Below are 120,058 nucleotides of genomic sequence, written 5' to 3'. Positions count from 1 at the left end.
CAGAATTTTTCAAACTTTTATAAACTCTTAATTTTTCGATTTTTCAATTAACCGATGTTTTGATTTTCACATTTCTTGACTTTCGAGTGTTTCGATTTTCCGGTTCTTCAATTCTTTAATTTTTTGATTTTTCAGGTTTTTGATTTTTCAATGTTTCGATTTTTTAAGGTTTCTATTTTTCAACTTCACTTTTTTGATTTATTTTTCTATTTTTCGGCCTTTCTATTTTTGACTTCTGGATTTTGCGATGGATTTTAGATTTTTCGATTTATGTTTAATTTTTCAATATTTCTTAACCTTTCGATTTTTCGACTTCCTGGTTTTAGATATTCTGTTTTTCAATTTTTCGATTTGTTAATTTTTCATTCCCGATTTATCGAGATTTGATTATTCATGTTTTCGATTTATCATTTTTTCAATTTTTTATGTTGGCCTATTTCGGTTTCTCAGTTTTTCCAGTTTTCCATTTTTTCGTTTTTTGATTTTTCCGATTTTCCAATTTTTCAACTTTTAACTTTTTGTTTGTCGATTTATCTCTTCTCAATTTTTCGAATTTTTAATTTTTTTGATTTCTCTATTTATCGAGATTTGGATTTTTCGATATTTTGATTGTCAATTTCTCAATTTATAATTTGTTCAATTTTTAACTTTTCGATTTTTCGATTTTGGCCTACTTCGGTTTCCAAATTGTTCGACTTTTCGACTCCACGATTTCTTGATCTTTTGATTTTTCGATTTTCAATTATCCGATTTTTTAAATTTGGCAGTTTCGATTTCTAGATTTTTCGTTATTCGGTTTTTAAATTTTAGATTTTTGAATTTTACATTTTTTCGATTTTCTGATGTTTCATTTTTCGATTTTCAGTTCTTCGATATTTCGATTTTTCAATGTTTCGGTTTTACGATTTTTTAAGGTTTCGATTTTGCGATTATTAGATTTCTCGATTTTTCGTATTTTCGATTATTTTTATTTTTTTTTTTTTTTTCTCACTGGAAATATCATTTCCCGCAGAAATTATAGTCCTAACCAACCAAATCGCTTCTGAACGCATTGTCGCAGAGTCGACATTGGCCTGAGCGTGCTCTGGTCTGTAGAGTTCTCAGGCGACGAGTCGTAGTGAAACAAGTTTTAGACTAACTATTTAAATTTGGCGCTTGCCTTTGACGGTTGAGGACTCCAATGTCAATAAGGGTGGTTTTGCAAAATCAGCCTGGATGTCGCTTCTATATTAATCTATGGTTCAACTGAGTAATTTGTGTTTGAAGTTATGCAACCAGTTAAACACACACTAACAACAAATCGGCTACACAATTTAAAAGAGGCGGAACAAATCAGCGCCTACTTGATTTTTTCCTTTTTCACCTTGAAACAACTAATTAATAAAAGACAGAGCTATTTTTTTATCCAATTTATTTGTTACGCTACAAAATTATTTGGCAGTGTTGATAATAATAAGGCACACATATTATGAATCACATTTCTGTCAAAGCCCTAACTACTAAAAATTAGCACCGTCGACGTAAAAAAGTCGTAAATCTTAATCATAACTCCTCAAAAGCTTAGTGATACATCTGATTACAAAAATAAATCTATTCACAATTTTTACGAGTCATTGTTTAAATTAGAAATATAAAACCTAATCTCTTACAAATAAAGTAGAAAATGAACCAGACTAATAGGATCTGTGTTTGAACACAATTGTTATCCTTCACAAGGACGTGTTAACAGCGAGCATAACTATACATTATTTTATACACATAATTACAAAAGTTAAGTATCTGTTATGGCACATTCAGATCACGTGGTATTCGGTCGTGCTGTATTATACTGAGGTCTACGATGCCTCACTCTCGTTCGAAGTCGTCTTCTGCGACTGTCTTCCAAGTTCCGGTATTGCCCACTTGGTGGAGACGGTTGAGGGTAGTAGGGGTACTGTTGTCTGTTGTAGTACGTGGGTCTTGGTGGTGGTGGTGCAGGCGCCGGGATTCTTCTACTTTCACTGGGAGGTACCACTGCCGTCCCGCGCAAATTGTACCTGCGTCTTATGCACACAGCGCATCTGCTGACCCTCGTGGTCAAAGAACCAGCTTTGAGGGTCTCGGAACGGGGTTTCTGGAACATGGCGTAGTCTTCGATGGTTGCAAGCCAGTAGGAAAGGGCCGTCGTGAAGTAGTTGCATCTGCCGTGGCCGTGGCACTCGATGAAGGGTTTAGGGCGGAATTCTTCGAGACATGAACCTGGGGACACGAGGGATTGGCCAGCGCCTTCAGCACCGGCATCCACGTGCTGCAAACAGACCGATTAGTGCGAATAAAACAAGGGGCGTTGGGTTCTACCATCAGGAAACTGTAGCCGATCCAAAGTTCGTCCCATCCGTTAGGACACTGTGGAATGGTAGTCGATTGGCTGTGGACCGCGATGAGTCTTGTGGGTGCTTCGCACACGGAACATCTAACAAAGAAAATCGTAACATTCCACAAACTAAAATCAAACTTTTACCTTGATATGTAACGTCCAGCCTCTGGTGCTGGTATCGGCGTCATCATCGCCGGCATCGGCTCGGTAGTCGACAACCAATAACTGTACGCATTATTCTGTGCGTAGTCGCACACGTCGTTCAAATTGCAGAACAAATACGGCATGGTGTTGAACTTCCTCAAACAACTCGCCGCGCTTCCCAAATCCTGCCCTAAAGCCTGATCGTTTGACAAAATATGCAAGAACGAGAACCCGTCCCACAGCTTCACGGTATTTGCAGGGCAAACAGGAATCAATTCGGACTGAGAATGTCTAGCGAAGAGGAATCCCTTGCTTCTGGGAATTGGTGGCGGCGGCCCAGGTTCTCCTCGAATACCTGGAGGACCCCTGCTTCCCTGGAGACCCGGGAAACCAGCTATTCCGGGCTCTCCACGTATACCTTTCGGTCCGTGGAAACCAGGCAAACCTGGATTTCCGTCATCGCCAGCCATACCTTTGCGTCCCGACAAACCTGGCAGTCCAGGTTGTCCAGGCGATCCTTGGAAACCAGGTAACCCGTCGAACCCAGGTTCTCCTAAGTCTCCTAAAGGTCCGGGAAATGCGTCGGATGACCAGTCGCCTATTTCACCTTTTTGACCGGGGAAACCTGGCAAACCATCAATTCCAGGTAGGCCGCTGTCGCCGGAGAAACCTCGTGCACCTTTGCTACCTGGTATACCTGGTAAACCGGGTAAACCACTATCGCCGCGTTCGCCTTTAGTACCGTTGTAACCTGGTGCTCCTCGATAACCGGGTTCACCGCGTTCTCCTTTGAAGCTATAAGCGGCAATTCCTACATCTCCAGTCATTCCTTTTGGTCCCGTAATTCCCGCTAAACCAGGTAAGCCAGCTCGACCTGGAAGTCCAATAGATCCAGCGAAACCTGGATAGCCAACTTCACCAGGTTCTCCTTTGGCGCCATCAAAACTAAGACCAGGTATACCCGGTATACCGGGAGGTCCATCATTTCCGTATTCTCCAGGAGCACCTTTCTGGCCAGGACGTCCCGCTCGACCGGGTATTCCAGGAAAACCATTGCGTCCATCTTCGCCTCGTTCAGCGTTTAGTCCCGGCAATCCGGGCGCTCCAGCTGCTCCTGCATCACCAATTTCGCCTCTAACACCCGGTATTCCCGAATCTCCTCTTAATCCAGGTGCGCCTGTATCACCAGTCATCCCCTGAAGACCAGGAGGACCATAATAACCATCTTCTCCTCGTATTCCCTTTATTCCAGCTAAACCATATATTCCAGTTTCACCAAAGTCACCTTTCTCGCCAATTCCAAACGGAGCCAATCCAGGTAAACCTTGATTACCCTTGGGACCTTGGCTTCCAGGAGGTCCCGTTATTCCAGGGTATCCGATGTCACCCGGCATCCCTGGTCTACCCATCCGTCCTGGCTCCCCTTCCATTCCACGTTCGCCTTTACGTCCAACAAAGCCTGGATTTCCAGAATCTCCCCGTTCTCCTTTAGTGCCGTTTATGCCATTCCAACCTGGGGTTCCAGGCGCACCACGAACACCTCGGTCGCCAGGTGCACCTGTTAGACCGTCAAATCCGGGTTCTCCGCGTTCACCTTTCAAACCGGGTTCTCCATCTACCCCTGGATATCCTGGTAGTCCGTTATCTCCTCTGGGGCCAGCGGGTCCGAAGATATCGATTCCGCGGTCACCGCGTATACCGGGTAGTCCTGGTAATCCAGGTACACCGTCAAAGCCAGGCTCTCCTAAGAAACCAGGTTCTCCATCTTCTCCTTTAGGACCGCTGGCAGCTGAGTCGCCCTTGAGTCCCCTAGCTCCTGGAAAGCCGTTGTCTCCTCTAGCACCCGGGAAACCCGGAACACCGGATTCTCCTGGGAACCCTTGAGGCCCTGCGTTTCCTCTTTCGCCTTTGGCTCCACGTGGCCCAGTCAGACCCCCTGGGCCTGGAGGTCCTCTCAATCCCGGAAATCCGATGTCACCTCTCTCTCCCTGCAGACCTGGTCTACCTGATAAGCCCCCTCTTCCGCTGTGACCCGGGAATCCATCGATTCCTTGATCTCCAGGCTCTCCACGTGCTCCCCATCGACCAGGTTCACCTTTCATACCATTGTAACCAAGTCCTCCCGGTATTCCACTGTCACCTTTCACCCCGATATCTCCGAACATTCCAGGACGACCAATCAAACCTGGACTTCCCGGTCTCCCAGGGAATCCGGGTCGCATAACACCTTGGATACCTTTGGCCCCAGCTTGACCATGAAGACCTGTGTAACCAGGTGCTCCCTTTGGGCCTCTTACACCTTTGACCCCTGGTGTTCCCGGAATTCCTGGGTATCCGTCAGGACCGAAATCTCCAGGTTCACCTTTTTGCCCTGCTGAGCCTTGCAGTCCTATATCTCCGTTCAGAATACGCTGACCTGGTTCCCCTCGATTACCTTTCATCCCCGGACCACCAGGAATACCGTCACGTCCAGATATACCAGGTTGACCGGCGGGTCCTCGAGGTCCTTGATCACCCGGTATTCCAGGGTATCCTTTTAGACCTTCTGGACCCGCAAAACTTATTCCTGGAGGACCAGGGTAGCCAGGCAGGCCTGCGTACCCCAATTCTCCTTTTTGTCCTTTGAAACCAAACAGACCATCGAAACCTGTCACAATACAAATATTTAACTGAGACGAAACTTTGATGTATATTGTTACCTCTGTCTCCCGGTTCTCCTTTGAGGCCTGGATCACCTTTAAGATCCGCGAACGAATCTAATGCATCACCTGGAAACCCAGGTAAACCAGGTTCTCCCCAATCACCTTTAATTCCACTTTAAAACAAAGTTTTATTAGTTATTTTTCGGTCATGATGTTGAAGACTTACGGATAGCCGGTTAGTCCGGTATCTCCGGTGAGATACTCTTTTGGAATTGGTGCGTGGTCTCCCTTTTGGCCCACCCAACCATCTGGCCCGGGCAATCCATCACGACCTGGCCCTCCAGGATTACCGATAGCTCCTCTTTCACCTTTCGGTCCAGATCGTCCTGGTATTCCTGGAAATCCTCTCTGCCCTACATCTCCATCAGGCCCCATTAAACCAGGAAATCCAAAATCACCGAAGTCTCCGGGTTCTGGCTTAACATGCTCTTCACTGGGATATATAAGTCTGCCCTTTTGACCTTTTGGTCCAGGAGGTCCCTGAATTCCAAGAGTACCTGGAGTACCATCGAGTCCTGGTTCACCCTCTTGGCCTTCCTTCCCAGGAGGACCCTGTGGCCCTCGGGGTCCTGTTAGCCCTGGATAACCAAGAGGACCCGGGCGACCATTTCGAGCAGGATCACCTCGTTCACCTTTCAGACCAGGAAAACCTAAAAGTTCATAAACATAGCGTAATGTTTTATAACACGCACTAGAATCAAACCTGCTCTGCAAACGCCACAATCATCTCCTCTTTTTCCCTTCAGACCAGGAACTCCATCGTATCCTGGCAATCCAGCATCACCTGGTGTTCCTGGTGGACCTCGAACACCCGTTTCACCTGGAGGTCCTCTTATTGGGACACCCACTCCTGGATAACCTTTCGGCCCAGTGTACCCAACGTCACCCCGCTCTCCTCTCGATCCTCTAAATCCGGGCACTCCGGGATATCCCGGTTCACCTTGTGGTCCAATAACATTTTCTCCAGCAAGACCTTTTTCGCCTACAACACCCGTAGCTCCCGGGGCGCCCAATGGTCCTGTGTTGCCTGGTCTTCCCGGTAATCCATCTGCACCTCTTTCGCCTTTAATTGTCAAGCCTTTAGGTCCTGCAAGCCCCGGATGCCCTGGTGGTCCCGGGACTCCAGGCGGACCAATAGGACCCGCTTGTCCCGGACGACCAGGAATACCACTCATTCCTCTGTCCCCTACGGGTCCTTCAGGACCTTGTATTCCAAGCGGACCATCAACTACTCTATCCAAAAACGGATCGTATACTCCAGGGGGTCCAGCAGTACCTTGGAAACCAGGAGTGCCGCGATTACCATCTTCACCCCTCTCTCCTTTTTCTCCGTCGAAACCAGGATTTCCTGCGTAACCAGGGGCACCTTTGTCACCTTTTTCTCCCGCAGGTCCTTCGGGACCTAAACGACCCTGTTTTCCTCTAGGGCCATCATCGCCTTGTTCTCCTTTATAGCCTCGCTCTCCTTTTCGTCCAGTCAGTCCCTACACACTATGTTAATACATTTCCTTAATTTCGAGGAACAAAACTCACCGGAAATCCTCTTTCTCCGGGAATTCCTTTTGGTCCTCTCGGTCCGTCGTTACCCTTGGGACCTGGATATCCGGGTAGACCTTTTAAATCATATCTCGGTGGTTGCGGTTCCAGAGGTTGTGGATCAGGATTTTCTCCAGGTTCTCCAGCGTCTCCTAAATCACCTTGGTCACCACCTGGTCCCCTGTCGCCTCTGGTCGAATCACCCTGATCACCTGTTGGTCCCCACAGACCTTGTTCTCCGACAATCCCCTATAAGTTTACCGAACAAATTTGATTTGCTTCTCGCTTGATTTACACGTACCGGAAATCCAGGCGCTCCCTGGGGCCCAGGAGGTCCCGGAGGACCTCTAAAACCGGGCAAACCCGGGGGACCATCAAACGCGCTGTCGCCGCGATCACCCTTTGTGCCTATAGAATTACCACCTCCTGCTCCCGGTTCTCCCCGAGGACCCTGCAAACCTTCAGAACCTGGTAGGCCTCTAGAACCCGGGCGACCAGTCATTCCCTGGACACCTTGAGCGCCGTCGGTTCCATTGCAGCCGTCTAAACCTTGAGGACCTCTGAATCCGGATTCACCGGGGAACCCCTTCAAAATGATTTGCCGTAGTTTCGATTGGTCTAGAAATCGTTGTACTTACGGATTGTCCAACCACTCCAGGCAGACCTCGTTCTCCATCGTCGCCCTACAATGCAACGTTTATTGGTACAAACAGTACTACTACTGGGGTAAATAGGGCTTACTCTGGAGCCTCGTTCGCCTGGACTTCCATACTCTCCGGCTTCTCCTTTTTCGCCCTTGGCACCTAGGGGACCGGGAGGACCGATGTCTCCGTAGTCTCCAGGTGGGGCAGACAGACCTGGAAGGCCGGTGCTGCCTGATCTGCCTTTAAGGCCCGTGCAGTTGCATTTGTAAGCGTTAGCGTTGAGGCAGCCTGAACACTGAAACAAGGAAAAATTGTCATCTTTTTTGTTGATAACCCAAAAGAAACAGATGAAGAAGTAGACGTTTGTGATAATAAGAAAGAAAATGATGATTTTAAAGGTTAGTTTGTTAGGTTAGGCAACCCAATAAACAAGGGTGAATGAGAATTGCGGGAATGAATAGAAAAAGTTGTGCGTAATATAATAATAAATTAAGAACAAAGTAGGGAAGAATTTAATGAAATGGAGAGGCAGTGGAAAACTGAATAAAAGAAGAATTTGACGAAATGAAGGAGAGGCTTAAATGTAATGTATACATATTGTGAAGCTTTTTACCAAAGATAGTAAGAGGGCTATAATGACAACAAACGAAAGTTAACAATGAACATAGAAGGGGGGGGGGGATCCCTGATCGATATAATCTAAAATTTGTTAGACAGTAACGTCATCAAAATTTTGGTGGGGATAGACGGACGAGTTTTAGTTTAATGTCAAATTTTGTTCAAGAACGAAAAAAATTCTTATAATAACGTATTTTTTGTGGAAAAAAAAGCTTGTTACGCCACTGGCGGCGATTTCCGCAAGGGTCCAGCCTCGGCCCTCTCCCACACTCTTGCAACCTGCGCTCCGCTCAAGGCGTCGGCATTCCCATCTGAAATAATACCCACCCGCCTTTCCGTTAATCATTTCGGTCTATTTTTGCTTCCGCGCTGGAAGGTCACTCCGCACCTGCGCCGTTTTCCAGCACATGCGAATATCGTTTTCGAAAAGCGAGAAAAGCGGCTTTGAACCGGTGTCAAGGACGGGTTATTTCGGTTGGGATACGCTGGACGTTGTCGTAATGTGGGTTCGCCGAAAATAGCGGCGGAGTTATCGTGGTATTGTGTATTTTGGTCGTTTCATAACAAATAATTGGAGCACAGAGTTGAAGTGACCCTTAGAGATTACGACATCCAGTTTGTGCCATCTTTTCGATAAGGATTGATGACATAAATTCGCTTGACCCGTCCATTGATTAAAGGCAAGGGTCGCTGATTAGCGCAGAATTTTTGACGGTCGGGGATGGGTTGAGATTTGTGTTACGATGTGATAGATCGAAACTGGATCGAGGGAATGCAGTAACGGTTTAATAAAAATTCCTTTTTTGATTAATTGAAGTCGGTGGAATATAATAACGAATAAAAGGCTTGATTGTGATAACCCCAACGTTTAAGTTGAAACCGACAATACGGAGAAATTAATTGTTTATGAATGTAATTAAACAATACAGAAAAATATTTATAATTTTTTTTAATCCAAGATCCTGAAGTACAGTCAAACACGTTCAATTTCTCTTGAATAAATTATAAAATTTATTTATTTTTTTTTTGATAACCCCAATAAATTTAAAATAAAGATATGTGTGAACTTTTAAACTACAAATAAAGAAGCATACGATGACGTTAGCAACGCCAGACAGATGGAAACGAGAGACCTATTTTTTCAGACTCTAGACGTCATGAAACGTCGAGATAACATAAAATTAGTATTAATCAGGAAATGTTAATTTTAAAGTTCCACGGCAAAAATATGAAGTTGCAGCGGCAAAATAAATTAAAACAATTCATTTTTATGCCAATGATCAAAAAAATACTTTGTATCAAAACTTTGTCTGAAGATATGTTAACCTAAAAATTTTCTGAATGAAATTAGTGAATTCTGTGATAAGACCAGTGACCAGAAGCGTAATTGGACGTTCTTTGTATATAAATCATAATTGGACTCCGCTGTTAGATGTAGCTAATTAACAAAAAAAAAAAAAATAGTATAAATAAGAGACAGATAAAAGTCAAATAATAAACTTAACACACAAAACGAAATTGTAAAAATAACTGTATAAAGTTCATTGACCAGATTAGGTTTTTATGTAAAATAAAAATAATTACAATGAAGAAAAATGATAAAGGCAAATGTTATACATTGGTATAAAAATTATGCGTGTCTAAGAACATTAGATAATAATTAATTTACTTTGTTTGTTTTAATGTTTAAAAAAAATTTAATGACTTCATTAAAAATAATTTAACAAAATAATATAAAAATTGTGAGACATAGATGTCAATATGTTGATTTAAAAAATATAGCGCTTCTATGGTTTTGGATTAAGATTTGAGAAATTTTCGGTTTGAAACAGAATTTTTTTTTTTAATCCAGACAATTGCTTTTTAGTGGGCGATTACGGAATAATAGAAGAAGTTATCGAAGAGATAGGACCAAAAGTAACTTCTGGAGGTCGAAATATACAAGAAAATGTCTTTGGTTAAGTTTTGAAGTTGGTTGAGAAATTCGAAATTCGGAAAAATTTGAGTTTCGAGAAAGTTGTCCAAAAATTTTCAAAAAATTCTAGGATGTAGATTTCGACATGCTGCTTCCGAAAATATAGCGCTTTTGCGATCTCGGAGCAAGATTGAGAAACATTCGGTTTGAAATGACTTTTTTAATGATGGTCATATTTCAAAAGGCGAGTCTGGAAAAATGTTGGAAGTTATCGAAGAAATGAGGCCGGGAGTAACTTCTGGAAGTCGAAATCTCCAAGAAAATCTCTTCAGATAAGTTACGGATCTAGTTGAAGAATTCCAAAATTATCAGAATGAAAAATTTTGGTTTTAAACAAGTTATTCAAAAATTGTCAAAAACTTCTAGGATGTAGATGTCGACGTGTTGATTCCAAAAATATAGCTCTTTTATGATATCGGGTCAAGATTTGAGAATTATATGGTTTAAATGCAATTTCTGAAACAAAATCCAAAAATCTCATATTTTAATTGACAATTCTAGAAAAATGGTAGCAGTTATTGTATAAATGAGGTCATAAGTAACTTCTGGAGTTCCAAATATACAAAAACATGGAAGATGATCCACAAATTTCATAATTTTCATATTGAAAAATTTTGGTTTGCAAAAAGTTGTCAAAAAGTCTTGGGATATATATTTCGACGTGGTGATTCCGAAAAAAACGCTTTTATGTTGTCGGGGCAAAATTTGAGAATTATTCAGTTTGAAATGCAATTTAAAAAATATCAAAATAAAAAACTGTCATATTTCAATGCGTTTGTGGAAAAATGGTAGGAGTCTGGAAGAAATGAGGCCGAAAATAACTTCTGGAAGTCGAAATGTACAAGAAAATGTCTTTAATTAACTTCCGAATGTGATGGTGAAGGATTCCAAAATTTGAAATGAAATGAAAAATTATGGGTTTGAAAAAGCTGTCTAAAAATTCTCATAAATTCTGGGTATAGATGTCGATATGCTGATTCCAAAAATACAGCACTTTTATGCTGTTGAGGCAAGATTTGAGAATTTTTCGCTTTGAAATGCAATTTTTGAAAAAAAAATTCAAAAAACTTATATTTATGGACAAGTAGTAACAGTCATCGGAGAAATGAGGTCGCAAGTGACTTCTGAAGTTTGAAATGTACAAAAACATGGCTTTAATTAGATTTCGAAGCTGGTAAACAAAATCCAAAATTTTCATATTGAAAAATTTTGGTTTGGAAAACGTTGACTAAAAATTCTCAAAAAATTCTGGGATACAGATTTCGACGTGCTGATTTCAAAAATCTAGCGCTTTTATGATCTCGGGGCAAGATTTGAGAAAAATTCGGTTTGAAATGCATTTTTTTTTTATAAAAGAAACTCATATTTCAGTTCTGGAAGTCGAAATGTTCAAGAAAATTTGTTTAGTTAAGTTTCGAAAAGCTGATCGAAAGATTTCGAAATTTTCATCTTGAAATATTCGGTTTGAAATAGATTTTCTTCTATTTCAAGGAACGATTCTAGAAAAATGGTAGGGATTATAAAAAAATGATGTCGAAAGTAGCTTCCGGAGGTGGAAATGTACAGAAAAATGTCTTTAGATAATTTCGAAGGTGGTCGTAAAATTCCGAAATTTTTTCATAAACAGTATTGAAAATTTTGGTTTTGAAAAAGTTATTTAAAAATCCTCAAAAAATTCTGGAATATAGATTTTGATGTGTTGAACCCAAAAATATAGCACTTTTATAGTGTAGGGGAAAGATTTAAGAATTATTCGCTTTGAAATGCAATTTTTGAAAAAAAAAAAATCGAAAAAACTCAATTTTAATGGACATTTCTGGAAAAATAGTAGCAGTTATCGAAGAAATGAGGTCGCAAGTAACTTCTGGAGTTCACAATGTACAAAAACGTGGCTTTTAATCAAGTTTCAAAGATGGTCAAAAATACTAAAATTTTCATATTGAAAAATGTTGGTTTAGAAAAAGTTGTCTAAAAATTCTCAAAAAATTCCAGGGTATAGATCTCGACGTGTTGTTTCCAAAAATACAGCACTTTGATGGTGTCGGGGTAGGATTTGAGAATTACATGGTTTGAAATATAATTTTTGAAAAAAAAATCCAAGAAAACTCATTTCTGAAAAAATATGAGCAGTTATCGCAGAAATGAGGTCGCAAGTGATTTTCTGAAGTTCGAAATGTATAAAAACATGGCTTCAATTAGGTTTCGCAGATGGTCAAAAAATTCCAAAATTTTCATACTGAAAAATTTTGGTTTGGAAAAAGTTGTCTAAAAAAATTTGGGATATAGATTTCGACGTGCTGATTAAAAAAATCTAGCCTTTTAATGATCTCAGGGCAAGATTTGAGAAACATACGGTTTGAAATGCATTTTTTCTTTAATAAAAGAAACTCGTATTTCATTTCTGGAAAATTCGAAGATATGAAACCGAAACCGAAACTTCTGGAAGTCGAAATGTTGAAGACATGTTAAGTTTCGAAGGTGATCGAAAGATTTCGAAATTTTTGTCTTGAAATATTCGGTATTTTTTTTTTATTCAAAAAACTGTCATATTTCAAGGACGATCCTAGAAAAATGGTAGGAATTATCAAAAAAAATGAGGCCGAAAGTATCTTCTAAAGGTGGAAATGCACAGGAAAATATCTTCAGATAATTTCGAAGGTGGTCGAAAAATTCCGAATTTTTTTCCTAAGGAGGAGATATTGAAAATGTTGGTTTTAAATAAGGATGTGCTGATTCCAAAAATATAGTACTTTTATAGCGTAGGGACAAGATTTAAGAATTATTCGCTTTGAAATGCAATTTTTGAAAAAAAAATATCATAAAAAAACTCAATTTCAATGGACAATTCTGGAAAAATGGTAGCAGTTATCGAAGAAATCCGGTCGCAAGTAACTTCTAGAGTTCAAAGTGTACAAAAACGTGGCTTTCAATCAAGTTTCGAAGATGGTCAAAAAATACCAAAATTTTCATATTGAAAAATGTTGGTTTAGAAAAAGTTGTCTAAAAAGTCTCAAAAAATTCTAGGGTATAGATGTCGACTTGTTGATTCCAAAAATACAGCACTTTGATGGTGTCGGGGTAAGATTTGAGAATTACATGGTTTGAAATGTAATTTTTGAAAAAAAAAATCCAAAAAACTCATATTTCTGGAAAAATAGGAGCAGTTATCGGAGAAATGAGGTCTCAAGTGACTTCTGGAGTTCGAAATGTACAAAAATATGGCTTTAATTAGGTTTCAAAGATGGTAAAAAAATTCCAAAATTTTCAAACTTAAAAATTTTGGTTTGGAAAAAGTCTAAAAAAAATTGGGATATAGATTTCGACGTGCTGAATCCAAAAATCTAGCGTTTTAATGATCTCAGGACAAGATTTGAGAAACATACGGTTTGAAATGCCTTTTTTCTTTAATAAAAGAAACTCGTATTTCAGTTCTGGAAATTCGAAGATATAAAACCGAAATCGAAACTTCTGGAAGTCGAAAGGTTCAAGAAAACTTGTTTCGTTACGTTCCGAAGGTGATCGAAAGATTTCGAAATTTTCATCTTGAAATATTCGGCTTGAATTTTTTTTTTTTTATTCAAAAACCTGTCATATTTCGAGGGACGATTCTAGAAAAATGGTAGGAATTATCAAAAAAATGAGGCCGAAAGTAACTTCCAAAGGTGGAAAGGTACAAGAAAATGTCGATGCGATATTGAAAATTTTGGTTTTGAAAAAGTTGTCCAAAAATTCTCAAAAAAAATTGGGATATAGATCTCGACGTGCTGATTCCAAAAATTTAGTGCTTTTATAGTTTCAGGACAAGATTTGAGAAATATTCGGTTTGAAATGCAAGTTTTTTTTTAATGAAAAAACTCATTTCAATGGACGATTCCCGAAAAATAGTAAGACTTTTAGAAGAAATGGGCCGGAAAGTAACATGTGGAAGTCAAAATATACAATGTCTTTGGTTAAGTTTAGAAGGTGGTCGAAAATTTCCAAAATGTTCATGTTAAAGAATTTTGGTTTTGAAAAAATTATCCAGAAATTCTCAAAAAAATCTGAGATATAGATCTCAACGTGCTGATTCCAAAAATATAGCGCTTTTATGGTTTCAGGACAAGATTTGAAAAATATTGGCTTTCAAATGCAAGTTTTTAAAACATCCAAAAATCTGTCATATTTCAGTGGGTGTCTCTTGAAATATAATGGGAATCATCAAAAAAATGAGGCTGAAAGTAACTTCTAGAGGTCGAAATGTACAGGAAAATGTCTTTAGATAATTTCGAAGGTGGTCGTAAAATTCTGAATTTTTTTTATAAGGAGACGGTATTAAAAATTTTGGTTTTGTAAAAGTTGTTTAAAAATCCTCAAAAAATTCTAGAATATAGATTTCGATGTGTTGATTCCAAAAATATGGCGCTTTTATGGTTTCGAGGCAAGTTTTTAAAAGCATCCAGTTTGAAATGCCAATGAAAAAAAAATCCAAAAAAGTGTCCAATTTCAATGTGCGATTCTGAAAAAAGTGGTAGGAATTATCGAAAAACGAGCCCGAAAGTAACTTGTAGATGTCAAAATATACAAGAAAATGTCTGTAGATAATTTCGAAAGTGGTCATAAAACTCCGAAATATTTTTCATAAGGACACAGTATTGAAAATTTTGGTTTTGAAAAAGTAGTCCAAAAATTCTCAAAAAAAATTGGGATATAGATGTCGACGTGCTGATTCCAAAAATCTAGCGCTTTACTGGTTTCGGGACAAGATTTGAGAAATATTCGGTTTGAAATGCAATTTTTTTAATGAAAAACTCATTTCATTGGACGATTCTGGAAAAATGGTAAAATTTTTCGAAGAAATGGGGCCGAAATGTAACATCTGGAAGTCAAAATCTCCATTAAAATGTGTTTGTTTAAGTTTCGAAGGTGGTTGAAAATTTCCAAAATTTTCATATTAAAGAATTTTGATTTTGAAAAAGTCGTCCAAAAATTCTCAAAAAAATCTGAGATATAGATCTCGATGTACTGATTCCCAAAATCTAACGCTTTAATGCTTTCCGGACAAGATTTGAGAAATATTCGGTTTGAAATGCAATTTTTTAAAACATCAGATTTCAATTAATGATTCTGGAAATATAGTGGGAGTTATCGAAGAAATCAGGCCGAAATACACTTCTGGAGATCGAAATATACAAGAAAATGTATTCGGAACTTTTTCATATTGGAAAATTTTGGTTTTGAGAAAGTTGTCCAAAAATTCTCAAAAAAATCTAGGATATAGATCCCGACGTGCTGATTCCAAAAATCTAACGCTTTAATGCTTTCGGGACAAGATTTGAGAAATATTCGGTTTGAAATGCAATTTTTTTAATGAAAAAACTCATTTCATTGGACGATTCTGGAAAAGTGGTAAAATTTTTCGAAGAAATAGGGCCGAAAGTAACATGTGGAAGTCAAAATGACCAATTACATGTCTTTGTTTAAGTTTCGAAGGTGGTCGAAAATTTCCAAAATTTTCATATTAAAGAATTTTGGTTTTGAAAAAGTTGTCCAAAAATTCTCAGAAAAATCTGGGATATAGATCTCGACGTACTGATTCCAAAAATCTAACGCTTTAATGCTTTCCGGACAAAATTTGAGAAATATTCGGTTTGAAATGCAATTTTTTTAATGAAAAAACTCATTTCATTGGACGATTCTGGAAAAATGGTAAAATTTTTCGAAGATATAGGGCCGAAAGTAACATCTGGAAGTCAAAATCTCCAATAACATGTCTTTGTTTAAGTTTCGAAGGTGGTTGAAAATTTCCAAAATTTTCATATTAAAGAATTTTGATTTTGAAAAAGTTGTCCAAAAATTCTCAAAAAAATCTGAGATATAGATCTCGACGTACTGATTCCAAAAATCTAACGCTTTAATACTTTCCGGACAAGATTTGAAAAATATTCGCTTTGAAATGCAATTTTTTAAAACATCAGATTTCAATGAATGATTCTGGAAATATAGTGGGAGTTATCGAAGAAATCAGGCCGAAATGAACTCTTGGAGGTCGAAATGCACAAGAAAATGTCTTTCATTAAGTTTCAAAGGTGGTCGAAAAATTCTAAACTTTCATATCGAAAAATTTTGGTTTTGAGAAAATTGCCCAAAAATTCTAAAAAAATTCTGGGATAGAGATTTCAAGGTGCCGATTCCGAAAATGAATCTCTTTTATGGCATTGGGACAAGATTTGAGAAATATTCGGTTCGAAATCCAATTTTCCTTCAAATGCAATTTTTTAAAAAATGAAAAACCCATATTTTAGTGGGTGATTCTGGATAAATGGTAGGAGTTATCGAAACAATGAAACCGAAAGTAACTTCTGGAGGTCGAAATGTACTAGAAAATGTCTTTAGTTGAGTTTCAAATTGAAAAATTTGATTAAAAATTCTCAAAAAATTGTGGGACGTAAATTTAGATGAGAACCAAATTAGCTTTTGGAGGTCTAAATGTACAAGAAAATGTGTTTTCAGTTTAACACAGCTAATTGGTGTTATTAATCGTTCTAAATTTGGCAGTAACTAAAATATTGTACTGGAGCAAATGACATATGTATTAATTACAAAGCATTTTTTCACTGCCAGTTATGATTTACTTACAAAAAAATGTGCCAACGTCAGCTGCTCTATAATTTACAACATATGTACTTACAAAAAAAAAAAAAAACAACAGCAATTTAGATTATTTTTAGCACACCACGAGCCGATTTATAGAAACTCAATTAAATATTTGATTGCGATGAAATTTTTAATGCGGCATTAAAGTACCACGTGACCAATTCTAAAACCTTATCAAATTCATGATTAAGTTAATCTGAATTAAAATATGTACTATATAAACTGGACCCAAATTTCTTCAAAATTCTCGAAATTTGCATAGATAATGATTATAGATCACCTCACAACGTGATGGACAATTTACATTGTACATTCATTTTAAAGTCAAAATATAAGTTAGGTAGTCAAAAATTTGAAACCGTTTTGAGTAAAATTTTCAAACTCCCTTACTGGTGACGCCACTGTCTAAGGAACCTTGAAACCTATTTACACAGCCCGGTGGCAGAACTGGTGGTTTCACCATCAAAATTTGATATATTTTTGGAACACAAGAAACGTGTTAATTCTAGAAATTTTTCCTTTTGAAACTGAACCCTCTTAGACATCGCAAAGACGATCCTCCTCGGTTTCCGTGTTTGTGCAGAACTGAAGGAACTGGGTTAACGCCCGATCGGAAGCAGTAGCTGGTTTTATTGAAGCGTAATTATAGAGCACGAGCTTTACGACGTAATCCGGCGAAATCCGTGCGATTCTGGTGGATAAACAAAGACCTCGTAACACTTGACGAATACGTTTACATTTCCGGAACCGTAAAAGTCGTAAATAACCCGGTGAGGCATCGATATTTCGGTTCTAGATGGAAATCGATTGTTCTAGGGTCCCTCCATTGATAAAGCAATAAGGTCAAAGACTTCCGATCGATTTCGTCGCGGATGTAAATATTTATAGTCGGTCGAAATCGAAGTGTTAATTGATAGAGACAAGATAAGAAAATCGTGCTGATCTTGAAATAGCGGCTGCTTTTCTCATAACAAATATTTCCCGAGTTATGAAACTCTAATCTAAACAATATGCACAGATGTTAGAAGAATCAGAAATAGCCGTCGTAAAACGCGATCGTTCGAGGCGGTTTTTTTCGTCGATGCAGGAATTATTTGAACGATAACCTCTCCCAAAAATTTATTGACCTTAGAACTATGACCACGGCCAAAAAGTTTGATAGTGATGGCGTTAGAGCGACCTCGATTTGATCCGTTCCGAGCGATTATGTCACTGGGATCGTATTTGCAGCGATGATGGCGATAAATCTTCGACATGCAGCTTGCAATAAAGCTGTTTTTTCTCAAAATGTCACAGAATGATTTCATATGCACTTGGTTGAGCCACAGCCGTATTTGGTAATGAGGTCACATATTTGTTATTAGTATTAAAGCAATTATCACCACCACAACCGCAATTATCTCGCGCTTTTTTGCATGCAGACGGTCTAAATTTATAACGTCGCTCCAGATGAGTAATGTGAGACGAAAACGAAAAAATCTTCCAAGTAATTTGAGCACCGAGAACTGTCATCGTTATTAGAAATGTTATTGTGAAGACAGTGCTAATAATAGATTACGACAATCGAAATTTCAGATAAACTGATTAACCTTGAACCGCTGTGATTGATTTCTCCAGCAATGCTTCTTTTGGAATTGTCTGATTGGAGAGGTCCTGAAATGGAAACACGAAAACGCAAAGTCCAAAAAGGAGTTGCCGTTTGCGAACAAATAGACGTTCCGACTGTTTGATCGAGTATTTGCGGTTATCTCACGTTCATCTTCAACTTTCATGTTCATATTTGAAGTGTTACGCAATAATTCAAAGGAAAAAGTCGGGTGGGTGTACTTTAAAATAAATTGGTAAGAAATATATTTGATTGTGTAGTGGCTTGCGACATTCGCTTTTTCGATGCGTGACAGCCAATATCGTAAAAATATTAATAACACTGTTTGTATAAAACTTAGTCTTACTCACATCTTGTTTTAAACTTCTTTACATTCTAGTCAGCTCTGTACCAGCGACCGTCACAGATAATGTTAATATGCAAAGTGCCACAAATAAATTGTCTAACATTTTAAAACTTGGATAGGTTCGTATTTTGTCATTTTTAAAAAGGAAGATAAAAATTGAATTTCTTCATATAATTCGAAGCCACAAACATCCCTACTTTTTTACAGTTTTTGAGTCACCCAGTATAAGTAATTATGAAAACCATGAACGCATTGATAAACCATAAGTATGGGGCCATAATATTTTGCTTATTTTAAATACGATTTGTTCGGCAAAATTTTGATTTTCTGATTTTTCGAGATATTTAAAAAAATTTAAATTCAAATCGAATTTTTAGAAATTTTTGGTGATTTTTAGGCCAATTTTCGATTAATATTTTGGCGGTTTTGTCGGGAATTAGAGAATGAATTGAAATGTCATTTTCAAACCAAATTTTTCAAAAATTTTAGCTCGTCGAAAAACATCTACATTCCCGAATTTTTGGAGAATTTTTGAACAACTCTTCAAAAATCTCAATTTATTTACAAAATTTCATTTTCAAATCGAATTTTTCGGAATTGTTGGTCCACTTTATTTTTTCGAATCAGCTCGCCGAGATCTATATTCCAGAATTTTTTGAAGATCCCTGGAGAACTTTTGAAAATTTCAATTTTTTAGTGAATATTTTGACGATTTTTTGGAAAAGTTGGTTTTCAAAAACCTCAGTTTTTCAATGAATTTTTCGAAATTCCTGGTAGGAGGCCATTTATGTTTTTCGAATCAGCTCGTCGAAATCTATTTCCCCGAATTTTTTAAAGATTTTTAAGCAAATTTTCAAAAATATCGATTTTTCAATTAATATTTTGGCGGTTTTGTCGATAATTAGAGCTATTTGAAAAAATTTCATTTTCGAATAAATTTTTCCATGTTTTTGAATCAGCTCTCGAGGTGAAACTATCCTCGATTTTTTCCAGGGTTTTTGGACAACTTTTCAAATATCTCAATTTTTCAACGAATATTTCAGGCTTCCAATATTTCGTGATATTTACCAAATTTCATCTTTAAATGGAGTTTTTCGTAATTCTTGGTCCGGAATAATTGACGCTTTATATTTTTCCAATCAGAGCTCGCCCAGATCTATATTCCAGAATTTTTTGAAGATTTTTGGACAACTTTTCAATATTTCAGTTACACACTTTAACTTTTCAAGAATCCCAATTTTTCAATGAATTTTTCAGTATTCTGAGATTTCAAAAAAAATTATTTTCAAATCGAATTTTTCGAAATTCTTGGTCCTGCGCCACTAAAAATTTATTTTTTGAAATTAGTTCGTCGACATCTATATTTCAGAATTTTTTGAGGAATTTCAGCCAACTTTTCCAAAATATCAGTTTTTCAATGAATATTTCCAGATTTCGAGAGATTTGAAAAATTCCATTTTCAAACCAAGTTTTTCAAAAATTTTAGTCCGGGAGAATTAACACTTTATATTTTTGAAACAGCTCGTCGAGATATGCCTATATTCCAGAATTTTTGAAGGATTTTGGGACAACTTTCCAAAATTTCAATTTTCCGATGAACAAGTATTTCGAACGTTTTTCTGCAAGATTTCGAGAAATTTGAAAATTTTCATTTTGAAACCAAAATTTAAAAAAATTTTAGTCCGGGACCGTTAACACTTTAGGTTTTTGAATTAGCTCGTCGAGATAATTCGATATTCTAGAATTTTTGGAGGATTTTTGGACAACTTTTCAAAAATATCAATTTTTCAATTAATATTTTGACGGTTTTGTCGAGAATTAGAGATATTTGAAAAAAAAATTAATTCCGAACTATTAACACTTCATGTTTTTGAATCGTATAGTTATATTCCCGATTTTTGGAAGGTTTTTGGACAACTTTTCAAGAATCTCAAATTTTCAAAGAATTTAGTCTTCCGATGTTTCGAGATATTTACAAAATTTCATTTTCAAATCGAATTTTTCGGAATTCTTGGCACTTTATATTTTTCGAATCAGATCGCCGATATCTACATTCCAGAATTTTTTGAAGATTTTTGGACAATTTTTCAAAATCTAAATTTTTCAATAAATATTTTAATCGTTTTTTTTTTCGAGATTCCCAGAGATTTGAAAAATTTCATTTTCGAACCAAATTTTTCAAAAATTTTAGTCCGGGACCAGTAACACTTTATGTTTTTGAAACAGGTGTCGAGATATACCTATATTCAAGAATTTTTGAGGATTTTTTGACAACTTTTCAAGAACCTCAATTTTTTAATGAATTTTTCGGTCTTCTGAGATTTCAAGATTTCGAAAAATTTTGTTTTCAAATCTAATTTTACGGAATTCTTGGTCCAGCGCCATCGACATTTTATTTTTTCGAATCAGTTCGTCGAGATCTACAACCCAAAATTTTTCGAGGAATTTCAGGCAACTTTTCCAAAATACCAATTTTTCAATGAATATTTCGACATTTGCCATAATCAGTCTTATCTTAGTAAATATTAGCCCCGCCCACCCGTCCTCTATTTTCTTAGAGGGCATGTCATTTGCCAAAATCAGTTTTATCTTAACAAGTATTAGCCCCGCCCACCCACCCTCTATTTTCTTGGAGGGTATGTCATGTGCCAAAATCAGTCTTATCTTATCTTCCATTGTCATATTCGACATTTCGAGAGATTTGAAAAATATCATTTTCAAACCAAAATTTTAGTCCGGGACCATTAAAACACTTTACGTTTTTGAGGCAGCTCGTAGAGATATTCCAGAATTTTTGGAGGATTTTGGGACACCTTTTAAAAAATCTCAATTTTTCAATAAATTTTTCAATCTTCTGAGATTTCGAGACATAAAAAATTCAATTTTCAAATTCAAAACTTGGTCCTGGGCCAGTAACACATTATTTTTTCGAAACAGCTTAGGGATGTATTGTATATTCCAGAATTTTTTGAGGAATTTCAGGCAACTTTTCCAAAATATCAATTTTTCAATGAATATTTCAGTCTTCCGATATTTCGAGATACATATTTACAAAATTTCAGTTTCAAATCGAATTTTTCGGAATACTTGGTCGGCACTTTATATTTTTCGAATCAGCTCACAGAGATTCCACAATTTTTTCGAAGATTTTTGGACAACTTTTCAAAATTTCAATTTTTCAATTAATATTTCGACCGTTTTTTTTTCGAGATTTCGAGAGATTGAAAAGTTTCATTTTCGAACAAAATTTTTCAAAAATTTTAGTCCGGGAGTATTAACACTTCATGTTTCTGATTTTTGGACGGTTTTTGGACAACTTCTCAAAAATCCCAATTTTTCTACGAATATTTCAGTCTTCCGATGTTTCGAGATACTTAACAAAATTTCATTTTCAAATCGAATTTTTCTGAATTCTTGGTTCGGGACCATTGACACATTATATTTTTCAAATTAGCTCGCCGAGATCTATATTCCAGAATTTTTTGAAGATTTTTGGACAACTTTTCAAAATTTCACTTTTTTGACCGTTTTTTTGAAAAATTTTAATTCGAAACCATTAGCACTTCATATTTTTGAATCAGCTCGTCGAGATGTACCTATTTTCAAGAATTTTTTGAGGATTTTTGGACAATTTTTCAAGAATCTCAATTTTTCGATGAATTTTTCAGTTTTCTGAGATTTGGAAATTTGGAAAAATTTTATTTTCAAATCGAATTTTTTGAAATTCTTGGTTCAGCGCCACCAACATTTTATTTTTTCAAATCAGTTCTTCGAGATCTATATCCCAGAATTTTTTAAGGAATTTCAGGCAACTTTTCCAAAATATCAATTTTTCAATTTCATGGTATTATTCGGGATTTGAACAATTCTATGTTCAAACAAAATTTTTTCAAAATTTTTCTCAATTCTTAGTCCGAGACCATTGAAAGATTTCCGGACAACTTTTCAAAATTTCAATTTTTCAATGAATATTTTGACTGTTTTTTTTTTAATTTCACGAGAGATTTGAAAAATTTCATTTTCGAACCACATTGTTGATAAATTTTAGTCCCGGACCATTAACACTTCATATTTTTGAATCAGCTCGTCGAGATATACAGGATATTCGATTTTCAAGAATTTTTTTAGAATTTTTAGACAACTTTTCAAGATTGTCAATTTTTCAACCAATTTTTCAGTCTTCTGAGGCTTCGAGATTTCGAAAAATTTTTAACTAACATTTTTTTTTTCGAATCAGTTCATCGAGATCTTTATCCCAGAATTTCAGGCAGCTTTTCGAAAATATCAATTTTTCAGTGAATGTTTCGACCGTTTTATTCGAGATTTAGAGAGATTTGAAAAATTTGATTTAGTCCTGGACATTTCATTTTGAAGGGTTTTTGGATAACTTTTCAAGAATCTCAATTTTTCAATGAATTTTTTATCTTCTGAGATTTCGAGTTTACAAAAAATTTTACTTTCAAATCCAATTTTTCGAAATTCTGGGTCCAACACCACGAACATTCAATTTTTTCGAATCAGTTCGTCGAGATTTATATCCCAGAATTTTTTTAGGAATTTCAGGTAACTTTTCCAAAAATATAAATTTTTCTAAAAAGTTTTAATCCGAAACCATTAACACTTCATGTTTTTGAAACGTCGAAGTATATCTGTATTCCCGAATTTTTGGAGAGTTGTTGGACAACTTTTCAAAAATCTCAATTTTTCAATGAATTTTTCAGTCTTCCGATATTTCGAGTTACATATTTACAAAATTTTATTTTTAAATGGAATTTTTCCATTCATGGACACTTTATATTTTTCGAATCAGCTCGTCGAGAATTTTTTGAGACCTTTTGCACAACTTTTCAAAATTTAAATTTTTCAATTGATATTTTGACCGGTTTTTTTTTTTCGAGATTTCGAGAGGTTAAAAAAATTAATTTTCAAATAGAATTTTTCGAAACTCTTGGCCACTCACACTTCATTTTTTCGAATCAGCTCGTCGAGATCTATATCCCAGAATTTTTTGAGGATTTTCAGGCAACGTTTGGAAAATATCAATTTTTCCATGAATATTTTGATAATTTGTTTCGATATTTCGAGATATTTAAAAAATATATTTTCAAACCAAATTCAAATTTTCAGAAGTTGATAACCTTGAAACGTTTGCAAGATTTCAGGGCATTCAGTTTTACGATTTCAATCTTAAATTGCAAAATGTTGTCACACAATTTAGATTTTTTTTCCCGAAAATCTAGATGTGTCAAGTAAAAACTGAACACAGATTCATAAACTACATATGTACGAGTATGTTATCTTATAAAATACAGACAGACAGACAGACAGACGGAACTGTTCTGACAGAGATTGTAATACCAAATATGAGATCATAATTATCAATTTTTCATTTTTGTTTCGGATATTGGTTCATCTTAACGATTTCAAAGTCAAAGATACATTTTTTTTAAACTGACCAACGAGAAGTCGAGGACAGTTTTCAAAAATACACCATTATTTGAAGTAGTGATTTTGTCTGTACACCTAAAACGTTGGTATAATTTTGTCAACGTTTTATTTATATTTATTAGTGAATCTATGGAGAATTTCATTTCCTCCACTTCTGCTAAAACCTCTTCCAGTGCTTTAGGGACACCGTAAACACCCGTAAACACTGATCGTAACGAAAGCCGTTTCTAAATTCAATTTGATAGTTTTTAAGTGTATAAGTGGTTGCATACCTAACAAAAGTTCTGAATAAATTCTAATTGATTTATGGAAACATCAATACAAAGATAGGTAATGAAGCCTTTTTCGTCCATTAATAGTTTGTTATAAATGTAAATTACCAAAATTCCCGGAAAAGTAAAAGTGCTTGACTGTATAAAGTAGAAATCGAGCAAACAGGACAAAAAACGTAAAAGATTATTAATGTGTTCTTAGTTTTTTTCGTCAATTGTTACGACCGTTAAAACTTTGTTGATGTTATTCATTTATCAGACTTTGTAAATACTGAAAAAAATAACCTCAAGATAAATAATAAGAACGCAACAAACTATTTATATTCACACTCTTCCGCTAAAACTTTTCCTTTTTTAAACGAAGCTTTAGCCATTTCGCGTAATCTACGTGGTAATGTGATTTTCGCTTTTCCCACACATTCCCCGAAGAATGCATCCCGCAAATTACTCAAAATCGTAACGATAACGATAACCCGTTATCGTTAGACAACGAACTAAATTTAAATGACCTATTTTTGCAGATTCGCGATGAACTCTCAGTATTCTCATCGCGGTTACGATAGCTTTTTTGCGGTTAAAAGTTATTCGGAAGTTTACATTCGATAATCTGCAGTTTCTTAATAAAGTCATCGTCTGGGTTTTGTCAGTGCGACAAAAATAAATATGCACACCACTCCTTCAATATGGACCGCGATGGACCACGATTGTCTGATAATTAAAAAAATTAAAAGTAATAGTGATGGACAATTTGAATTTGGACGAGTCAAGGTCCTTGTAAATGTTAAGTAAATAATGACGATGTCTCTAATTTGACAAATCTTTATAACTTAATACGATGTCCAACAGACAGAAACACGGGTATAATAGATATTTATGGTTTTTCGCTATTTAAATTTTATACATATGTTTCAATCAAGTGCACCAGACTAGATTGAATTGCAATGAACGAACGTCAAGTCAATTGTGACATAACACACCACACCATCGTGTGTTTATTTGACGCTTCAGCACGCTTTAAAAACCTAATTACGCCTGCTTGAAAATCACTTGACGCGCCACAAAAAACTCCATATTTGTGTAAATTCGGACCACCCAGCCCATAGCAACAATTACATAATCTTTCGCAAGCACGGAGACCTCCAGACGGCGACCATCAACTTGTATGGTACATCTACGACCCAGTTGTCCCATCCACCACACCCACCAGATTTGCATCTGCTACACACACACGTCCGTTCCTCCTTTGTCCGCCCATTGCCGCTCAAAACGGCCGGATTTTCTCCCGAGCGTGCATAATTGTTGATTAGAGCGAGATTAGAGCATTTTCGGATGGGTTAATTGCGCCACACTCGAACGGGCCGCAGCAATTTCCTGGACAATGTTATAATGAATCGCCGGGATTAAAATTAAGGCCCAAAGCAAATTAAAAAATTCTTGTGTCAATGGAGGCACGATCGTAAACTTTTATCTGGCAAATCCTCTCGAAACCAGTCCGAAGATGAGATGAAAAAACAAAAAAACAAAAAAAACAATGGGCGACCAGACTGCAATAAGAAGAAATGGGTTTGTGGCTTGTAATGAAATGTGTTGCGTCATTTCTTTTTGGTGAGGCGGTGCTGGTTTATGGCTGTGTGCAGTTTATGGGAGTTTACTAGGATGGTTTTAATGAGGGTTGTTAAATTATGGTTGGAAATTCAATTACAGAACAATTCCTTCCTGGTTTCTATTTTGCAAAGTTTAATCTCAACATGGTGTACAATTTGATAGTCCCATCTCCGCCTCGCCCAGCAATGCGCTAAGTAAATTTATCCATCCGTAAGCGCACCTTCATCCAAAGAAGTGAAGTAACCTTGCCTCGGGTTTGTCAAATGATAAACACACGATAAAAGTGTGGTTTATCTGCAACAGTTGAGAATTTTTGAGGACGCTGCTTTATCTTGGAACTTCGCATAAACCGCAAACAAAAGGCAATGAAAACCGCAATTCGTACGCAATTAATGCGATAATTTGTAATTTCTATAAATAACCAAACCCGAGTACTAAGTTCTGCAACACATGGAGAATAATTATTGTTAGTAATGAGGCCTGAAAACGCCTGTTTTTGTTGTAACTGACTTATCTTACGATAGTGCGCTCCAGTTGCGAGACGGAAGGCACAAAAATGACCAAATCGCAAAAATGGGTTTATTGCAAATGTCTAACTAATATATCTATCGTAACCGGCCGATAATAAAATTTATGGGACTACGCGGTCGAAGTTATTATGGAGCGGCTTTAAAATCCGTTTTTATTTCTTCAACATGCATTGTGATTTCACACATATTTACGAGCGCCTAGACACAAAGCATTTGAGTCAGAGTTGGCTCTTTCAACGTGTTGAAAATCGCGGGAATCAGAGTTGACTGTCATGGACCCAATAATTCCGCACCGCTATCTCCCATCTTGTGTCACTCGTCTCGAAATCGAGAAAAAGCCCAATCAGATTACGCGCTTGATCCATCCACCGCTGTCCCTTAATTACTCAGACTGCGTCAGTGATGTCACTCGATTGATGGATCGCTACTCTGTAGGTACTTAATATCCATTAGTTTCGGCGATGGCACCGTCTATTGGTCCAATTATTCACAATTGAAGAGGTTACATTAAATTGAGTGAAATGTGGCACCAAACTCATAAAGTTTTAACTAGCTGATATACCATCTCCAATTGCATCAGCCCATCAGCATGAAAAAGCCCAAACTAGCACATTTCTCGATATACGACCACTGAAATGGGACTCTTCCCGGATGTCATTAGCGCGCATTATAAACGGCACGCGTACGATCGAACACAATCGTCCCAAAAGCGGAGCCCTGCGGCGAGCCGCCAGTGGCGTAGCAATCTTTACTATTTCTCCTCCGACTTGTCCAAGCTGTGTCCAAAGTTCAGTTTAATTTTACATGGATGCATTTATGAAACATGTTATCCAACGTTGCAAATATTAAATAATGTCCTAATTATATCTCCCGATGTGTCATTTTCCTGCATCTTTCGAGGTTATTGTAACCGGAAACGTTATCTGTGCAGTTTTGTTCACAGAACTGAGATTATTATGTATTCAATTCATGCGCGTTCCATTCAGTTTTGCTAAACGATCGAGTAAAAATCAGACACTGGAAAACATCTTCAGTTATGACATCTTTTATTACACGAATAATAGCTAACGGTGAACCACGCGATGTCTAATCTGCATTCTCAATTCGCGACACGTTTGCACTTCAGAATATTGTTCCAAGCTCGAACTGATAGCGTAATTATGCAAAACTAGAATTTATTACACGGAACTGGCAGCTATTAAAACAATATCGTCCTTCTGATTCATTCAAGTGTCAGTTTCGGTGAATCGAGAATCTACTTAAGTATTTACTGAAGAGTTCCATTCATAACGACACATCTGATAACCCCTCTGCTTACATGTCAGATTTAAGTAGTCGCAATTCAGTTGTCATGTCAAAACGGTCATCATTTTGACTGACACTTGAATAAAACGGGTGGATTGGGTCATAAAAGATGCCGATGTTGATGTTAGGAAGCGAGAAATGGAGGAAATGCAGAAAACCGCTAAGTAAAGTACTAAGTAATTGGCACTGGATGCACTAGACGTTTCTGGAATGTCGGAGACGAATTAAGGAAAGTGGTGAAAAGAATCCCGATGTTGTATTCGAATGTGATAATATTAAATTGATAATGAGCAAGCACAACAATGAAATTATAACACGCTAAAGATATACAGAAATAGGGTTACCAGACGTCCGGTTTTACCCGGACATGTCCTCTTTTTAGATGTTTGATTTAATTTTATAATTGTGCGAACGGATACATCAAGTTTTCTGCTAAAAAAAAATGATCATCTAACTATCTATAATTTACTTAATTTTCATCAAAAAGCATAATTTCAGTTTTGTTTTTCTGTGTCATTTGACAATTTTTATTATCATTGACGTTTTTCAAAAAGTGGTTATTTCTTTTCTGGCAAGTTAAGTAGAAAAGAATTCGAAATTTTACAATCATAATTACAATATTTCATATTTTTCTACAAACATATTTGACAGTTTTTGAAAAAAGACACGTCTTGACTATCTATGGAACATTTACAAATAAAATGACGGTCGAAGTGGCCACAGTCAACAAACTTTATTTAATCTCCTCCGAAAAGAATCATTTCAGTTTTGTTAAGGTGTGATATTTGACAATTTTTAACTATCATTTGATGTCTTTTAAAAAGTAGTTATTTTTTTCCCGAAAAATTGGAAGCATAAACTGTTTAAGAAAGAATTTTTACAATGGTGTCTAATTATTTTAGAATTTCCAACAAACATATTTGACAGTTTTTGAAAAAAGACACGTCTTGACTATCTATGGAACATTTACAAATAAAATTACGGTCGAAGTGGCCACAGTCGACAAACTTTATTTAATCTCCTCCGAAAAATATCATTTCAATTTTGTTTTGGTGTGATATTTGACAATTTTTAACTATCATTTGTTGTTTTCCAAAAAGTGGTTATTTCTTTTCAGAAAAATTGGAAGTATAAACTGTGTAAGAAAGAATTTGAAATTTTACAATCATAATTACAGCGGTGTCTAATTATTTTACAATTTCCAACAAACATATCTGACAATTTTTGGAAAGATTCGTTTTGACAATCTATGGATTCTTTACAACAAAATGATGGTCGAATTAGCCACAGTCAACAAACTTTACTTAATCTCCTCCGAAAAGCACCATTTCAATTTTTCGGTGTGATATCTGACAATTTTTAACTATGATTTGATATTTTTCAAAAAGTGTTTATTTCTTTTCCGACAAATTGGGAGCATAAACTCTTTAGGAAAGAATTTGAAATTTTACAATCATAATTATAATGGTGTCTAATTATTTTACAATTTTCAACAAGCATATCTGACAAATTTTGGACAAAAACACGTCTTGACTATCTATGGATCATTTACAACAAAATAACGGTCGGATTAGCCACAGTCAACAAATTTTACTTAATCCCCTCCGAAAAGCATCATTTCAATTTTGTTTCAGTGTGATTTTGACAATTTTTAACTATCATTTGATGTTTTTCAAAAAGTGTTTTTTTTTTCCGAAAAATTGGAAGCACAAACTGTTTAAGAAAGAATTTGAAATTTTGCAATCATAATTACAATGGTGTCTAATTATTTTACAATTTCTAACAAACATATTTGACAATTTTTGGAAAAAGACACGTCTTGACTATCTATGGATAATTTACAACAAAATGACGATCGGAGTAGCCACAATCAATAGATTTTACTTAATCTCCTCTAAAAAGCATCATTTCAATTTTGTTTGACAGTTTTTTGTTTCTACGTGACTTTTGACAGTTTTTATTATCACTTGACGTTTTTCGAAAAGTGGTTAATTCTTTTCCGACAAGTTAAGGGCATAGACTGTGTAGAAAAGAATTTGCAATTTTACAATCATATTTACAATGGCGTCTAAATATTTCATCATTTTCTATAAATATATTTGACAATTTTTGGAAAAAGTAACGTTTTGACAATCTATTTACAACACAATGACGGTCGGAGTAGCCACAGTCAACAGTGTGTTACAGAAGAAAATGGAATGTAGATGTGACTAAGAAGAAATAGAAAGTCAGTAGAGAAAGTCTTAAAATAAAGACACAGAGAAATGAAGCATGATTGGTTCATTGAAGAATACGACTTAGCAATTAAGAAGAAAGAAGACTAAAATGGCTGGTGGTGAAAAAGTGGTAGATCATGGGAAATGTAAGAAACAAGATAAAGATGAAAAAAAATAGGAAAGCTAGTATTTCATATGGTAATTTCTTGTGGAGAAACAAGGATTTTGCAACTAAACTCTACCCTTTAGCTCACGATGAATAAAATATTCATCACAATTGAGAAGGTGTGGGTGGGCGCGGCTTATATTTTGAAAGAAAACTCCAAACATTAAAAAAATAAAAAAAAAAACAAAGATTAAAAATTAAAAAAGAAAATCGGATAATTGAGGAATCCAAAAATTGCACAATTGTAAAATTTGAAAAATGGAATGAACGAAACATTGTAAAATCGGAAGAAACATTGAAAAAAATAAAGAAAATGAAACAAAAAATTGAGAATAAAATCTAGAAAATGAAAACTAAAAAATCGGGAAAATGAAAAATAAAACTAAAGAACTTAAAAATTGAGGAAACAAAAAATTGAAAAATCGAAGAATTAAAAATTGAGAAACTGAAGACGCGAAAAATGAAAATTATAATATTGGAAAGTTGCAAAACTAAAAAATTTCAAAACGAAAAATTCAATAAACGATAAACTGAAAAATTTGCAAGCGTGAAATTGAAAAATTGAAAAAAATAGTGTCGGTTTATGGAAAGAGAAGAATACAAGAAACTACGAAAAAACCCAGGAGATTCGGAGAGAATTCGAGAGAATCAGAAAGAATCTGAAGGAATACGGTAGTATTGGAAAAAATTTCAGAGAATCCAACAAAATCGGAAAGAATCCAGAAGAATCTGAGGAACTCAGAGAGAATCCGAAAGAATATGGAACAATAAAAGAGAATACGACAACATCTAAGATAGTCGAGGAGTATTCGAAAGAATCAAACAGAATTCGGATAAATGCGAAAAAATCCGAGAAAATACGAAATAATCCGAGTGAATCCATGTGAATATGGAAAATTCCGTGAGAATTCGGGAAAATCTAGAAAATCCGGAAGAATAAAAAAAATCCAACAGATTTTAAGAGAATCCGATAGAATCCGAAAAAATTCGAGAGGCTCAGAGAGATTCCGAGAGAATTCGAAAGTATACGAAACAATACGAGAGAAAAGAAAAAAATTGGTCGAAGGTTATTTCAACAGAACTTCCCTCGCCTCTGAAGTGCAGCCAAATAAATCTTACTTTTTCGAACATTTTTTTGCAATTTTTGTTTTCTGATAACCTCTATAAAGTAAAATCCAGTGGCGTAAATATTGGTTTCACAGCTTTTTTGATTTGAATTTCAGTTCTTCAATCTGTCATATTTTTGTTTCTTAATTTTTTCGAGTTTTCAACTTTTAAATTTTTCGATTTATAAATTTTGCAATTTCTAGAATTGAGTTTCTCGAGTTGTCAATTTTTAATGTTTCCATTTGCAATTTTTGGTTTCAGTTTTTCATTTTCTTTATTTTTACAATTTTTCGATTCTTCAATATTTTGATTGGTTTTCTACAATTCTGCGATATTTCTTCGAGTTTTCATTTTTAAATTTTCCAGTTTTCCGATTTAAAACTTCACGAGTTATGAGTTTTTATTTTTTTAATTGTTACATTTTTCAGTTTTTCATTTCTCCAGTGTTGCGAGAAAAATTATTGAATAATATATTCACACTATGCTTTTTATTGTAATATCTCTTGTTCTTTGTGCCAGAAAATTGTTGAAAGAAAACTATGTACATAAAGGAAAAAAAAAAGAGATTAAGCCCCACCCACCCGGATCTCAATTGTTAAGAGTTTTTCTTTAGTAATCAGACCGAGGGGCGGAGTTTAATTGTAATATCAAAATTTCTCTAGAAAATTCTACCCCTTTAAAAACATATTTCATATGGTAATTTCTTGTAGAGAAATGAGGATTTTGCAACTAAGCTCCACCCTTCAGCTCACGATGAATAAAATATTCATCACAATTGAGGAGGGGTGGGTGGGCGGGGCTTATATTTTGTCCATTTTTTCTTAATATACGAAGTCTTTTTTCCCAACAAGAAACTGAAAACATGTTAAATATCCTGTTGTTGAAAGAAAACTCCATATATTATTATTAAAAAAAAAAAACAAAAGAAAACACAAAGATTAAGCATTACAAATCGAATAGGTACAAAATCGAAAAAAAGAAATATTGTAAATTCGAAATACTGGAAATTAAAAAATCGGAAACTCGGATAATTGAGGAATCCAAAAATTTCACAACAATTTGAAGAAACAACTAAAAGAACGAAAAATTGTAAAATTGGAAGAAACATTGGAAAAATAAAGGAAACGAAACAAAAAATTGTAAATAAAATTAAGAAAATAAAAATTAAAAAATCCGGAAAATGAAAAATAATAATAAAGAATTTGCGAAATCGAAAAATTAAAAATTGAGAAACTGCAAAATTGGAAAATTTGGAAACGTGAAATTAAAAAATTTAAAAACACAGGCCCGGTTTATGGAAAGAGAATCTGATAGAATCCATAAACATCCAGACATCCGAGAGAATCCGAAAGAACACGGAAGAATATTAGAGAATATAAAAAATTCAAAAGTACAAAAGAATACAGAAGAATACTAGAAACTAAGAAAAAACCTAGGAGATTCGGAGAGAATTCGAGAGAATTAGAAAGAATCTGAGAGTATCCAGAAGAATCCGAGAAACTCAGAGAGAATCCGAAAGAATATGGAACAATAACAGATTATTGTATCTTACAATAATTGAAAATTGTTCTATGTAGCTTACATCTAAGCATTGAGACTTCCTCTATTACCAAAGAAAACAGAATACAGTTGAGATAAAGAAGAAAACGGAAGAATACTAAGAAGAAATAGAAAAGCTACACAGGATACATACATTTGCAAGACAAAATAATGTATTAGATCAAAATGAAGAAATCAATGGAGAATGCGAGTCAGAGATTAAGAAGCAAAGAGAAGCATCAAGACTGAAATGGCTGAAAAAACCGAAAAATAGGAAGAACATGTGAACTATAAGAAAGTAAGAAGTAAAAGCGGTATTTTACTGAAGAAAATGGAATATAGATGTGACAAAAAAGAAATAGAAAGTATATTGGATCAAACTGAAGAAATTCAGATCCGGTATCACCACTGCAGCAGAAAAAGTAATAAAATGAAGACAGAGAGAAAAGAAGAATGATTGATTCAATGAAGAACGCGAATTAGGGATTAAAAAGAAAGGAGAACCATCAAGACTAAAATAGCTGATAATGATAAAGCTAGAAGATCTTATGGAATGTCAGAAACAAGACGTGAAACCGACATATTATTAAAGAAAATGGAATACAAGGAAAAAGAAAACGGAAGAATACCCAGAACAAATTGGTAAGCTACTAAAGATAAAGTTAGAAGAAAAAAGTGTTGAATTAAATTAAAGAAACTTCAAATCCAGAAGTAGGAAAAATTATAAAAAGAAGACACACAGAAAAGAAGAATGAAGGTATCAGAGAACTACACTTGAATAAATTTGAAAAGGGCTGTATTAATACGTATAAATGCTTATAACCTTACAAAATATGGGCTACTATATTGTAGTTTACGTTCCTGGTACGGGACTATACCTGTTACGGCTATGACGTCATTTAAGGTCTGTTTACGCAGTTAGTACTGTCTTTAATTTCACACGACAACAACATTTACCAAGATAACGTTCTGAATATAACAGAATCATCAGAGTTATTACGTTTTTAATTTCGAGCCAGTCAAAATATTTCTTTCAACTATTTCGCTTCCTGCAAAGTTATAATTCCTTTCAAAGCGATTTCGCCGCCCATCTCCACCGCAGCCTTCCTTCTCTTGCCAAATTTCTCGCACTCCTCTCCTCATCGACCATTGAAGTCTCTCCCCAGCCCATAGATACAGGTAATGCATACCTAGCAGGTCAAGTCTGCCGAGTGCAGACGGCGAGATTTACGACAACTGACCATCTGGCTTGGGATGGTCCCAACCATTTGCATAACCCATTGAATCCGTCCCAGCGCCGTCACCCATTCATGAAATCGCTAATTTGAGCATCATGCAATGCAGTCCCGCTGCAGGGCTGCAGCCCTTGCACTTTCCGCATCGCTGGCTCGCAAGAATGCAGCCGCAGCATCGCGGATTCGTCAAATGTAAGAAGAAACCCGAGACAAAGAACCGATGACGGTGCGCTCTGGTTCCGAGAAGCGATATGCAGATCGATCGAGTCGGCCCGATTTATCGTTGTTTTGGGCTGTTGCGTAAGGCGACTCCACCTGCTTCTATTTCCATTTTATTGGGTTTTCGTCAAACAGCGCCTACGTTGGGCTAAAATGGGAGGCCAGGAATCCGGCGGGTCGGTCAGGTTTGGGAGTGCGATTTTTTGCCGCCGGACGCTGAGCTATGTGGGGTTTTTTGGGTGGTACGGTTAATGGTCGCGTTGAGGAGAGCTATGCCGAGAAAATTGCTTCTTGCTGATTTGGATTTATGGGACTAGGAGATATTTATTCATGGTTAAGGATGTGGCAGGCTGCCAAACGTGCTTTATAATTAGTGGAAGGTTTATCATTGTGCGTTTCCGTCTTTCGTCTTAGTTGCGGGGGTTCTCTTTGTCTTTTCTATTGTTCGGGTTTTTTTATTTTTTTAAGATTGTTAAGAGGCGACTTTTTTTCGTGTGTGTGGTACGAGAGGTTTCAGATACCTACTGTTTTATTTTTTATTTCATATTAACTTTAATTACTAAACAATGGATCCTAGGAGAAAATCCGTTTATTTCAGCCTATTTGTCTATTTTTGATTGAGTGCCAGAAAAATTGTGGGGTTTAATCTTTGTTATTTTTTTTTTCTTTTCAACAGGATAGTTAATATGTTTCCAGTTGTTGTTACGAAAAAAGACTTCATATATTAAGAAAAAATGGACAAAATATAAGTCCCTCTACAAAAAATTACCGCATGCAATCTATTTTTAAAGGGGTAGAATTTTCTAGAGAAATTTTAATGTTACAATTAAACTCCGCCCCTTGGTTTGATTACGAATGAAAAATTCATCACAATTGAGATCAGGGCGGGTGGGTAGAGCTTAATCTTTTTTTCTTTATGTAGATAGCTTTCTTTCAACAATTTTTGACACAAAGAACAAGAGATATTATTTATAATAAAAAACAATGTGAATATAAGCATTTTTCAATTTCGCAACTTTTCGATATAATAATTTTCCATTTTTCGCGTCTCAGTTTATCAATTTTCGAGTTCTTTATTTTCTTTTTCATTTCCCCGATTTTTTTAATTTTCAGTTTCTTGATTTATTCACAATTTTTTGTTTCATTTTCTTCATTTTTTCAATGTTTCTTCCGATTTTACAATTTTTCGTTCGTTTAGTTGATTCTTCAAATTTTTCATTTTTTATTGCCTCGATTTTCCCATTTTCAAATTTTGCAATTGTGCAATTTTTGAATTCCTCAATTATCCGACTTTCTGATTTTTTAATTTTTAATATTTGTTTTTTTTTTAATATATGGAGTTTTCTTTCAACAACAGGATAATTAACATGTTTTCAGTTTTTGTAGGGAAAAAGAATTCGTATATTAAGAAAAAATGGATAAAATATTGGCACCGCCCACCCACCCCTTCTCAATTGTGATGAATATTTGATTCATTGTGAGCTGAAGGGTGGAGCTTAGTTGCAAAATCCTCGTTTCTCTACAAAAAATTACCATATGAAATATGTTTTTAAAGGGGTAGAATTTTCTAGAGAAATTTTGATGTTACAATTAAACTCCGCTCCTCGGTCTGATTACGAATGAAAAACTCATCACAATTGAGATAGGGGCGGGTGGGTGGGGCTTAATTTTTTTCTTTTCTTTATGTACACAGTTTTCTTTCAACAACTTTTTGGCAAAGAACAAGAGTCATACAACATAGCATCAATATATTATTCAATAATTTTTCTAGAAAAACTGAAGAAATGAAAAGCTGAAAAATGTAAAAATTAAAAAATTAAAAATTCAAAGTTCGTGAAATTTCAAATCTGAAAACTGCAAAATCTAAAAATTGTAACGTTTGAAAGTTGGAAAATCGGAAAACTGGAAAATTTAAAAATTGTAAAAATAAAGAAAAAAAAATGAAATGGAAAAATTAAAAATTGAAAACTCGAGAAACTCAATTCGAAAAATGGGAAAATTTATAAATTGAAAAATTCAAAATTTGAAAACTCGAAAAAATGAAAGATTGAAGAACTGAAAAATTCAAGTCAAAAAAGCTTTACTTTATAGAGGTTATCAGAAAACAAAAATTGCAAAAAAAATTCTCTTGGATTTGTTCGTATTCTCTCACTATTACTCAAGAACATGTTTCACACAACAATTTCACGTAAGAAAAGAACGATTTTGCAATTAAGCTCCGCCCTTTTGACTCACGACGAATAAAAAAAATCATCACAATTGAAGTAGGGTGGGTGGGCGGGGCTTATATTTTGTCTTTTTTTTTCTTAATATACGTAGTCATCTTTTCGCAACAAGAAACTTTTGAAATTGGTAAATATTTGTAGAGCAATTGTATTTTGCAATCACGCTCCGCTCCTCGGTCTAACAACGAATGAAAAATTCATGACAAGTGAGACCGGGGCGGGTGGGTGGAGTTTATCTTTGTTTTTTTGTTTTTCTGAAACGAAAAATTGCAAATGGAAAAATTAAAAATTGAAAACTCAAGAAACTCAATTCGAAAAATTGCAAAATCAATAAATTGAAAAATTCACAAGTTGAAAACTCGAAAAAATGAAGAAACAAAAAAATGAAAGATTGAAGAACTGGAAAATTCGAGTCAAAAAAGCTGTGGAATTTACGCCACTGGATTTTACTTTACAGAGGTTATCAGAAAACAAAAATTGTAAAAAAAAATGTTAGAAAATCCAGATGTATTTGGCTACACTTCAGAGGCTAGGGAAGTTCTGTTGAAATAACCTTCGACCAATTTTTTCCTATTCTCTCGTATTGTTCCGTATACTTTCGAATTCTCTCGGAATCCCTCTGAGCCTCTCGAATTCTTTCGAATTTTATCGGATTCTCCTAAATTCCTTTGGTTTTTTCGTATTCTCTCGGATTCACACGGATTATATCGGATACCCTTGGATTTTTTTATTCTTCCGGATTTTCAAGATTTTCCCGAACTCCCGGAAGTTTTCATATTCGCATGGATTCACTCGGATTATTGCGTTTCCTTTCGAATTTTTTTGGATCTTACCGGATTATCTAGCACGCTCTCGGCTTTTTTCGTATTTAACCGGATTCTGTTTGATTCTTTCGAATCCTGCCCAACTACCTTAGATGTTGTATTCTCTTTTATTGTTCCATATTCTTTCGGATTTTCTCTATGTTCCCCGGATTCTTCTGGATTCTTTCGGATTTTGTTGGATTCTCTGAATTTCTTTCTTTCAGATTCTTTCTGATTCTCTCGAATTCTCTCTGAATTTCATGGGTTTTTTTCTTAGTTTCTAATATTCTTCTGTATTCTTTCGGACTTTTGGATTTTTTATATTCTCTAATATTCCTCCGTGTTCTTTTGGATTCTCTCGGATGTTTGGACGTTTTTGGATTCTATCAGATTCTCTTTCCATAAACCGACCCTATTTTTTTCAATTTTTCAATTTCACGCTTGCAAGTTTTTCAGTTTATCGTTTCTTGAATTTTTTGTTTTGAAATTTTTCAATTTTGCAACTTTTCGATATTATAATTTTCCATTTTTCGCGTCTTCAGTTTCTCAATTTTTGATTTTTCGATTTTTCAATTTTTTGTTTCCTCAATTTTCAAGTTCTTTATTTTTATTTTTCATTTTCCCGATTTTTTAATTTTCATTTTCTTGATTTTATTCACGATTTTTTGTTTCATTTCCTTCATTTGTTCAATGTTTCTTCCGTTTTTACAATTTTTCGTTCGTTTATTTCATTCTTCAAATTTTTCATTTTTCAATTCCTCGATTTTCCAATTGAGCAATTATCCGATTTTCCGATTTTTTAATTTCCAGTATTTCGAATTTACAATATTTGTTTTTTTCGATTTTATAGCCTTCTTTTCCCAACAACAAACTTTTGAAAATGGTAAATTTTTGTAGAGAAATATATATTTTACAATTATATTATGCTTTTTTTCTTATAATATACGTAGTCATCTGTTTTAAGTTTTTGTTGTGAAAATTTGACTACGTATATTAAGAAAAAAAAAAGGCAAATTATAAGCCCCGCCCACCCGCCCTACCTCAATTGTGATGTTTTGTTTACCCGACGAGAAATTGGTGTGTGAAACATGTTCTTGAATAATCGTGTAATTCAAAGCAAACTGTATGTATTAACTAAAAAAAAAAAAAAAACTAAAAGATAAACCTCACCCATTCGTCCTAATCTCAATTTGGCTTTAATTTTTACTTAATGTACATAGCATTCCTTAGACAACACAATACTCAAAAACATGTCTTACTTTCTCTGCAAGAAATTACGATTTTGCAATTAAGCTCCGCCCTTTTGACTCACGACGAATAAAAAAATCATCACAAATGGGGTAGGATGGGTGGGCGGGGCTTATATTTTGCATTTTTTGTCTTAATATACGTAGTTATCTTTTCACAACAAAAACTTAAAACAACGGTTTAATAACGAATGAAAAATTCATTACAAGTGAGACCGGAGCAGGTAGGTGGAGTTTAATTTTTGTGTTTTCTTTTGTTTTTTTTTTAATAAATGGAGTTTTCTTTCAACAACAGGATAGTTAACATGTTTTCCATTTCTTGTTGGGAAAAAGACTTAGTATATTAAGAAAAAATGGACAAAACATTAGCCCCGCCCACCCACCCCTTCTCAACTGTGACGAATATTTTATTGATCGTGAGCTGAAGGGTGGAATTGAGTTGCAAAATTCTCGCTTCTCTACAAGAAATTACCATATAAAATATGTTTTTAAAGGGGTAGAATTTTGATAATAAAAAAAATAATACGAATTTTGCATTTAAATTCCGTTCCTTTGGCTCTCGATGATTAAAAAAAAATATCACAATTAAGGGTGGGTGGGGCTTATATTTTGTCTTTTTTCTTAATATACGCATTTATCTTTTCAGAACAAGAAACTTAGAACATGTTTAAAATGGTAAATTCTTGTAAACAAATATGGCGCTTACAATTAAACTCCGCCCCTCGGTCTGACTACGAATGAAAAATTCATCACAACTGAGATCGGGGCGGATGGGTGGGGCTTAATCTTTTTTCTTCATTATGTTCATAGTTTTCTTTCAACAATTTTTTAGCACAAAAAACAAGAGATATTATATTTTCTAATTCTTTGTTTTTATTTTTCATTTTCCCGATTTTTTTATTTTCATTTTCTTGATTTTATTCGCAATTTTTTGTTTCTTTTCTTTTATTTTTTCAATGTTTCTTCCAATTTTACAATTATTCGTTCAGAGGCGAGGGAAGTTCTGTTGAAATAATCTTCAACCAATTTTTTCCTATTCTCTCGTATTGTTCCGTATACTTTCGAAATTTCTCGGAATCTCTCTGAGCCTCTCAAATTCTTTCGGATTCTATCGGATTCTTCTAAATTCTCTTGGACTGGTTCGTACTCTCTCGGATTCACGCGGATTATATCGGATACCCTTGGATTTTTTTTATTCTTCCGGATTTTCAAGATTTTCCCGAATTCTCACGGAATTTTTCATATTCACATGGATTATTTCGTATTATCTCGGATTTTTGCGTTTCCTTTCGAATTTTTTTGGATTTCACCGGATTATCTAGAACGCTCTCGAATTTTTACGTATTTATCAGGATTCTGTTTGATTCTTTCGAATCCTCCCCGACCATGTTAGATGTTGTTGTATTCTCTCTTATTGTTCCATATTCTTTCGGATTCTCTCTGAGTTCCTCGGATTCTTCCGAATTCTTTCGAATTTTGTTGGATTCTCACATTCTTTCCAATACAACCGTATTCTTTCAGATTATTTCTGATTCTCTCGAATTCCTGCCGAATCTTCTGGGTTTTTTCGTGCTTTCTAGTATTATTCTGTATTCTTTCGGACTCTTTTGGATTTTTTATATTCTCTAATATTCTTCCGTGTTCTTTCGGTTTCTCTTGGATGTCTGGATGTTTTTGAATGCCATCAGATTCTCTTTCCATAAACTGAGTACGTTTCCCAATTTTTCACTTTATCGTTTCTTGAAGTTTTCGTTTTGAAATTTTTCAATTTTCCATTTTTCGATTTTTCAATTTTTTGTTTCCTCACTTTTCAAGTTCTTTATTTTTGCTTTTCATTTTCCCGATTTTTTAATTTTCATTTTCTTGATTTTATTCACAATTTTTTGTTTTATTTCCTTTATTTTTTCAATGTTTCTTCCGATTTTCGAATTTTCAAATTCTGCAATTGTGCAATTTTTGGATTCCTCAATGATCCGATTTTCCGATTTTTTAATTTCCAGTACTTCGAATTTACAATATTTCTTTTTTTCTATTTTGTCGTTATTCGATTTGTAATGCCCGTTTGTATAGTACTTTTAATCACCTGATTACCGTTATGCTTTGTTTAACTTGACAGATGTATTTGCCTTTTTTTATCAACAAGAAACTTTTGAAAATGGTAAATTTTTGTAGAGAAATTTGTATTTTGCAATTATACATATTATTCCTTTTTTTCTTAATATACGGAGTCATCTATTTTAAGTTTTTGTTGTGAAAAGATGACTACGTACATTAAGAAAAAAAGGCAAAATATAAGCCGCGCCCACCCACCTTACCTCAACTGTGGTGACTTTTTTATTCGTCGTGAGTCAAATGGGCGGAGCTTAATTGCAAAATCGTTGTTTTCCAACGAGAAAAAGTGTGAAACATGTCTTTAGTAATCGTGTTGTTCAAAGCAAACTATATGCAATCGGCCTTAATTTTTACTTAATGTACATAGCATTCCCTGGATAATACGATACTCAAAAACATGTCTTACATAGTAATTTCTTGCAGAGAAATAAGGATTTTGCAATTAGGCTCAACCCTTTTGATTCACGACGAATAAAAAAAATCATCACAATTGAGGTAGGGTGGGTGGGCGGGGCTTGTATTTTGCCTTTTTTTCTTAATACACGTAGTCATCTTTTCATAACAAAAACTTAAAACAACGGTTTAACAGTGAATGAAAAACTCATCACAATTGAGATCGCGGCGGGTGGGTGGGGCTTAATCTTTGTGTTTTCTTTTGTTTTTTTTTAATATATGGAGAGTTCTTTCAACAACAGGATAGTTAACATGTTTTCAGTTTCTTGTTGGGAAAAAAAACTTTATATATTAAGAAAAAAGAGACAAAATATAAGCCCCGCCCACCCACCCCTTCTCAATTGTGACGAATATTTTATTCATCGTGAGCTGAAGGATGGAACTTAGTTGCAAAATCCTCGTTTCTCTACACGAAATTACCTAATGAAATATGTTTTTAAAGTGGTAGAATTTTCTAGAGAAATTTTGATGTTACAATTAAACAATAGGAATGTAAAACTCGTCACAATTGACATCGGGGCGGGTGGGTGGGGCTTAATCTTTTTTTTTTATTATGTACATAGTTTTCTTTCAACGATTTTTTGGCACAAAGAACGAGATATTGTAATAAAAAACATAGTGTCAATCTATTATTCAAAATTGTGAAATTTCAAATCGGAACAAAATTCTCTTGGATACAAAAATAACGTTCTGAGTATACACATCCAATCTCATTTTCAACCGTCACTCTGTCACCCAAAAACCTAATCGCCAATAAACAAGAAATTCGGTCTTCGTCCTCGACATACCGTCAAAATACTGATAAAATTCGCGCATCATTCGCCACTTCCGCCTCGCGCGATAATAAAGGAAACCAGTTCACCAAATAAAGATGGTAAAGTGGCACATCTCGGAGCGCCGCCGCTACAGACACAGGGAAATTGTGTTAGTCACGTGGTCGCTGAAACAATGTGGACGAAGATAGCGTGGGCGGCGCCCGTAGGAAGCACAGAGATAGTCCTACACCCACAGGAATCCAGGAGTGCATCGGCGGATCGAATTACGCGATGGGTGACGCTGGGCTTTGTCTTGCCGAGATTAAAAATCAGATTGATGCCCGTTAAGCACACGCCTGATTAGATTCATTATGCGGCGCAGCGTGTTTTTAATAAAGATCATCACGCCGATTTACGTGGGCCATTCGCTGAGCCGATGATGGGGCTTAATGGTAACATCGAGGTGCTGCTGGGTGTTTGATGGGGGCAAGGAACTGACGACACTTCCGAGATGGTCTAGATAGATGACCCTTCGGAAATGCTATTTTAATTTTATTAAATAACATATTCGTGTACTTGTGGTTGATGAATCCGCCTTGAGTGTTTACTGGATTCTTATTTCGTCCATGACCTTTGTTCTTTTCACCACAATAAAAACAGTCCCGTAATGGGAGAAAGCGCCGACTTTACTGCTTCCATTGTTAAACATCCCATTTCGTCGAAACGCTGTGAAAAAACCGTAATCATCATCGTCCACACACTGAAGTTGTCTCTGAGTCATTACGCAAGAAGAGAGCAATCTGGAACCGATTCAGAGCAGTACTTGCTCTTACAAATCATTTAATCGTGACATTTCGTTATAACCATGTTCCAAAAAAAAACCTTGGACCCTTGACTTGCTCCTAAATATTCACACATTTTCGCAACGACGTTTATTATTCCGAAACCAGACTCGTCGGCGCTTCTGAAAGCCCAGTTCCCGGAATTCTCCCAAAATTAATCATCTTCATGTGCAGGAAACATCTGTCGTCTGACCAGATCCGACTAATTTTCTGCCTCGCCACAAATCGTGGCCCGGCCGAATAAATCCGTCGAAAATAATTAATTTTATTACGGTAACTCGCAGGTTGGGTTTATAATTCAGTCCAAACATTGTTGTAAGCTTTATTTAAAGCCTCGATCGGGGTCGCAGCGGGAAAAAGTGGCGATAAGTGTGAATATCATTAATACTTGATTGCGTAAGAAGTAGGTTGGGTTATAATTGGTCGTAATTTCATCGCAAGATTCGATTAAAATGCAGCCGAGTTCGAGAAATGCAAAGTGGAGCAGGGAAAAATTCTTATTTATGGGATTTATTGTCGAATTAAAAATTTAGATTTGTTGGGTGCAAAATTTTAACAAGCCGTTTATCGCCGGTCTTACGTAAGATAAATCTGTCTTGTCGTTAGCATCGATTCGCTAACTCCATCAATTAACTCTTCAATCTCAAGATTGCCCCCCAAGCACCCAGTAACATTTGTCTAGCAAATAAAACTGTCAAGTCGACATATCTCCAGATTACATTAACACGGGTTTACCTCACGATGTCTAAATTAGCGGCTCAACCTGTCGTCGGGTCGATCCTGTGGGTGGCTGCTTTGAAATCCGATACCGGTCAGGCTTTGTTCAAAAATTACGGTACTATTGACGGAAATAAAGGATCTTCTAGTTTACAACGCAAGAAGATCATAAAGTTGAGCGTGCATGCACCTTTGTCTCATGACCGGTTAATATTAATAACGAATAGTTATAGCTCTCGCGGCAGGATACAGGGTGATTTCACACGGGAATGGAGAAATTGTGGTTTTATTTATGTTCGTGGTGATTAGGTGGATGAAATGCGATGCGTGGTGTGGGAGGAACTGATTTATTTGGGTTATTGATCGTCTGTAACTATTTTTTGTTATCAATACATTTATAAAAACATTCTTGGTACTTAACGCACACTATTCTTTTAGATAAACTGTGATTTTATGGCAATCAAGGTGAAATGTTTGTGTGCTGCAAGGTACTCCCTTTGGTCCCATATTATTCACGCTTTTTATAAACGATTTTAATCTATCATTGTATAACTGTCTATTTTTTGTTAATCAAACGTGTTAGACATGAGTATAAACTGTTAAATTATGTGGTACTCAGTATAAAAAACGAGGGAAGTGTTGAATTATTTGGAATTTATGGCCCCATATTCATTATGTTGGTAAAGATATTCAGAATCAAATAATTCATCTTTTGGCACAAAGAACAAGAGATATTATAATAAAAAACAGGGCTTTCATTTCTTATTTTATTATATTTCCCATAATTTTCCTTTTTTTCTATCTTTAGCCATTTTAGTCCTGCTTTTCCTTTCTTTTTAATACCTGATTCGCATTCATATTGAAACAATAATTCTTCTTTTCTGTATGTCTTCACTTTATGGCTTTGTCAGTGCAGCTAAAATACAGGATCTGATATTTCTTCAGTTTGATCCAATAAACTTTCAATTTTTTCTTGTCTTATCCACACTTTTAATTCCTACTTTCTTATATCTTTCATGTTCTTTCCTTTTTCACCCATTTTAGTCTTGACGCTTCTCTTTTCCTCTAAACCGCTGACTGGCATTCTTCACTGAATCAATGATTCTTCTTTTCTGTATGTCTTCGTTTTATAGTTTTTTCAATGGAGCTGAAATACAGAATCTAATGTTTCTTCAATTTGATTCAATACACTTTAAATTTTTTCTTTGTCTCTTCTGCATTCTATTTTCTTCAGTGGCATACCGATTTCATATCTTACTTTCTTGTATTTCTCATTTCTTCGTGTTTTTCCATTTTCAGCCAGTTTAACCTTGATATTTCACCTTTCTGACTCTGGCTGACTCTTATTCTTCTTTTCTGTGTGTCTTGATTTTCTGGCTTTTTCCGCTACAGTTATGATACTGGATCTGATATTCTTCAATTTCATTTAATAGATTTGTCTTGAATATTTATCCTCTGTAGCTTTTCTATATCTTCTGAGTATTCTTCCATTTTCTTCTTTATCTTATTATCCGTTTTCTCTAATAGGAGACTGTCACTTCTTATTTTATTCTATTTCCCATATTCTTCTTCTTTTTCTGTTTTTAGACATTTTAGTTCTGCTTTTACTTTCTTCTTAATAACCGACTCGCATTCTTCATTGAACCAATAATTCTTCTTAAGCTTTGTTTTTTTTTTTAGTATATAGAATTTTCTTGCAACAGCAGGATAGTTAAACATATTTTCAGTTTCTTGTTGGGAAAAGAAGACTTCGTACATTAAGAAAAACATGGATAAAATATAAGCCCGCCCACCCACCCCTTCTCAATTGTGATGAAAATTTTATTCATTGTGAGCTGAAGGGCGGAGTTTAGTTGCAAAATCCTTATTTCTCTAGAAGGGTAGAATTTTTTAGAGAAATATTGATGTTACAATTAAACTCCGCCCTTCGGTCTGACAACGAATGGAAAATTCATCACAATTGAGATCCAGACGGATAGGTGGGGCTTATCTTTTGGCTTTTTTCCTTAATACATATAGTTTTCTTCGAGCAATGCGATCACTGAAGAACATGGTAATTCTTGTAGAAAAATACGGATTTTGCAATTAAGCTCCGCCCCACTTGGGTCACGATGAACAAAAAAAATCCTTACAAATGAGACAGAGTGGGTGGGCGGGATTTGTATTTTCCTTTTTTTTAATATACATATTCTTCCCTTCACAACAAAAACTGAAAACATGTTTAAAATGGTAAATTTTAGCTTCCACAACTCTCTACAAATTTACCCTTTGAACACGTTTTCAATTTATTGTCGTAAAAAGAAAACTACCTACACATGTTAAAAAAAAAGCATAATGCAAGCCCCGCCCACCCACCCGTTTCTCAATTGCGATAACTGTTTTTATTCGGCGCAAGCCGAGAGGCGGGGCTTAATTGCAAAATCCTTATTTCTCTAAAGAAACTGCCATATGAAACATGGTATCGTGTTGCTGAACGAAAACTACATGTCAAGAAAAACGAAGAAACAATTAAGCCCCGCCCACCCACCCCAATCTCCATTGTGATGAATTTTTCATTGGTTGTCAGATCGAGGAGCGGAGCTTAATTGTAAAATCGATGTTTTCCAAAACAAAAGTTTACCATTTTAAACGTTTTAAATATCTTGGCGGAAAAGATCATTACATATGCCTAGAAAAAAGGCAAAATTTAAGCCTCGCCTACCGGGGTGGAGTTTAATTGCAAAATCCGTATTTATCTACAAGAACTTATGGTCTAAAACATGTTTTTAAGTATGGTGTTGAAAGGAACCTGTATTTATTTAGAAAAAAATAAATAGAAAGCCCCACCCACCCACCCTTCTCTCAGTTGTGATGAATTTTTCACCAAAAAAAATGTTTTAAGTATTATCATATTGTTTAAAGTAGAGTATTTTGAGAAAAAGGCGACTGTGTAACGTGTAACCCTCTCTCCCCTACTATATAAACAATAACAAAGGATGTTTCACATGGTATTTTTTTTGTAGAGAAACAATGATTTTGCAATTAAGCTCCACCCCTTTCCCCACTAGAGTTGTGAAATCGGATCTGATATTTTTTCAGTTTGATCGAGTACACTTTTATTTCTTACTTTCGTAAATTTCTCACGATATTCCTGCTTTCCCATCTTCAGAAATTTTAGTTTTAATGTTTTTCTTTCCCTTCTTAACAGCCGACTCGCATTCTTCATTAAATCGGTTATTCTTCTTTTCCGTATATGATCTTCATTATTCTTCATGACTTTATTCACTGGAATTCTAAACCTAGATCTGATGTTTCTTTAATTTAATTCAACAGTTTTTTCTTCTATATTTACTCTTAGTAGCTTTTCTATCTTTTCTGAGTATTCTTCAGTTTTCTTCCTTTTCTCGTCTATATTTCGTTTTCTTTAGTAATAGGGACTTTTATTTCTTATTTTATATTATTTCCCATAATTTTTCTCTTTTTCAATCTCTAGCCATTTTATTCCTGCTTTTCATTCTTCTTCTTAATAGTTGACTCGCGTTCTTCATTGAACCAATTATTCTTCTTTTTCCTTGTCTTTGTTCGCTGGAATTATGATGGTGGATCTGATGTTCCCTTAATTTGATTCAACAGTTACATTTTTAAAAATGTAATTATTATTACATATTTAAAATGAAAACTAGAAAAATTGCAAATCAAAAATTGAAGAAACAAAAAATTGAAAAATACAGAAACTGAAAAATCTAAAATTAAAAAATTTTAAAATCCAGAAGTTGAAACATCGAAAAATTTAAAACCGAATATGTAATTGTAAATCAAAAAAATCAAAAATTTCACATTCAAAACAAATTATAAAATCAGATCATTGAAAAACCGAAAAATTGAAAAAATAAAGAAAATAAAACCGAAACGGAAAATCGTAAATCGAGGAACTGTGGAAATAAAAACTGAAAAATCATGAAATTACAGATCGAAAAATTACAATATCCAAAAGTTCGAAAATCGAAAATCTGAAAAATTAAAAAATGAAAACTCGAAGAGAATACCGTAAAATTACAGAAACAAAAAAGTATAGTAAAACATCCCCCATTTTTGAGTTGAATTTTTAATTTACAGAATTTTGTGATGACGTCATCAACATTTTGGGAAGGACGGGTATATCAACTTGGATTGTGCACTGTAATACTAAAAATAACAGTATTGTATTTCTAAAATTTTCTGGAAAAATGGAATGAGCATTCGTTAATTTTTTTTGAGTCACCTGTATAAGCAAATCTAAAAAATATGAATGCAATGAGAACTCACAAGTAAAAACTCAAGATATTTTGCTCATTTCGGGTAGATTTAGGAATTTAATTCGTTACTATGGAACTTTGCAATTTAACGCCTTTAAATTGTCAAGTTTTGACAAGATTAATAGGGGCAAAATCAGTTTTATGTTAACAAGTATTTGGACCGCCCACCCGCCCCCTAACTTCTCAGAAGATATGTTATTTCCCAAAATAAGTCTTATCTTAGCAAGTGCTAGCCCTGCCCATCCTCCCTTTACTTTCTTGGAGGCTACGTCATTTGCCAAAATCAGTCTTATCTCACCAAATACTCGCCCCGCCCACCCGCCCCCTTTTTATCAGAGGGTAGTAAGATAAGTCTTATTTTGGCAAATGACATATCCTCTGAGAAAATAAGTGGGTGTGCAGGGCTAGTACTTGTTAAGATAAGAAAAACGTATACAGGGTGACTCAAAAAAAAAATGAATCAAACAATTTATTTTATTCAATAAATCAAGAATTGCAACAATGGATACTTTGAAATCTTGCAGATGTGTTAAAGTGTTTGTAAGCATGTAACCAAATATATCCGTTTATTCCCCCCAAGAAATTGATGACGTCATCTCAAAATTTTGACGAATAAAGTTTACCCAAAATATGATGCGTTTTTACTTGTGATTTATCATTGGATTCATTTTTTTAGATTTGCCCCCTATTTTCTCAGAGGAAATGTCATTTGCCAAATGTAGTCTTATCTTAGCAAGGACTAGCCCCGCCCACCCGCCCTCTATTTTCTTAGAGGGAATGGCATCTGCCAAAATCACTTTTATCGGTAGCAAGTATTAGCCCCGCCCACCCACCCACTATTTTTTCAGAGGATTGTCATTTGCCAAAGTCAGTCTTATCTTAGCAAATACTAGCATTTTGGCAAATGACATATCCTCTGAGAAAATAGGGGGCGGGTGGGCGGGCCTAGTACTTGCTAAGGTAAGACTTATTTTGGCAAATAACATACCCCCTGAGAAAACATGGGGCGGGTGGGCGGGGCTAGAACTTGCTAAGATAAGACTTATTTTGGCAAATAACATATCCTCTGAGAAAATGGGGGGCGGGTGGGCGGGGCTAGTACTTGCTAAAATAAAACTGATTTTGCCTCTATTAATTTTGTAAAAACTTGTTACATTTAAAAAGGGGTATAAATTGCAATTTTCCATATTAACGAGTTAAATTCCTAAATCTGATTGGATGTTTATTTTTTAACAACTTGGCCATTAATTTTTTTGAGTCACCCTGTTTAAGCAAATCTAAAAAATATGAATGCAGTGGTAAATCACAAGTATAAACTAATCATATTTTGCATATTTTAGATAGTATTTATCCGTCAAAATTTTGAGATGGCGTCATCAGTTTTTTGGAATATATTTATTAAAAATTATTATGCTTACCATAAATTTAAAATATCTGCAAGATTTCAAAGCATTTAGTTTGGCAGATTCAAAATAAAATAACAAAATGTTGTTTTATAATTTTATATAGGTATAATAAAGCGAAAAATGGAAACTGGAAAAACAAAAAATTATAAGATTTGACCACTGCAAAATGTAAAAATTGTAAAAATAAGAAAAATAATAAACCGAAACGAAAAATTGCAAATCGAAAATTCAACGATTCGAAAAATTGAAAAATTAAAAATTTTAACTACCAGAAATTCTAAATTGAAGACCTGAAAAATTTAAACCTGAAAACTCGAAAAATTGCAAATCGAAAAACTGAAGAAACAAAAAAAAATTATCAGAAAAAAAAATGCAAACATTTTTTATAAAATTTAGAAAGAAGCAGAATTTGTTGTGCTGTACTTCAGGGGCAAGGGAAGTTTTGCCCAAATAATTTTTTATATTTGTATCCGATTAATTTGATTATTCGGTATTTTAAAAGTGCATCATCAAATTCGATATTTTATGTGACAGTTTAAAAAATTTCGCACCACCTGTTATAAGGTTTAGTGATTACTAGAATACACATGAATGACAAGATATTTAATAATTAAATGTTTTGTTTAAAATTTCTCATTATTCAGTCGCTAGTGACAAAAGGACCCCAAGATTCTCTGAAACTATTTCGACACCGTAATTGATTAAAAAAAATATTAAAAATAAAAATTGGAATGAAGTTTACACAACATACAATAAATCTCAATAAACAACGCTTCCGAAAACACATGCGATTCAATTAAAAATGAACTTTTTTAATCAATTCGACACCAAAATTACAGTGCGCTCGATGCATCATCCTAAACGTCAATCATCCTCAATTGTATTTTTTCGGTAATAAAATATGCAACACTTAACCTTTTCACACATTAATTGAACGAACAGAGAACACAAGATGATCTAAAGAAAACGCGTCGACAATTTTATTTTGCTTTTTTGAAAAATTATTTTATTAGTCCATTGTTCACTGTAAACGTTTAGTGGCCATTTATTTTGTGTCTCAAGTGGAATGACATAACTTTTATCAATAATTCGCTCCAACCATTTCATCACTCTTCAAGGAAACATAAACTGTTATCGTTTTAATTTATTTTATTGATCTGAACTCCACCGCTTTATCTGCGAAAATTCGTCTGAATAGTGTGGTTTATTGATGTGTTTTCTACAAATACTAGCATCTGTGTTAGATTTATAGCTACGATTTTTTTCATTGAAAATTGAAAACACACACCGCAAATTGCACCCATCATCACAATTATCACAGTCACTGACACTGTCACTCTAAAGCTAAGTTAGCGTTTTTTCGCGTTATGCAGCAGGAATGCAAGTTGCAGATACGATCAACCTTACACTTCCTCTTGAACTCGCCCATGCCCATATACGAACTAGATATCCAATTCGGTCACTTTTGAAAAGCGACAAGTCATTAGTTTGTAAATAAGTAGATATGCAAACAGTCCATGAGAAAATCGAATTTCTTGCATAATTAGATCAAGCTTAATAAAAATTTCTCCAGAGCTGATGTCACTGTCGAACCCGGCGACGTTCAAAAGCGTCCCGCTGCTAACTCGATGGCTCTTCTTTATTCGAATTTCTCACCAACATTAACGCCTTCGTAATTACACGTATTTGGTCTTCGCGCTGGAACCCCCAGAAGTGGGTTAATCGTCCCAGGGTGAACAACCTGAGTGAATTATGAATGCAGAACTAGCCGCATTTATAACGATCGCTTGCAAATGCAGCTTTGCCCATTACAGCCACGATCTGGATGAAATATTTACATTAACCTTGTAAGGAGGTGATGGTCAGGATTATCGTCCGGCCGACTCCAGCACGGATTACTCTGGAGATATTTCGTGCTTTTTATGCTTCAATTGGGATTATGTCATGTGGCGTCGCGTCTAATTAAATCAAGTAGACATATTTTGGAAATAATGCCCGCATGTGAATGCGGCTTAATGCCGCCGGAGACACACGCACTATGTTGTATTGTTTATGCACAATATTTTAAATTTATTGTCACCTTGTATTTAACTAAACGCCTACAAGACGTGACACCATTACGGCCTACAGAGCGTTTCTTTTTTAGTAAGAGAGCGTTTCGACAATAATGAAATTGTTTGCTTTATCGAACGGCATATGTTAGAACGGGACTGGGAGAATTAGCAAGGTAATTACGAGGTTTTGGAGATGGGTTTGGCGACTTTGCAACACTGGGTTAGAATTGCTAAAAGTTGTTGCAGTTTGACACACCAGTTCTTATAAAACGTGCAAACATTGCTTGTAGGTTTTCGAAGGTTAGAGTGAAACTTCCGTTTCTTGGAATCGGTACACTTTATAGAAGCCCACATTTTCTAAGTTGTGTGGTAGCAGTCAAATCGGATTTTTTGTGTCAAAGTCAACGACCGGTGCGTTGAGGAGAAACCGCAGTCGGGGAAATAATATTGGGCGGTCGCCATCTGTCACGAGATGCAAGGACCTACTGGGAAATTTTGATCGAAAAAGAAAAAATTAAATAAGATGATAGATAATCATGCAGTTTATTTTTTTTCCATTTCTAAACTTCAAATTGAATGATAGAATGATAATTGAACTAAGTATATAATCAATTTTTTTTTAACTGAAATTTATTTTTGGAATAGCATCAACCCTAAACGCCTTGTTTCAAGAACTAGAGACGTATAATGTACCAAGGAATATAGTGGTTTTATGATTTTGGCTTTTCCAAGCTCTCGTTTTGCGAATAAAGAGCACACGGTATTGTAACTGCCACCTCACTACTGTGTGCTAAGTCCTATAGAATTAATATGGGGTTCTTAAAAAAAAAAATTTGATTTTTCATTACTTATATCTTCAAATTTTCGATTTGCAATTTTTCGTTTCGGTTTTTTATTTTTACAGCTTTTATATCTTTTGTTGATTAGATTTTATAATTGTTTGTTCTTTGAGTTTTCAATTTTTCGTTTTTTTTTCTTCAATTCTACAATGTGTAGATTCTCGAGTTTTCATTTTAAAATTTTTCAGTTTATCGATTTTCCAATTTTTGGATCTTTCAATTTTGAGAAATTGTAATTTGTTTGCAATTTCTAAGTTTTGAATTTTTTATTTTTTTCAATTTTTCATTTCTTCAAATTTTCGATTTGACGTTTTTTGTTTCGGTTTCTTATTTTCTTTATTGTTATAATTTTTCGGTGTTTCAACGTTCTGATTTTTTCATTGCGAAATTTTTCAATTTTTGGATTTTAAAACTTATTGATTTATTCGATTTTTTTTGTTCCCTCCGTTTTTCGAGGTTTCAAGATTAAATTTTTCACTTTTTCAAATTTCCAATTTTTGAATTTTTAATTTTTTGATTTTAAATTACTCGAGTTTTCAAATTTTACTTATTAGGTTTTTCGATTCATTCATTTTTTAATTCTTCAAATTTTCGATTTGTAATTTTCGTTTCTTTTTTTTTATTTTCTTAATTTTCACAATTTTTATATCTTTCGGTAGTCAGTTTTTATAATTTTTGTTCCTGCAGTTTCAATTTTTTCAATTTTTCGTTTTTTCTTGTTTCTTCAATTTTACGACATGTAGGTCTTCGAGTTTTCAATTTTTAAATTTTTCAGTTTTTCCATTTTCCAACTCTCGGATCGTTAAATTTTGAGACGTTGTAATTTTTTGCAATTTCATAAGTTTTCAATTTATTATTTTTCATTTTTTCAATTTTTCAATTTTTGATTTCTTCAATTTCCCGATTTCCAATTATTTGTTTCGGTTTTCAATGTCCTAATTTTTTTTCAATGTAAAATTTTTCAATTTTTGGATTTTTCAATTGGCAATTTTTCAGTTTTCAATTTTTCGGTGCGTCAATGTTTAATTTTTGATTTGCAGTTTTTCTAGATTTCATTTTAAATATGTCATAATAATTATATTTTTAAAAAATTTTCGCTTTTTCGATTTTACGATTTTACAATTTTTTCACTTTCATTTTTTGGATTTTAAACTTTTCGGTTTATACGATTTTTCAATTCCTCAATTTTTTTGTTTCCTCCGTTTTTCGGGTTTTCAAGTTAAAATTTTTCAGTTTTTCAAATTTACAATTTTTAATCTTCAGATTTTGCAATTTTTTGATGTCAAATTTCTCCAGTTTTCAATTTTTAATTTTTCGATTCTTTCATTTTTTATTTCTTCAAATTTTCGATTTGCAATTTTCGTTTCGTTATTTTATTTTCTTAATTTTCGCAATTTTTATCTTTCAGCGGTCAGTTTTTATAATTTTTGTTCTTGCAGTTTCAATTTTTTCAATTTTTCGTTTTTTCTTGTTTCTTCAATTTTACGATATATAGGTCTTCAAGTTTTCATTTTTAATTTTTCAGGTTTTCCATTTTCCAGGTTTCGGATCGTTAAATTTTGAGACGGTGCATTTTTTTGCAATTTCGTAAGTTTTCAATTTATTACTTTTCATTTTTTCGATTTTTCAATTTTTGATTTCTCCAATTTCTCGATTTGCAATTATTTGTTTCGGTTTTTTATTTTCTTTATTGTTTCAATTTTTCGGTGCGTCAATGTTGAAATTTTTTAAATTTTCGTTTTTTCAGTTTTAGATTTTTCAGTTTTTCGTTTCTTTAATTTTTGATTTGCAGTTTCTCGAGTTTTTTTTTAAATATGTCATAATAATTATATTTTCAAAAATATTCACTTCTTCGATTTTACGATTTTACAATTTTTCCATTTTCATTTTTTAGATTTTAAAGCTTTTTGGTTTATCCGATTTTTCAATTCTTCAATTTATTTTGTTTCCTCCGTTTTCCGAGTTTTCAAGTTTAAATTTTTCAGTTTTTCAATTTTCCAATTTTTGAATTTTCAGATTTGGCAATTTTTTGTTATCAAATTTCTCGAGAGTTCAATCTTTAATTTTTCGGTTTTTCGATTCTTTCATTTTTTATTTCTTCATTTTGCAATTTTTGTTTCCATTTTTTATTTTCTTAATTTTCACAATTTTTATATCTTTCGGTGGTCAGATATTATATTTTTTGTTCTTTCAGTTTCAATTTTTTCAGTTCAATTTTACGATATGTAGGTCTTCGAGTTTTCATTTTTAAAATTTTGAGTTTTTCCATTTTCCAATTTTTGGATCATTAAATGTTGAGATGTTGGAATTTTTTTACAAGATTTTAATTTATCATTTTTAATTTTTTCGATTTTTTAATTTTTGATTTCTTCAATTTCTCGGTTTTTTATTTTCTTTATTGATTTTCTTCAATGCGGAATTTTAAAATTTTGGCGATTCTATCATTTTTCGACGTTTACAATTTTTGAGTTTTGAATTTCTTCAAATTTTCGATTTGAAACTTTTTGTTTCGGTTCTTTATTTTCTTTATTGTTCTAATTTTTCGGGTTTTCAACGTTCTGACTTTTTCAATTTTTGGATTTTAAAACCTTTTGATTTATTCGATTTTTCAATTCTTCAATTTTTTTTGTTCCCTCCGTTTTTCGAGGTTTCAAGACTAAATTTTTCAGTTTTTCAATTTTCCTTTTTTTGCATTTTTGATTTTTTGATTTTAAGTTCCTCGAGTTTTCAAATTTTAATTGTTCGGTTTTTCGATTCATTCATTTTTTATTTCTTCAAATTTTCGATCTGCAATTTTCGTTTCGTTTTTTTATTTTCTTAATTTTCACAATTTTTATATCTTTCGGTGGTCGGTTTTTATAATTTTTGTTCCTGCAGTTTCAATTTTTTAAATTTTTCGTTTTTTCTTGTTTCTTCAATATTACGATATGTGAGTCTTCGAGTTTTCATTTTAAAATTTTTCAGTTTTTCTATTTTCCAAGTTTCGGATTGTTAAATTTTGAGACGTTGTAATTTTTTTGCAATTTCATAAGTTTTCATTCTATTATTTTTCATTTTTTCGATTTTTCAATTTTTGATTTCTCCAATTTCTCGATTTGCAATTATTTGTTTCGGTTTTTCATTTTCTTTATTATTTCAATTTTTCGGTTTTTCAATGTTCTGATTTTTTTTCAATGCGAAATTTTTCAATTTTTTGATTTTTCAATTTTGCATTTGGCAATTTTTCAGTTTAAAATTTTTCAATGAGTATTAATGTCAAGATTTTTTAGATTTTGTTTTTTTCAGTTTAAGGTTTTTCAGTTTCTTGATTTTTTAATTTTTCGTTTCTTTAATTTTTGATTTGCAGTTTATCTAGTTTTCATTTTAAATATGTCATAATAATTATATTTAAAAAAAAAACACTTTTTCGATTTTACGATTTTACAATTTTTCCATTTTCATTTTTTGGATTTTAAAGCTTTCTGGTTTATCCGATTTTTCAATTCTTCAATTTTTTGTTTAGTCCGTTTTTCGAGTTTTCAAGTTTAAATTTTTCAGTTTTTCAATTTTCCAATTTTTGAATTTTCAGATTTTGCAATTTTTTGTCATCAAATTTCTCGAGTTTTCAATTTTTAATTATTCGGTTTTTCGATTTTTTATTTTCTTAATATCTTTCGGTGGTCAGATTTTATATTTTTTTGTTCTTTCAGTTTCAATTTTTTCAATTCAATTTTACGATATGTAGGTCTTCGAGTTTTCACTTTTTAAATTTTGAGTTTACCATTTTCAAATTTTGGATCATTAAAAGTTGAGATGTAATTTTTTTGGAAGTTTTCAATTTATCAATTTTCATTTTTTCGATTTTTCAATTTTTGATTTGTTCGATTTCTCAATTTGCAATTATTTGTTTCGGATTTTTATTTTCTTTATTGTTTTTCTTCAATGCGAAATTTTAACATTTTTCCAATTTTTGAAATTTTGTGATATTTAATTTTTCAATTTTTCGATCTTATAATGTTACGGTTATTAGACTTTACAATTTTGACGATTCTATCATTTTTCGACTTTTACAATTTTTGAGTTTTCCAGTTTTTCGATTAATTTTTTTTTCTATTTTGGATCTTTCAATGATTCTTCGATTTGCAATTTCTCGCTTTTTCAATTTATTGATTTTTCAATTTTTTTCGATTTATTTTTCCATTATTCACTTTTACGATTTTTCAATTTTTGGATTTTTCAATTTTGCACTTTGCAATTTTTCAGTTTAAAATTTTTCAATCAGTTAATATTAAGATTTTTTAAATTTTGGTTTTTTCAGTTTTCGGTTTTTCAGTTTCTTGATTTTTTAATTTTTCGTTTCTTTAATTTTTGATTTGCAGTTTATTTAGTTTTCATTTTAAATATGTCATAATAATTATATTTTTAAAAAAATTTCACTTTTTCGATTTTACGATTTTACAATTTTTCCACTTTCATTTTTTGGATTTTAAAGCTTTCTGGTTTATTCGATTTTTCAATTCTTCAATTTTTTGTTTTCTCCGTTTTTCGAGTTTTCAAGTTTAAATTTTTCAGTTTTTCAATTTTCCAATTTTTGAATTTTCAGATTTGGCAATTTTTTGATATCAAATTTTTCGAGTTTTCAATTTTTAATTCTTCGGTTTTTCGATTTTTTATTTTCTTAATATCTTTCGGTGGTAAGATTTTATATTTTTTTTTGTTCTTTCAGTTTCAATTTTTTCAATTCAATTTTACGATATGTAGGTCTTCGAGTTTTCATTTTTAAAATTTTGAGTTTACCATTTTCCAATTTTTGGATCATTAAATGTTGAGATGTTGAAATTTTTTTGCAAGTTTTCAATTTATCATTTTTCATTTTTTCGATTTTTCAATTTTTGATTTGTTCGATTTCTCGATTTGCAATTATTTGTTTCCGATTTTTATTTTCTTTATTGTTTTTCTTCAATGCGGAATTTTAAAATTTTTCCAATTTTTGAAATTTTGTGATATTTAATTTTTCAATTTTTCGATCTTTTAATGTTACGGTTTTTAGACTTTACAATTTTTGAGTTTTCCAGTTTTCGATTCATTATTTTTTTTTTCTATTTTGAGTCTTTCAATGATTCTACGATTTGCAATTTCTCGCTTTTTCAATTTATCGATTTTTCAATTTTTTTCGATTTATTTTTCCATTATTCACTTTTTCGATTTTTCAACTTCTCGAATCAAAAAAAAAGACAACAATTTCAAAATTGGAACATTACAAAACCAATAATGAAAAAAAGTATGAAATGAAAACTTTGAGTATTCTAAAAAAAATCAAGAACTTGAAAAACTGAAAAGATTAAAAATTGAGAAACTTAAAAATCAAAAAAGTACAAAAGCGAAAAAACGAAATACTTATTGTAAATTCGAAATATTGAAAATTAAAGAAATCGGAAAATCGAGGAATTGAGAAATCAAAGATTGAAAATTTGAAAAACTGAATAATTTTAAAATCCAAAGAAATATTGAAAAAAAAAGTAAATAAAGTAACGAAAAATTGTGATATAAAATCAAGCTTGAATGAATCATGGAGACCACTGTGTCTGGTTTTTGAAGTAGTTTTTAAGTTACTTGAAAGAACCTCGAGGATTCCTTTTGATTTGTTTTTGAAGTAGTTTGAAGAATATCGGGAACTCTTGTGGGTTTTGCTTTTTAAGTAACAGGAAAAAATCTCAGGGTCCCCTTTTGTCCGATTTTTAAGGTTAGTTTGCAAGAATCTCGGGGGCTCCTTTTGTTTTGTTTTTGAAGTAATTTGGAAGAACGTCGGGGAGTCCTTGTGTTTTGTTTTTGAAGTAATTTGAAAGAATCTCGGGGACTCCTTGTGTTTGTGTTTGAAGTAATTTGAAAGACTTTTGGGGATCCATTTTGCCTGGTTTTTGAAGGAGTTTGAAGGAATCTTGGGGACTCCCGTTGTTTTGTTTTTCATGAAGTTTAAAAGAATCTTGGTGGTAATTTGTGTTGTTTTTGAAGTAATATGAAGAAATATCGGGGACCCATTGTGTTTTGTTTTTAGAGTAGTTTGAAAGAATTTTGGGGATCCCTTGTTTTGATTATGAGGTAAATAAAAAGAATTTCGACGACTCTAAGCTTCTAGTTTTTGAAATAATTTGAAAGAATTTGAAGTTTTACTTCATTTATAATTATAAAATTTGGATTTTGGTGTACCATGGCTGGAAAATTCTGTTACCATTTTAACGCTAAAAGTTATCTCTTATCCTTAAATTACTTTCTTATCATCGTAAATTATTTTGAAATAATCTACAACTTTGGAAATGATATATGTTAATCGTTTTTTTGACCCCACTCATTTCTTTCCCACAAACATCACCTACACCACTGGTCGCAACAACCACAACAAGATTAAAATCTGGTAGCGGTGCCCATGCACCCATACGACAAAGCCCCCGTAACAAAGGTCCTTTTGATCCCAATCTCCCCAGGCGTGAAAATCTGTTCATGTCGCAGAGTAAATAAAGCAATTTACCTTGAAAATAATTATCAGTCGCATCTGTACGTGTTGATAGAAAAGAAAAAGAAGCCGAGACGATCACATACCACCCACGACTCTAATAGAAACGAAGGAAATTTTAATTATTACATGGATAATGAACCCGTCCCTTGGGTGTACATTACGATTTTTTACAAGCGCCGTACGTCTTGGCTTAATGAAGTAATCCAAGTTAGGTAAATAAATCAGGAACCTGTTTGATTCCGGCGACCCACGGTGGTACATTACGACGTGCGAATCGAGGTGAAAATGCGGAATTTTGATCCATTCATAGTTGAAAGAATTTTTGCGAGCGGAGGCGGCTAATGTGACTAGAAGAAAGGCGCTGTTACCAAATTTTTTGTAATTTTGATTTATGGCGATCTAGTTTTGGAGAGTTTCAACGACCAACTCCTCCGCTCCGGGAAATCGAAGTTGTTCGGGTCGGAAAAAACTGTTTTGAATTTATGATTTGGATACAAGTGTACGATTTAACCTTTTCAGTATTCAGGAATCAGGAGATGGTAGATTTTGTCTACCAGAACTTTTCGTTGGGACACTCATAACTCATACCTTATACCATCGTGCCCCATTGTAAAATTGACAAATTTGCCTCCATAAATCCCTCCAGCCGCAACCCACGATCCCGTACCCACGCCACTGTGCCCATTCTCCCAATTTCACTTGTCCCAAAACCAACAGACTCGTCTGTACACAATCTGTCACACATAAAGAGCCAAGAATGCTCGCTTCCAATTCAGGTTTTCAGACAGTGCGTCGCCACGCGTACCGAATTAAAAGGGCCACAAATCCCTGTTTTCGTGCCCCCTAATGCCCATTTAATTAGGTCTTTTTGTGCGGCCTGCCATCAAACAGTGATTCATTGTACGCCGTTGCTCATAAAATTGAGAATAAATCAGAATAAATCATCCGAGGCAATATATTAAATTAAACATGTCGTTACAGGGAAGGATTAACTCGACAAGGCTGTTAAACGATAGGAATTTAATACGGCCCATTTGGAAAAAGGAGCCGTCAAAGGCGGCAAATGATGATAATCAGCGGGGCCTTATCGCAGATGTACCGGAATGGTTGGTTAGTATGACGTGATTACGGGGAAAAATGAGCTTTTTAAGTTTGTGGGATTTGGAAGTCAGGTGTTGTGGGCTTGAGGTAATGGCTGGGTGGGAATGGGGGGCAATTAATCAGTAGCGAGGGGCCTTGGGCACGTTCTTAGATTACGAGTTATGAAAAAATGTTACAGCTCGGACTAAGATAATTAATTTTATATTCACGATTTTTTATAACTGAGTAGGGTATGGTTTTTTTCTTTTTGTTGGCTACCATGACTGACTGACATGAGGATCACTTTCTTCGCAAGGTGCTAGAGAATATTTTAACTTTTTTCCATGAAACTTACCCATCAAACATATTTAATTATTATTTTTAGAATCTCGCATTCTAAAATAGATTTATCACATACTGTTTATTCAAAAATTAAAAGACCACCACCTGTTGAATTAAGTTGGTACCAAATAAAACTCCTCTAGGGCTTATTTTTACACTGTCTAGTTGGTAATAGAAAAAACTTCAAATTCGAAATTTGGCAATGACAATGTTGTCAAATATTTGTGTTCGAATTTAAGAGCAAATAAAATCAAATAGGTAGATGGATAATACGAAGGACAATTGTCTCAATAAAGTGACGGAAAAAACATGAATAAATGGAAAAAAACAAGAAATATTTCGAGCGGTGACGATGATTTAAAAAAGAAACGGTCAGCATTTGGAGAAATTAGAAATTGTAAATTTGGTGATTGAAATTTTTTCCGTAATATTGTTTTGTAAAATTATATTTTTAAATAATAAAAACATTCTGTGTAAATAGATTAAGTAAATAGACAGTTGAAGTTTGCCATGTTATGAATTCTTAGTACTATAGTACCTGTGAAAACTTGGGAAGTTCCCAAAAATACAATTGAACTTCGTTTTAAAAAAGATCGGCAATCCAAAATTCATATGTTAAACAAAGAACGGACATTTTCAATTGATACACATTTTTGAATATGCTGAAGATTAACTGGAATACAAGGGTGGACACGAATATAAAAAAGTTAATGGAAGAAAAGTTCAAATTTTTATAAAAATATGTATTCAACTTCAACGTTCTTCTAAAAACGTTGTTTAGAAAGAATTTCGAAGGCTCCTTGTGTGTCGTTTTCGGAGTATTTTTGAAGAATCTCGGGGATCTCTTTGTTTTATTTTTAAAGTACAAACAACAAAAAGACAATAATTTCGGGGGTTCCTTTTGTCTTGTTTTTAAAGTAATTTCAAGCAAGTCGGGGTGCCCTTGTGTTCTCTTTCTGAAGTAATTTGAAAGAATTTCCGGAGCTTCTTGTGACTTTTTTTGAAGTAATTCGAAAGAAATTTCGGCATCAATTGTGTTTTGTTTATGAACTAAGGTATATTTGAAAGTTTCTCAGTGGCTTGTTTTTGAAGTAATTTTAAAGAACCTAGGGAAATTATTAAATGTTGTTTTGAAATCATTTAAAAGAATCTCGGTGGCTTCTTGTGCCTTGTTTTTAAAGTAATTTTAAAGAATCTCGGAGACTCTTTGTGTCTTGTTTTTGAAGTAATTTGAAAGTATCTTCCGGGATTCGTATGTACTGTTTTTGAAGTAATTTGAAAGAATCTTTGGGGACCTTTTGTGTCTTGCTGAAGAAATTTGAAAATCTATCAGGAGTTTATTGTGACTTGTTTTTGAAGTAATTTAAAATTAACTGGGTGGCTCCTGTGTTTTGTTTTTCAAGTAATTTAAAATTAGCTTGAGGGCTCCCTATGTATTGTTTTTAAAGTAATTCGAAAAAATCTTGAGGCCCTGTTGTGTATTATTTTTCAAACAATTTGAAAGTATCTTGAACGCATTTTATATCTTGTTTTTGAAGTCATTTAAAAAAATCTCGGGGGCTCCTTGTGTCTTATTTTTGAAGTAATTTTAAAGAATCTCGGAGGCTTTTCATGTCTTGCTTTTGAAGTAATTCCAAAGAATCTCGTGGATCTCTTGTGTCTTGTTTTTGAAGTAATTTGAAATACTCTTGGGCATCCCTTGTGTCTTGTTTTTGAAATAATTTGAACTAATCTCAGAGGCTCTTTGAGTGTGTTGTTTTTGAAGTAATTTGAAAGAATGTCAGAGGCTCATCTTGTCTTGTTTTTGAAGCAATTTTAAAAAATATCGGGAACTTCTTATGCGTTGTTTTTGAAGTCATTTAAAAGAATCTCGGGTGCTCCTTATCTCTTGTTTTTGAATTAATTCGAAGGAATTTTGGAAACTTGTGTTGTTTTTGCGGTCATTTAAAAGAATCTCGGTGGCTTCTTGTGACTTGTTTTTGAAGTAACTTTAAAGAATCTCTGAGGTTCTTTGTGACTTGTTTTTGAAGTAATTTTACAGAATCTCGGAGGCTTTTCGTGTCTTGTTTTTGAAGTAATTTCAAAGAATCTCACGGGCCCCTATTGTCTTGTTTTTGAAGTAATTCGAAAAAATCTCGGGGACCTCTTGTGTCTTGTTGAAGTAATTTAAAAATTTCTCAAGTATTTCTGGGGCTTTTGTGCATTATTTTTAAAATAATTTGAAGGTATCTCGCGAGCTTCTTATGTCCTGTTTTTGAAACAATTTGAAAGCTTCTTTGGGGACCTTTTGTGTCTTGTTAAAGAAAATTGAAAATCTACCGGGGGTTTATTGTGTCTTGTTTTTGAAGTAATTTTTAAGTTTTAAGTTTAAAATTAACTTGAGGGCTCCTTGTTTGTGTCCTGTTTTTGAAGTAATTTGAAAGAATCTCGGAGGCTTCTTGTGCCTTATTTTTGAAGTAATTTGAGATTAGCTTGGGGGCTGCCTATGTATTGTTTTGGAAATAATTCAAAAGAATCTTGAGGCCCTCTTGTGTATTGTTTTTGAAATAAATTGAAAGTATCCTAGAGGCTCTTTACTTTGTGCTTTATTTTTGAAGTAATTTGAAAGTGTCTCCCAGGCTTCTTGGTTATGAAGTAATTTGAAAGAACCTCAGAGGTTCATTCTGTCTTGTTTTTGAAGTCATTTAAAAGAATCTCGGGGACTTCTAGTGTTCTGTTTTTAAATTAATTCGAAAGAACCTCGGGAACTTGTTGTTGTTTTTAAGGTCATTTAAAAGAATCTCGGTGGCTTCTTGTGCCTTGTTTTTGAAGTCATTTTAAAGTATCTCTGAGGTTCTTTGTGTCTTGCTTTTTGAAGTAATTTTAAAGAATCTCGGAGGTTTTTCGTGTCCTGTGTTTGAAGTAATTTCAAACTATCTCGCGGGCTCCTATTATCTTGTTTTTGAAGTACATAATTCCAACAACTCTCGGGGACGTCTTGTGTCTTGTTGAAGTAATTTGAAAGTTTCTCGGGGGCTTATTGTGTCTTGTTTTTGAAGTAATTTTAAAGTATCTCTAAGGCTATTTATGTATTTTTTTGAAGTACTTACTTCGAAACAATCTTGATGCCCTCTTGTGTATTATTTTTGAAGTAATTTGAAAGTATCTCGGTGGCTTGTTATGCCTTGGTTTTGAAATAATTTTAAATAATCTCGGAAACTCTTTGGATCTTGTTTTTAAAGTAATTTGAAGGTATCTCGGGAGCTTCTTATATACTGTTTTTGAGGTTTTAAAGAATGACGGGAGCTTCTTATGCGTTGTTTTTGAAGTCATTTAAAAGAATCTCGGAGGCTCCTTGTATCTTGTTTTTGAAAACATTTTAAAGAACCTCAGAGGTTTTTGTGTCGTGTTTTTGAAGTAATTTGAAAGTGTCTCGGGGGATTCTTGTGACTTGTTTTTTAAGTAATTTTAAAGAATCTCGGAGGCTCTTCGTGTCTTGTTTTTGAAGCAATTTGAAAGTAGCTAGCGGGCTCCTTTTGTCTTGTTTTTGAAATAATTCGAAAGAATGTCGGGGACCTCTTGTATCTTCTTTTTGAAATAATTTGAACTAATCACGGAGACTCCTTGTGTCTTCTTTTTGAAGTAATTTGAAAGTATCTCTGGGGTTCCTTATGTAATGTTTTTCGAGTATTTCGAAAGAATCTTAATGCCCTTGTGTACTGTTTTTTATAATTAAAAAGTATATTGGACGCTCCTTTTGTCTTGTTTTTGAAGTAATTTTAAAGAACCTCGGGAACTTGTTAAGTGTTGTTTTTGAAATCATTTAAAAGAAGCTCGGTAGCTTCTTGTGTCTTGTTTTTGAAGTCATTTAAATAATCTCGCATGTTCTTTGTGTCTTATTTTTGAAGTAATTTTAAAAAAACTTGGAGGTTCTTTGTGTCTTGTTTTTGAAGTGATTTTAAATAATCTCGCAGGTTCTTTGTGTCTTATATTTGAAGTACATAATTGGAAAGTATCACGCGGGTTCCTTTTGTCTTGTTTTTGAAGTAATTCGAAAAAATCTTGGAGACCTCTTGTGTCTTGTTGAAGTACTTTGATAATCTCTCGTGGTCTCTTTGGGTCTTGTTTTTGAAGTAGTTTGAAAAAATCTCGGAGGCTCCTTTTGTGTTATTTTTGAAGTAATGTTAAACAATCTCGGAGACTCTTTGGATTTTGTTTTTGAAGTAATTTGAAGATACCTTCGAGCTTCTTATGTACTGTTTTCGAAGTAATTTTAAAGAATGACGGGAGCTTCTTATGCGTTGTTTTTGAAGTCATTTAAAAGAATCTCGGAGGCTCCTTGTGTCTTGTTTTTGAAGTAATTTGAAAAACATCGGGAAACTGTTTTTTTGTTTTTGAAGTAGATATCTCGAAAGAATCTTGATGCCCCCTTGTGTATTGTTTTTGAAATAATTTAAAAGTATCTTGGACGCTTCTTGTGTCTTCTTTTTGAAATGATTTTAAATAATCTCGCAGTCTCTTTGTATCTTATATTTGAAGTAATTTCAAAGTATCTCGCGGGTTCCTTTTGTCTTGTTTTTGAAGTAATTCGAAAGAATCTTGGGGATCTTCTGTGTCTTGTTGAAGTACTTTGAAAATCTATCGAGGTCTCTTTGTGTCCTGTTTTTGAAGTAATTTGAAAAAATCTCGGAGGCTCCTTTTGTCTTATTTTTGAAGCAATTTGAAAGAATCTCGGGAACTTCTTAGGTGTTTTTTTTTAAGTAATTTGAAAAAAATCTTTCGAACACCTTGTGTCTTATTTTTGAATTAATTTGAAGAATTGAATTAAAAGAATTTCCAGAACTTCTTAGGTGTCGTTTTTGAAGTCATTTAAAAGAATCTCGGGGGCTCCTTGTGTCTTGTTTTTGAAGTCATTTTAAAAAACTTCGGAGATTCTGTGTCCTGTTTTTGAAGTAATTTGAAAATATCTCGGAGGCTCTTCGTGTCTTGTTTTTGAAGTAATTCGAAAGAATCTCGGGGACCCCTTGTGTCTTGTTGAAATAATTTGAAAATCTCTCGGGGGCTTATTGTGACTTGTTTTTGAAGTAATTCGAAAAAATCTCAGGCATCCCTTGAGTCTTGTTTTTGAAATAATTTGAACTAATCTCGGTGGCTCCTTGTGTCTTCTTTTTGAAGTAATTTGAAAGTATCTCGCGGGTTCCTTTTTTGTTGTTTTTGAAGTAATTCGAAAGAATCTTGGGGACCTCTTGTGTTTTGTTGAAGTACTTTAAAAAAATCTCGGAAGTTCCTTTTGTCTTGTTTTTGAAACAATTTGAAAGAATCTGAAGAACTACTTAAGTGATGTTTTTGAAGTCATTTAAAAGAATCTCTCGGTGGTTCCTTGGGTCTTGTTTTTGAAGTCATTCAACACAATCTCGGGGAGCACTTGTACCTTATTTTTGAAGTACATAATTTGGAAATATCTCAGGAACCCCTTGTGTCTTATTTAGAAGCAACTGGAAAAAATCTCGGGAACTTTTATGTCTATTTTTGAATTAATTCTGTGCCAGTTTAAACACCTTCATGAGATATGGATTTAATAAAATGGTTGAATTGTTTTAAATGTGAATTCAAGAAGACGATCTAAAAGCTTTTCCCTCTAAGATTAGAAATGAAGGCAAACCAATTATTTTAGATTGCAAAGTTGACTGTATAAACGTGGACGTATTTAAGCAACGGGTTTTACGACAGCTGATTCCAGCTCTGGATAAATTTCGAAAAAAAAGTGTGGTGTTGTTCTTTTAAATTTTGTGCTGGTTTCAGTGTTTCGCTAATTCTTGTTTCATAAATCGAAATCACAGAACAATCAGAACATTTATTGAGGTAACGAAAACCAACGTCTTTCATTAATTACCATTATACTAACTTATTACATAGTTGTAAATAGAAAAGAGTTTACAATTTATCCCATAATTTGATCCTTTGATAGATATTTAATGCAACAAAAGTAACGGTGAAAACAGTCTTTGATTACTTCTTGGAACTCCTAGAAGTAGTCGTATTATTTTATTTTGTTCTTCAAAGTTTTATAAATTTAAATTGAATTGATTAAAACGGTAGTCATAAATCATACTTCATATCTTTAGGGCACAATTAGCCATAGATTGAATGTTTGGTATACAAGCACACCATTGTCGAAACCCTGATTTATTCTACGTATCGCAACGGTAAACGTCTTCCAACAAGCACAACATAATCATAGCTCGAAAACTATTCAAGTTATTTAAATGTGACCGCTCACTTTCGATTTTCAAACACTTTGTTTCAACAAAAAGAAACACGAAATAACATTTACAACATTCGAATCACTGCTGAACAAACAAGTGACGAAAATATTAGACATTTAAACACGGCATTAAAAAATAAGACAAACACACTCAAGGATACCAAATTCAATACAGATTAACAACAAATCGCACCGAGATGCTAATAAAAAATTAGTTAATTTCGACAACTCTGTACTCGGTTCTAAATTAAACACTCGAACCTAGTCCGAGTGGCGTGAAAACGATTTCGAAAACACGCAACCCGATATTAAAATTTATCGCCCATCACACCACTTTACCCCGTATAAGTCGCCGAAAGTGCGTGCCATTGTTCCCTTTATCGTTGTTACGTCTCCGAGTTGCAAGCTTTTATGTGATGTAACTGAGACGAGATTCGATGTATTAAGTCGTGTGGGTTATCGGGTCCGAGGATGTTTCCTTCCTTCTGTCTGTAAAATTTTTACGACCACTTTTACCATTCATGGAGATAATAAAAACCCAGCTGAATGAACTCTACCAACGTAAAAGAATAGGAGGAATGATGTGTGGAGTCTTCGGGTTGTGGTTGTCAATGCCAAGGCAAATCCGGTATTTTGCGGCGGTTATTGTATTATTTTTTTTAACACCATATCGCATTCTTGACATTAATAGCCAGAAACGCATTCGGGTGAAATGGAGCAGTAATCCCACTAAAATTACACAATTGCTCATTTGTTTTCAAATGAGTTTACACCAAGCGAATTCCAATTAAAAACACTTACATAAATTTTATTAATAGAAGCTTAATTCGTGTCAGAATTCCGATAAAACCCGATGCACGGAAGCGATTACAGTTTCCTTTCCAAAAATACCGATTCCTCTTTCGCCACTCTTGACCCCGTAATTCGAAAAAATTACCTCCATCCAGCATTCCCAGCCATAAACCCGATCCCGTGACTACCACAGCAAAAAATATAGATAGAAAATATGTTTATACTCCCAGCACATGTGGTTATGTCATGTGTAAACAAATAGATGACAAAAAAGAATGTGAAAATTATGTCATCGCAACGCCTCGAACGTGACCGATGACGTCAGGTACACACACATATTTCGAAAAAAAAAAAAAACAAAAACCATATGAGCGCGATTTATGCATTCCACTTAAAGTGATTTATGTTGGGTATGCGCAAGTTTTGGCCAATCCGGCGTCCTTTCGCCCCATATAAGGTCTACGGAGTCCAGGGTCGGACGGGGCTTGGATTTCACACTTTATGGCCAGCGTTTAAACTGTAATTGGGTCAGTTTGTTGCACACATGTTCCCCATGCTAATAAATCTATAAATATGTGCCGCATAAACAAAGGAATCATCACAGGAAATAGGATAGTGCTATTTTCCGGGGCTTTTTTCTACGCCACTGACAATCTCTGATTGCTGGAGGCAGCGAAATGTTGGCGATGTCAAGTGTCTTTGCATGTGAAAGGTCAGCCGAGATGATTTGCAAATCCGGACGACAAATAAGATCAATGAGTCGCGAATCGGGCTTGTAAAGCGGCCGGAACACCCACAGCGCGGGATTGACGCAACAGGGGCGGACTCAGGAGCACAATAATTGTTTCGAGTTTTGTGCTACGTCAAAACAAGTACTTTCTCATTTAATTTCGTTCAAAGAACATTTTTGTTTCTGATTTTTTTCCATTGCCCACGATAATAAATAACAAAAAAAAGAAATCTGGCACACTTGATGAAAGAATGATTCTAAATATTTACCACGTATTTGAAATTAATGTAACGTGAAATCTAATTTAGTCGACATGTGTTATAACATACACCAGGTGTTCCCCCTCAATATCGAATTTAATTGAAAAAACAGATATTTAAAATTTAAAATAGTTAATAAACACTAATAAATCTATAAAATGACATCAACGTTTTCTTTTCATTGTAAAATATTGAAATTTTTAATTGTGTTTGCTTAATTGTGCCTTCTCTTCTCATCCGAATAATCTTCATTTTTAACTAGGTGGATGTTTAGAGAAATATTGTTGAAGGCAAGCAAATGCGTTGCACTGCTACCTAGTTAAATAAAGAAGAGTGTTCGAATGAGAAGACATAACATTATTGGCATTATACGGTGCTTGTTTTTCTGCAAATGACACTTTTTATTTCAAATGGAATAGGTAGTTTTTCAAGTAATGCATTTTTACATCAGTGATTAAACACCTTCATTTCGTAGTCGTATTCAACTTTGTTTAAATTTTGTGTTTGAGTTTTCCTGATTGTCCACAATTAAAATTAAATCTGGTACAATTGTTGAAAGAAGGATTCTAAATATTTATCACGTATTTGAAATTAATTTGACGTGAAATCTAATTTAGTGCTATAACATACACCAGGTGTAATAATTAATGTTTAAAATTAAAACAGTTAATAAGTACAAATAAATCTATAAAATGATTGTGCTATGTGTTCTCATCCGAACACTCTTCGTTATCTAACTAGGTACATGTTTAGAGAAATATTGTTGCAGGTACGAAAATATGACAAATGACAGTATCTGGTGACAGATAGGAGATGAGATCGTTGTGCAGAGGACGTGATCAGTTTAAAAATTGTGCGTGGAAACGAGTATTTGCACTACTACCTAGTTAAATAAAGAAGAGTGTTCGGATGAGAAGACGTAGCGCATTTAGACAACTGAAAAGAAAGAGATTGGAAAAATCGAACGATTGGCAATATATTTCGTATTTCGTTTACCAAAATGTTTTATGGCTCGAAAACTCAATTTTATGCATAAATTAACAAGATGGCAACAGAAACTCAACTTTACTTAAATTTTTGTGTGATTTTTCATGACTGTCCATAATTAAAAAAATAGATATTTAAAATGTATAGTTAAAAGGCACAAATAAATCTATAAACGTGGTAGTTTCTTTTTTAACTGTAATATCTTATAATATAATTAAACACGTCAAATAATTTTATGTCTTTCGACTTTGAATGTGCCAGCCTTCTCATCCGAACATTCTTGTTTATTTAACTAGGTAATAGTGCAATGTATTCGTTTCACGCACAATTTTCAAAGTGATCATGTCTTTCAAACGTCATAAAATCGTTCCATTGTTTAATTGTGTTACGTCTTCTCATCCGAACACTCTTGTTTATTTAACTAGGCAGATGTTTAGAGAAACATTGTTGCCAATGCAAAAATATGACAAACTGGGGCGACATCTGGTGACATAGGAGATGAGATCGTTGTGCAAAAGATGCGATAACTTTAAAAATTGTGGGTGGAAACGAGTCGTTGCACTACTACCTAGTTGTTATATAAAAATGGTGTTCGGATGAACAAGCGTAGCACAGTTGGCATCTGAAAAAAAGAAATTTGAAAACTCAAACGACCAGCAATATTTCGGTGCCTGTTTTTCTGCAAATGACATCAACTTTTTACTTCAAATGGAATAGGTAGTTTTTTATTTGAATTTTAGTGTTTGATTTTTGCTGATTGTCCATAACTAAAATAAAATTTGGTACACTTGTTGAAAGAGGGATTCTAAATATTTACCATGAATTTCGAATTAATTTGACGTGAGATCTAATTTACTTGACAAGTGTTATAACATATAGCAGGTGTTCCATTTTTACATGTTCCACCTTAATATCACCCTATTTACCGGTTTCACTGTAATATCTTATAATAGTATTAGTGATCATGTCTTTCGAACGTCATAAAATCGTTCCATTGTTTAATTGTGTTACGTCTTCTCTTCCGAATACGCTTCTTTATTTAACTAGTTATACTCCTTAAGAAAATAGAGGGTGGGTGGGTGGGGCTAGCACCTGCTAAGATAAAGCTGATTTTGGCAGATGACATACCTTCTAAGACATTTGCCAAATTTAGTCTTACCTTAGCAAGGACTAGCCCCGCCCACCCACCCTCTCTTTTCTTAGTGGTATGTCATCTGCCAAAATCAGTTTTATCAGATTTTAACATTTTCGTATTCTCAGCTTGTCTATTTTTCGATTTCTCAGTTTTTTATACTTCATTTTTGGAATTTTTCATTTTGATTCTTCAATTTTTCTATTGTTCAAATTTTTGATATTTCAATTTTTCGATTTTTTAAATTTTAGATTCTTCGATTTCTCTTTTTTTTTGGTTTTTCAGCTTTTTCAATTTTTCGGTTTACAGATTTTTTTTATTTAAATTTTTCATTTTTAATTTTTCGATTTCTCGTTGTTTCTGTTTTCTAATTTTTCGATGTTTCGATTTTTCAAGTTGTGGGGTTCCCATTTTTTGAACATTTCAATTTAGGGAATATTTTCATTTTTAGATTTTTTTGAATTTCCGATATTTTAATTTCTCGCTGTTTCAGTTTTGGGTTTTTACTGTTTTTTGATACTTCAATTTTTCTGTTTTAAATTTTGCATTTTTCGATTTTTCAGTTTAAAAAATGTTTGTATTCCCAGTTTTTCCATTTTTTGATTTCCCGATTTATCAAGATTTCCAGGTTTCGATTTTTCGATTGTTCAGTTTCCTAATTTTTCGATTTCTCGGAGTTTCGTTTTCGGAATTTTTCAGTTTTTCGAATCTTGAATTTTTCTTCGATTTTTCGATTTATCTATTTTTCGATAGTCGAGTTTTGGCATGTTTCAATTTTTCGATTTCTCAGTTTTTCTATATTTCATTTTTTGAATTTTTCAGTTTCCCGATTCCTCAATTTTTTGATTTATCAATTTTTCAATAGTTGAGTTTTGGGATGTTTCAATTTTTCTATTGTTCAAATTTTTGACTTTTAATTTTTCGATTTTTTAAATGATAGATTCTTCGATTTGTCGTTTTTTTTTATATTTCAGTTTTTAGATTTTTCAGTTTTTCAGTTAACAGATTTTTTTTATTTAAATTTTTCATTTTTCATTTTTCGATTTCTCTATGTTTCTTTTTTCTAATTTTTCGATGTTTCGATTTTTTTTTGAAAATTTCAATTTTGGGAATTTTTCCATTTTTGTTTTTTTTTAATTTCCGATGTTTTAATATTACTCTGTTTAAAATTTTTATTTTTTTTTTGTTTTAAATTTTCGATTTTTCGCTTCTTCAGCTTGAGAAGTTTTTGTATTCTTAGTTCTTCCATTTTTTGATTTTTCGATTTATCGAAATTTCCATGTTTCGATTTTTCGATTGTTCAGGTTCCCGATTTTTGGATTTCTTTTTGGTTTTTTGGATTTTTGGATATTGCATTTCTTCAGTTTCTTTAGTTTTTTGGATTTTTTGGACTTTTGGGACGTTTTAGATTTTCTGATTGTTGAGTTTCCTGATTTTTCGATTTTTCAATTTTTGGATTTATCGATTTTTTAAATGAAAATTTTCAATTTTTAGTTTTTTGATTTTGGGTTATTTCGATTTCTCAGTTTTTCCATCTTTTGATGTATTGATTTCGCAATTTTTTGCTCAACAAACATCAACCATTTCTCAAGGAGTCAATTTTTCAAGTTGTCGGGTTCCCTATTTTTCGACATTTAAATTTTTCCATTTTTCAATTTTTTAAATTTTGCATTTTTCAATTTTTCAGTTTTTCCATTTGTCGATTTCTCGAGATTTCGATTGTTCAGTTTCCCAGTTTTTCGATTTTGGGCTATTTCCCAAAGATTTATCAGTTTTTCGATTTTCCAGTTTTTTAGTTTTAAATTTTATATTTTTCGTTTTTTTCAGCTTTAGAAATATTTGTATTCTGAGTTCTTCCATTTTTTGAATTCTCGATTTATGGAGAAAGTGTTCGAATGAGAAAAATAGCACAATCAAGATCGAACGTCATAAAATCATATGACTGTTTAATTGTGCTACATCTTTTCATCCGAACACTCTTCTTTATCCGACAATGTAGATGTTTAAAGAAAAATTGTTGCAGATGTGAAAATATGATAATTGAAAGATGTTATCACTTTAAAATTGTGCGTGGAAACGAATACATTTCACTGCTACTTAATTAAATAAAGAAGAGTGTTCGGATGAAAAGACGTAAAAGGTAGAGATTTGAAAATTCGAACGACTGGTGCTAATTTTTCTGGAAATGACATGACTTTTTATTTCAAATGGAATTGCTTTAAATATATATATATAGATAATATCAAACACAACATAAGAAACACGTAAACGTTCCTGTTATATTTGCATAAAAGGCTGATATGATGAATTCGGTTTTTGGTGAAAATCTGAGTGGATTCATAACCCACAAGTACAGGAAAAGGACAAATTTTGGTTACAATTTTACCATGTACACGATGTTCTTAACATTCATCTAAAATTTGACAACAATTGGTCAAGTAGTTTTGGAGAACAACTAATTGCCTAATAAAAAAAACAACACATACGACAGATAAACAGAAACGGGAGATCTACTTTTCCTTACTCTAGGCATCATGAAACGTCAAGAAAACATGAAATACCCATTCGCCCAATGGACCTTATTACAATACTTCCTTAGCTTTCGCTCGGGAAGTGAAAATAAAAACAACATTATATTTAACGCATTTAATAAAAATATACTCTATTCTGTTTGAAATCAAGTTATTATCATTTCCGAAAAACCTAGGCACTGTTTGTATAAAAATTAATTTTTTTTAGTGTTAGTTTTTTTTTAATTTCGAAGTTCTATCCTTTGAAATAACTGAGATATTAGAGTGAAACATGTAATGTGGGACACCAGGTATATTTAGATTTCATGGTTCACAGTTTGTAAAATACGATAAGGACGATTTCTTTTTTTTATTTCCCGAGTGTAAAGGGTCCATCTGACGAATGGCTACTTTTATGTTTTCTCGACGTTTCAGCCCTAGAGTACGAAAAAGTAAGTCCCGCGTTTCTGTCTGTCTGACCTCTGTGTCGATTTTTATTAGACAAATAATCCTCAAAACTACTGGACCGATTGTTGTGTAGTTGGTTAAAAGTTACCCAAAATTTGTCTAATCATTCCCACCAACAGTTTGACGACGTTCCATGACGTCCCCTCAATTTTTTTTTAGGAAACCCACTTTAAATTTTATAAAATAACATAGTCTTGTATTTGAGGCTTATGAATCCGTCTTAATTTTTTACGTTATGCATGAAAATTTTCTGTTCACTTCCGTCCCATGAGACTTTCTTTTTCTCTTACACTGTTACTACTAATATCTATATCACAAATAAAATGTTTCAAAAATGTAGTATCATTTTTGAAAAATCGGAAATTGGTGGGGCTGTACTTCACGGGCGAGGAAACTTCTGTCGAAATAACCTTTTTTTTTGTTTTTCATTATTAACTTCTGGTGGGAATTTAAACGATTACTTTAAAAATTTAAACATCCTTTAAGATTTAAAATTTGTCTGTTTTTCTGCCCAAGAAACTGATGTTTACGCTATTTTTGCGTACATAAACTCAAATTTCCGCTTTAAGAATAGAAATTATCTTAAAAATAAATAGACTTTGAATGGGAAAAATTTACATTTTCTATATTAATCATCATAATTTTGAAAATTTTGTTTTTCTTGTTAAATACACCTGTTGCAGAAAAATTTTGACTTATTTAAAATGAAAATTTCAAGTGCTGAAAGAAAATTCAAAATGGACGGTATTTCACCTTATATTTAGAAAAATCTTCAGTATAATGAATTAAAAATATGTTAGCAACGGGACCTCGCTGGTGCTCCGATATGATGTCGCGCCAGACGAAATTCCAGCCGTCTGAGGGTTGATTATCGTCGGTTAATATAAACATTCGATAAGGTGCAAGGGAAGCAGTGAAGGGGGCAGTCTGTTCTTTCTTCTTGAGGAATAAAGACGTATTTTGATTTTGCTCTCGCGTTTACTTTTCCCTGTGTAATTTTTGGGACTTGATATCATTTGATATTAGTTCAGAAGTGGGATTGTGCCACGTGCAGTGTAGTGATAACTGCAAGAGTACAGTGCGATACCTTTGTAAAAACAACAGGAGGATGGGCCGGAATAGAAAACGACGTGAGCCTTCGACCTCCTCAAGTGACGAAGAACGACATCAACGTGAAGGATGTTCTTCTAAACGTCCCCGGGAAAAGTATCCCAGTGAGAGAACTCGTCGGAGCTCGGAGACGCGACGTGCGAAAGGAGGATCCGGTGAGCGTATCGAACGTCTGGAACGACTGGTGGAAAAATTGGTCCGGGAAAGATCTACGGAAACAGGGACAAGCACGGGTCTGGGTAACCAGATCAAGTACATTACGAGAACTGACTGTATCCCGGAATTTGTTCCGGGCAACCCGAATATGTCGATTACCCGCTGGCTGTTCAAGATCGACCAGTTAGGGGAGGTCCACGGTTGGGATGACGTAGAAAAGGCGTACCACATGCAGAATGGACTCCGTGGCTTAGCCAAAAGTTGGTACAATAGCCTCAGCCATATTAATTATCCGTGGGCTGAGTGGAAAAATCTTTTAATGAAAGCTTTTCCCGAGCACACTGATTATGCGTCCTCGTTGCATAAGATGCTGAAACGGATAAAGGACCCCAACGAAACCATGGCAACGTACTATTACAATAAAATGGAGTTGTTGCAAGTTTGCCGTATTTCGGGAAAGGACGCTGTTTCTTGCGTCATAGACGGTTTGGCGAACGTAAGTTTGCAAAATGGGGCACGAGCGGGCAGATATGATTCACCAGAAGCCTTATATGAAGAATATCTGTCTCGAGTGCAAGACGAAACAGACGAAAGTAAACGAGAGAAACACAAAATGCATTGGCTGAGAAAGGAGAGTCGTGTAGACCGGAATAGGTACTTCCGAGGGGAACGTCCCCAAACGAGCGGCTCTGATCTTAACTCTAGGAAGGGGTTAAAATGTTATAATTGTCATGGCGTAGGTCATATGGCGGCAATGTGTCCGAAACCCAAGATAGTGTGCAAACGTTGCACTCGTTTAGGGCATACGGCCGAAAATTGTACAAAGAGTATTAAAGGGAAAGAGGTGTTGACCACGCAAAGTGACAAATGTGGCCAACGTGTGTATTTTGTGGACTGCGAAATGAATGGTTGTCCGACACGGGGTTATGTCGATTCCGGGAGTTCGGCGATAACAGTACAAGCTCGCACAGCTGACGAGGCTAAGATTGTGTATAAACCGTCCCGGGCGATGATAAGAGGGTTCGCCGGCGGAGTGTCACCGGTAATCGGAGAAGCCAGTGCTACACTTCAAGTAGGGGATGTGAAGGTCGACGTCCCTGTCTTCATTATTGCCGATGACCTACAAACAATACCGGTCATAATTGGACAGCCATTTGTGAATCATCCAGATGTCCTGTTGGTGATTAATGGCGACAAATTGTGGGTGTCGAAGAAATACGATCTACCGGCTCTTGAAGGGGTCGAACCGACGAAAGTCGCCGTATGGGCGAAGGAGGCTACTGTGATCCCGCCGCAACATGTTGGACATGTCGAGGTGAAAACATCATACACCGGTACCATCTACGTGGACCTGACGTCGAGGCAGTACGAGCGACATAACCACGTCATCCCCAGGTGTGTTTTTGGCGGCCTCCAGGGTGTCCTGCCTGTCATGAATTTCAGCACGGAGGAACTGCATTACCGGAAGGGACAAACAATCGTTCGTGGACAAAAATGCTACGAGGAACCGGTAAAAGACAGCGATCCTGTAAGTAATTTCATTTTGGCAACTCAGATTTCTCGCACTCCATTTACATTGCAGGATGTCAGTGTGGATCCAGGGACCCCGAGTAATGTAACAGAAAGTCTGTTACAATTACTGAACAAATATCGAGATTGTTTTGCGCAAAATCTGAACGAACTGGGAAAAACAAATTTAACCGACATGTCTATTAAATTAACCACGGACGAACCGGTAACGTACAGGCCTTATCGGCTTGCTTACGCTGAACGAGTTAAAGTACGCGAAATCGTAAACGAATTAAAAGAAAACGATATCGTTCGCGATTCGCATTCGCCATACGCGAGCCCCATTCTGTTAGTTAAAAAGAAAACAGGGGAGCAACGACTGTGTATCGATTATCGCGCTTTAAATAAAATCACTGCAAAAGATAAGTACCCAATTCCACGTGTAGACGATCAGCTGGATCGGTTGTACGGCGCTGCATATTTTTCTAGTTTAGATTTAATGTCTGGGTACTATCAAGTAGGCATGAATGAAGAATCGATTCCAAAAACTGCTTTCATAACACCGGATGGACATTTTGAATTCTTGCGTATGCCGTTTGGATTAGTAAACGCTCCTGCGGTATTTCAACGTCTCGTTAATCAAGTTTTAGGAAATTTGCGCTTTGAAAATGTTCTCGCATATATGGATGACATTTTGTTACCTGCGACTGATTACGAATCCGGCTTGCGAATGCTCGAGAAAGTTCTGCAGAGCTTCCGTGCATCACATTTAACGTTGCGATTGAGTAAATGCCATTTTTTCCAAAAGCAATTGGAATATTTGGGACATGAAATAACGAAAGACGGGGTACGACCAGGCAATAACAAAATAATGGCGGTGCAAAGTTTTAAAACACCCGAAACAGTACGTGAAGTCCGTCAGTTCATCGGTCTTGCGAGTTATTTTAGAAAATTTATACGTGATTTTGCCACCATAGCGAAACCATTGACAGCGTTAACGCGAAAGGGGACAGACTTTGTCTGGCAAGATGAACAAGTGAAAGCTTTTGAAATATTAAAGGCCAAATTAACGGAACGGCCACTCTTAGCGCTATATGACGTTAATGCGGAAACCGAAGTTCACACAGACGCTAGCAAGTTGGGGTTGGGCGGTATTTTAATGCAGAAACAAATAAATGGCCGTTGGCAACCTGTTATGTACTTTAGTACGCAGACAACTAAGGAGGAACAGCGGTATCACTCGTATGAGTTAGAAACTCTCGCAGTTGTTCAAGCTCTAAAGCGATTTCGTCCTTATTTATTCGGAAAAGAATTTCGGGTGGTTACAGATTGCAATGCATTGCGAACGGCGTTCACGAAACGGGATATTTTACCACGAGTTGGACGGTGGTGGTTAATGATGCAAGAGTACGACTTTACGGTAGTTTATAGGCCGGGCAGCGGAATGAGTCATGTTGATGCGCTAAGTCGAAATCCGGTGGAAGCTCCAATAAGTTTTGACGAACTAGATTTATTAACAATAAGCCTAACTGAAGACGATTGGGTGCTTACCGCACAATTGCAAGACGATCGTATTGCGTATTTACATGAAGTTCTGTCTCGAAATCCTGCGGACCGTGATGAGAAAAACATCCATACGGAGTATAAATTACAAAATAATAGAGTTTTTCGGAAAACCGAGGACGGATTACGATGGGTCGTTCCTAAAACAGCTCGACGGCAACTAACGATGCTTTGTCACGACGAAAAAGGGCATTTTTCCGTCGATAAAACATTTAGTTTAATGAAACAAAATTACTGGTTTCCGTCAATGCGACAATATGTAAAGCGGTATATTTCAAGTTGTTTAGGATGTCTGTTTAATAAAGCTCCTGCGGGAAAACAACCTGGTTTCTTACATCCAATAGAAAAAGTCCCAGAGCCTATGAATACTATACATTTGGACCATTTAGGTCCGTTCGTTAAGAGTAAGCGTAAAAACACACATTTATTAGTAGCTGTAGATGCGTTTACGAAATTCGTAATTATGAAAGCTGTGCCTAATACGAAAGGGGTGCATGTCGAAAACTTTTTGCGAAATAAAATCATCGAAGCTTTCGGTGTTCCAAAGCGGATAATTACCGATCGTGGCACGTGCTTTACTAGCAAAAAGTTCACGCAGTTATGTAAAACACTCGGTGTTAAAGTAGTACTTAACGCAACGGCTACGCCACGCGCAAACGGGCAGGTAGAACGATATAATCGTACGATTTTAGCTTCCCTATCAGCGACGTTCTCTGATGAGGAAAGCTGGGACAAAGAAGTCCCAAAAGTAAGTTGGGGTTTGAACACTACGGTTAATAAAGCTACGGGAACAACCCCATTTAAGTTGTTATACGGTTACGAACCACGGAGCGCGCACGATGCGTTCATTGTAAATGAAGTTGGTACTGATCAGTATAATAAAGACTTGGCCAAGACACGAGAGGCAGTTGGGGAAAGTCTCCGACTGCAGCAAGAACGTGAAAAGTCACGTTATGATCGCAGACGTTGCGAACCGAAGAAGTTTCGGATTGGACAACTGGTCCTGGTGCGAAAAGTTCGCACCACAAACGAAGGGAGTAGTAAGAAGTTACTACCTAAGTACGATGGGCCCTATACGATTAAAAAGGTGTTAGATCATGATCGCTACGTTATCGAAGATCCGAAGGGATCTCAAAGAAGCCAGAAACGTTACACTGGTATTCATTCTGTTGACAAATTAAAGCATTTTCGAGTCTGTCGAAGTGACGATTCAGATGCTTCTCGGTCTGACGAGGCTAACGACTAATTATTTGTGTGTTTGCAGGTATGTGTGTCTCATGATGCTTAGGATACTGCTACCCCCCAATCACAGTTTCCTCGAGGACGAAACAACGTCAGAACGGCCGAGCTGTTAGCAACGGGACCTCGCTGGTGCTCCGATATGATGTCGCGCCAGACGAAATTCCAGCCGTCTGAGGGTTGATTATCGTCGGTTAATATAAACATTCGATAAGGTGCAAGGGAAGCAGTGAAGGGGGCAGTCTGTTCTTTCTTCTTGAGGAATAAAGACGTATTTTGATTTTGCTCTCGCGTTTACTTTTCCCTGTGTAATTTTTGGGACTTGATATCATTTGATATTAAATATGACAGTATAAAATTACACAGGGTGTCTTTTTTTTATTTTAGGGTGCTATATGGAAGAGAACTAATTTTTTAGTCACTTTTTCTCCGACTTAAGCATACTTAAGAATAGTAACTAAGAAATAAAATTTTATGTTCATTATCATTCATTACACACATAAAACAGTTTCGTCTAAATAAACAAACATTCATTCAAGTTTTATTTATAAAAAAAATGAATTATCGTCGACCATGAACATACTCAAAATATTTTTCGTCATCTTCAAGATCAGTTTTTGTTATTATTTTTGTTGCACAAATAACAAAAATAAACCTTGTGTTTTTCTGCCACTTCCTTTATAAATCCATACACAATTAAAAAGTATTTTTTTTAATCCAGTTTAATTATTTTTGATTTATTTCTAATGAAACGAAAAACGAAAATTGTTAATTATTGAATATACTTAATTTTTTTAATTTTTACGATAATGCGGAAAAGTTCAACGAACAATCACCCAGTTGAGTCACGCCGCACATCTCATTATTTAATTTTCCCATAAATACCAAACGCCCCAGACGGCCATAAAAACGAGCAAATCCGGAGCTGTAAATCTTCCGGTAGCACTACGATACACAAACATCTATTTACAGTTTTTCAAGTAGGTGTGCAGTCGTTGGCTTAAAAATAAGACATCGATTAAACAAAATCCGCCACAAAATCGCTAATCACCCAAAATTTCGCCACGAATTTCCCCGGAAATACCAATTAGCCCGACATCCACTCCCGAGTGGGAACGCTGTAAAACGCACCCCCGAGTCCTGCCCCTAATTACTTAACATCTGTCAATTAATTCGGAGCTCTCCTCCACATTTCTACGTTCAACGACTCAATAACCTTGTTTGAGTCAACAGACTAAAAGCACGTCGAGATGTTTACTTAACAATGCGCACCATGCAGCCACTAGTTTTTTTCTCGAAATTAACGGAAAATCGAAAAGCCGTAAATCGTAATGAGGAAATCACTTCAAAGCTGGGAATCGATTGCGATTAGGCGAAATGGGTTCGTACGAAAATATTTGCTTTAGACAAGTGTAATAACACGTTTTATTTGTTGGTTTAAAGTGCGTTTACACTACACTTTCCTTTTTGAATGAAACCGAGAACTCCAAACAAATAAGGTTAAATAATCCGGCGAGGATTGAAAGTCTAAACTGTTTGGTGTTGGGGATTACAAAGAGGGAGGTTGGTGTTTATGTTATTTGTCAAAATCGGGGCATTAAGTTAGGTTGGTACTCGAAAGCGGTTAAAAAAAAACGATTTTTGGGCGTCCGAACGAGTTCTCTCTTACACGTTTTCCACCTGATTTACTCCGACAGCAGTACCAGCAAGCAACCCATATTTACGACCACCGTCCCATATTTCGCAAACTGAATGCCTCTTTGTGTCGTAAATTTCTATTGTCACGCTTATCGAACCAATCGCAATCTTCTAACCGAATTATCAACAGGTCGCAGCACAGAACGTTGACTCATTAAGATTGACATCAATTTTCTGACATGTCTTCTGTTCACACATTTTGGTAACCCGATACCGCACCAAAGAAAATTTGACGATGTCATTTATCACGGAGGAAAAAAGGAAAATGGAGAAAGCGTTATGGATTCCAGAAGATGCGTTTCCGGTCTGCGGAGTGTGACCCAATCACACGAGAGACAATGCTTTGTGTGGTTACGTTTGTTTCTAAGCTGTGGATAAAGCACAGGGCTTTACGAGCTTTTAATAACACGAGGCACACCGAATAAATTATTTTCACATTAAAGAAGATAGCTTTTTCGGGCTGAAACAGAGTCTTTATTCCTATTTATAGAGGAATTCCGGCGCGGATGGGCTAGTGGGGAAGATGGATGGGTTTCATAAAGGTGGGTAACGAAATATGGAAAACAGACTAATGGTGTTTCGGTTAACTGGTGTGAAGAATGTACAATTTAAAAAAAAGCTCTACGTAAAAATAAATTCAGATTAATTCGTTTTATTTAAAACGAGTTCTGTGTTTGTTCATTTTCTACGTATGATTTAATTGTTAATGGGTGCTACAATGGGAGCAGTCATTAAATATGTGAAATGAGTTTAAATTAATATTAATTAATTTTATTGAGCTTTTAAGCGGCACTAATTTTAAGCTTTTACTCAACTTGTTCCACGAAAATGGGAAAATCGCCATTTGATGTTTATTTCCATAATCGAGGTCGCAATAGTCCTAAATTTAGTGTGGTATTAAACGGGGATTAGAATTTAGTTACATCGTAAATTCAGCGGCTAATTTCGAACAACTTAATAACGGACTTGAGAAAATTCAACCCAAAAATAATAGGAGGATCGAGGATCAGTTCTCAGGCTAATAATATTCATACTATCACCAACGATTCTGCGAAATTTAGTGTTTTGTTTGTTGAGGAGACTTTTACATTACTTAATGAAGACAACACAGTGGTAAAATTAAGCAATTGAGGTTCAGACTTGTTTATCAACAAACGAATTAAATCCTGCTCCAATTTAATGTTACAGCTGATGTGAATATTAGCATATACAGAGTGTTTTTTTTCCAACTAATTCGTAAAACTGTGACCTACATTGTTCATGTTACAATGTTAACTATAATTCATAAACAACTTCTATTTTTCAAATCGGGTTTTTCTGTTTTAGTAAGTTGTTCTTTAAAAAGTTGTTGTTTCCTCGATTGTGACGGTAAAATTTTGTATAGATTTTCGAAATTTTTACTATTTTTTTGACTGTTTTACTAAAAAAGGGAAAAATTATTTAGACAGAAATTCACTCGCTCCTGAGGTGCAATAAAAAATTTTGTTTCTTAGATAAATGATAAAATTTCACTTTTCGGATTAATTTTTTATGTTTTTTATATCATCAAATTTGAAAAAAAAAGGCTACAAAAAACACGACCACAAAATGTGACCAAAAAAGGGCAATCAAAAATGGATAAAAAACGCAACCAAAACAGGGAAATCTAAACGGGCAAAAATCACAAAAATAAGCAACAAAAAAGTGCGCAAGAAAAAAGCGACAAAAAATTCACAAAAAAAGGCTACAAAAATGTTTTATTTTTTGAAGAAGTTGAAAAAATGTTGGAGATCTCTGGTGTTTTATTTTTGAAGTTGAAAGAACCTTGGAAGTTCCTAGTATTGTTGGTTGTGACAAATTGAAAAAAGTTTGGAAGCTACTAGTGTTTTATTTTTTGAAGAAGTTGAAAGAACTTTGGGGATCCCTAGTGTTTAATTTTTTGAAAATGTTGAAAGAATGTTGGGATCTCTACTTTTTATTTTTAGCAAAAGTTGAAAAAATCTTGGGGGCTCTTAGTGTTTCATTTTTAAAAGAATTTTGGGGGTCCTTTATTTTTTTAATAAGTGGAAAGAATTGTGGGGGTCTTTGGTGTTTACTTTTGAATAAGTTGAAATAATCTTGAAGGCCTCTAGTGTTTACTTTTCAATAAATTGAAAGAATCTTGAAGGCCTCTGGTGTTTTATTTTTTGAATAAGTTGAAAGAATTTTTGGGGTCCTTGGTGTTTTATTTTTTGAAAATGTTGAAATAATGTTAGGATCTCTACTTTTTATTTTTTGGGAAAAGTTGAAGAAATCTTGGAGGTTCCTAGTCTTTAATTTTTGGAAAAAGTTAAAAGAATCTTGGGAGCCCCTTATTTTTTGAATAAGTTGAAAGAATCTTGAAAGCCCTTAGTGTTTTATTTTTTGAAAGTGTTGAAAGAATGTTGGGATCCCTACTTTTTATTTTTAGCAAAAGTTGAAGAAATCTTGGGGACTCCTAGCGTTTTATTTTTTGAAGAAGTTAAAAAAAAATTTGAGGGCCCTTTATTTTTTAAATAAGTTGAAAAAACTTTGAGGGTCCCTAGTGTTTTATTTTTAACAATTTTTCAAAGAAATGTTGGAATCTTTACTTTTTATTTTTAGCAAAAGTTGAAAAGATCTTGGGGGTTACTAGTGTTTCATTTCCCGAAGAAAAAGAAAAAAACTTGGGGGCCCTTTATTTTTTAAAGAAATTTAAAGAATCTTGGGTGTCCTTGGTGTTTATTTTTTGAAAATGTTGAAATAATGTTAGGATCTTTACTTTTTATTTTTTGGAAAAGTTGAAGAAATCTTGGAGGTTCCTAGTGTTTAATTTTTGGAAGAAATTAAAAGAATCTTGGGAGCCTCTTATTTTTTGAATAAGTTGAAAGAATCTTGAAACCCCTTAGTGTTTTATTTTTTGAAAGTGTTGAAAGAATGTTGGGATCCCTACTTTTTATTTTTAGCAAAAGTTGAAGAAATCTTAGGGACTCCTAGCGTTTTATTTTTTGAAGAAGTTAAAAAAAATTTGAGGGCCTTTTATTTTTTAAATAAGTTGAAAAAACTTTGGGGGTCCCTAGTGTTTTATTTTTCAAAATTTTTGAAAGAAATGTTGGAATCTCTACTTTTTATTTTTAGCAAAAGTTGAAAAAATCTTGGCGGTTACTAGTGTTTCATTTTTGGAAGAAGGTAAAAAAACTTGGGGACCCTTTATTTTTTGAAGAAATTTAAAGAATCTTGGGTGTCCTTGATGTTTTATTCTTTGAAAATGTTGAAATAATGTTAGGATCTCTACTTTTTATTTTTTGGGAAAAGTTGAAGAAATCTTGGAGGTTCCTAGTGTTTAATTTTTGGAAGAAGTGAAAAGAATCGTGGGAGCCCTTTATTTTTTGAATAAGTTAAAAGAATCTTGAAAGCTCCTAGTGTTTTATTTTTAGAAAATATTGAAAGAATGTTGGGATTCCTACTTTTTATTTTTAGCAAAAGTTGAAGAAATCTTGGGGACTCCTAGTGTTTTATTTTTTGAAGAAGTTAAAAAATTCTTGAGGGCCCTTTATTTTTTAAATAAGTTGAAAAATCTTTGGGGGTCCCTAGTGTTTTATTTTTTTTAATTTTTGAAAGAAATGTTGAAATCTACTTTTTATTTTTAGCAAAAGTTGAAAAAATCTTGGGGGTTACTAGTGTTTCATTTTTCGAAGAAGGTAAAAAAAACTTGGGGCCCTTTATTTTTTTAAGAAATTTAAAGGATCTTGGGTGTCCTTGATGTTTTATTTTTTGAAAATGTTAAAATAATGTTAGGATCTCAACTTTTTATTTTTTGGGAAAAGTTGAAGAAATCTTGGAGGTTCCTAGTGTTTAATTTTTGGAAAAAGTTAAAAGAATCTTGGGAGCCCTTTATTTTTTGAATAAGTTGAAAGAATCTTGAAAGCTCCTAGTGTTTTATTTTTTGAAAATGTTGAAATATTGTTAGGATCTTTACTTTTTATTTTTTGGAAAGTTGAAGAAATTTTGGAGGTTCCTAGTGTTTAATTTTTGGAAGAAGTGAAAAGAATCGTGGAAGCCCTTTTTTTTGAATAAGTTGAAAGAATCTTGAAAGCTCCTAGTGTTTTATTTTTTGAAAATATTGAAAGAATGTTGGGATCCCTACTTTTTATTTTTAGCAAAAGTTGAAGAAATCTTGGGGACTCCTAGTGTTTTATTTTTTGAAGAAGTTAAAAAATTCTTGAGGGCCCTTTATTTTTTAAATAAGTTGAAAAATCTTTGGGGGTCCCTAGTGTTTTATTTTTTTTAATTTTTGAAAGAAATGTTGTAATCTACTTTTTATTTTTAGCAAAAGTTGAAAAAATCTTGGGGGCTACTAGTGTTTCATTTTTCGAAGAAGGAAAAAAAATCTTGGGGGCCTTTTATTTTTTGAAGAAATTTAAAGAATTTGGTGTTTATTTTTGAATGAGTTGAAAGAATCTTGAGGGCCCCCCGTGTTTTATTTTTGAAGAAGTTGAAAGAATGTTGGTGTCTCTGGAGTTTTATGTTTTGAAAAAGTTAAAAGAATATTGGAGGCCTTTTATTTTTTTAATAAGTTGAAAGAATCTTGAGGGCCCCTAGTGTATTATTTTTTGAAGAAGTTGAAAGAATGTTGGGATCTCTATTTTTTATCTTTAGCAAAAGTTGAAAAAATCTTGGGGTTACTAGTGTTTCACTTTTCGAAGAAGGTAAAAAAATCTTGAGGGCCCTTTATTTTTTGAAGAAGTTGAAAGAATCTTGGGTATCTTTGGTGCTTATTTTTGAATGAGTTGACAGAATCTTGAGGGCCCCTAGTGTTTTATTTTTGAAGAAGTTGAAAGGATGTTGGGATCTCTACTTTTTATGTATTTTTAGCAAAAGAAATAAAAAGAATCTCGGAGGTCCTCTATTTTTTGAATAAGTTAAAAAAATGTTTTTTTTGAAGAGTTTGAAAGAATATTGGAGATCTTTAGTGTCTATTTTGAATACGTTGAAAGAATCTTGAGGGTCCTTGCTGTTTTATTTTTGAAGTTGAAATAACTTTGGGGTTACCTAGAGTTTTATTTTTAAAAATTTTTGAAAGAATGTTGAGATTTCTACTTTTTATTTATATCAAAAGTTGAAAAAATCTTGGGGGCTCCTAGTGTTTTATTTTTTGGAGATGTTAAAAGCAGTGCCGAAACCAAAGAATATTTAGGTATAGGCGAAACTTGCGTTAGGCGCCCCTCCTCTACACATAAAAATGCAATTTTACCGAACAGTTTTATTTATATTTTTTAATAACTACGCAAAAGAGATACTATGATAAAATATAAAAAAGAAAAAAAATCGAGATTATACATATAGATATATAATATGTATAAATTTTATACATATAAGTTCAAAATACAATTAACATTAAAAAACCTGCCGCACCGGTTACACGTTTCTGAGTTTCCGTTCAAAATAAAAAAAGAATAATATAACATAACTCTTGGTATAGTTTTGGAAATTTCATTCCACCCTATAAAATTTTATTGACGATAACGAGACGGACAGTAGTACAATGGTAAAGAATATTTATGGCTCACACCAGTTCACTCGAATTTGTCTGAGAACATTTGCCAGGTAGTTGTACTCATAAAATAATGGTCATTTCTGTTCATGAGTAACGAATAACGATGGTCCCTGCCCGGACTTGGATTATTCTGGTTTCTAACATCTGGGGATTATCGGCTCGCGACAACTTAAGTTGTAAATATCTCTTGCTATTGTACTACTGTCCATCTCGTTATTTCCAATAAAAGTTTATAAGGTACAATGAAATTTTCAAAATTATACAACATAATTTTTGGACGAATTTGGCGCCCCTTTTCGTTGGCGCCCCTAGGCAAGGGCCTACTCGGCCTATAGCTAGTTTCGGCACTGGTTAAAAGAATCTTGGGCGCCTTTTTTGAATAAGTTGAAAGAATTTTGGGGGTCCCGACTGTTTTATCTTTTGAAGAAGTTGAAAGAATCTTGGAGGTCTCTAGTGTTTTATTTTTTGAAAATGTTGAAAGATTGTTGAGATCTCTATTTTTTATCTTTAACAAAAGTTGAAAAAATCTTGGGTTACTAGTGTTTCACTTTTCGAAGAAGGTAAAAAAATCTTGGGGGCCCTTTATTTTTTGAAGAAGTTGAAAGAATTCCGATTGTTTTATCTTTTGAAGAAGTTGAAAGAATCTTGGATATAAACAGTAAATATCCTTTGAATAAGTTGAGTAATATATAATAAAGGGACAAGAACGCAACAATAAAAGAGAGTCAGATAAGAGAACAAAAAATACCCTACAAAAAGTCTATTAAAAAAGCGACAAAAATAGAGGACAAAAAACCAACCAAAAAAGCTACGATAAAAAGGACAAAAAAGTCGACTAAAAAAGTGACAAAGAAAAGTCCAAAAACAGAAGGAAGTCACAAAAGGTCTTAAAAAAGAAAAATAAAAATAACCAAAAAAAAAAAACAAAAAATTTCGCAAGAATCAATCTAGATTGGATGGATCATAAAAAGTCGAAAAAACCTAAAAGTAGCTTTTGGCCCGATGTAAGCCATGAATTTTTGAAGCTTGTTTCTGATCAATTCAAATTTTCAAATTAACGGTAATTCCAACAGGACGAAAATTCTATCAAAAACCTATCTTCAAAAAGCCATGGCTATCTTTAACCGTGATTTTTGTTATTCTTTCGGTACATCCTGGACGCCCATACAATTTATATCCTGTGTGAGTAATAGTTGTGAAATAGTTCGGATAAACTGGGTTGTAATGTCCTGTATAACTAATATAAAACTACGAAAATTAGAGCAAGCTATAAGTTCTATTTTTTTGCTGTTTTTCGGAAAAATGTCAAAGGAATACAAACTTTGGCTTGATTGTCATCTAGATAATGAAATTAAAAAAAAACTTAATTAACAGAATTAGTTACAGCAAGCGAAGAACCAATTCTTCTTCCTTTGACATTTTTTTAGAAAATCACAATTTTTTTCTATTTCTCTTGTAAACACATACTGCATTATGGAGAATTCCAGCAGTGTAATACGCATTTTTAGACTAGAGAAACGAACGATAAGAAATAATTTTATGCAGAGCCAGCACATCCTGTAAACAATTGTTTCACTATTAAATGTGGTAAGTGTGTCTTATTTATTCAAATATTTATACCACACTAATTTACGTATATACAGCAAAGTAAACAAAAAAATTAAATGTATGTAAAATCAAAAATGCATTTTTGAGTCAATTTGATTTGTTTTTAATAACAACGTTTTCCGACCTTGCGGTGATGACATACCTATCTCATCATTTTTTTAGCCGTAAAAACTAGACAAAGAATTAATTTTGTTTTGTTTTCAAACACGCGTACCAAGAAATGAACATTTCTTTTAAAATAATTTAATAAAAACACGTACGCGGCGATGGGGACAATACCCAACTGCGCCGACTTGTTTGCCATAATCCCGCTTGCAAATGCAGTAACGTATGACTAGTGCCCAACTGCGCCGTTCGTCTTATGTTAATCGCACAGCGGGAAGTCTGGTCGTGAGAATCGTATCATCGATACCATCGAACATTTCAGTGCTGACGTCTTGTACATCCCGACGTTGCTTTAAGGCCTCTTGATGCAATCATTTCAATTTAGTTTCAATCAAAAATCAACCGTTCAAAATTGCGCTAAATACCTCCAAAGTGCACAGATGCACCGAGTGGGCGGTCCCCAATCACGAAGGTGTTAATTCGTTAATTGCGCAGTTGCTCTGAAAATGCCTCTCGGAATAGCCTCTCACATCACGTGATTTACTCCTAATCCCATTCTCGCCATAACAGCAATAATGGCACATCGCAAACCGCAGCAGATTTATTGCCCGTCTGCCCCACGAAAACGTGCCGCCGCTGGTGGCTGTGATATAATGCGGTCTGCTCTCTCCGCGTTTATAAACAACAATTTACTTAATAAGTTTTAATTTGGTTTAATGATAGTGCATGTGTGGTCGGAAATACGACCAACAGTTTCGCGAAAAAACGCAATGAAGTAATTAGCTTTTTGAGGAGATTGCATTTCGCCAAATTCGGCTATGCAAAACGGGTGATGATGAAATTGATTATGGTTATGGTGGCCTAGTTGTGGCCCGGATTCCGGGAGGGGGGTGATTTATTGATAGCGGGAAGGTCAGTATGGGAGATCGTGGGATGATTGATGGATGGGACAAGGCATGGGCATCGGGTTTCTGCCGGAAGGGGCGATGGGGTAATTGGTTTTGGAGGCGGCCGCCATGGGCTTGGGCGAGCGGTGGGTGCTGTGAAATAAAACTTTCGGCGACGAAAGTTTAAATCATTGTTAGTTTTTTGGTAATTTTGAAAAAAAAAAGTCAAAATTAATACCTTTCGTATTAAGGAGTTCGAAACGCTGGAATTTTGGTTACTGGTTTCTAGATTATAATCAATGTGAGCTAAAATTGTACTTAAAAATGTTCATTTTCTGTAAAATAACAAATTTGAACAATGTAAATTTTTTTCTTCTCTTCTAAATTTTTGGTTTTTAAGATAAACGACTGGAATCCAGAAAAACCATATAATTATATATATACCTTATATAATTTATTTGCTTTCGTTTTTTGTTCTATTTGACTACGTTTTTTGAGGTTGAACTAACGATAAAATATTTTTCGAATCTACAAAAAGCAGTTGAAGATTTTGAAGTTTTTGACGCCATAGATTTTTTACGAAAAACACTTTTCAGGGGTTTTTACATTTTTTGGTTTCCCATTCCAACGTTTGAATTTCGTAACTAGTAAAATTAGAAGAAAGTAAGGAATACCTCTTAAGTAAAAGCTAAAACACCCTGTATGTGCTTTAGGGTAGTAGTCGAAAAATTATAAATTTGATTTTGTGATTTTTTTTATTATAACCTCTAAGTTAAAAAAATAGAGGTACAAGTTTACAAGTTTTATAAAAATTAAATAGCTTTTACTAAGTATGCAAAATTTTTAGATAATAAATAAAAATTTTGCATAGTAATAAAATACAAATAAAACTTGATAACAATTAGTCAATAATTTAATACAAAATTTTTATTTATTGACGTCATGAGATAACATTTCGGCTGCATGAAAGAAAAATTTACATTATTAATTGTTCAAAAATTCCACAAAATAACAAATTGAAGGAATTTTTTCCTTTACCTTTTGAAGTAAACATAAATTGGAATTTTTAATAAATTTAATGTAAAGCTGTTTGATTAATTTTTTTTACTACTTGGAAAATTGGATGTCTGGTGGAATCTTTTAATATAGAAATTATATACAGGATACCGTTATTTCAAAAATTATGCATCTGCTCGATGGTACGTTAAGAAGGCTCTAAAGAAGTCAAAAATGATTAAAAAATCGCTGACCATGTTAAAAAAAAAACAAAACAAAAATTAAACAATATGAAGATTTTTTTTTTATTACTTGGAAGTTTGGATGTCTGGTCGAATCTTTTAATATAGAAATTATATACAGGTGTTTCAAAAATTATGCATATGCTTGATGGTACGTTGTGAAGAAGGCTCTAAAGAACTCAAAAAATGATTTAAAAATCCCTGACCATATTTAAAAAAAAAAACCAAAAAAAACTTCAAAGCTGAAAAATTAACTTCATAATTTTGCTTTGTTTCAATGATCTACAGGTTGAATAAACAGTTAAATAATTAAGTATTAATAATTTAATAGTAATTTGCCAGAATAACATCCACAACATCTTTTTTTTTTTCTGTTAAAATATGTCATTTTTAACTATTTTGATTGAAATTTTAGACTGTCAATTAAATTCACATTAAAACATACTAGTATTACGAATTAATTTCTCAATTTTGAAGTTCTACATTTTCAAAAATTTGTTCTTCAGAGTAGCATCGAGTTTATACGGCATTTTTGGAACACCCAGTATATTTATTTTTTTTAGAAAGTATAATAATTATGTGAAAATATTTTTAATGATTAAATATTGTAAAAAAGATTGCATTCATTATATTTATTATAATTATATAAATTACATTATTAAAGCAGCAATGAAATTTTTAAAATTTTGGGTTTAAAACTTTTTTTTATATGTAATTACTGTAACAAATTTCAAATTGATTAATAAGTCATTAGATATAATTATTATTTCTTCAGTTAAAAAAAAAGGCATTGCCCCTGAAGTATTAATAGCTTCTTCGAAAAATTATAAATTTGATTTTGTGAATTTTATTTTTTTATTATATCCCCTATAGTTTAAAAAAATAGAGGCGAATTCATAAACCACAAGTTTACAAATGTTATACTATTTAAACACTAAAAAAAGGTAAAATTTCGGCTGCATGATAGTACCTAAAATTCTTTGTTTTAATTGTTCAAAAATCCCACAAAATTACAAATATTGACATTTGAAATATGAATTAATGATTAAAGGATTTTTCCCCAAATAAATTGAAATTTTTAATAAATGTAAGGCTATTCCTATCTATCTTTTAATATAAAAATTATATACAGGTGTTCCAAAAATGATGCATAAGATCCATGGTACGTTGGTAAGAACGCTCTAAAGAACTCCAAAAAAATGGTAAAAAAAATCGCTAAACCATATTTAAAAAGTATATATCTTAAACTTCAAAGCTGAATAATTCAATTCGGAATTCTGATTAGTTTAAATGATCTGCAGATCTAATAAACAGTTAAATAACTAATTAATTATTAATAACGTAATCATAATTTGCCAGAATACATCCACAAGACTATTTTTTACTAAAGATGTCATTTTTGACAATTTTGATTGGAATTTTCGACTGTCAATTAAACTCACCAGAATCACGAATCAATTTTTCAATTTTGAAGTTCTATATTTTCAAAATTTTGGTTTAGGGATTTTTTAACCATTTTTTTCTAGTTCTTCAGAGTTATGCGGCATTTTTGGAACACCCTGTATAAATTAATTTTTCTTTAGAAAGTATAATAACTATGTACAAATATTTTTATAATTAAATATTGTAATAAAATTGCGTTCATTATCACTAAAACAACAACGAAATTTTTAAAATAATTTTATTCGAAGAACTAACACAATAATGTACGAAAGTACATATTTTCATTATTTTGCGAAATATTTTTGCGCACTGCGCTATGTTTTTTTAGAAAATTTCTGTTAACAGTACCCCTAATAAGAATGAATAGTCGCGAACATTATTGTTTTAATATTATAATTATTGGTTTAAAAACCGTTTAACGTGAAGCTAGACCCAAAATAAATACAACTTCCATTTCAAAAAAAAAAATAAAAAAAAAATTGTCAAATTATTAGCAAAAAAATTAAAACACTGAAACACCTAATGAATTCCTAGTTCATCTGCCACAATTTTTTACAGAATCTATTTCTCAGAGATAACTTGAATATTTTTGGTTATCATCAGAAAAGTGGTGACGTTAACCTAATTAACACTCAAATTAAAATTTTGATTTTTTTTGGGTTCAAAACATTTTTTTGTTTTTATAAATAGCCAACCACTGTAACAAATTTCAAATTGATTAATAACTCATTTCTAAACATTTTGCACAATAAATCCAAAAAATATCGACTACAAAGGCTTCCTTTTCGTAAAATTTTCAATAATTTTGTTCGGTGGCTTCAATGTGATCAGTTGCCGCATTAGACATAATTATTATTTCTTTAGTTAAAAAAAATGGCATTGCTCCTGAAGTACGGTCCCATAGCTTCCTCGAAAAATTACAAATTTGATCATGTGAATTTGATTTTTTTATTATAACCCCTATAAGTTAAAAAAATAGAGGCGGATTCATAAACCGCAAGTTTATAACTTTTATCAAATTTTGACATTTGAAATTTTAATTACTGATTGAAGGAATTTTTTCCCTTACCTTTTGAAGTAAAAATAAATCGGAATTTTTAGTAAATGTAAGGCTATTCCTTTTTATCTTTTAATTTAAAATTATATCCAAGTGTTCCAAAAATGATGCACAAGGTCGATGTTACGTTGTTAAGAACTCTCTAAAGAACTAAAAAAAAATGGTTAAAACATTCCCTGAACCATATTTAAAAACAAAAAAATAAACTTCAAAACTGAAGAATTAAATTCGTAATTCTGATTTGTTTAAATGATCTGCAGATTTAATAAACAGTTAAATAATTGATTATTAAGAATTTAATAGTAATTTTCCAAAAAACATCCACAACACTATTTTTCACTGTCGAAAGATGTCATTTTTGACAATTTTGATTTGAATTTTAGACTGTCAATTAAATTCACATTAAAACATACCAGAATTACGAATTAATTTTTCAATTTTAAAGTTCTAGATGTTCAAAAATTTGGTTTAGGGATTTTTTAACCATTTTTTTCTATTTCTTCAGAGTACCATCGAGTTTATGCGAAATTTTTGGGGTTTAAAACATTTTTTTTTTTATAAATAACCACTGCAAAAATTTCAAATTGATAAATAAGTAATTTCTAAACATTTTGCACAACATATCTAAAAAATATCGACTAGAAAGTCTTCCCTTTCATTAAACTTTCAGCAGTTTTGTTCGGTGGCTTCAATGTGATCAGTTGTCCCATTAGACATAATTATTATTTCTTTAGTTTAAAAAAAAGCAAGTTAATTAAAAAAAACAATTGAAATTTAAATAGTACTGGATTTTTAAAATAATAGGTTTCATACTAGACCCTTCGAAAAAAATACAGATCTAAGTACTAAGTGTAATATCACGGTGGCAGAATTGTTGTAATTCATTTAATAAATATGTTAATTATCAGACGCCACAACGTCCTAGTATTAGTTCCCTGTACCCAACAAACTCTGAAAAAAATAATTGAAATGAAATATGTATCTATTGTATGACTGTGTATAGGAAAATAATAAGTAGGTAATAAAATTATTATTAACTTGTTGATATTACTTCATCTAGTCAAAGAGGTTGACAAAAGCCGTCAGAAATAATAACCTGCTGCCGTTTACCGGTTATTAGATTATACCATATTTGTGGATCAACTACTCGTAAATTTGTCGGCCGTTTTCCATGACACATTGATTCAATTTCAACAGATTGTGATCGTGTAATGATAACACTTAAAATGTTATTACATGAACAAAAAATCAAAAACAAGCTACCTGTCAGATTTTTTTTAATCCACAAAGAGAAACTCAAAATACACACCCAGATCATAATAAAATACACAAAGATTAACCAAACAACGGATTTAGATTATTCTTTGTGATAACATTTCACAAGAACAACAAAATGTGGTCCTGCTTAGTTTGTTTACACTTATTAAATATTTTTTGAGAATTAAAAATATAAAAAACTGCAATGTAAACTTTGACCAGTGTTGTACACACACTTATCATGCTAATGTAAAGTGTACAGCAATTAAATCAGTGTGTATATAAAGAGTACATAATAATATTTTCTTAAACAGTGTGTGCAAATAATTTGCTGTTTCTATAATTAGTAAAAAAAGAAACACAAAACCGGTATATTTAATTTTATCTCTTTCGTAAGAATATTCAAACAAGTTGTTAGAAAAAACTCAAAAAAATAATCTACATTGTCAAACAAACCGTCAAACCGGTCCCCCCCACAAACATTTACTATTATTCAGAATAATTACTCCCACAACAACGATTCCATTAATAAAACTCTTATTAATCCAACCGACCACAAACATCTATCAATTACAACGATAACAAAAAGAAAGCTTTGTTCACTATTTCAAAACCGACATTCCGATAAAACTCTTCCTCTAATAAAACCCTAAATAAAAAAAATCTAGATGGCGCTCTCCTGAAAAGAGACGGCGCGCTTTCGCGACTCTCTCAGTCACCTGCGAAAGCTCGGTTTTCAGGCGAGCTTTCACCGTTTCAGCGGCCCGAGAAACCGTTAATCCCGATAAATTCCTGCATGTATTTACGGCTAGGAATCTGACAATGAGACCAGAAAACTAACCACTTATTAGTCGTTAACTAAATGGCTAAGTGACACGTGTTGACACAACAATTAAGCGAGGGACAAGTCACTAGCGGCAGACACGTGCTGGATTTATCGGGGAAGAAGTCCACGGACGGTGGGAAAAAAATGCAAAAATTTTGGACTTACCGAAGACTGGACGCTTTGCACTACGAAGCAGATGACGAGAAACCGGAGGGCTAACGCCCGGCAACAGCCCGAGCGCAGCGTCATCGTCTACTGCTCCATGTTCTGTACCATCTGAAGCTGCCTGACTTACCCCCACCAAAGCGACTTAAGCCACTTGTGCGGCGGCGGCGGAGCAACCACTGTTTGGTCGATTTGGCACCCTCCTGGTGAAGCTAGAGGGTTGAAAGTTGGACCACGGGTACCCCAGAGGGTGGTTTACAACTGTGCCAAAAATCAACCCATTTGGGGTACCAGGAGGGTAGTTAGAGGGCGCGAAAGCGGCGCTAGTTTACATCGCGCAGGAAGTTGGAGTCGAGATGGTGGACCCATTCTGGCTCGCTGAAGCAAGTTCTTGTAGGGGTTTTCAGTGACGCGCGGACACGCGTGTGTGCATCACATCTAGAGTGCTAGTGAACTTCCCCGAGTGGGGAAGAGGTCGCGATGACCGACCGCGCTTTTGGGTAAGTACCCCGACTTTGCCTCAAACTTTCGCCCTTTTTCCGCCAAAATTAAGTGCGAAAGCGCCACTTCCAGCAACTTTCGCACGGTACCACTTGGACTTTGCCCTCACTGGCACTGAAAAAAAATTCGTGCCAAAATTTCGCCAGAAAGCTCGTTTGGTACCACTTCGCTCGAGCGGAACCCGCTATCGCGGAGGAAGTGGTGCTTTTTGCACTCCATCGATAACAAAGTTCAAGAATCTGGGATAGTTTTTCATGGTGTCAGCTGAACGTGGGCTTTTTGCAGGTTCGCCGTCGCGCTGCTGGGTCTGTGGACGCTGGTCGAAGGGGTGAGTACCTGTTGATGCGCGAGCCGCGGTCGAGCTGTCAAATTCGGTGCAATTAAATCGACTGGGTTATTTTGGCCGGTTATGCAAGCGTGAATCATGCGAGCTTTGCAGCTTTGGGTTAATTGGGACGGGTTCGATGAATGGGAAATCGTCTAACATCTGGCGAGATGTCCGCTTATTTGGGTTTTCGTCGGATGGGTCAGAGCTGCTGGTTTATGTCGAGTAAAGCAGATAATGAATGATAAAAATATTTATGGATAGTTCGGTGTCTATGGTACTAACCGACTGTGTTTATTTTGTGAATCTGGAACATAAACACCGACCCACGGACCGACAATGCTGGCTTTAACTGTTATTGGTTATTAATTGAAAAATGTCCATTCGGGTTTTATTGACCGTAAAATCGAACTTGACCTATTCGGCGGGGTGGACGTCTGGGAGCAGTGGCGTAGGTAGCGACGGGATTTAATTACTTCCTAATAAAAAAAATCGGTCGTAATTCTGGTGCCCGTTAGAAAATTACGAGCTTTGCAGGAAAGACATCCAAAATAACTCGGAAAGGAAATGGAGAATTTATTTTTTAACTTTTGATCAATTTTTTTGGAAAAATTCTTCAAAAATTTAGAAAACAATAAAATTAATCTCGGTAACATATTTTGAGGTTAAGACCCAGGGGCGCTTGCATTCACATTTCTGTCAAAAATGTTTTAGAATATTTAAAGTTTTGATAAATAATACCCAAATTTAGAGAAAATTTAAAATTACCCAAAGAGGATAAGCTCAAAACTAAATAATTTATAAGTTTTATCACTATTTTTTTTAAATAATCTAGGAATATTTTAGAACTTTTATTAGTCTTTAAGATATTATTTAAAATTACATTTTAGGTATTTGTGTGTAAATTCATTGAAGTGAAGAACCTGTTTTATTTTAGGGCCTCTATATGACCTTATAACATTTACTTTCTCAATTCTTAAATATGAAATCAAGAAAATTGAGAACTTGTTTTTTTTTTAATTTCGCTACTTTCATAAATTACAGAAGCTGCAATTATTGGTATCTATTTCGGAGAAAATATCAATTCAAACAGAAACGCATAGAGATCCTTTTGAGGAATTTCGAAAATAAAAAAATATATCATTTTGAAAATTTTCTGATTTTGGAACTTTTGATTTTGGTACTAATAAAAAATATGAATAAAATTTCAATGAGAAACTATTCGAAAAAATGTGTAGACTTTTTGTAAATTTCCTTGTTTCTGCAGTACAACCAATTCTACATTTGTAAATATAGATTCATTTAGAATTTTTGATATGGAAATAAATTTGAAAATTTTATCAACACTGTCCAAGTTGTGACTTATTGACGTTTTTAAGTGGCAAAGCATTTATTTTAAAACACAAATATAAACCTAAACATAGTCACAAAACGTAATTAAAAATATTTTCTTCTAAAAATATTTAGATTTTCTCCTTAAACCGTCGTTTTTTAAGAATATTTTAATATATTTTTGGAAGCTTTAAGTTTTTCAAACAGTTTTTTATTAAAACCTTCTTTAAACTTATAAATTTTGTTTGTTTAATGAAATTGCGCAAGTAAGAAATAAAAAACAAAATTTATCGAAAGTTTGAACCCACATCAGAAAATAATATACAGGGTGAATCACTAAGCGCACGGCCCTCTATATCTTTATAATTATAAACGATAAAAGAATGCTAAAGATTAAGATTATATAGTTTTTTGAGTAGCATACATAAACAGATAGTGTTTTGTTTTAAAGGCGTAACACAAAACTTATTTTTTTAATGAAACACCCTGTATATATTTACATATTTCGATTAATTGCTTCTTAGGTTTTAAAACTACGGTTTATTTTTTAAATTACGATGCGACGTTGCCACGTTATTCAAATTTTCTTGAAATTCTAGAAAAAAATTACAGTATGATTATTTTTAAAGTGTGTCGTACAATATTTCGTGGAAAGATAAAGAAAGGTACGCGATTTGTTGTGGTATAACTGAAAAAAAAACATCTACAGAGTGTTTATAAAAAAAAAAATGTCTTAATTATTACAATTTTCAGAAATGAAATTTCAGTGTCAACACTCTGTAAATTAAAATTTGATTTGGTTGATAGCACAACAAAGTGCTTACGTTTACTTATTATTCCAAAAAATATTGTAAAACAGACTTTAAAGTCTGCGATTTTTTGTGAACCGTTTCATTGACAAAAAATTTCAAGAAAATTGGAGTAATGTGGCAACGTCGCATCGCAATTTCCAAAGTAAACTGTGGTTGTAAAGCCTAAGAAAAGGTCAATCAAAATATGTAAACATATATAGGGTGTTTTCTTTAGAAAGTTGTTTGAACAGAATGCTCTAAATGTATAACTAAAAATAATTTCAGAGTAGAGTTCTCAAAGGAAGATCGCGCACTTAGTAACTCACCCTGTATATATTTTTTTAACTTTTACATATTCTGATCGGCTTCATTGTAGGCTTTACAACCGTAGTTTATTTTTGAAATTCTAGTTTTTTTGATTTTTTTTTTCAATACAAGAGTTCACAAAATAAATTACAATAAGGCTATTCTTACAATTTGTGTTACAATGAAAATTTCAAATATCGATGTTTCAATTTTTTCAAAAGGAACACCTGTATTTTATTACTACATGCTACTATTTTTTGGTCCTCTGTCGCATCTCTTAAAATATGAATTTTTAGATATAGAAAGTACTTTTTTTGAAACATTTTAAGAAGACAAAAAAATGTAAAAATCTTGAGAGAAGCCGTAAGTCCAAATATAATTGTTTAAGTCCAAGTAAGTCCTAAAATTCTGATGGTTTCAGACGAGAAAAGTAATTTTGAATTTGTTTTGAAATATTCACGAAAATTGCGACACTTGAACTCCAAAAATTGAATAAAATTTGCAAATTTTCCTAAAACACTCAAAAAGTTTCAAAATGTTAGGAGTGATTAAAAAACTGTCAATTATCAATTTTGTAATCTTTGAAGTTCTAGAAAATTTCAAAGATTGTAAACATTCGAAAAATTTTAGTCTTGAAACATTTAGGAAAATTGTGATTTTTTTATTTTTGGAAACTTGTAAGACCAAAAATTGTAAAAATTTGAAAGCTTGTCATTCCTAAAACACCGAAGAAGTTTTAAAATTTTGGGAATAATTGTAAACTTTTAAGTATGTTAATTTTTGAAGTTCTAAAAAATTGGAGAAACCGTAAGTCCAAATATATTTGTTTAAGTCTCAAAATTCTGACGGTTTCAGACGAGAAGAGTTATTTTTTAATTTGTTTTGAAATATTTCCGAAAATTTCGAAACTTGAATCCCAAAAATTGTAAAAAAAATTGCAAATTTTGTCATTCGTAAATCACTTACAAAGTTTCAAAATTTTAGGAATGATGGAAAAACTGTCAACTTTCAATTTTGTAATGTTTGAAGTTCTAAAAAATTCCAAAGTTTGAAAAAAAAGTAAGCCCAAAAATAAAATATTAAATACACTTGATAGTACTAAAAATAAGGGAAAATAATATGCGAAAGAAAGTTCCAAAATTGTAATGGTTTTAGACGAAAAAACTAATTTTGGAAAAATTTTAATCTTCAAACATTTACAAAAATTGTGAATTTTTTTAAATTTTGGAAACTTGTAAGTACAAAAATTATAAAAATTTGAAAAGTTGTCATTCCTAAAATACCGAAGAAGTTTTCAATTTTTGACAATGATTGTAAACTTTAAAGTATTTAATTTTTGAAGTTCTAGAAAAATTCGGAATATTGCAAGTTGGACTTCCAAAATGGTCTGAAACATTTTAAGAAGCTAAAAAGTATTCTTAAGAGAAGCCGTAAGTCCAAACACAAAACTTTAAAGTTCAAGGAACTCCCAAAATCCTGATGGTTTTAGACGAAGAGTTGTTTTGAATATGTTTTGATATAAATATTTACGAAAATTGCGGAACTTGAAGTCCAAAAGTTGCAAAATTTTATTAGAAGTAATACAAATAAATATGTTTTAAGATTTTAGGAATGATCGAAAAACTGTCAATTTCAATTTTGTAATCTTTGAAGTTCTAAAAAATTCCGAAGATTGTAGACATTTGAAAAGTTTTAAGAAGTTTGAAAAAACGTTATAATTTTCGGGAGAGAAGCCGTAAGTCCAAATAGAAAATACTACTAAAAATAAGGTAAAAATAATATGCTAAAAAAAAAATCCAAAAATTGTGATGGTTTTAGACGAAAAGACTTATTTTGTGAAAATTTTTGTCTAGACACATTTACGAAAATTGCGAATTTTTTTTTAATTTTGGAAACTTCGAAGCCCAAAAATTGTAAAAATTTGCAAATCACTCGTTCCTAAACACCGAACATGTTATAAAATTTTAAGAATGATTGTAAACTTCATCATTTTTGAAGTTCTATAAAAGTTCGAAATAGTGCAAGTTGGACGTCCAAAATTGTAAACATTTGAAACATTTTAAGGAGCTAAAAATATTCTTAAGAGAAGCCGTAAGTCGAAATATAAAACTTTAAAGTTCAAGGAACTCTCAAAAATTTGATGGTTTTAGACGAAGAGTTGTTTTGAATTTGTTTTGATATAAACATTTATGAAAATTGCGAAACTTGAAGTCCAAAAATTGCAAAAATTTTAATATAAGTAATACAGATAAATATGTTTCAAGATTTTAAGAATGATGGAAAAACTGTCAATTTCAATTTTGTAATCTTTGAAGTTCTAAAAAATTCCGAAGATTGTAAACATTTGAAAAGTTTTAAGAAGTTTGAAAAAACGTTACAATTTTCGGGAGAGAAGTCGTAAGTCCAAATATAAAATATCACTAAAAATAAGGCAAAAATAATATGCTAAAGAAAATCCCAAAATTGTGATGGTTTTAGACGAAAACACTATTTTTGGAAAAATTTTAGTCTTGAAACATTTACGAAAATTGCGCTTTTTTTAATTATGGAAACGTCGAAGCCCAAAAATTGTAAACATTTTAAAATATGTCGTTCCTAAACACCGAAGATGTTATAAGATTTTGAGAATGATTGTAAACTTCATGTGTGTAATTTTTGAAGTTCTAAAAAGTTCGAAATATTGCAAGTTGGACTTCCAAAATGATAAACATTTGAAACATTTTAAGGAGCTAAAAAAATATTCATAAGAGAAGCCGTAAGTCGAAACTTAAAACTTTAAAGTTCAAGGAAGTCCCAAAATTCTGATGGTTTTAGATGAGGAGTTGTTTTGAATTTGTTTTGATATAAATATTTACGAAAACTGCGAAACTTGGAAGTCCAAAAATTGCAAAAATTTTAATATAAGTAATACAAATCAAATAAATATGTTACAAGATTTTAGGAATGATGGAAAACCTGTCAACTTTTAATTTTATATTCTTTAAAGTTCTAAAAAATTCCAGCGATTGTAAGCATTTGAAAAGTTTTAAGAAGTTTGAAAAAACATTATAATTTTCGGAAGAGAAGCCGTAAGTCCAAGCATAAAATATTAAACACAACTTGATAGTACTAAAAATAAGGGAAAACAATATGCGAAAGAAAGTTCCAAAATTGTACTAGTTTTAGACGAAAAAACTAATTTGGGGAAAATTTATTTTAGTCTTCAAACATTTACAAAAATTGTGATTTTTTTAAACTTGTAAGTACAAAAAATATAAAAATTTGAAAGGTTGTCATTCCTAGAACAGTTTTCAAGTTTTGAATTTTTGACATTGATTGTAAACTTTAAAGTATATAATTTTTGAAGTTTAAAAAAATTCGGAATATTGCAAGTTGGACTTCTAAAATTGTAAACATTTGAAACATTTTCAGAAGCTAAAAAAATTCTTGAGAGAAGCTGAAAGTACAAATAAAAAACTTTAAAATTCGAGTAAGTCCCAAAAATCTGATGGTTTTAGACGAAAAGGATAGTTTTGAATTTGTTTTAATATAGTTACGAAAACTGCAAAACTTGGAAGTCCAAAAACTGTAAAAAATGTGCAAACTTTTTTCATTATTCGTAAAACACTTCAAAAGTTTCAAAATTTTAGCTATCATGGGAAAAGTGTCAACTTTCAAGTTTGTAATCTTTAAAGTTTTAAAAAGTTCCAAAGATTGTAAACATTTGAAAATTTTTAAGAAATTTGAATTGCTACCTAATTCTGATTTTCTTGCTTCACAATATAAATCACCATAAGCTTATTCTTAAATTTGTGTGGCAATATTTTATGGAAAAATAAACACAGAGAGTTGAAAAAAAATCTGAAACAAGGCAATTTCAACTATAGTTTTGGTTCTCTTTTCTTGCGAAATGTCGGTGTCTCTTAAAAAAGAAATTTTTAGATATAGAAAATCTTAACAAAAATTTTTAAAAATCTGAAACAAGACTCAATTTAATTTAGAGCAAAGTGCGTACCTTTCTTTATATCTCCATAAAATATTGTAACGCAGGTTTTAAAAATAACCCTATTGCGATTTTTGCGAATTTTTGCAGTGCTAAAAAATTTCAAGAAAATTGGAACCACATGGCAACGTCGCATAGGAACTTCAAAAACAGATTACAGTTTAAAAATATAAAAAAGTTGTGTTTTGTCTCAAAAAGAAAACACTCCGTATAATTGAAAATAATTTTAGTATTTTGTTGCTTTCATAATGAATGTGCGCTTAGTGACTCACCCTGTATATAATAGTGTTATATTTTATTAACGATTCTTTCGTATTTTTCTTCTTCTACAAACGTCTGTTGTTTTCTTTTTTTAGATTCGATTTTTTTTCCGAATGTTACTAGTTGTTGCTTTTTTGATACGCCACTGCCTCCACCTCTTCCACAATCAACAAATCTGTCTCGTAAACGCCGATCTTCGCCTATCTCATTATCCACTAGTTCAATTATTTACCCATTAATCACGTCCGCACTTTTCCATTTTCCGGTAACCCAAACAACCTTGCGAAATTCAATCAGACAAATATTCCGCCGTGGGCGTGCACCTCTTCTGAAAATGGAAACGCTGCCGCAACCAGATTGATGGCATTTTAACGTCAGGTAGTCTGTTATACAAGGATTTAATCACATCTGATAAATTGGTATCCGTGGTGGGCTACCGATGGTGTAACAGTACCATTAGTACCATACAAGGAAAATCGGACAAGTTAATTTTCTGCCGTCATCACGACCAGCTGGGAGAAAATTAGTAGCAATTTACCATGTGCATATCTAATCGTGTTTACAATACGCACCAAAAAGGACTCAGCCCACGCCGCCATAAATTCCCATGGGTTTGCGTAAAATGTATAAATACCACGAACCCGCCTCACCTGTCCCATGGGAGCCACATAGTCGCCACAAAAATCTCCCGTTTCGATCTAGTACACGGAAAACGTGACCGGCGGAAAAAAATTGATACGCCACTGCTTCAATCGAGTATGCCCACATTTTAATATCGACCCACGTGATCTCGACTTTCTCAATTGTCGATCCAGATTATTTTGGGTAATTTATGATTAAGCGCAAGGACAATGGGTTGATGGTAGGGGAGACGAGTGCTAATTGATTGCCTGCTGAGAATTCGTAAGGTAAATAGGATTTTCTCTTCCTGCAAAAATTATCGACGCTGTTAAATATTCATGGGTTTGTAATGGATCTGTACATATCGAAACGGTGTTAGAGACATTAAATTTGTAACGACTGTTGCAGAGGTGGATTTATTATTTGTTTAGTTTGGGAATGGAGATATTCTTGAGTTTAAGAGATAAATACAATAATCGTATCGTTCGGGTTTCCTGATGGGACTAATTTTAACTTTGACGATTAGGGTATTCACACCAGTGACATTAATGTGATTATCATGTTGTGGTTAATGGTCTTAAATGTTCACCGAACAGAGGAGACGTGTGGTTGCGCAGGGATTTTTTGTTTTATTTTGTGGCTGCATTTAAAAAACTATTTTTACGATTTTTGGAAAGCGCTATTCAATTAATACAAGGGAAAAAAGGTCCAGGAATCGGAAGTGGTATTCTCGAACTAGTAACTTCCCTGATACATTTAAATAATATGAATAAAAAATTTCAGACGGAAGATTCCAAACTTAAGAATTTTCTCTGTTGAATTTACTGCTGGACAAATCGGTTTACATTCCGTTCTAGCATAGTTCTTGTTTAAAGCGTGACACATTACAACATCAATAACCCTAAGTGTTGTTTCAAAATAATTTTATGAGATGTCGGTTGTTTCATAAACGTCTGTAACATCCTGACGAAGAATAAAATGTGTTCCGGCTTAGGTTGGTTATTTTTAACGTGAGTCAAAAATGTCATTCTTGAGCTTAGTACTGGCCGGCTTAGGACGGTGGTAATAATATTGACATTTATTGGTACCAAAATAGAAGATTATGTTTGGGATTTGACTTCAATAAAAATTTAATGAAGCTCCTAAAAATATAGTTAAGGGTACTTTTTAGGTTATAATGGTGCTAATATACAACGTGGGTGACTAAGCACGCGTTCCTCAATATCTGAGGATTATACTATGAATTTTTTTAAATGAAACACCCTATACTTTTTTAAATATTGTGATTGATGCGACGTTGACAAGTTATTCCAATTTCCTTGAAATTTTTTTGCAGTGGGATGGAAGGGTTAACAAAAAAATCACAATAGGATTATTTTTGAAATTTGTGTTATAAGATTTTGTGGAGACTTAAAAAAAGGTACGCGCTTTGTTGTGCCATAAATTAAATTAAATTTTCATATATAGAGTGTTTACAAAAATGTTTTCATTATGACAATTTTCAAATATTTTGTTACTGCATGTTATTATACTTTTTTATTTTCTATATTTAAAATTAATAGTTACTGCGATTTTTTACTTTTTTAAATGACTCACTGAAATATCGGTATTTGAAAATTGTAAAGTTTTAGATTTTTTTTATAAACACTCTGTATACTAAAACTTAATTTAGTTGATATCACAACAAAGCGCGTACCTTTATTTATCCTTTCACAAAATATTGTAAGGCAGACTTTAGGAATAATAATATTAAGATTTTTTGTGAATGCTTCCATTGTAAAAAAAATTCAAGAAATTTGGAATAACGTGGCAGCGTCAATTTTTTCCATATAGAACACCCTGTATTTTATTTGTGTATGCTACTATTTTTTGGGTCTTTTAAAATAGAAATTTTTAGGTGTAGGAAGTATTTTTTTGAAACATTTTGAGAAGCTAAAAAAATTAATATTCTTGAGAAAAGCCGTAAGTCCTAATATAACTGTCTAAGTCCAAGTAAGTCCCAAAATTGTGTTCGTTTCAGACGAGAAGAGTAATTTTGAATTTGTTTTGAAATATTTACAAAAATTGCTAAGCTTGAAGTCCAAAAATTGTAAAAATGTTCAAACTTTGTCATTCGTAAAACACAAAGTTTCAAGATTTTAGGAATGATGGAAAAACTGTCAACAAAGATTGTAAACATTTGAAAAGTTTTAAGAAGTTTGAAAGAACGTTTTAATTTTCGGTAAAGCAGCCGTAAGTCCAAATATAAAATACTACTAAAAGTAAGGTAAAAATAGTATGCTAAAGAAAATCCCAAAATTGTGATGGTTTTAGACGAAAAAACTTATTTTGTGAAAATTTTAATCTAGAAACATTTACGAAAATTGCGATTTTTTTTAAATTTTGGAAACTTCGAAGCCCAAAAATTGTAAAAATTTGAAAACCTGTCGCTCCTAAACATCGAAGATGTTATAAGATTTTGAGAATGATTGTAAACTTCATGTGTGTAATTTTCTAAAAAAGTTGGAAATGTTGAAAGTTGAACTTCCAAAATGGTAAACATTTGAAACATTTTAAGGAGCTAAAAAATATTCTTAAGAGAAGCCGTAAGTCCAAATATAAAACTTTAAAGTTCAAGGAAGTCCAAAAATTCTGATGATTTTAGACGAAGAGTTGTTTTGAATTTGTTTTGATATAAATATTTACGAAAATTGCGAAACTTGGAAGTCCAAAAATTGCAAAAATTTTAATATGTATAAGCAATACAAATAAATGTTTCGAGATTTTAGGAACGATGGAAAAAGTGTCAATTTCAATTTTGTAATCCTTGAAGTTCTAAAAAATTCCGAAGATTGTAAACATTTGAAAAGTTTTAAGAAGTTTGAAAAACGTTACAATTTTCGGGAGAGAAGCCGTAAGTCCAAATATAAAATGCTATTAAAAGTAAGGTAAAAATAATATGCTAAAGAAAATCCCAAAATTGTGATGCTTTTAGAGGAAAAAACTTATTTTGGAAAAATTTTAGTCTTGAAACATTTACGAGAATTGCGATTTTTTTGTTAATTTTGGAAACTTGGAAGCCCAAAAATTCTAATAATTTGCAAACCTGTCGTTCCTAAACACCGAAGATGTTATAAGATTTTGAGAATGATTGTAAACTTCATGTGTGTAATTTTTGAAGTTCTAAAAAAGTTCGAAATATTGCAAGTTGGATTTCCAAAATGGTAAACATTTGGAACATTTCAAGGATCTAAAAAAATATTCTTAAGAGAGGCCGTAAGTTCAAACATAAAACTTTAAAGTTCAACTAAGTCCCAAAATTCTGATGATTTTAGACGAAGAGTTGTTTTGAATTTGTTTTGATATAAATATTTATGAAAATTGCGAAACTTGAAGTCCAAAAATTGCAAAAATTTTAATATAAGTAATACAAATAAATATGTTTCAAAATTTTAGGAATGATGGAAAAACTGTCAATTTCAATTTTGTAATCTTTGAAGTTCTAAAAAGTTCCGAAGATTGTAAACATGTAAAAAGTTTTAAGAAGTTTCAAAAAACTTTATAATTTTCGGGAGAGAAGCCGTAAGTCCAATTATAAAATACTACTAAAAATAAGGTAAAAATTATATGCTAAAGAAAATCCCAAAATTGTGATGGTTTTAGACGAAAAAACTATTTTTGGAAAAATTTTAGTCTTGAAACATTTACGAAAATTGCGATTTTTTTTTAATTTTAGAAACTTCGAAGCCCAAAATTTGTAAAAATTTGAAAATCTGTCGTTCCTAAACACCCAAGATGTTATAAGATTTTGAGAATGATGGTAAACTTCATGTGTGTAATTTTTGAAGTTCTAAAAAAATTGAAATCTTGCAAGTTGGACTTCCAAAATGGCAAACATTTGAAACATTTTAAGGAACTAAAAAATATTCTGAAGAGAAGCCGTAAGTCGAAACCCAAAACTTTAAAAGTTCAAGGAAGTCCAAAAATTCTGATGATTTTAGAAGAAGTGTTGTTTTGATATAAATATTTACGAAAATTGCAAAACTTGAAGTCCAAAAATTGCAAAAATTTTAATATAAGTAATACAAATAAATATGTTTCAAGATTATAGGAATTTTCAGTTTTGTAATTTTTGAAGTTCTAAAAAATTTTCAAGATTGAAAACATTTGAAATCTTTTAAGAAGTTTGAAAAAATGTCATAATTTTCGGGAGAGAAGCCGTAAGTCCAAACATAAAATGTTAAATTCATTTCATAGGACTAAAAATAAGGAGAAAATAATATGGGAAAGAAAGTCCCAAAATTCTGACGGTTTTAGAAGATGGAAAAACTAAATTTGGAACTATTTTAGGCTTGAGACATTTACGAAAATTGCGAAATTTTTTAAATTTTAGAAACTTGTAAGTCCAGAAATTGTAAAAATTTGAAAATTTGTCATTTCCAAAACACCCAAGAAATTTCAAAATTTTGAGAAAGATTGTAAACTTTCAAGTTTTTAATTTTTGAAGTTCTAAAAAAATTGGAAATATTGTAAGTTGGACTTCAAACATTGTAAACATTTGAAACATTTTAAGAAGTTAAGAAAACTATTATTCTTTAGAGAAGCCGTAAGTCCAAACATAAAATGTTTAATTCACTTCATACTACTAAAAATAAGGGGAAAATAATATGCGAAAGAAGTTCCAAAATTTTGATGGTTTTAAATGGAAAAACCAAATTTGGGACAATTTTAGACTTGAGACATTTAATTTACGAAAATTGCGAATTTTTTAAATTTTAGAAAAAAATTGAATTTAGAAGAAAATTGTAAAAATTTGAAAACTTGTCATTTCCAAGACACTCTAGAAATTTCAAAATTTTGAGAAAGATTGTAAATTATCAAGTTTTTAATTTTTGAAGTTCTAAAAAAATTGAAAATATTGTTAAGTTGGACTTCAAAAATTGTAAACATTTGAAACATTTTAAGAAGCTAAAGGAAGCCGTAAGTCCAAACATAAAATGTTAAATTCACTTCATGCTACTCCAAACAAGAGGAAAATATACGAAATAAATTCCCAAAATTTTGATGGTTTTAAATAGAAAAACTAAATTTGGAACAATTTTAGGCTTGAGACATTTACGAAAATTGCGAAATTTTTTAAATTTTATAAACTTGGAAGTCCAAAAATTGTAAAAATTTGAAAACTTCTCAGATTCAAAACACGGAAAAAATTTCAAAATTTTTAAAATGATTGTAAACTGTCAAGTTTTTAATTTTTGAAGTTCTAAAAAGTTGGAAATATTTTAAGTTGGAGCTCCAAAGTTGTAAATATTTGGAACATTTTAAGAAGTTAAGAACAAGTATTATTATTCTTGAGAGAACCGTAAGTCCAAACATAAAATGTTAAGTTCATTTCATATACTAAAAATAAGGGTAAAATAATATGCGAAAGAAAGTCCCAAAATTCTCATAGGTTTAGATGGAAAAACAAAATTTGGAACAATTTTAGCTTGAGATATTAATGAAAATTGCGAATTTTTTTAAATTTTAGAAACTTAGAAGTCCAGAAATTGTAAAAATTCGAAAACTTGTCATTCCCAAAACACCGAAGAATTTCAAAATTTTGATAATGATTGCAAACTGTCAAGTTTTTCATTTTTGAAGTTTTAAAAAGTTGGACATATTGTAAGTTGGACTTCCAAAATTGTAAACATTTGAAAGAAGCTAAGAAAAGTACTATAGTTTTGAATTTGGTTTAATATATTTACGAAAATTCCGGAACTTGAAGTCCAAAAACTGTAAAAAATTTGCAAACTTTGTCATTCGTAAATCACTTCAAAAGTTTCAAAATTTCAAGAATCCTGGGAAGTGTCAAAGCAAAAAAATTAAAAAAACTGAAATATTAATATTTGGAAATTGTATTATACATTTTATGAACAATCTGTATAATAACACTCAATTTAATTTAGACCCCTAGACCCCAGCAAAATACGTACTTTTGTTTATATCTCCATAAAATATTGTAACGCAGGTGTTGCGATTTTTTTGCGAACTTTTGAAGTCCTAAATAATTTAAAGAAAATTGGAATAAGGTGGCAACGTCGAATCGGAATTTCAAAAATAAACCACAGTTTTAACACCTATGAACAGGCCAATGAAAATATATAAAATATACAGGGTGTATTTAAGAAAAAAATTACGTTTGTATTGCCTCTAAAACAAAACGCTCTGTACAATTGAAAATAGTTTTAGCTTAAATTAAATTAAAATTCTTTTGTTACTCTGTACGTTTCAAATGCGCGTTGTGATGACGTCAGAAATTCTTTGAGTGGGATGAACAGACAAATTTCGCCCATCGTTTTACCATTTTTAAAGACAAGTTAAAAGTTCCAAGATAATTGACTGGTAATTTCGGAAATCACCTGTCAAATAAATATCCAACAGACATGCATACGACAAACAAACGGAAATTGAGAACCTACACTTTTTTAAAATTAAATTATTAAAATAGTTCTCACATATGTTATTTAAATTAAACATTATGCATTTAATGTCGATTTGTATTTAAAGTTATTACGACTAATGCAGACATTGGCCAGCGGCCTAACATCAACCAGGAATTAATCACAATAATCACAACCCATTATCCACTAATAACTATAGTAGGCGAGATCTTTATTACATATAAATTTGCTTGGACGAGCAGGTAATTATGACTAATGGAGTGTTGTAGAAGTGTTTATGATAACCACTTGGTACTGAGGTGAACACAATAACCAGGCCTAAAGCGGTCGCTTTTATGGAGAGTGGGTAAATTGCCAGTTTTGGAATATTCACAAGTAGTATAATAATAAGGCTGATGTCACAACTTTGCAGCCAATCAGAATCGAGTCCGACGAAACGTCTACAACTAATTGTGGACATTGTTTTCGTCCCGTTTTTATTCGCGGTCGTGTGTACAATTCATTAGGTAATGAATTATTACTCACGATTTGTGATTATTCTCACAGTAGTAATTATGCCAGTATTGACATTGGCAGGACGTAGCGAATGTCGTAATTCTTACATTATGCACACCTTTTATTAAAAAAGTACTAAATGGACTAGTCGTAAAAAACTGTATGTAGTATTCAACGCACGTCAGTATGAATAATGACCATCTTTTGCCGACTCTCTCATAATAGTCTGAATCGAGTTTGCTAAATTCGCGATGTGTTTTACTGGTTGCATACGCAACACTGTTTTAATATGACAAAAATAAATTTTGCGAAAATGACTTATGTTTGATTAGAGTAATATAAACTAAAAGTTTCGGGCTATCAATTTTAATTATTTTGCTTGCCTCCGCTATTAGAATCCCGCGCTATTTTTAACCCGCGTCCTCTGAAGTCTCCGAAAAGTCATAATCCAGTTTTTCACACCACAGAACTTTGGCATTCCAAACAAACTCTTCGCTAAACGGTGCCAAGTTATAAAATTATCTCCTACTTTCCAGCATGGTTAAGGTCATAAACCCTTCTTAAACATTTCAACATGATGACGCAAGAATTTTGAGATTAGTAGGTGTTTTGGTGTGAATACTAATTAAATAGCGATAATCACAGTAATCCAAATATGAGGCGAGATTTGTTTTGAATGCCTTCCAGCACTAAATAATAATAGTAATAATAATAATGACAAAAGCGCAGTGTGTTTCCCATAATTTAATATTTTTTCGTCAGGCTACTCCGATAAATCCCTACTTTCCCATTGTTATTACTTATAACATTATCACCGCCATCGCAATTCCTTGCCACTCAACAAATTATTCATCCTGGAGCTACGATTGGCGGAATCTATGTACCGGTGGGCGGCATTTGTTGATTTTGCGATAGAACTTCAGACAGCAGAGGCTGTAAAATTTTTACGGTTGCGCGAAAACGCGAATCACGACTGGCCATTAATTCGGACCGCGTATAAAAATCCCAAATTAACCGTTCCAGACGGCGCTGGAGCCTCCGGCATTCCAGCCGGCTCCAAAACAAGACATCAGCGGCCTGTTTACAGAGGAAGCCCCTGATATAATATTTGCCGTCATAATAGATTAGTCGATGGCATGTGCATTTCACTATTGTTTACACAATCGGGTCCTTAACTTTTTTATATCTTCGGCTTAAAATTAGGCGTTGGCTGGTCGCCAAACCGCATCGATCGGAATGAGAAATGGGCAAATTAGCCTTCTTGCGTCTCACGATGGGCTTGTATCAACACAGCGGTTGTTCTGTTGATCGCTTGCTGATTAAACTTATCATGGACGTGAGTTTGGCGTGATTTATGGGGTTGCTGGAGTTGAACGACCAAGAGAGTTGCATTCACCTCTTCGGAGCCCAGGTGTCATTTCTGCTTACATAAGGTCTCGCGTTTTTTTTTTTTTTTTTGTTCAATGGTGGAAAGATAAACCTGAGGATTCGGTTCAGTGCACACAATTCCATCACAGCCAAAAAGCTTTGTTGTTAGTTTAGTGCAGTTTGCTTCCTCGGCATAAGGTAGTGGAAACACGATGCAAAAACTTTGAGTCATTATTTGCTTTCAAAGAAATTTTCAACGTCTCAATCACCTTGTATTTATAGAAAATCAGTCATCAAATTGAATAGGCAACCAATTATACACTCCGTTGAAGTTCTCTTGTAAATCATACAATTCCGTGTCCGTTATATTATGAAGCGGAACACCAAATTACGCGTTACAACAACACAATGGTCAAGATTTAATAAGTGGCGACAGTTAAAACTGATGGTGAATGTTAATTTAGATCCTATATTTCCTGCATTGAAACGTGAAACCTTGTTATCAGCATTGTCGTGCATATGGGACAATCACGATCAGTTTGCAACAGTAACAACTGTCTCCAAGGTGAAGAACCTCTAATCGACTAAGTAATGTAGGTACGCAAAGTCGTCAAATTGGCGATTTTCGCTTTAGTTTTTTTTTCCTACAAAAATAATACATAATGCACCTCAAACAATAAAAAAAGTCCCAATTTATATGTCCCGAGACTAAGAAAGAAAAAAGTGCGCAGAATGAATGTTTCCGGGGCGAAATCGCCGGCCGTTATCTCGCTTTAAAGCACCTAAATCTGCGATCTTAATGGTACCGCGCACCCATTAAGAAGAGCCCAAATTATAGCGCTTAATCAAAATGAGTTGCGCTTCTCTTCGGACCCCCTTGACGATAAATTAAAGAACGCGCAAGCAATTCGGACTAATTGCGTTTGCGAGAGCACTCTGAGGCTGCGTTCGCTCGTTTTGCTTCTGCTGTTTTCTCGTGTACTTGCGGTCAATTTGCAAGCTCGCAATTTAAGATCTGGTTCTTGGTTGATTTGTTTCTTTTTCCACAGCAATTTTTTAGCAACAATCTGGCAGTGAACAGGACGGGGCTGTACGGGAGGAGTGACCCCTACTACGATAACAGGAATTACCCCTCGAGCGGAAGCTACAGGCAAGGAGGCGGGTACTACAGTGCCGATAGACAGAGTTACGAATCCACCGAGAGGGAGACCGGAAGGCCCCCATATTCGTACGAAGACGCAAGAGCTAGAGCGGCCAATAGGAGTTACGATGCGCGGACGGGGGTAACCTCCGGGGGCAGGAGCAGGGTTGGGGCCTACACGGAAACGAGAACAGACTCACCCCAGTACAGGTGAGTTGGTTTTTTAAATTTGGATGAATCTTTATATACCTGTAAAAATGAACAGGCAAGCTCAAGAATCATCCAGTCAGTACGAACAGTCTGGGCAGTACGACCAATCCGGACAACGTAGCCAATCCGGACAACACAGCCAATCCGGACAATACGGCCAATCCGGGCAATACGACCAGTCTGGACAGTACGGTCAATCCGGACAGTACGGCCAGTCCGGTCAATATGGCCAGTCCGGACAGTACGGCCAGTCCGGACAGTACGGCCAATCCGGACAATATGGCCAACCCGGACAAAGCCAGTCGGGACAAACAAGCCAATCATCATCCTACTACGGGTCGTCCCGATACGAATCCTCCGGCCAACCTGGTCAAGCATCCGGAAGCTCAAGATCCAGTCAGTACGAATCCTCCGGTCAAGCCGGTCAAGCATCCGGAGGCTCAAGATCCAGCCAGTACGAAACCTCCGGTCAAGCATCCGGAGGCTCAAGATCCAGCCAGTACGAAACCTCCGGTCAAGCATCCGGAGGCTCAAGATCCAGCCAGTACGAAACCTCCGGTCAAGCATCCGGAGGCTCAAGATCCAGCCAGTACGAAACCTCCGGTCAAGCATCCGGAGGCTCAAGATCCAGCCAGTACGAATCCTCAGGTCAAGCATCCGGAGGCTCAAGATCCTCCAGCCAGTACTACGATCAGTACAGTGGCCAAAGCCGCAACACCTATGCTTCAAGTCCTTACCGAAGCAGCAGACCATACTCTAGCAGTTATGACATTCTCGACGCTCCAGGGAGTGCCTATGGCCCCAAAAATGGCAGCGAAAGGTGTATTCCGAAGTGTTTCGCGGAGAAAGGAAATCGGGTACGATTTGTCCCTTTGTACTTTTCCAGAATTTTATTATTAACTGTGTAGGGCTTTCCCGGTGTGCCTGGCATATCGGGGGAAAAAGGTCAGCGCGGTTTCCCCGGAGAAGAAGGTATAATGGGACCTAAAGGCGACAAGGGCGAGCCCGGTCCGATCGGGCCGCGAGGTCCTAAAGGAGATCGAGGCAAAATGGGCGTTCCTGGTTTTCCTGGCATTAACGGGATTCCCGGGTTGCAAGGACCTCCCGGACCATCTGGGCTACCGGGTTTGGACGGTTGTAATGGTACTGATGTAAGTATAAATGATGTAGTGTTTCCCCCTCTAAATAATCTCAATAAAGGGTTTTCCTGGTGTGGATGGTCTGCCCGGAGAATCAGGACCTCGCGGTTTCCCTGGAATACCAGGGACTAAGGGCGAACGAGGTGAAGACGCCCATTGCGAAATTAATCTAAAGGGACAAAAGGGTGAACCCGGACGAGATGGAGTCACGGGTCCTGCAGGTAATCCCGGTCCTGTAGGTCCACAAGGTCTACCAGGAGTGCGCGGTGAAACTGGCGTTTCGGTAATCAAGAAAAATTGATTAAATATGTAGCCTACATAAAAATTGTAGGGTGTTAGAGGTCCACCTGGTCCCAAAGGCCAAAAAGGTAATATGGGTATAGGTTTCGAAGGCGCAAAGGGTGATAAGGGTCAGAAGGGTGAAAGAGGACCAAGAGGTTCATCCCCGCCGCAAGTCCAGGTTGGTAATGGAACAGCCCATATTGGTCCCAAGGGCGAGCCTGGCCACAAAGGTGAAGTTGGTAATTGGGGACCTATAGGACCGAAAGGAGAACCGGGTATAGAAGGGGACATGGGTATACCTGGTGGAATTGGAATGAAAGGAGAGAAAGGATTATCAGGGCCTCCAGGACCAAGAGTAAGATATTTCCCACCATTAATAAATCGTGTTTGTAATTAGAACATAATTTCAGGGAAGAGACGGTTTCGCTGGCCCTCCTGGTCCCCCCGGACAAAAGGGAGACAGAGGCACTGAAGGTTTACCGGGCTTATCTGGAAGGCCAGGTTTGAAAGGAGAGCCAGGTAAAGATGGACCTGCCGGATTTCCTGGATTAGTGGGTCCACCGGGACCTCCCGGTGGTGGGAAAGGGCGTCCTGGACCTCCTGGACCACAAGGACCTCGAGGTTATCCAGGACCTATGGGACCTAAAGGCATGGACGGATTCCCTGGAGATCCAGGACCGAGAGGACCTATTGGGCCGCCTGGAGGACCGGGCGTCAACGGCAGGCCAGGACCTGAAGGTGCACCAGGTGAAAAAGGTCAAAAAGGAGAGTCAGGTTCAATTGGGTTCCCTGGAGCTGATGGACCTAGAGGTTATCCCGGACCAATTGGAGCTCCAGGCGCGCGAGGTTTACCCGGCGAAAAAGGAATTTCGATAATGGTATTTGCTGTGGTAATAGTATTCGGTAAAAATTTTAATGATGCGGTTTAGGGACCTAAAGGTGATAATGGAGAACCTGGAAGGGACGGTGAACCTGGACAAAAAGGAGAAAGGGGTTTCCCTGGCTCTCGCGGTGCTCCGGGTGATGCCTTGAATGGTATTCCCGGCTTGAATGGTCCCCCAGGACCACGTGGTGAAAAGGGAAACTCTGGCAGACCTGGCTTGCATGGAAGCCCGGGATTGCCTGGTGAAAAAGGCGACATTGGTGGTAGATGTATCGATTGCATACCTGGAGGAAAAGGCGAGAAGGGTGAACCTGGTTTCCCTGGCCGAGATGGGGATGTTGGTCCTCGTGGTCCACCTGGTGCACCAGGTTTCGTCGGACTTCCCGGATTAGATGGTCTACCAGGCCGTCAAGGTGCACCTGGTCGGCCGGTAGGTATTCGTATTACAGTCTTACCATGTTTTATGACCATTCTTCATAGGGTAAAGACGGTGAAGCAGGTATGCCGGGAGATCAAGGAGCTCCAGGTGAATCAGCAATAGTTCCCGACAGTCTCGTTAGAGGGGAAAAAGGCAACAAAGGCGAGAGAGGATATGCTGGTCAATTGGGGCCTAAGGGTTTACCTGGACCTCCAGGAATTGTCGGAGAACCAGGATTGCCCGGAATGCCCGGCGAAAAAGGTGATCGAGGATACGACGGATTCCCTGGTACTGACGGAAAACCGGGAACAGCTGGTATCCCTGGTGTAAAAGGAGAAAAGGGCACGAGCGTGAAAGGTGAACCTGGGTCGTCTGGAAATCCAGGACGTAAAGGTGAAAAGGGAGAACCTGGACGTCAAGGCACGAAAGGCCCTGCAGGACAATGCCCCGAAAGCATAACCGCACAAATGAGAGGAGATCGTGGTGCTCCAGGTCCTAAAGGCGAACCCGGAATTACAGGTTTCCCCGGTTCACCAGGCGAAAAAGGTGAGCCTGGTCAGACGGGAACTAGAGGTTCTCCGGGACAAGATGGACCACCGGGACCGGTAGGAAGAAGAGGTCTTCCAGGTCCGAGGGGTGACAAGGGCGATATCGGTCCGATGGGTTTCCCTGGCGAAAAGGGAAGAGACGGTTCACCTGGATTCCCAGGCTTAGCTGGAGGCAAAGGTGGCAAAGGAGAAGCCGGAATTCCCGCTGTTGGACCACCGGGACCTCCAGGACCAATGGGTTATAAAGGCGAGAAAGGATTGCCAGGTTCACCTGGAAAAACTGGATCGCCAGGTCAACCAGGTTTATCTGGATTGATGGGAGAAAAGGGAGACGTAGGTGTTCCTGGATTGAACGGTCTTACCGGACCTCCGGGGCAAAAAGGAGAACCAGGACCTTTAGGTCCACCAGGAATTCCTGGAGCTTCAGGACTATCAGGGCCTGGCGGACAAAAAGGCGAACCGGGATTAAAGGGCGATCAGGGTACTCCAGGATTACCTGGCTTCCCAGGAATTAAGGGTGAATCTGGCATACCGGGACTGGAAGGACCAAAGGGATTCCAAGGACCATCTGGACGTCCTGGACCTCCAGGACCGCCAGGAATGGATGGACTTCCGGGACCGAATGGAGAAAAAGGAGACAGAGGATTCGGGGGACCTCCTGGACCGCAAGGGTTAGTCGGCATGCCAGGATCTATTGGGTATCCTGGAGAAAAAGGTGACACAGGACCAGGTGGTCTCCCTGGATTGATGGGACCCGCAGGAAGACCAGGATTTAAGGGAGAACCTGGGCTACCGGGATTGCCTGGCGAAAAAGGCAGTCAAGGAGAGGTATCTGCAAAGGGTCAGAAGGGTGAACCTGGAATTTCTGGTTTAAGAGGACCTGACGGATTACCGGGCAGACAAGGCATCTCTGGACCTAAGGGCGAGGCAGGTTTTAATGGTCAGAGCATTCCCGGACAAAAGGGTGACCGCGGAGCACCAGGTCTTCCTGGAATCAATGGCCAACCCGGCATTCCCGGACAAAAGGGTGACCAAGGAGTAGCCGGTTTCCCAGGACTGAAAGGAGAAAGAGGTTTTCCTGGGGAACAAGGTGCTCCTGGTATCGATGGTTTATCTGGAGAAAGGGGAGAAAAAGGTGATATCGGCTTCCCCGGACAACCAGGCTATTCTGGAGAAAAAGGTGACATCGGTTTGCCAGGCCGCAGTGGTCTTGACGGAAACAAGGGAGAAAGAGGACCCCAGGGACCACTCGGACCAGTGGGCTTCCCTGGTCCAAAGGGAGAGTACGGTGAACGCGGTGCACCTGGTCTACTCGTGACTGTAAAAGGTGACAAAGGCGAACCGGGTCCATCAGGATTGCGTGGCCTAGAAGGCGAAAAAGGTGATCGAGGGTATCCAGGTCAGCCAGGATTGTCAGGAGAGAAGGGCAATGCAGGATTCCCTGGACCTAAAGGCGACGCGGGTTATCCAGGACAAGCGGGCGCAAAAGGTTGGTGTAATGCATCGATTAACATGAGATAATTTTATTTTTGTAGGTGATCGAGGGTTGTCTGGTATTCCGGGAGCACCTGGAGCTACCGTAAAAGGAGAGAAAGGTCTTCCAGGTTTGCCTGGAAAGCAAGGACGGGAAGGCATTCATGGTATCCCTGGGGAGAAAGGAGAACGTGGGCTTCCAGGATTACCTGGTGTTGCTGGTGCGGCCGGCATACCTGGACCTGTCGGCGCGAAAGGTGAAAAAGGTGAAATCGGTTTCCCTGGACCCGTCGGTCCACAAGGAGCGGTTGGTTCACCAGGACGTGATGGTTTCCCTGGCGCTCCTGGTTTGCAAGGAGACAAAGGCGATAGAGGTCCACCAGGTTTAATCGGCACACCTGGCGAGAAAGGAGATCGTGGTATAACGGGCTTGCAAGGTCCTCCTGGTTACAATGGAGAAAAAGGCGACAGAGGATATGACGGACAACCTGGACTGCCTGGTCCTGTTGGAATGATAGGAGAGAAAGGTTTCCCGGGAGCGCCTGGAAACCCCGGAATATCAGGAATCCCAGGAGTTATAGGTAAAATATTGAATTTTGCGAATTCGGGTACTTAATAGATGCTGCAGGTCAGAAGGGAGAACCAGCACCTCCAGGCCGGCCAGGTCCTAAAGGAGACAAGGGCGCAGTCGGACCTCCTGGACGACCAGGAGAACGCGGTTTGCCAGGTCCGATTGGTCCTCCTGGACGAGACGGTATACCAGGCGAGAAGGGTGATCGTGGAAGAAACGGTTTCCCAGGTACTCCCGGTGTAGCAGGCGAAAAAGGCGACAGAGGTGAAGTAGGTATCGTCGGTATTACTGGACCAGTGGGCGAACCAGGTCCCAAAGGAGAAGCAGGAGCGGCTTGCGAAGCAATTGGTGATTATCTAACGGGAACATTGTTGGTTAAACACAGTCAAAGCGTCGAAGTACCGCGCTGTGAGAGCGGGCACATTCAATTATGGGAAGGTTACTCTTTGCTTTATGTTGAGGGTAACGAGAAGGCACACACACAAGACTTGGGTCACGCCGGTTCTTGCGTTAGGAAGTTCTCTACTATGCCGTTTGTCTTCTGCGATTTCAACAACGTTTGTAACTATGCTAGTAGGAACGACAAGTCTTACTGGTTGTCGACTAGTGCACCTATTCCTATGATGCCGGTGGAGGAGTCTGCCATTAGACAGTACATCTCCAGATGCGTGGTGTGCGAATCACCTGCCAATGTTATCGCAGTCCACAGTCAGTCCTTGTCGCTACCGGACTGTCCCAACGGATGGAGCTCGTTGTGGATTGGTTACAGCTTCATCATGGTAAGTATTCGCGTGTTTGTATCTTCAGGAAAATACATTTCTTTGTGTGTTAGCACACTTCCGACGGCTCCGAAGGCGGTGGTCAATCCCTGGTGAGCCCGGGCTCTTGCCTGGAGGACTTCCGCGCGACGCCCTTCATCGAATGCAACGGCGCCCAAGGCACCTGTCACTACTTCGCCAACACCCTCAGCTTCTGGTTGGCCACCATCGAATCCAACCAGCAGTTCCAGAAGCCGCTGAAGCAGACGCTAAAGGCCGGCAACGTCCGAGACAGGATAAGCAGGTGCCAAGTATGCATCAAAAACTAGCACGCCGCACGATCTAGGCCTTTTATTATTTTGTTGACTCGATGGGTCAGTCACACTGCCTGTGCGAATGTCCCATCCGAAAATGTGTTCAACCTCATAGTGTTCCTTGATTTTCCGAGTCCTTGTCCATCCGTCGACCCGGACTCTCGACCGGATGGACAAGCACTCGCCCAATTTTTGTACCATAAGCTTTGTAACTTTTTTAATACTGCCGTGCCATGTTTGTATAACATTAAAAACGCATGTAAAGAGTTTTGTATAGTACTTAGTCTAAGTTGTATGTATGTAATAATACCACACGCTATAAAACTGTATGTTAAAGAAATTATCAGTGGTATAGAAAAATAGGGCGGTCACAGTTCTTTTTTTTAAGTTTCGCTGTGATTTTTAATAGCATTTTTAGCAGAGTAGTTATCTTCTAAAGAGAATATTTTTGTAATTAATAATTTTAATGGTGCTATGTATCCCTGTAACAATAATTTATGTGTTCGCTTTAAGTCTGCAGTGATCTTTTTTTTTATATAAACACAACGGAAAGTGTCGTCACATATTTTTTACTTTTATATTAACTACATTCCCCATTTCGCATTCTCTTTCTAAACTTCTAGTCAAAGGACGAATCCAAAAATTTTCTAAATCGTCTGGGTTGGGTATCACTGCACGTTGTAATTTCTCTAGCTCTTACAATCTCTTTGTTTCATTAAAACACTGCCATTGTAAAATAAATAAATATTACTTAAACAGTATTGTTAGTTTTTTTTCCTGGACCTTGCATTAAAAAGATGAATAGTTAAAAGCTTTTTCTGAGCTAAAAAAGTTAAAAGGAAAACTTGTCTAATTTCAGTGAAGTGAAAAAGGCTCTTTCAAATGCAATAGCTACAACAAAAATGTATGTGTTATAGGTAACAAATGTAATTATTACTCTAGTTTTTACGGTGACAACAAAATATGGGCAAAATTATCATAATGGAGGATTATGCAACACATAATACACGTAAGGTGAAACCACTATTGAATAAAATCGTGTATGACTATATACACAAAAGTTCCCTCCAAATTTGTTCGTTATAAGATGTAAAAAGAGAGCTTGATGATGAGAAAATCTTTCTTCAAATAAGTTAGTCAAAATTAAAAAAAACTTTAGCTATTTACCTATAATTTTTGTGCAGTTTTACACAGATGCACAAATGACATTTACTTCATACTGCAATTCTTTATGTAGGAGAGTATGAATGGTTGCATAACATGTAAGACTGTTAAATCAGTGGCGCATCGACAACATGATCAAGGTAGGGTAGAAATAGAGAAGAAAGATGGTAAAAAAGAGCAATATCTATAAACTAGGGTCCTGCTGTTACAAAAACAATGTAACACCTATTTGCCATTCAAAGATGTCACGTGTACGTTTACAATATATTGCGGTGTTGGTGGATTTTTCAATTTGACACTATTGTTTGAACAGCCACATTTACACACAACCGTTCTCCTCAAATTAAGAAGTGCCTCAATTAAATATGCTGAAATATGCACAAACGTCATTT

At 34.5% G+C, this 120,058-nt stretch overlaps 2 protein-coding genes across 2 annotated transcripts; one reads left to right on the top strand and one right to left on the bottom strand.

The window, feature by feature from the left end:
• Positions 1–1,394: 1,394 nt before the first annotated feature.
• LOC135133615 (collagen alpha-1(IV) chain) lies at positions 1,395–94,472 on the bottom strand. The gene is made up of 11 exons (XM_064062070.1): positions 94,362–94,472; positions 7,480–7,677; positions 7,377–7,421; positions 7,040–7,324; positions 6,736–6,987; positions 5,906–6,686; positions 5,369–5,852; positions 5,200–5,315; positions 2,501–5,147; positions 2,338–2,452; positions 1,395–2,287 (listed from the first exon to the last, which is right to left on the bottom strand). The coding sequence occupies exons 1-11, from the start codon at positions 94,443–94,445 to the stop codon at positions 1,799–1,801; spliced, it is 5,496 nt and encodes a 1,831-aa protein (XP_063918140.1). The 5' UTR covers positions 94,446–94,472; the 3' UTR covers positions 1,395–1,798.
• Positions 94,473–94,753: 281 nt separating this feature from the next.
• On the top strand, positions 94,754–119,263 carry LOC135133613 (collagen alpha-2(IV) chain). The gene is made up of 13 exons (XM_064062069.1): positions 94,754–94,861; positions 95,148–95,190; positions 111,815–112,116; positions 112,172–112,973; positions 113,025–113,267; positions 113,317–113,538; positions 113,587–113,892; positions 113,948–114,415; positions 114,467–114,850; positions 114,901–116,875; positions 116,922–117,440; positions 117,488–118,209; positions 118,263–119,263. The coding sequence occupies exons 1-13, from the start codon at positions 94,842–94,844 to the stop codon at positions 118,515–118,517; spliced, it is 6,261 nt and encodes a 2,086-aa protein (XP_063918139.1). The 5' UTR covers positions 94,754–94,841; the 3' UTR covers positions 118,518–119,263.
• The last annotated feature ends 795 nt before the right edge of the window (positions 119,264–120,058 follow it).

Source organism: Zophobas morio, unplaced genomic scaffold (genome assembly GCF_036711695.1).
Source record: "Zophobas morio isolate AGI-343-1 ecotype UQ-CSIRO unplaced genomic scaffold, CSIRO_AGI_Zmor_V1 ptg000022l, whole genome shotgun sequence".
NCBI classification, from domain to species: Eukaryota; Metazoa; Arthropoda; class Insecta; order Coleoptera; family Tenebrionidae; genus Zophobas; species Zophobas morio.
Note: the sequence above shows the minus strand (reverse complement) of the source record. Positions and strands in the feature narration are given on the sequence as shown.

Coding starts and splice junctions, on each gene's coding strand:
- LOC135133615 (XM_064062070.1), bottom strand. CDS start 94,445: ATGACGCTGCGCTCGGGCTGTTGCCGGGCGTTAGCCCTCCGGTTTCTC. Junction 7,325..7,376: donor CTGGAGTGGTTGGACAATCC/GTAAGTACAACG, acceptor ATCATTTTGAAG/GGGTTCCCCGGTGAATCCGG. Junction 2,453..2,500: donor GCTGGACGTTACATATCAAG/GTAAAAGTTTGA, acceptor TTTCTTTGTTAG/ATGTTCCGTGTGCGAAGCAC.
- LOC135133613 (XM_064062069.1), top strand. CDS start 94,842: ATGACCGACCGCGCTTTTGG. Junction 112,974..113,024: donor TCGCGGAGAAAGGAAATCGG/GTACGATTTGTC, acceptor TTAACTGTGTAG/GGCTTTCCCGGTGTGCCTGG. Junction 117,441..117,487: donor AGGAATCCCAGGAGTTATAG/GTAAAATATTGA, acceptor TAGATGCTGCAG/GTCAGAAGGGAGAACCAGCA.